The sequence below is a fragment of the Hydra viridissima genome, unplaced genomic scaffold, assembly GCF_058129835.1.
Source record: "Hydra viridissima isolate aposymbiotic clone 2 unplaced genomic scaffold, HvirCarnegie_v1 scaffold_2, whole genome shotgun sequence".
NCBI lineage: Eukaryota > Metazoa > Cnidaria > Hydrozoa > Anthoathecata > Hydridae > Hydra > Hydra viridissima.
The window spans coordinates 15,794,070-15,932,133 of NW_028324301.1; the positions used below are offsets into that span (position 1 = coordinate 15,794,070).

At 32.8% G+C, this 138,064-nt stretch overlaps 9 protein-coding genes, 1 long non-coding RNA gene and 5 pseudogenes across 13 annotated transcripts in view; 11 read left to right on the plus strand and 4 right to left on the minus strand.

The window, feature by feature from the left end:
• Nucleotides 1-4,818, plus strand: part of LOC149892204 (uncharacterized) — a 6,744-nt gene extending 1,926 nt beyond the window's left edge. The window contains exons 1-2 of one of the 3 annotated variants that reach the window (XR_016450268.1): nt 1,159-1,358; nt 1,469-3,550. Coding sequence is in view for 2 of the 3 variants with exons in the window: in XM_090080424.1 (XP_089936550.1) it covers nt 4,608-4,678 (71 nt within the window). In the remaining variant the exon portion in view is untranslated. Of the gene's footprint in view, nt 1-1,158; nt 1,359-1,468; nt 3,551-4,607 lie in introns of those variants that run through there. The other 2 variants (XM_090080424.1, XM_090080425.1) reach the window with 2 other exon arrangements.
• Nucleotides 4,819-18,990: 14,172 nt separating this feature from the next.
• LOC149892205 (uncharacterized) lies at nt 18,991-19,620 on the minus strand (annotated as a pseudogene).
• Nucleotides 19,621-29,492: 9,872 nt separating this feature from the next.
• LOC149892206 (uncharacterized) lies at nt 29,493-31,400 on the plus strand (annotated as a pseudogene).
• A 307-nt stretch (nt 31,401-31,707) lies between these two features.
• LOC149892207 (uncharacterized) lies at nt 31,708-32,516 on the minus strand (annotated as a pseudogene).
• A 2,721-nt stretch (nt 32,517-35,237) lies between these two features.
• LOC149892208 (uncharacterized) lies at nt 35,238-39,644 on the plus strand. Its single transcript, XM_090078089.1, has 4 exons — nt 35,238-35,250; nt 35,553-35,618; nt 38,491-38,571; nt 38,659-39,644. Exons 1-4 carry the CDS (start codon nt 35,238-35,240, stop codon nt 39,642-39,644), a joined length of 1,146 nt encoding a protein of 381 aa, XP_089934215.1.
• A 30,266-nt stretch (nt 39,645-69,910) lies between these two features.
• Nucleotides 69,911-81,238, minus strand: LOC149892209 (torsin-1A-like). 2 transcript variants are annotated; one of them, XM_090080387.1, is made up of 3 exons: nt 81,124-81,238; nt 80,527-80,675; nt 69,911-70,854 (listed from the first exon to the last, which is right to left on the minus strand). In XM_090080387.1, the coding sequence occupies exons 2-3, from the start codon at nt 80,639-80,641 to the stop codon at nt 69,980-69,982; spliced, it is 990 nt and encodes a 329-aa protein (XP_089936513.1). In that variant the 5' UTR covers nt 80,642-80,675; nt 81,124-81,238; the 3' UTR covers nt 69,911-69,979. The 2 variants fall into 2 exon arrangements, with proteins under 2 accessions (XP_089936513.1, XP_089936514.1); XM_090080388.1 differs by lacking the exon at nt 81,124-81,238 and having other exon boundaries at nt 69,911-70,302; nt 70,387-70,854; nt 80,527-80,759.
• Nucleotides 75,870-77,429, minus strand: LOC149892210 (uncharacterized). Its single transcript, XM_090080564.1, has 2 exons — nt 77,000-77,429; nt 75,870-76,364 (listed from the first exon to the last, which is right to left on the minus strand). The coding sequence occupies exons 1-2, from the start codon at nt 77,027-77,029 to the stop codon at nt 75,870-75,872; spliced, it is 525 nt and encodes a 174-aa protein (XP_089936690.1). The 5' UTR covers nt 77,030-77,429.
• A 1,626-nt stretch (nt 81,239-82,864) lies between the features above and the next one.
• LOC149892211 (uncharacterized) lies at nt 82,865-83,946 on the plus strand (annotated as a pseudogene).
• A 2,561-nt stretch (nt 83,947-86,507) lies between these two features.
• On the plus strand, nt 86,508-87,926 carry LOC149892212 (uncharacterized). The gene is made up of 2 exons (XM_090078090.1): nt 86,508-87,835; nt 87,891-87,926. Exons 1-2 carry the CDS (start codon nt 86,555-86,557, stop codon nt 87,924-87,926), a joined length of 1,317 nt encoding a protein of 438 aa, XP_089934216.1. The 5' UTR covers nt 86,508-86,554.
• A 1,787-nt stretch (nt 87,927-89,713) lies between these two features.
• LOC149892213 (uncharacterized) lies at nt 89,714-90,882 on the plus strand (annotated as a pseudogene).
• A 12,525-nt stretch (nt 90,883-103,407) lies between these two features.
• LOC145183145 (interleukin-1 receptor-associated kinase 4-like) lies at nt 103,408-105,478 on the plus strand. Its single transcript, XM_090078091.1, has 4 exons — nt 103,408-104,493; nt 104,589-104,627; nt 105,172-105,239; nt 105,385-105,478. The coding sequence occupies exons 1-4, from the start codon at nt 103,639-103,641 to the stop codon at nt 105,476-105,478; spliced, it is 1,056 nt and encodes a 351-aa protein (XP_089934217.1). The 5' UTR covers nt 103,408-103,638.
• Nucleotides 105,074-106,398, plus strand: LOC149892214 (uncharacterized). Its single transcript, XR_016449954.1, has 5 exons — nt 105,074-105,239; nt 105,385-105,469; nt 105,567-105,605; nt 105,978-106,091; nt 106,201-106,398. It is a non-coding gene; the product is annotated as an uncharacterized LOC149892214 (long non-coding RNA).
• On the plus strand, nt 106,288-113,110 carry LOC149892215 (uncharacterized; the record flags this gene model as incomplete). Its single annotated transcript, XM_090078092.1, has 4 exons — nt 106,288-107,287; nt 107,423-107,793; nt 109,386-109,557; nt 112,998-113,110. Coding segments are annotated over 4 exons (1,656 nt in total), but the record flags the coding sequence as incomplete, so codon positions are not given.
• LOC149892216 (uncharacterized) lies at nt 109,584-110,678 on the plus strand. The gene is made up of 5 exons (XM_090080568.1): nt 109,584-109,599; nt 109,703-109,786; nt 110,015-110,179; nt 110,281-110,370; nt 110,480-110,678. Exons 1-5 carry the CDS (start codon nt 109,584-109,586, stop codon nt 110,620-110,622), a joined length of 498 nt encoding a protein of 165 aa, XP_089936694.1. The 3' UTR covers nt 110,623-110,678.
• A 19,027-nt stretch (nt 113,111-132,137) lies between the features above and the next one.
• Nucleotides 132,138-133,226, plus strand: LOC149892217 (ATP-dependent DNA helicase PIF1-like). Its single transcript, XM_090078093.1, has one exon. The coding sequence runs from the start codon at nt 132,138-132,140 to the stop codon at nt 133,224-133,226; it is 1,089 nt and encodes a 362-aa protein (XP_089934219.1).
• Nucleotides 133,227-138,064: the final 4,838 nt, after the last annotated feature.

Below are 138,064 nucleotides of genomic sequence, written 5' to 3' on the forward strand. Positions count from 1 at the left end.
GTTAAAGGCAGTTCTTGTAATTTATTAATCAACAATCAGATGTCTTACTCTGGCTTTCTCATTTTGAGTTTTTTTTGGGAATTACTTCTTCGGCTTTACATACATCATTAAGTATAGGTTTTGATATTCTTCACAAATCAGCTTCTGGTGTTAGTGAGGCGGTACAAAAGTTATGGATTTTTTTTATGTTTGAGAGAACAGTATAAATTGGAGCGTTTTGTTGTAACTGATTCAATCTTTGTGCAGATATCGGAAAAGTATTGACGAAAGCATTGACCATAATGATGCAGAAGTTCAAATTAAAAGCACCAATTGGTAAATAGTTATCCTAATATTCTAAAAAAATCATACTGAGCAATTCTATAAGCTACAACATCAAAATATTTTGATCAACATTTTTAGCACAATATTTTCTTAAACAGCAAAAGTATTCAGAAAACACCTCATCAATTTAGTTGTTTAAAACAAAATTGCTTTTTGTTTATTATTATCACCAGATATGATTGAATTAAATGGAGAAAAGGCATTAAAGTTAGAATTGTCTTTAAAAAGACAGTAAAGGAACAATTGTTTTGCAGGATTAAGGAGATAAAAACATTAAAGAAAATGGTGCATGGCAAACCAAATTTTAAAGATGAATGTTTACACGAGGAAATTAATGTCCAGTCACTAATGATAAGAAAAATTTCAATTGGAATAGTCTTAAAGTAGTTGATCAGAGAGTGCCACCTATAAACAATAATAATAGACATGTCCCCATATTAAGGGCGCTCGAAAAAAGCGAACTTTTTATAATGCTTTTTGAATAGAGCGGAAAAGTCTCTATAAATAAGTAACTTCTGTTCAAAATTTCAACACCATATAATATCTTCTGTTCTGGCAAGGGACTTGAAATTTCAAAAATTTTACTAAAATTGCCACATTTTTGTATTGTTTTTGAAATATTTTTTAAGCGTCACAGTATTTTTCGATAGTGTGCTAAAGTTGCACTTATGTACGGTTAATTTCTGTGCAAAATTTGACGCCGCACGGACAATATGTTCTGCTCTGGCAAAGAGCGTAAAATTACCACAAAATCGTCAAATACCCTGTTTTTTTATAATACTATTAACTTTTTTATAGCTAACTTTTTTAACGTGATTTTAAAACCAGAAACAATTTGAACAAGAGCAGCTGTTTCAACTCTTTTTGAGAATTCTTTTGTTCTAATATTGTTTATCTCTTGAGACTTTTTGACTTATAAGCAAGTATATGCTGTACGTTAACATTATAAAACTAAAGTTTAAAAATTAATTTGTACCTTTTATTATCCTTACACGAGAAAATAAAATATCTCGACTTATACGCAAGCATACACGGTATTAACTTTTATTTTAGCATATTATTTTCCAGAGTATCATTATTAATTAATTAATTAATTGAGAATAATTATTTACAACTAATAAATTATTATAAGCTTTTGTTTCAGATCGTGAGTAAGAAGGAAAAGAGCTGTAAGAAACAAAACATGGCAAAATTTTGAAAATTTTCAAAGCGAAGAGCATATAAGACTGTCCTATTTTGGATACCCGACAGATTTTGCTTCAATGCCTCCAACAAAAGAGGATGTTATTAAATGTTTAATTTATGAAAGGTGGCGTCTTGGATCTGAAAAAACTGGTGATAAGGAACCCACATTTTCTTCCATATCACATTTTGTTTATGAAAAGCTGCAAATGCTGTATTCTGATGCTTCCATCTTGACAGATTTAAAGAATCGTGTTATTAATATGATTTATGCATATCACAAAAGTTATATCAATATCTACTCTGTTTATAAAAGAATAGAGAAAGCATGGTATTAAAAGCGCGAGCAGAGAAGTTTAAAGAGGAATCACGCTTTCATTTTGATATAGCAGCTTGTAAGTGCTCTACATTTACAGACAGCAATTGCTCAAAGAAATCCAAGTTCGCCATTAAGGAACAGGCAATCCCAGACCGTCAGCTTCATCCTCTTCGCAAATGCGTATGAAACTTACTAATACCGCCTTAATAAGTCAAAGACTTGGGGCAAAACTTAAAACAACGGCTACCATAGCTTCTAGCGTTTTACACGACGCAAGTCTGGTAACTAAATTAGATACAACTTTAGTGATTAATAAAAACAAAATTGCTAGAGAGAGGTATTGAAACACGCAAGAGCGTAAAAGTGAAAGTTCGAACATTAATAATGATAATTTAGTAGGTCTTTACTTTGAGGGCCGACGTGACAAAACATTGTCAATAGAAAAAGAGGAGGATAAATACTACCAAAGAGAAATTGTGAAAGAACCAGAATCTAGCTACGTTGGCCATGTTACACTGCTTCAGAAACAAATCAAGCCATTGCTTAACGGATTTACAACTATATAACTGGAGAAATTCTCGAAGGTTTAAACCATGTTCTAAGGTGTGATGAAACGGTTGTAAATATTTGAGTTAACTATGGGTACTGCTTTATCTTGAACTGAAGATCGGGAGATGGGTGCAACGGGCTATTGGTCAACTGCATTTCAACGAATTGCCTCTTTGCCACTTATTTGAGTTCCTTGAGGGTTCTTCCTCGGACCTACTTCCAACATTGTTTGCATTGGATAATCTTTGAAGACCTGTGAGATGCATCCAGTGGTAATATCTGACCCTGTTAAAAACACCTTGACATCAGTTGATATATCAAACTTGAGTAAGGACCAGAGGTATTTGAAGGATATTGCTCTCGCTGTTAGCTTAGGAATATGTTCCCCAGGTCTTGCCAACCGAGATTCAGGCCCCCTAAACATGTCCCGCTGGTTGACAACAACCAACAAGATACTAAGTATGTATATTTCCGCCACAGAACCATCAGATAACTTATGTACCATAGCAGAGTCCGTTCCCAGGGTGTATGTACCATTTTGATTCCACATCAAAATCCATCATTCAATTAAGGATGGAGTGTGGCATCCTTACCTTTCATTCAATCATCCAGATACTTGGATCAAGTTAACCGCTACGTCATTGACTTAGTAATTTCTCGAAATGCTTACATTGCATCTCCAGGAAACATTCGGCTGGCAATGCTAACTGATAAGAAAATACATATCCGAGCCCTCGGCATTCGAAGAGTCATAAAAGCACGAGAATTAAATGATAAGGTTGGAAACGATGGGATTAGAAAAATCTTTATTCCGAAAATAATTTTTAAAGCGAATAAATACATTGATTTAATCGACTGGTCGTCCAGCAAAATTACTCCACCATCAATACTAAATAGTAAGACTACAGAAGATTTGAAAAAAAAATGCTGGTAGAACCAATTCAAATGAATGCACTTTTACAAAGGTCCCATAACAAACAGAAGCTGCGGAAAAAACAGTAAAATTGGTTACGGAGACCTCATAGAAAGTGTGCAATCATAACAAAGGTTGTAAAACGGTTGCAAATAAAGCAAAGATATTTGCATAATATTTTTTAAAGTAGCACGATTTTTTAACAGGTTTTTACCTGATAGTTTTTAAAATGGTGATATTAGTAATAGTTTGAAATTAGGAAATCAGTATGTTTTATATTAATTGTTTATTCCAATTAACTTAGTGAACTTTTCTAGAAGATTTTATTAAATTTTCATTACCTGCCATTTAAATTATAATGCCATTTCTTTTTACAAACTTGCTCTTTAAACATGCTACATCGCAGCAATATAACTGCAACGTAAAATGTTTAAATCGCGGTATAATCGCGCTGCGTTGCTGCTTCCTTAGAGCGATATTTACTAAGCATTTATTATGATATACTTTTTTACTACTTTGCAAAGAGCTCATATTACAAAGGACTCTTCGGGATGCATTTTTCAGCCAATTTCCAAACTTGGCTCAATATTTCATTGTCCGTTTCTTGTTTTTCAAAAAGCTATTCGAATGATCAGATTGACTTCAGTCAACCCATTTTTATCTTGAGGCTAAGAAATCTGTGGCTGTGTAGTCAAGCAATTACTACTAGTTAGGCTAAGTGTACCAAACCTAAAGGTTTTTCCTTTTTAAAAAGTTCAAACATAAATATTATAATTAAATTTTTTTAAATAATAACTTTCTATGAAAAAGTACATCAAGAAAAACCAAGAAACAAAGGAAAACAAAAAAATAAAAAAAAGGCTGAACAATTTATATCTGTGTTTTTAAGCTAGTATCCATTTCTGATTCAGAAATTCAACTTTTTTCCAACTTAAAAGAGATGCGATGTTTAAGTTTATTGCAACTTACAAAAAGCAATTAATAATTTAAGAATTAATTCTTTGAACATATCCAACCTATTAAGAAAATTATTATTTTTCAATTACTGGAAAACTGCTTTTATAGTAGATAATTGTTTAAAATCTGTCTTGAAAACTGATTCATATCTTGATGCCATTAAAAGAAAGATTTTCTGAAGGATGATAATTATAATGAAAAATCTTGTATTTTCAATGAACTTTAGTAAAGTTTCAAAAAAGATTAAAAATTTTTTCAAAATTATTTCATTGATTTTTAGTTGTCTTTAACCATTCATACATGGTGAAAATTTAAAAATATGTACATGTTTCAACCCATTTTGATTATCTTTTTATCATTCAGCTACGTTTATAAACAACCTGGAAAATTCCCTAAATGCATCAACCATTTTCAACCATACACTGAACTGTTAACACAAGGTCAAATTTCAACGATTGTGGAATTATAAAAAATCATTTAAAAATATTTTCTGCTCTATATAAAGCGGAAAGAAAATTTTGTGCAAGATGTAAAGAAGAATTAAAAAATAGAGCAATTTATGAAACCTGTATAGTAGAAAACTTGTAATTGAAAATATGGAAAAATATAAAATCTAAGTGGTGGATAAATAATTAAGAAAATTTGTATAAATAGTGATATATTTTCTTTACCTAATAACATATCACTAATTACAATCGCAGAATTTCAAACTAATCTATGTTTTCAATCAATGAGTTTAATATGAATTTGGATAGCCAGCCCATGTTACTAAAAAATTCGATTTGGTTTTTTTCAAGGCTTTTTCAATCATAAAATAAATCTTGTTCAACCTTTTGCATTACTTCCTCGTAAAATGTTTCAGCTATTTGTTCTACCATCATGAACAATCTTTAATTTTATCTGTAATTAGAGTTGTATTTTGTACAGCATATACTGTAAAAATTTCTTCCATCTAGTTGTGTGACTTTTTAAAAAAATATAGTTTTTCTTGTTTATCCTTACTTATTCCCCAAATGAAAACTTTACTTTTAGCTTTTATTCTGGTATATCTAATTTTTCCGGATGAAGATTATCCCACATAATACTTTCATTTTATTCAAGCTAGCTTCAACAGGTGTCATCTTTATGGTAAAATAAATAGCATTACTCTATTCTGTAACTAGATTATCCAAATCGTTAACATCTACATAAATGCAATTGGAAATACAGAGTTTCATTTTTTATTTTTACTTTAAATCTACAATTCCACTTTTCTATTAAACAACTTTTCTTCATTTTCTGTTGTTTATAGTTCTACCAGATCATCCCCATTATAAAATTCTTTACCTTTATCAACCCAAATTTTAGCTGGGATCCATTAATTGATTAAAGCTTTAAACACTTTTGCTGCTGTCTTACCATTATTATTATATGGAAAAGTTATCAATGACTTCTTTTCGTCTTTAATACATTTTGCAAGGTAAGAGTTATTTTGTTCCATCTCCCATTTTAAACGATGGGAGAAAACGAGTTATTAATTTTAGTAAGCAGTGATAACTTTTAAAAAATGTTTTATTTTTTCATTTTTTTTCTAAATAATTTGTTTAAATATATATTATTTAAAGCAAAAGTTGTTATTTCTTTAAAAGGTAATGCCGAAATTTTGCGAAATGATTACTTTTTACCATTTACAGCTAAAAGTTTACTTTTTGCTATTTACTGTAAAAAAATCAACTACTTTTCACTAATTACTACGAAAAAAATCAAAAACTTACACCCAACGTTCAAAATGGGAGATAGAAGATAATAGCCTCGCGATTTATCAAATTTGGAAAATCTTTGCATAACATTAAGATCAGCAGTCCATATTTCATTTACATTGTTAACACCGAATTTTCTTTTGACATACATTCTTCTCCCTTGTAAATTTAGTTCATCTACTAATTGTGGAAGTTAAAGTTATTTCGAAGAGTCAAATACATTCAATCCCATTCCGAAAGTCGTCATTGTTCCAATAATCTTTACAACAATAGATTAATCCAAAGTTTCTCTAAGGGTAGAATTTTCACTACAACTCTATTCTCCCAACATTTTTTTATTATATACGTTATTACGAGTTAATGTATTCAATAGCCAGCATACATCAAAATGATAAGTAGCGTTAGGGGTGTCCACTATGCAAAAAATTTTCAAAATCACCAAAATTGGATTATTTCCCATTCTAGTGTTTGTGTACAGTGTAAAAAAAAAGTTTTACTAAATTTTAATGGCTATTCTAGAGCCCCCTCAAAGCCCCTAAAGATAAGCCCTAATTTCCTGTTTAACCCATTAGTGCCTGAGTTTTTTGTTACATTTTACGATTTGTAGAGATGACACAAATGGGTTAAAACAGTAGCACATTTTTGCATTTATTAAAAATTTCATAAACAAGCAAATTAATATTTTGATATTGACACAATTTAATATGTAATATTGACTGTTATAATTACTTTGGTGTTTCCTGTTTTAGTTAAATAAATTAAAACTGAAATGTTGATAAGAAAAGGTTAAGTTGTAAAAACTGAACTCAAGTCTTTGCCAACCAGTTCCAGTTGTTTGTCAGACACAACCGACCAGCCTTCACCGTCGTCATCATCAACAACAACAAGGCTTGTTACTCGTGCCTCTACTAAGTTTTGGTTAATTGGACACCCATCACCATCAATAACTGGTTCCAAACTACCCGATTGCAGACAGGTTTTGAAATTTTTTCTTTTTTTACGACGCGATGAAGAAAATGTCCGAAATCATGTAACAAATCAAGAAATTGGCTATGTAGTAATCGACGCTGTTTTAACTTTCTGGAACATGGCACGCATCAAGATAAAGACAAGACAAAATTCGATGTGAGATCTTATGTTTTTCTGGAATGAGTGGAACCGCTTGTTGAAGAACAAGAATCGCGAAAGTGATGCTGGCGGAAAACGTGTTAACTTCTTGGCCAAGTTCGATAGTCTTTTTGATATTGGATCACCTGATGCCATACAGGAAATCATGAAATCCAGGCTACTGACTGCCCAAAAGAAAGATGATGATGTTGCATTCTATTTAGATAAAAAAAAAAGACAGAAAGGCGACCTTGGACGGGCATGACAAAATCTTCGAGATTGAAGCAAAAATGAAAGAAGTTAGATATAATCGGAAAATCATACTTAGAGATGAAGAAAAAGAAAGAGTAGAAAAAGAAGGTAGACAGGATGATCAGGATGATGAGGACATGGAAGTTAATGACGAAGAACAGAATATTAATGAAAATACTGCTGTTGCTGAAGTAGATATCGGTTTAAGGTGGGACTTGAATTATAAACCTCCAATGAAAAGACGATCAGAATTTTTTACTCTTCACCTCCCCAAAAGAATTTTGCAATGCAAGGAAATCACTTCTGCAGCAGACAGGCTGAAGTTGTCTGATATTTAAAAAACTATGATTGTGTCTGCTGTAAATAAAGCTGCTGGTGGAAACTTGGACGATTTTGATATCTCCAGATCGACATCTCGTCGAAGTAGAATGTTAAATCGACAGAGGATTGCTGAGAGTGTTATAGATAATGTGAGGCTCAACCCACCCCAGTTTGGTGCCCTTCACTGGGACGGAAAATTGATAAAAGACATACTAGTCGTGCAACATGAACAGTTAGCTGTGCTTGTGTCGGGTGCTCCAGAATACAGTGAGGGATAATTGCTTGGTGTTCCCGTTCTCTTTGATTCGAAAGGAGAGTCTCAAGCAAATGCAACATTGGATCTTCTAGAAGCTTGGGATCTAAGCGACAATGTTGTGGCATTGATATTTTATACCACTGCCAGTAATAATGGCATCCACAATGGTGCTTGTAAATTCATTGAAAAAAACTTAGGTCAAAAACTTCTCTATCTTGCCTGTCGACATCATATTTTTGGAATCTTTGTCGGAGCAGTTTGGAAGAAATTATTTGGAAATATTTTTGGTCCAGAGAATAAATTTTTTGCTGAATTTAAAACTGCTTGGCCAGCATTGGATAAACAGTTGCCAATCGAAACTTTAGCTGTTGAAGGCACCTGGTTGCAAAGCCTCAAAGAACAGACCATACAGCATTTGACACATCTACTTGCTAAGGAAGATGCTAAAAATTTCCAATAGATGACTATCGTGAATGTGCTGAGAACACACTGATCATCTTTGGGCAGACTTCACCGCGGGGTGTACACTTTCTTAAACCAGGAGCTATCCACCAAGCTCGGTGGATGGCACGTAACATTTATGCGAACCAAATGTTCATGTTTTCTAAACAATTGCCTTATGATCAGAGGATGACGACCAAACTTTTTAGAATGAACAAATATCTTTCTCTTTTCCACACGCCAGCTTGGACAAAAGCTAGCATTGGTGCTGATGCACCTATGAATGACCTGCAGTTCATCCACAACATAATGGACTACAAAGAAATAGACAAGGAGGTTGCTGTCATTCTTTCTAAAATAACCAATCACCGATGGTATTTGATAGAAGAGGTAGTTCCATTTGCTTTCTTCAGCAAACATGTTAGTTCCACTGTGAAAAAAGATATGGCAGCCAAACTCTTGGAAATTCCAGTACCCGAAAAAATTTCGTCTTGGTAAGCCAGTTTTTCGTCAAATCACTCGTCAAACAGGTTTGTCAAATCTTCTGAGACCTTAATTTCACTCATTGTTCAGCATTCTCGGCATCAATACAGAAAGGCTTGCAAAACCAATTGAACAGTGGTACATGATACCGCAGAAAAGAGGAGTTAAACTGATTTCAGAATTTGCCACCATCATAACCAGTGATCCAGAACAAAGAGAATGGTTGCTGCAAGGCGTTGAAAATCACAGGCAGCAATATCCTGATTTTGGCAAAAAACTCTTGGACAATGAAACAACATTAATAACATTCAGAAAGACAGTCTTAGTTTTTGTTTTGGGGTTCCCGTCTGATACTTTGACTATAACTGTTAACCAAATATGCAGAACTAGCTTGGTTAAACTGGATAATTTAACATATATTATGCAAGCTGCTTTTGTTTGGCTTGATTTCTGTGATTTAATTTCTAAATACTTGAAAAATGAGATTCACAATAATTCTTCGCTGTGTTTTAACTAAATAAAATACTGTTTTAAACAGGAAATTGGGGCTTGTCTTTAGGGGCTAAGAGGAGGCTTTAGAATAGATATTAATATTTGATAAAAATTTTTTTTACATTATACACAAACACTAGAATGGGAAAAAATTCAATTTGGGTGGTTTTGAAAATTTTTTGCATAGTGGACACCCCTAATGTAGCGTAGTCAACTCTATAGCTTTATTTCATTATTTGGTATAAAGTTCATTCAGTCTTGTATTTGCTTTTATATCAGGAGCAGTTAAGCGTTGACCTCGTAAATGCATCTCAAACGGTAACTTGTTAATAATAGAGTTTTATATTGATTCACCTTCAGCCTTTCGATTTTACTCTTTAAGCAAATCAGTGTTTGTAGTACAGCATACCTTACATTTTCCTCGTTTCATGTTATGACCAAATTTGTAAAGGGTGAATTTTTCAACATCTGACTCAATAACATTTTTGTAAATCATACTCTAGGTTTTATATAAAATACCTTTCTAATTTTTATAATATCCATAAACAAACCTATTTATACAATCATCCAAAACTACACATTTATCATCATTGAAACTCAAAGCCAATTTATTTACTTCGGTATACAGTTAATGTTTGTGTTTCAAAATTGCATTGATAAATCTCATTATATGTCGCTCATTTAACTAGCAATTTTTATAGTCTTCAAATATAATACTACTTTTAACAACTGTTTTTTTTTTAGAGATTAACATTTCTTGTCTACTCTTTAATCAACATTTGAATTGAATACACTTTAAGTTTGAAACAAACAACTTTTTTACTAATCTTATCTTTTCCTTCAGATTTGAACTTATCAGTAACCTTTTTATTACATCCAGTTTTTGACACCGCCTTTGTGATTTGGTTCAAACTCACTGGAATCAAATATTTTTTCAACATCTGGAACAATACCTCTATAAAAATAATCGCTCTATTTCCTTAGTACACTGTTTGTTTCTTTATACATTAGTTCTACTTTTTCTTTATATTTATTCTTCATGATGTAATCATATATAAATTTTGTTGTCTTACTCCAATAAAGAATTAATTCACCCAAGAATAGTGCTCTATGAAATAATATTTGTTTTCATATATATACTTTCTAGACTCTTATCAATGATACTGCAGTGTTATGGTTAGGTCTACTGCTCGTTTCCATTCATTAACTTAATTGTTTCCATTCATTAACTTAATTGTTACTGTTCATTAGCTTGAAGAAGTCCTTTTCAATATCGATTTTAGCCATAACTCTAAATCAGAATTTAGATCAATATACTTCTCTCAAAAATGGGCTTTCCTTCAATTTTGTTCCTTTATGTATGTGTACAATTTTCAGACCCAATCTTAATATACTTTAAGAATTTCATGATGAACAACATATTTACTATTATCATTTAAATTAGGTATTAGCTTATCAACATTACCAAGTGTAATTACACTAAGCGGGAGAAATTACGGAAAGTGGAAGTTGAGATTTACTTAAATTTTTTAAAATATATTTTTAGCGATTTTTTATGAACATAATTGGAGCCACTGATTCCTTTAATTGCATTTAACCTTTACCTCAAAACCCCAGAAAATAATTGGTTTGTTCAAAGAGTACAACTTGTAGTTTGAGAAAATTTAAACCTTGAAATCAGGCATTAAAGTATGCTAGAGAAAATTGCATTTAAAATTTCACAATTTTTATAAACTTTTTGACAAAGGTAGTTTAACTTTTTATATGACAGGTACTTGATAAACATCAATTTAAAATAAAAATTCTTTTTAGTTTTAAAGGATTAAAAATATCACATTTTTAGAAACTAGCAGCAAAAGTTTTTGTTGAAGTTCTCTATACCATAACAAAAGTCCTCGTAAATAATTGGCATAGTCATTGCCAGCTCTTTTGATTGATCCAATTGTTCTTGGGGATACTGTTTCATGCAGAACTCTGGAAGTGATGTAGCACCAGCAGCACGGATGCATGTTTGAGCGAGCTCGAAAGCCACAGATAATTATTGCAAGTTTCATGTCGCATGATAAAAGAAATTGTTTCCCACCTGCATGCACAAAATCCATCAAAATTTTTACATAATTTTTAGGTTGATCCTTGCTAATTGCAACCAGCAACTGTTGATTGACACCTTAAGCTTTGGAACAGTTTTGGTAAAGAAGATTTTCTAAAGATATTGATGTTTCTAATACAAAAGTGTTTGAGCTTATGATTCAAAGTAACTTCTCTTTTGCTCACAATTTTCTCATAGACCTCTTTGATAAATTTGCAGTGAACAAAGACTTAGATACCAGCTTAAACATTTTGCAATGAACAAAGACTTGGATTTTAGCTTAAACATTTTTTTGTTAGACAAATCAGTATTGACCTGAACTTACACCATATTTTCAGCTGTAATGCTTGAACTTGCACTGCTACTTTCAGCTGTTTGTGACAATCCTAAAAGTTAAAAAAAATTAAAGAAGCAAAAATTTAAAGCAGTTTAAGGTGATATAGATAATTTTTATAAGATGTTTTAAATATCATTTGTGCCTGATTTCGACTGGAAAACAGTTTCCACCAGAATCTTGACGGAGAAATATTGTTCCCTTTGGAGAAGCTAGACCAGTAAAAATAAGATGTTCGGGAATATTTTTATTAGCCACCTGGTTTTTTGATGCTATTTTAACTAGATTTTGCTGAAGTGTTGATTTTTTTCAAGAATGAGGTTTACCCTTGCTGAAGTGTTAATTTTTTTTCAGGAATGAAGTTTACCCAGTTAGACAGCTTGAACAACTTTTTATTACCTTTGACAGTTTTCTTTTTATCTGAATTGCTTGTTGAAATGATTAGATGAACAGTTTTTCCTTTGATTTTTGCTAAGTAACAAATTAAACACTCATCAATGGTAGTTGCTCGCGTTTCTTTAGTTTCATAGACTCAAAATCAAAAAGCTATGGTAGTGGAGCAGAATGCCCCTCACTTAGGCTTCTGGTGAGTGATCTGCAACTTTCACAAACACCATTTTGAACACTGGCATCTTCAAAACCAATATTCTTTTTCAAAACTTAAAATGCTATTTGCTAAACAAATTCAGTAAACAATCGTTAAGCCTTTTTAAAACAAATAATACAGACAACATTTCGGATTCTGTCATGGTTTCTTGCTAGAGTCATTTTGATCAATTATGAATTTTTGTTCATAACTCATAATTAAACATAATAAAATGCAAAATGCTCTTATCAACTAGTTAATCCTCCAAAATTACTACCAAATTGGTTAGATATTTTCCCTAATTCTTAAATTTAAATTATAACAAAATGAGATGAAATCTACAGCACAATAAATTTCTAAAAATTGAATGATTTAAACATTACAAAAATCCAAATCAAGTCATAATTTTTGTTTTTTAAATTATTTTGGATTAATGTATCAAATTTAAACATAGTTGTTTGCAGACAGCCAATATTAAAAATAGCACAGCAGTTTTGAGTCACTTGTAAAAATTAAGCAAAACTTTTTTTAGTTAAAAACATTTAAAATTAAACACTTTAAAACGTTTAAATTGTAAATGATAATTAAAAAAGCATTGATTTTTTCCAAATATTTTTTACGTTTCTTAGTGTTATATGAAATGAAAAGAAAAAATTTATTTTAGCTAAAAACTTCTCTAACTTTATACTTTTGATAAATATTATAGGTAGTTTTACCTAGGTAAGTTTTTTAGGTAGTTTTAATTAACAAACTAAAAAGAAAAAATTGCCCAATGAAGAAATTCCTAAAAATATTCACCATCTTTTAAAAAAATATTTTTACACACTTTATAAGTTAACATGAGTTGTAATAATAAGATTAAGTATGGAGAAAAAGAAGAACTGCTGTACACAAACACTTTAGTCCTAAATTTGGCAGAAAGTCACTTATTTAGAAAGTGAGAAAAAAGATGAAATCGCATCAATTGTACATTTTTTTTTAAAAGTGAACTCCTTATATAGGAGTTCACTTTTAAAAAAAAGGGCAAAAAATTACAACTTTTTGTAATTTTTTGCCCTCGCATGGTTTTAAAATGATTTATGAAGATAATAATTTATGGAAAGAATATGCCGGAACTTAAGTTGTTATACTTAGATGTTCAAAAGAGTTGCTGAATTTACACAACGGTTATCCTTTAGTGCCTGAAAGAATTAAAATAGGTGATGCTGATATACTAGTATCAAATTTTAAAGATAGTGATAAATATACTACTAATTATGAGAAGTAAGTACAATTTGTAAGATTGGGAGAAAGTTTGAGGAAAGTCCATGGGTATAGAAAATATAGATTTGAATGCTAGTGTAAAGGCCAAGGCTAAAAACAATTTTGATTAGGGTTTCTTCAATCTCATAAATAATCATTTTTTCGGAAAAACTATGAAGGATACACGAAGTAGGGTAGACTTCCTATTAGCAAATAATAAATGTAAAGTGAAGTAGCTATCTATTAAACAAAACTATAAGGGTGAAGATCTAATAGGTATACATCTGAAAAAGACAAAATTAATATTTAATAAACCAGTTCCCCTAGGTTCTTGCAATCTTGATTTGAACAAGACGATAATGTTTGATTTCCTTTATAATTATAAGAAGATTAAATATGGAGAAAACGAAAAACTATTGTACACTAACACTAACAGTTTAATTTTTGAAATAAAGAATTCTTGATAAGACAGTTCCACAGATGTTGAAGCAAGATTTGGCACTAGTAAGATTTAACCAAATCATCTAAGTGATATTAGCACTAAGTGTAATAGAAAGGTAAATGGAATGTTTGAACCTGAAGAAAGCGGTGAGATTATTGAAGACATTGTTTGCATAAAATTTAAAGTGCATTCATTCAAAATTTTTGATAAAAAAGTAGACCGGAAATGTAAAGTTTTAAAAACCCAATTGTGAAACACTGAATTACACTTGAGGATAATAAAAATTGTTTGATAACGTTTTACCCATAAATGCTATTCGTAGTAATATGCATAAAGTATATAAAGAAGAAGCAAATAAGTGGGCTTTGAATATAGATAATAATAAACGTGTAGTTTTGGAGAGTTGCAAACATGCACTTGCTATGGATATCAAAATTAAAAAAAAAATTCTGTTTATAAAAACTTTTTTATCAAATGCAAAAACGTTACAGAATTGGATGGCGATTGAGTAGTTTTTATGCGTTTAAATTCTCTTTGTTCTAACAAACATTGAAACACAATTGATAATAAGATTAGGATAAAAACCCAAAGTATCTATTGTCTTCTTTCATAATGCCTTTAAGTGCCATACCCCATATTTTAGGTTTCTTCACACAAACCACAAGTGTTTAAGACCTGATTTTTTTGCCAAGTTTTACCAGACATATATAAGTAAAGAGTTTTTGATTTTTTGTAAAACTCTGTGAACCAAAAGTGAAAAAAATTTACTGGGGGCTCCAAGAGCCATTTCTAACGGTTCCTAGTAATCGACTTAAAGTGGATTTAGTCGGGTAATTATTTTTATTTTTCCACTGGATTTAGTTTTATTAATCTTTAATATTGTTATGATGCTGACTAATTAGTAAAGAGATATATTTATAAGTAGTTAAATGGTAAATAAAAATTTTTTATAAGGATTGAGCCATGCGAAAGAAAATTATTCATAGCGGCTTTTTTAACTCAACCAAAATATCTGAACATTTAACCTAATTTGCTATATCACACAAACTTAGCTCTTAGTTTACTGTATGTAACATTATTTCATTAATATGTTTTCTTTTTCCAGTAACCATTTATGCTTTTTAAAAGAAAATATTAATTAATGTGTTATGGTACTCAGTTAAGGATACGAAAATGTTTTATAAATTTGCCACTCCAAAAAAAGCTTAGCTGCCCCATCTGCCCCTATCTATCTACGCCACTGTTTCCTATTTATTAAATTTTTTGTTAATTTTTTGCTTTAATTGTTGTGAAGAATGATATATAATGCCCATTTGTTTTTTTTTCTTTACTTTGTGATTGTAATTTTCGTTTTATTTTGTTTATTTGATTTTAATTCATCTAATAGATGAATTAAAATCGAATAACGAATCATGACTCAGAAGTCAAAACAAAAGCAGTAATAGGGAATCTTGTCGGGTCCCGTTCCGCCGCCGAACGGGTAATTTCAAAAAATTTTTCGGACCCCAAACCCGTTTGGGTATAATCCAGTTTAAAAAACGATATCCCGATAACCCGAAACAATGATCGAATGGGTTATCTAGCACCGACAGCTAAGGAACTGAAACCGATGAATTATCGGGTACCTGTTATTGAAATTTATTTTTTAACTTAAATTCAGAACCCGTACGGTTTTTTGGTTTTATCACCCTTCGGGTCCCGAAACTTAGTAAAAGAATTTTAAAAGTTGCGAAAATCGCTTAAACTCAATAAATTTTTACTAGGAGTTATCGCTTACGATAATTATAGCATACTTGGAAGATTCTTTGAGATGAATAATGTAAAACTTTAAAAATGCACTAAATTAAACTTAACACCTCATAAACAAAATTTTAGAAAAAATTTAAAAAATAATATTTTAAGAACTAATAAGTTCTATTATTCAATATTTCAACCGTTAATATATTAGTATACATGGTTTATAAATATATTAAAATAATTATTTCAAATACCATATTTAGCAATACTATAAAGCTTTTTTGAAAGATGTTTTATTTGAGTATGGAAAATTTCTTTATTCATCTTTGAATAACAATATCTAATTCTTGCTTCAAGCTCTTCCAAATTCTCAGGTCTCTAATTATTCTCGTTTACTTGCCGTTTTAAATCACCCCAAAAGTTTTTAATAGGTCTTGCTTCTGGAACGTTAGCTGGGTTTATATCTTTGGGTACAACTTTGATCTTTTTCAGTTTTAAAAAGTCGATGACCGACTTTGCGTAATGTGATCGAGCTAGGTCAGGCCAGAAGATAAACTTATTGTCTTTTTTATATTATTGTGATACTAGAGGAAATAAAGTTTTTTATAAGTGTGCTGGTTGATTTCCTGCTTACTGTGATGAATGTAAAGAGGGCTGATGCAATAAGATACTAAGAGCTTGTCCTCGTACTTTTTACGCAAATTGTATCTTACTTGGTCAGAACATTGATAAGGATCAGCAGCATAAAACCTATCATTACCAGCTAATATGCTATTGTTTAAGGTAAAATAGCTTTCATCATCCGAGTTTTTATAATTTTCGTACAATTAACGACATTTAAGACGCATAGCTTTCTTCTGCTGATGGCAACGATCTGGTCAATTTGTTTTTTTGAACGTTCGAATGTTAGTCTTTTTTTTTTAATACTTGGAAAATTCGAGTTTGACTACAGTTAAAAACTTGAGCTACTTTCTTTTGGGAGCACCCTGACTTATTTTCAAATAATACAGCAACCTTTGTAATAATTTCTTTAATAGCTACCTCAGCGATTCGACCACTTCCAACTTTTCTTTTAAGAGATCCATTCTCCAGTTTTACAATTTTATCGTAAGCAGCTGATCTGGGTAAACCCCATTTCATAAACTGTTTAGCAACAAATGCTTTACCTTTTTCTCAACTTTTTTGGAAAAAAATTAACTTTCTTAACACAGAAGAGGTACTGATTCGGAGACTGTTTTTCTTAGCAAGCAAAAAAATTGGAAGAATTCTGAACCATGTTAATTCTGTCTTCTGCAATGTTATACATGTCCATAATGTTAATTGTGTCAACAGGGGCTTCCTCGATGCTATCATTCGGGTCCTCATTAGGAATTGATGAAGAGCTTTTGGTTTCTGAGCAGAATTTGAGCAACATTTTTCTCTCAAACTGAGAGTTGTTGTTCTTGATGAAGAGCAGTTTTTTAGGCTTTCAGAGGATCTTTTCTTCGTGACTGTCAGGCTGGCAGCTCTGAACAAATGCTCTGAGGATGCTAAACATGCAGGAATGCTCAGGAAAGCAAAGGCAGCCTTGGAAAGAATTGCATAGGTGTTCCGTTTTGTCACCTAGAACTGCATTGGCTTTCCCGTAAAATCAGAGACCACCTCAACATCATTTTAATAGGAAAAAAGTTCTTGTTTCAATCCAGTCACGCTTTTCTTCTGCTTCTTCGGCAGGATAAAGCTCAAATAGAAGCTTCCAAATTGTGAGTGCCGAAGGCTGTGGTCGACAAGGAATGATTCAATCTCGGAGCCTTCTTCCTCACTTTTGCCGAACAATCTTGAGAAGAACTGGAATCTGTGGTTTTTAAGTCTGTAAAAGTAAAAAACTCCTTCAGTTGTTAACAAGACTTTTGAAAGTTGGTATAAAAGTTGGGCTCAATCATCTTCTTGTCTGATGACTGATGAAAATATTTCACTAACTTTTTGATCCCATTGTTGGAGAGGCACCGAATTCTTAGGAACAAAAAGGTAGAACAGAAGGTCACAGTGTTGCTGCTTGGAGTGTATGGCAGCATAGTGACCAGCGCTCTCTCGTTTTTTGCTTGATTGGACAACTTTACGATCCATTGGATTAGCGAGCGGAGCGAAGTATAAAATTAGATTGAATTATGATAAATTATAAATAAAAATTTAACACTGAAAAAAGCCTCTCACTAGAAAATTATCTGTGTGGCAAACTATTACAGAGTTATAGAATGCTATGCATGAAGATTTTTGGCAGCACTAGGGATTTACAGCATATTATAGATTGCAGCGATTTTAAGTAACAATAAGCAATTTACAGCGAGGTTTTAAGTAACTACTTACGATTTACAAAAAATTTAAGTAATAATCAGCAATTTTTAGCAAACATCATTTATCAAAACTATTTGCAGCAATTGTTATAGGCGAATATCAATGAGTATCAGCAATTATCGGCAGTTGTCTATTTTTGACAATACAAATTAATAATACCTAATTTAGTTTTTTTAAAATATGGCCCTACCTTTCCTTTAATTGATTCCTTAGTTTTCAACAAACCAAGCGTTTCTTCGGATGATGAGACTAAAGGTAGTGCCGACAAGTCGATGTTAATGATTTGTTTGCCGTCAAGAAATTCAAACGACTTCATGGATAAAGTTTGCAGCAAATGATTTTCCCCAACAATTGATGAGTTCCTTTTTCAGAATCAGTTGGTTCCCGGAATTACTTAGGAGGCGGGTCTGTTGGGCCCCTCCTCTTTTCCTTGGGAACGCTTCAGTTTTGGGCGGATATCTAAGATGACAAATTTATTAGAAATTAGACAAATAATTAACCATATAATTAAAATTAATTTTAAACAAAACCTTGAATGCTTCCCACCGTCTTTTGATTCTTTGCAAATTTAAGTAAAGTTTGAAGGTAATTAGCACCCTGTGAGAAAATTTACAAGCACTAAGTAAAGAAATTAAACTTAAAATGTTAAACAATGTATTCCCTGTTTTCAGCTTCGCTTTCATAGGAAAGCAGGTCATCTGGATCTGAAGATACAGTAGAATCTCTCTAATTCAAAAATTACGTGCAAAAAAAAAGTTTGAATTGGAGAGATTTTTGAATTACAGAAAATTGATTTTTTTTCAAATATTCTAGTCAAAGTAACGAATAAAAATGAAACAAAAAACAAATAGTGATTGTTTGGCCTATATACAATATATGTGATTTCAACTTTTACATTTTCAAAAAAAAGTCAATAGTTGTAGATTGTCTTTTTGAGGCTTTTAAATCCATTTCAGTGACACGATTTATGTCTTTAAGAGCCTTCGTCAAATCATCTCCAAAGTTGGAATAAAGACTGTAGTTCTCAAGTACAGTGATACCATGCATCGCTTCGTTCAGACTTGTTTTTGTTTGGTTGCCAGAAACACCAACGCACTCATAATTGAATTCCTCTTCAGTTTCAATAGCATCATGCTCAGAAACTTCTGCAATGATGTCCTCATATGATGATCTGATGATTTGTTGGCAATGCATACATCGACCGTGAGGTTAAAATCTGCTTCGAATTTTGTTTTTAACATTTCGAGATCATTTTTTAAGTTTTCCATTACAGTTTCGTCTACATCTAAGCCACAGAAAGGGTCGTTATCATCATTTGAATGCTTTTCGACTGCTTCTAATGATATTACTGATTTTTTGAAGTAATTTATGAAGATTTGATCTGGAATGGAATTCCATGTTTTTCTTAGCATAAACATTGCAGTTAAGATAGAAAACTTAAGCATCTTGTTCAGCAATTTTCTTTTTCACTGCAAGTTAGCAATACTTGGCTTTAAGAGATCAGATAACTCCTTGATCCATAGGTTGAGTGATCGAAGTATTCGGTGGAAGAAAGATAAACTCCATCCAATCAAGGTTCTGCAAGTTAGGCAGAACAATTATCTATAATTAAAACAATCTTCCTTTTCTGAAAACTAAACTTTAGGTCAATTTCTTTTACCCACTCCTCAAATAATTCTGCCGACATCCAACTATTTGGTTGGGCCCGATAGCAAAAAGGAATATTTTTCACACCTTTAAAACATCTAGGAAACTTCGATATTCCAAGTTTCCTAGATGTTTTACGTTTTTCCTAGTTGCTTTGACGTAACTTATACGTGCGATACGTAACGTTTGAATTTTACTTCGAGGTCTTTGCAAGTTTCCAGAATATCAAGTTCTGGAAAATAGTTACTTTATTTTTTTAAAGCAGTTAAAGAAAAATCTGTAGAACAATCATGTATTGTTAAGTCATTAATCATAAATGTTAGAGAGAATAAAATAAGAAATCCATCCGAAGTTTGAAAATTTTCGAAGCTGAACTCTTTCGCAAAATATAAAGCTTTTTCTTTTAACTACAAACCACTGACTGGGACATTATCAGCTCTTATTCAGTTGAACCATTTAAGTACAGCTTTGTTGACTTTATAATGCAAAGCAACTTTCACCCGTTTAGCCAAGTTTCCTTGACAAAAAACGTCAAAGATTTTATCTTTATTCTTTTTCCAGGTTGAAAGAGTGTTTGGTGGAGTATCAAAGATTTTCGAAACCTCTTTATTTGTTTTTTCTTTTTACGATTCCAGTAGAGTTTCGTATTTCAGCTTTAAATTGTTTTCTTTATGCAGTCTCTTTGATGCCATGATTTATTTTAAACAGAAGAAAATTCACTTACTTCTTCGTTTTCAGTATCAACATCGACTATACTTTATGATGACAGAGCACTTGACTAACTAGCAAACATTTTTCAAATGTTTTTCTCTCTTACATAAGTCCAATTTTAAACCTAAAATTTTAAAATCACAACCTTTTAACATCATTTCAAGGAACGGAAAAGGTAACAATTCTGGCACACAATGATGCTTTACGATCGCTTTTGCTATTTTTGGCTTACCTTGGGTCTTTTGTAACAAGCAATCAGAGTCAAGCATTTCAATTAAAAGGAGGAGATAAATTAATTTTGCCAAACGGATGGCGTGAAAAGCATAAGGAAATATATTGAACTTTGTTTAACTGCCAAAGGGCCAAGTGAAAATGTAATTATTGCGATTAATACGGTTATATTCCACTTTGGTAACTTTTTTAGACATATCAACTATTTTTGAACAAAATGGACCTTTTTCACAGAATACCCGACAGAACCATTCGGGTAATCGGGTTCGTTTCTGGTAATCGGGTTCGGGAACCGATAAGATCATTTACTTTTGAGAACCGATTTCTTGATAACCCGAAAGATTGAGTCGGGTCAGGTATGGAAAATTTCGATTACCCGATTTTATCGGTTAATTGGAGTCCGATAAAACCATTATTTGTTTTTATCGGTGTCCGATACCGGTTCCTTTCGGGACTCGTTCAGTTACTATTGGGACCCAGACTTTCCCTAAGCAGTAAACGAACTTTGAAGTAAAATGTATTGTGCTACAACACCTGATTTAATGATATCTGTGACCACCGAAAAATTACGTTTTATTAAATCTAGCAGATATTTTTTGGGGGATATTGGGAAAATTTTTGCGAGAGATTGAAGGAGTAGAACTTAATTATAATTTTGAGAGAACTGTTGAGAAGATTTTATGAGGAAATAAATGAGGATGTTTTAGAGAATATTTTATGGAAAAACTGATCGGAGAATTTTTGGAAATTTTGAAAAATTGATTAATGGGAGATAGAGAAAAGAGATTTTCATAGAAGAGGTAAAGAAGTATAGGGATATTTTTCAAAGAGAAACAGAAGAATTCAAACCGCGAATAGTTATAATTTGAGTTTCACCACGAGGGTGATATTCTTTCCCCACACTATTTTTAGCTTACGTCCAATGGTTTGCACTTAAGTGCCAAGGCAAGAATCGTTAGCTCTTCAAGATTTTCTTCCTTTATTTTTCATGAGACGGTACCTTCAGTTCTTATTTTTTGATCATGTTTGTTTGCGTGCGTGTCTGCGCAAACTTCAATTTGCACACGGGCAAATTATGTACAAATGGCTGGTTAGATGGTTAAAAAATTCGCTTTGTCACTCATTTTGAATGATATAATGTAACCTAACACTTCCAACTTGCAACAAACAGTTTTATGGAAACATTTTTCCCGTGGTAACTTCGAAACTAATTACGCGATGTTACGTTTTTAATTTTTTTTTTTTATTTTACTTGTCTTAAAATAAAAATTTCAGATTCCTCCACCCTTTATTTAACATCTGAGCTAATTTACCTTCATCCTAAAGCAGAGATAATTTACCGTATAACCCCTTATTGTTTGAGATGAAAGTAAAGAGAAAAGGTAAGAGCTGAAAATTTTGCTATACACTCTAATAAACTTAGAGGGTTCTTGAGGTTGAAGCTGAGTTTGAGCTGAGAAGCTGAAGGTTCTTCAAAGAACTTTTTGTACGAGTTGTTTGGAAGAACCTTACGATAAGGTTCCTTAAAGAACCCTTAACCGTTTTTTGAAGAACCAAAGAGTTCTTGATAGTTCCGATAAATCATCCGGATAGGTTGTTCAAAGAACCCTAAAGAGAACCTTTTTTTTAAAAGAAAAACTATTTGTAAAGATTTTCAAAGAACTTTTTTTAGATTCAAGACATCTGACTGAAAAAATGTTCACTAGACAAAAAATAAAATATTTTTTGAAAAAAAAAAAAACCATAATAATTATAATTGAATTTTCGGATAATTTTTTAGCGTAACAATTTTATTAAAACTTGTTATTTTTTTAAACGAAAAAAGTTTACATTACATGATAATAATGATTTCACGTTTTACCATTTACTTGTTATGCGAAATGATGAATTAAACAACGACTAGATTAACAAAAAGCATATGTTATAAGCAATAAAAAATTACAAAACTATTGGATGAAATAAATTTAAAAGTTGCTTTATTTTAAACGTTTTTGTTAACTTTTTTCGTTGAATTAGCTAAACCTAAATAAACAATTGAAGATATATAAAAGGTGAAATTTAACTCATCATCTAGTAAATCTCTCTCTCTCTGGTTTTGTAAACTTTACAATTTATAAAATTATGTTAGGCAGTTTAAGATTTAGATATAAAATAAGTTTAAAATAAATCAATAACCTTGCACAAAGTATTCACCATTTTGTGAATTATTACAGGGATTTCTTTATTTGATACACTTAATATGATGTGTTCAAAAAATATTAATATGTTTTTCAACTGAACAGGGTACTGTATATCGTAAATAAAACAAGAGGCAAATATAAAACCATCGCTTATGAGATATCAACATCGTTATGATGTTCATCTATTTTTCTTGGCCATCTAATGTAATTCTAAAAAATTTTGATGTCAACCATTGGGCTCGAGAGATTGCTATAGTTGGTGTATTCTGTTTTGGAGTGTCAAATGTAACCAAGGTTTCAACAGATTCTTTGAATAGCCGTGGAAATAAAAGAATTGCAACATTGAATTTAGTACCTGAAATAGTAAAAAAAAATTACAATAGAAGCATAAAACTGAACTAAATTATAAAACAATTTTCAATAGAAAAAAGCATTAAAAACTTTTAGCAATAGTTTATTGAAAAACAGAAATCTCTTGTATTACACAAAATTTATTACCTCTCTTAATGCTTTCATAAATTTCACACTCAGTTTCAGCAAAAACTTCAGAAATGAAATCGTCTTTTCACTTTAATTTAACCAACTTAATATTTTATCTTCCATGCCCTTCCACGGTCGTTCAGAAGCGATAAGTTATTATATGCAATCGTAGTAAGCGTAGTAACTTAAAAGAATTCAAATTTTAATTTTTTTAGTTTGTTGCATGACATTTTTTATATGCTTCCATATAAATAAACATTTTAAACTCTTTCTAAAACTGAAACCATAATAAGCATATTTTAGTTGCAAAAGAAAATGATTCAAATAAGATTGAGATTATATGAAAAAGTTTAAAGTTGCTCTTTTCTTAGTAAATTAACATTCTTGAATATGTTGATTTGTTTACACTTTTTAAAACACGGAACTTTATTATCTGAGTGTGGAAATTGAATGATTTTTTTTTTTTTTAATTTAGATGAGTTTTTGCAGTATTTAACACTTTTATCAGATCTTAGCCCTCAATTCTTTTTATCTCCAATTTTAAAAGTTGGGAGAAAATGAGTTATTAATTTTAGTGAGTAATAACAACTTTTAAAATACGCATTATTTTATAAGTTTTTTTCTAAATTTGTTTAAACATAAATTATTTAAAGCATAAGTTATTTCTTTAAAAAAAAACTCGTTTGTGGTGTTATCACCAACACTGTCTGCTAAAATTTTGTTTTCCATTGTTTCACTCCTAAAATTATCAGACTTATTTGTTAATACTTGAGGTGTGCTAATAATGAAACAATACTTTTTGCACATATGGTGACGTAAACATTTTACGGATTTATATTTGGCAGGACAACCATCAATATTACACACAGGGAAAAAACCAGGGGTATGTTCATGCATGATATACAAATGTTTTAAATATTTTTGCACTGAATACTTCTGCATACGACATACACAACAAGTAAAACACAAGTTATTATTACATGCAGCCATATCCAAAAAAATTAATTTGCTAAATACAAAAATAAATTTAAATTTAACATCAGTAATATTATAACAAAACATTTAAAAACTCAAAATGCTCATTTAACCGACAATTTGTTGTCGTAAATCACCATGACCTTTCTGCTCTAAATGCAAACAAACTTCTTCAGTTGACCAATTTAAGTTCTCTCCTATTCCAAACTTTAACTGAAAATTCAATAATAGTTTTAGTTTTAAATTTGATCTAACTTATAAGATAATATGATGCAAATGATTACTATCATTCTAAATTAAGTTTTGAAATATAATATTGGAATCATTGGGTAGAATCCAAAAATCAATTTGTATCCTAAATTAATTTTACTAACTGATAAAATAAAATTGTATGGTAGCTCATAACCATTGGCAGTATATCACATTTTTTCAGAATTCATGTTAAGTCAAATTAATAAGATTTTACGTTATGATTAAATAACACTCTGAGTAAAAAAAAATATGTAGAAAAACAAAATGGCGTCTTAAAAAAGATGAAAAAGGTTTCTGAAGAAACTTTAGAAGAAACTTAAGATATTTACTCTAACAATTAATGCGAAGAACCTTAAAGGTTCTTCAAACTTCCGTTAAAAAAGTAGTCGGTTCTACAAAGAATCATTTAGGTACGTCAAGAACCCGCGGGTTCTTTTAGTCGGCTCTAAAAACCTTAAGGTTCTTTGAAGAACAGCCGCGGAACCTTTAAGAACTCTTTAGATTTGCAGTGTAGTAAGAATTCTATTAGTTAAATATCTCCAACATTGCAATTACTTTTTTTTTTTCTTGAAATATTTTTTGGGACAAGCTGTTGCGAAAAAGAAAACTGAGTCTTAACTAGTAAAAAAAAAGATCTCATTTTATATAATAAACAGTAATTTCTATAATTTGCAGGGTAATTTCGATAATTTGCACGGTAATTTCGATAATTTTCTCGGTTATTTCGATAGTTTGCAGGGTAATTTTGATAGTTTCGATAATTGTTACCCATTTGTTTTCAGTGCCTCATTTTTTCAGCACCGACTTCCAAATCTCATGTAAATGCCTCAATGAACCTATTGGTTTACCTCCAGTCTAGCACCGGGCGAACTTTATTTTTATTACGTTGAACCACTGCTATTAGTGCCAGCTGGCCCTTTGGCGGCCTCGTCCTACGTTCATCATATTCCAGAAACTATTTTTACTTTATCCACTCCAGTAACTTGCTCACATACTCTTGCTTAACTTCTTCCGGAACCGCGTAATGAGCTACTGTATTCACAGATAACTTCGGATCGTTTCTTTTTTTCCATATTCATTTAACTGTCCTGTCCACTCCATCGAACACTGCTTCGTGGTCCCACTTCTTGATTTCAATCTGTTTTTTTCTTCTTTTTCGCTATTGCACAAACATTTCCACCAAACCTTGCTTTACCTGACGGAAGAATGGTAAGCACTCATAGCAATCGTATTGAACTCCTTCCAAGAATTACGTCTGTCCCAAACGGTCGGAAACTTGTCACTAGAACCCGATCCCGCGCGAAAATATTGCGAACCTCAAGCGAAACCATTGCCGTACCAACACAGCTTTGAACACCGTCTCTGAATATTGTAACCTTTACATCACTCGATCGCTTCAGTTGGTTGTTCAAAACCAATTTTAAAAAGATAATCATCGTCGTTAAACATCCAGTATCGACAATAGCTCTTGCGTTTCAACAATCCACCTTGATTTGGATGACCACAAGTGCGCTTAATCCACAGATATTCGAGAGGAGCTAGCACACACCGATCGCTTTCCTGCTCGTTTTCGTACTGCTTTGTAGATTATGTTGCCACGTGTCCCATCTCTTCGCGTTTGAAACACCGAACATTCCTCTTGGGGGCTTTGTTAGGGCTGTCCAGAAATTATTACACAACCCAGAACATAGCCTAGTGAAGTTTTTCCCATTATACTATCAATGCTTTATTGAAAAACATTTTTTACAGATTTATTTAAAGTCTTCTAGGAGTTGCTCAAAGCTCTTGAACATTTTAAGTAAATTTTAGCAGAAAATGTACAAAAACGCTATGTTATTTTTAGTATAACTGTCAAAAATGTTGAAATTGATCAATTTAAGTTATTGATTAATTAAGTTATGGATGCCAATTGATAAGTTGATGATTATTTAAGTTATTGTGAGTAATTTTTTTTAAATTTTACACAATTTTGACCCAATTTCGACCCAAATTTGACCCAAATCAAACAAATTGTATGTCATTTTCTAAAACACATAGGAAATAATGTTTTTGTTATAATAGTTATTTATTTTACCTGCATGCTACGATTGGGTACATACAATTTTGCATTTTTGTTTAGAAAAAATAGAAAATGTTGACTAGGAGTGGAAAAGAATTAAAAGTGACAAACCCAATTATACCGTCTTCGCCATTACCTTCGAGTGTTCCCGCAACTCCGTCATCTTCAAAACCTACCACTAGAACTAGTACAATTTTTTGGTTGATTGGTCAGCCATGTTCATCAATTACAGGAGCAAAGTTACCTACACACAGACAGGTGATGAAGTATGTTTTATATCTGAGACATGATCCTGATAGCATTGGTAACAGTGTTAAGAATGAAGAAATTTCTTACATCGTTGCAGACAGTGTTGCAGATTTTTGGCACATGGCTCGCATCAAAACCAAAGTAAGACAAAACTGTATGTTTGATGTTCTTGGATTATGGAATGAATGGACCAGTTTAAAAAAAAATAGAAGTAGTGCCACCGACCCTGGTAACAAACGAGAAAACTTCATCTCAGAGCTTGATATGCTTTTCGACATTGGTGCTCCAGATGCAATTGATGACATAAGAAAATCTAGACTTCTATCTCAGAAACACAAAGATGATGACATTGCGTTTTTTCTTGATCAGAAACATGAAAGAAATTCTAGTATGAATGACCAGGATAAAATTTTTGAAGCAAAGGCTTTACAGTTTCTGACCAGAATTGAACAGCAGCAACAACGACAAGAAAAGGAAACAGAAAGACTAGAGAAAAGAGGAGCTACAGAGCAAGAAGGAAATGAATTTTTTGAAGAGTCCGAGGATGATGCACAAGTTGGTTGTACGGAAATTGATCCGGATTTTGAGCCAGATCACATTATTGAAAAAATAGAGTTTCAAGAATTTGTTACACTTCAAGTTCCCAGAAAAATTATGGAATGTGACGAGTTAACGACAGCAGCCGATCGGTTAAAGTTGTCCGACAATCAAACTACAATGATAGTTTCAGCTATAATAAAAGCAGCGGGTGGCAATCTAGACGACTTCGATGTATCCCGTTCAACTACGCGTCGAAAGCGAATGTCAAACAGACAGCACATTGCAGAAAACATAATGGAGAAAATAAAGGAAAAACCACCTCAATTTGGTGCCATGCACTGGGATGGAAAGTTACTGCAGGACTCTCTTGGTGATAAGTTTGAACGTCTAGCAATTCTTCTGTCAGGTTCACCAGAATTTTCATCGGGAAAATTGCTGGGTGTGCCACAACTAGGAGATTCTAAAGGACAAACTAAACCAAAACTAAACAACCATCGATGGTACCTCACTGAAGAAGTTGTTCCTTTTGCTTTATTTAGTCATGATCCTAAAATGAGTGACCATGTTAAGCAAGAAATAGCAAACAAATTGTGGACAATAGCAGTGCCTGAAAACTTCCGAATGGGTAAACCAATCTTCAGACAAATCAAACGCAACACAACATTGAAGAGTCTGTTAGGACCGGAGTCACATCTTGTTCCAGAATCTCAACATCAGAAGAGATTGGCTTGCTAAACCAGTGAATCAATGGGCAGCAGATGAAGACTTCCAAGTTGCTGAAAAGTTTGTTCGAACAGTAAAAGTTGTCAACTATGCTGCCGAACGAGGCGTTAAACTAATCTCAGAGTTTGCAACAATAATAACAACAGATGAACAACAGAGAGCATGGCATTTGCAAGGTGTGGAACAACATCGGAAGCTGTGTCCAAGTTTTGACAAAAAATACTAAACATTTGAAACTAATAACTTGAACTTACTAACTTGAAGTGACAATTTCGACATTTTTCCTCATTTTGGACCTTAAAAACTATGAAAATATTGAATTATTTTCCAGAAATATATGTAGAACGTAAACAAACATGCACAAGTTGTGCATCATATTACTACTATATAAAAAATAACAATTTCCATAATTACTTTAATAAATTTAATTGAGTAAGACCAAGTAAGAACAAAAGTAAGATAGCGTTTTAATACATTTTCTGTTATATTTTAGTTAAAATCTTCAAGAGCTTTGAGCAACCCCTAAAAGACTTAAGATAAATCTGTAAAAAATGTTTTTCAATAAAGAATTGATAGTATAATGGGAAAAACTTCACTAGGCTATATTCTGGGTTGTGTAATAATTTCTGGACAGCCCTAGGGCTTTGTAGCTCTTCGCAAAATGATTTAATCCTCAAGAATTAAAGCATATCATAGACTCAGGTGACTTCGTTCTCATAACGCCAAAGCAAATCTTGCTATTTGTTTATCCATTCCAATATGGAATGTATCTAACTGGGCAGACGGATCTAAAAGAGTAAGATATTTTTATGTTGCAAAATTTATCTATTTTATTTATATATTTTATCATATGAATTCTATTCATAGTACTTTTACTTTGCAATTTAGAAACAATTAGTGCCAGGTCAAAAAATATACATTGATGGTGTAAAATTTCGCAAATGTAACAAATCGCACGGTACAAATAGATTTATAAATGATCTTTTGGGGCTCATTGTTGGGAAACACATAATATCTAAAGGCGGATTTTCACGGAGTAAATTATTTCGTTCAACACAATATTTTTTCGCGGCTCGTTTTTCGCCGAATCAGAATTTTTATTTCCACCATCAAGTTGGGACGCATTTTTTGCTAAAAAATATGAATTTTCATTAATAAGAAAAAGGTTGTCATTAATTAGTAGAAAAATAATTATTTTAAAGATACTGCAAATGAAACAAGATAAATTAAAGAAACAATTTTGGGTAAGGAAAATTTATGCCGAACGCCTACAGAAATGAGAGTTTCATTTATTAGTTCAAGATTTACGTTTGCACGATCAGGAATACTTTTTTAAGTATTTTGGTATGTCTCCAACAACTTACGAAGAGTTGCTTGCGTTTGTAGCGCCTATCATTGTGAAAAAAAGAACTATAATGAGAGATCCTGTCACTCCAAGTGAGAGGTTGGCCGTAACACTTAGATTCATTGTAACAGGAGATGCTCAGTGTACTATTGGTGCAAGTTATAGAATCAGTGCTTCCACTATCAGTAAAATTATTAGTGAAACGTGTGCAGATATTTGGAATTCATTGAAAGAGAGAAATTTTTTACACGTCCAATCAGAAAAACATGAATGGAAGTCAGTTGCAAAAGAATTTGATAGTATTTGGGATTTTCCGCATGCTATTGTTGATATAGATGGCAAGCACAATATTATGCGAGCTCCCCATAATGGAGAGTCAGAATATTTTAACTATTTGGTCTAGGAATTAATTCGTGCGGTTTTTAATTGAAAATTGAAGGTTTATTTCAAAAACTAAATGGATGAATACATTAATGAAAATAGTGTCCATAGCTAGTCACTACTTTTGACCATCTTTCCGGCAATTTACGAATTCCGTGTCGAAAAAATGCTTCATCCTTAGAAGAGATTCAATCAGAGACCCATTTTTCGAAATTTTCTTAACAAGTGAAGCGCTGTCCAATCAAATCGTTATTCATGCAATAGAACAAGTTGTAGTCAGAAGGAGCGATGTCCGGAGAATACGGCGGGTGGGGTAACACTTCCCATCCGACATTTTCCTATTAGCTTTTGACAGGTTTTGCGACATGTGGTCGAGCGTTATCATGCTGAAAAATGAGTTTATCATGTCTGTTACCCCAATCTGGTCGTTTTATGACCAGAGCTTGCTTCAAATGCATTAATTGTCGTCGATAACGTTCTCCATTAATAGTTTCACCAGGTGTCAGAAGCTCATGGTACACCACACCTTTCATATCCCACCATATACACAGCATAACCTTTGCACAGTGAATATTCCGTTTGGGTTTTGATGGACCTGGTTCACCTGGCTTTACCCAGGCCTTTTTTCGTTTAGGATTCTTGTAATAAATCCATTTCTCATCACCAGTAACGATTCGATGCAAAAATCCCTTTCTTTTCTGTCTTTCAAGCAGCAATTCACAAATGGTCTTTCTTCTTTCCACGTCTCTGTCTTTCAATTCATGTGGAACCCAATGAGACAATTTTTGAATCATACCCATGGCTTTGAGGCGTCTGGAAACTGTTGATTGTTCAACTCCTAACAATTTTTCAAGGTCCTCTTGCGTTTGACAAGAATCCTGATCGAGCAATGCTGCCAATTCTGCATCGTCAAATTTTTTCGGCTGTCCTGGTCGCTCTTGGTATTCCAAACAAAAATCACGACTTTTAAACCGTGCAAACCACTTCTGACACGTTCGCTCAGCTAGAGCAGTCACTATAAACTTCAACCAAAATACGATGACTTTCGGTAGCTCTTTTCTTCATGTTAAAGTAATGAAGAAGAATCCCCCGCAAAAACACTTTATCAGGAACAAAAATCGACATTATCAGTTAAATTAAAAATAGTGTTGTTTACGCTTAAATCAAATGATTTATAATGAAAATAATGCGCAATAACAGTGATCTTTGCACGCATGCGTGACTAAACGAAACGCTGAGACAATAGGCTAGTTTCGTAATCCCTTGTCAAACCGCACGAATTAATTCCTAGACCAAATATAAAAAAACGCATAGCATTGTCCTTCTAGGGGTTCGTAATGCTAAATACAAATTCACTATGGTAGACATTTGTGACTCGAAATGACAGAGTGATGGTGGTGTTTTTAGCAACTGTAGTCTTGGTTATGCAATTGAAAATAATAAATTTAATTTTTCTTATCCTAAAAATATTGGTAATTCTGAAAAAATATTACCATATGGTTTAATTACTGATGATGCTTTTGTTTGAAAAAAAATATCTAAAAACTTTAAAGCAAAATATTATGACACTTTTAAAGCTAATATTATTTAAAGACAAAAGTTGATTAATAAGTAACAATTGATTTGCAAAGGTGTTTTTTAACTGTTGGGACGTATGCTTTTAATCATATATTAACGACTTTATCACAATTTAACAATAGCTTTAAACTTTGAATTTAAAAACAATGATTTTCATGTAAATCTAAAAAGATCAGTTCATATAAAGAAGTATTTCATGGAGCATATAAATATAAAAGTTTTAATATTTATTCATATATATATTTGAATTTATTAACCTAAATTTCTTCTAGTTCACCGTATTTTATATTGAAAAGAAGAGTTTTTATCTTTATCATAGCTCGTCTGTTTTCTTTCAATGGGAGTTCTTTTATAATCGGATTTTAAGGCTTTGACAAAATAGAGTACTTTCATATTTCATCATCTTCCATCGTCTTTTTTAAGATCTTGTCATACTCTACTAATGATTGACAGAATTGTGAGAATGACTCCTCGTTCTGATTTGTGACCCGTGCTTTCTTTTTTATGCTTTGTTTGGAATGGTTTAATCTTTTATGAGTTTCAGTTAGATTTAAATCACTGCTACAAAAACTTGTACTTTGAATTAATGATGAAAAACTGCACTGTGAGTGAAACGATGATGGGGAAGTAAAATCTGGAACAATATCTACATTATATTCAGTTGGTTTGTTTGCGCTTTTTTCATGCAAAAATGTCGATCAAAAAATTTACATTTTGGTTAATTCGAGCCTGCTGCTCCTGATCTTTTCATACGATTACGTTTGTCAAAATATTTTTTTAATGTATTTTTCAAAATTTTTTTTATTGTTTTTGAAGAAAGTTCTCTTCTTTATTGAATAAAAACGCAAGTTTTTCCAAGCATTTGTTTCACCGTCCTGTCTTTGTATGAAACATGACATACTCGTCAATCAGCTGAATTATCGTTATCGAATGTCTCTTCACTTTCAACTACAGGGTGTATACTTAGTTTCTGACCGCCCACATGTTACAAACACAAGATTTTAAAAAAATATTACCGTGATATTACTCTACCTGTGTACAAACGTGCAGCTGATGATAAGACCATCTTTCCTGTGAGAAATAAAGTTATTCTGATGCAAGATGGAGCAACTTGCCACACGGCAAGAGCAACAATGAATTTGATCTACAGAGACATTCCAGCAGTGTGGACCGACTGGCCTGGCAACTCGCCCGACTTATATGTCATCGAACATATTTGGTCAAGACTCCAGGACAGTGTTTTACACAATCCTCGACCTCGTAATCGTGAACATCTGATCAGACGTGTTGAACAGGAGTGGGCTGCCATTACGCAAGAAGAGTGTTTTCGCCTAGTAGAAAGCCTGCCAAGGAGAATTACCCAATGCATAGAAAGAAATGGACAAAATACTGATTACTGACTATTAACATATATTCTTTGTCTAATTAAATTGATATGACAGTAATAAAATGGTATGTGTTGAAATACCGTATTCTTAAACCGAGATATAGGGGGTCAGAAATTAAGTATACACCCTGTACTTCGTTAACAACTTCATCTGTGATTTCAACATGATTCTGAGTATATTGAAAAGCATTTAATAAAAGCATTAAATAATGTAGATTTAATGGTTTTATTAAATGCTTTTAAAACATTTGCGGCGAAAAAAATCAAATGATTCAAAACATTAGCGGCGAAAAAAATCGCGTCGTGCGAACTTATTCGCTCCGTGGAAATCCGCCTTAAGAAGTGTCAGTTTTCTGAAAAGCAAAGTGAGGCTCACTCTGACAAAGTAGCAAAACCAAAAATTTAAGATCTTTTTAATGGTGTTGTTAATAAATAGTTTTAGCATTTCAATTTCTTTATAAACTAAAGCAATCAATATTTATTTAAACTCTTTTGTATTTTTAGCTTGTCAGATACTGGAAGTGTCGTCAAAGATGTGTGAACAGCAATCAAAATAGTGAAATATTGCGTCGAGTTAAAATGTAAAAGATCTTCTAAGAATGTACATATCAACTGAAAGAGATGCTTTCATAATTGCAACATAACTCTAGCTTATCAAAAGTATAACACCATTTGTGATTTTTTTCATATATGCAAAGGCATCTGTTGCGGCCTACTGCATAATCATTTATGCCTCTTACTCTGCTTTTTTGTTAGGTGAAACAATAGGGAGCGAAATCCCGACCCAAATACCCGCGGGTACCCGTATACGGGTAATTTTAAAAACTTTAGTGAACCGATATCCAGGTTCTCGGGTCGGGAATTACTCGATTTAAGCTACCCGAATATTATCCGTAGAAGTACACGATTATTTCTACCCAAAACTTTCTTTACTCGAAAATCGGGTAATAAAATTACCGGATAATCCGGTATATCGGGTAATTCAACCTACTTAAAGAAAAAAATAAATTTTAACTAGTTAAATATTGATACTTATATGGAATAGGTGTAATTTATACTCAATTCTTAACAGTTTTTTTTAAACATTGTGCACACCTTTTAAATATAAAAAAAAGAAAAAATTTCTCTTTCTAATCTTCTTTACTTTTTTATTTAATACGCTACACGCTTTTGTTGCGTGGTCATCGGAACTACCCGTAATCCGGAACTATGCACTTGTTTGTATGTATGTATGTATGTATGTAAGTATGTATGTATGTAAGTATGTATGTATGTATGTATGTATGTATGTATGTATGTATGTATGTATGTATGTATGTATGTATGTATGTATGTATGTATGTATGTATGTATGTATGTATGTATGTATGTATGTATGTATGTATGTATGTATGTATGTATGTATGTATGTATGTATGTATGTATGTATGTATGTATGTATGTATGTATGTATGTATGTATGTATGTATGTATGTATGTATGTATGTATGTATGTATGTATGTATGTATGTATGTATGTATGTATGTATGTATGTATGTATGTATGTATGTATGTATGTATGTATGTATGTATGTATGTATGTATGTATGTATGTAAGTATGTATGTATGTAAGTATGTATGTATGTATGTATGTATGTATGTATGTATGTATGTATGTATGTATGTATGTATGTATGTATGTATGTATGTATGTATGTATGTATGTATGTATGTATGTATGTATGTATGTATGTATGTATGTATGTATGTATGTATGTATGTAAGTATGTATGTATGTAAGTATGTATGTATGTATGTATGTATGTATGTATGTGTGTATGTATGTATGTATGTATGTATGTATGTATGTATGTATGTATGTATGTATGTATGTATGTATGTATGTATGTATGTATGTATGTATGTATGTATGTATGTATGTATGTATGTATGTATGTATGTATGTATGTATGTATGTATGTATGTATGTATGTATGTATGTATGTATGTATGTATGTATGTACGTAATTGTATGTATGTAGATATATGTATGTATGTACGTAATTGTATGTATGTAGGTATGTATGTAGACATGAATGTATGCATATGTGCATGTATGCATGTATGTAAGGCCCTTAAAATGACAACAACTAAGTTGGTACAGAACTGTCCGACGCTTAATGGAGTATTTGTATGATAAAAATCTTATTAACTTTATTATTTTCAAGCTATATAAATGATTCATTAGATTATGTAATAGAAAATTATTCTCGATTTTTTCTTTTGTTTTATTTTTTTTCAGAAAGCGGCGTTGTTAATTTGAATTTTCGTGGGAAATAAAATTTCAAGAGTTTTTGACATTTGCTATTGCAGCTATTATTATAACTATGTTCAGTTTTGAAAAAATAAACGGCTAATTATGGCAGAGGAAGGTATGATCCATATTTTGAAATAAAATTACATTAAGTTTCTTCGTGTTTGTGCATAATATAAAGCGTTTTTATGATTGACTATTTGAGTTGTAAATTTAATAGCTATAAAATAAATTCTTGTTGTTTAATCTTTAAACATTTTTGTACAAATTTAACCAAACTACGAAAATCTTAAGTTGTTTCTAATATATTAATACCTAAACTGTTAAACTATAAAATCTCAAACAAAAAAGAATTATTTTATTTGTCGTTAATTGAGGACGCCCCACTATGTATTACTTATTTCATTATTTATCATGTAGATTCAACAGAAGTCAAAAAGTTGTTCACTAGAAGAGAGTTATATGAAATAATGAAAGATGGTAAAGGTAAAAAGTTTGATGAAAAGTTTTCGTTGTTGGAAAAACACCTTAAAAAGTTATGAAATATCCAATAAATCAAATAAGTACCATAGCAAGAACTTTAAAATTCTTTAAGAGCGATGTTAAGAAAAGATGGATATCTGCAAGTTATAAACAAGAAAGTTTTATAATAAACAATTAACAATGGCTCAAATCAAACATCGAGCTACCTTATTGGTCAATAAACATTCGACCGAAACCTGGACGACCATCAAAATCATTTATAAAACTATGTGATTGCAGCAAGCGTCGAAAAACTATTGATTTGCGCATACAGGTATCTGTTGATGAGTTGACGTATGTAGCCAGAATGAGCCAGCACACTTTAGGAAAAACTTATGTTTCAAAATTTATTAAAAAAATGACTCCGACTTCCACCAGAGCAAAGAAATACCGAAAAGCATTTAACTCTGCTTTTAAAAAAGTAACTGTCAATAAATTAACACCTCAAGAGGCAGTGGCATTGTTTGTAAAAGACGATTTTACCAGAAAATAGTGGGAACTTATTCAAAGTAGAAACAAAGTTGTCTAGCCCTGCTACTCAACAATAGAACAAGCCAAAAATGAATGTTTTCCTAATAAGGAATCAATAAAAGTAACCGAAACAACAGCTGAAATTCAATTATAAGCATTACTTGACCACACCACATTACGCTTAAATAAATGTCTCAGAGGTTTTAGAAAACTATGGTTTTAATATCAAAATGGGGCTGTGATGAAATGCAACAAGCAAAATTTTAACAAAAATTTCAAAACAACAACGACATTAATGCAAACATTTTTCAAAGTGCTTTAGTACCTCTAAGAATGATTGTTAAAATTCATGGCCAACAGGAAAAAATTATATGGCCAAACCCAGTCACCTCATCTCTAAGGTTCTGCAGGCCCATCGAATACGTTTCATTAGTGAATCTAAAGACATAACAATTGATGAGATGGAGCACGTAAAAAACCAAATAAGGAATCTCAGGGAAACAAGGTTTCCCAATGAAATAGGAAAAATAAAGTATACCTTGCTTTTAACAATGGTAGATGGTTTAGCGTGCAACTCTACAAATGATATTACATCAACTATGAGGTGCTACATTTGTGGACAAACATTGAAATATTTTAACAAATTGATTAAAAAAGAGTCAACCGATACGGAAACCATCTCATTTGGACTCTAGATTATTTATGCAAGGATCCACTTTTTTGAATCGCTTCTTCATTTAGCTTATAAAATATTTTAACAAAAGTGGCAAGCTCGATCAGACGAGGAAAAAAATTGTCAAAGAAGCAAAGAAGAAAATACAAACATCTTTTATAGAAGAATTAGGGCTTCAAGTAGATATACCTAAAGCAGGGTTTGGAAATGAGAATGACGGCAATACGTCCAGAAGATTTTTTTCAAACCCGGAATTATCTTAACAAATAACTGGTGTTAACTTGGATTAGATAAATGTTTACATGTTATTCTTAAAGTCATTTCAAGTGGATATAAAATTGATGCTGTTAAGTTCGACGCTTTTGCTCATGAAACTGCTAAACTGTATATCAAACTGTAAGTTTGTTATTCCATTTCTCCAACCATACATAAAGTTTTGATGTATGGTGCCGAAGTAGTAACTCAAGCAATCCTCCCTATCGGCCAGTTATCCGAGGAGGCAGCTGGAGCCCGAAACAAACACTTTCGGCAGTACAGACAAAATTTTAATCGAAAGTTTTCTCTTATCGACAGCAATACAGATGAATTAACTTTACTAAGCCGTCGCTGATTGACTTGCACTTTGTTTTAGTTGGGGTACATAGGGACCCCAACTAAATAATTATGTTTTTGATGAAATAATTCTTTGTTTAAAAAGATTAAAAAAGATAATTTTATTCTATTTTACCAAAATTAAAACATAACTTTATTATTAACCGAAAAAAGTTTAAATATAAATTATATATATATATATATATATATATGTATGGTTTACTTTGCACAGTGTTTACAAAGAATTTTGCTGTGTGTACAGCATACAAAATTGTTACATTTATTAAAAGTAGGGATCGCCGGTTACAGAATACGGTATACTAATTTTACGGTATACTCTACCGTATACTTGGTATACTAAAAGTTTGTATACACATTAGTATACCTGTTTAATTTTATTTGTGAAATATTTTTGGACTGACTTGATAATCTGATAATTATATTATCTTAATTGATTAAAATACTGGGCCATGTCTAGTATTTAACTTACATAATTATTTTAATTCAATTTTTGTTTCTTAGGTTTACTTAAGAAAAACTTTAATTTGTTAAGTTGTTATATTTTTATACCATGGTGTTTGTGCTGCTCTTCACCGTTTTAAGATAGTATTTTGGTTGTCTTTTTTACTGGTTTTTTGTTTATTTAATGGATTTCTCTGATCTGAAATAAGTTAATGATAATAGTAATACATATGTTTGTATCATACTCTTGTATTTAAGTAAACTATTTAATGTCTGATCAAATTTACAAGCATGTCTCTTTTTTTGGAAAAGGTTCAACAAGAAAATATTATTAAAAATATTGTGATAAACAAATAACAGCACGCTAAAAATTGAGATGGGTACAGCATTTAAGGGGATGTGAAAGAGTGTCTGAAGAGGTTAAGTTGTGCTTCAAAAATAAAAAAAGAGAATTTCAGAGTGTTTTAGTTGAAACAAAAGGAAATGATAATATGACCTCACAAACCTCTGAACATTCAGTTTTTTAAGAATCTGGGCAGCCTGCTAAAAGAACTATGCTAAATTCATACTTTGACACTATAAACAAAGATGACATCAAAAAGATAGATAAATCATATGCAAGGATATTTTTACATACAGGAGTACCTTTTGCATTAGCTGATTCTTCTGCTTGGAAGCAACATCATGCTAATCTTAGACCTGCATATAAACCTCCTTCTAGTAAATGCATTAGTGGGCGCCTTTTTAAAGATGCATTAAATGATGAAAAATATAGAATAAAAGAATATGTTGATAGTTCTGAATAAGTAAGTATAGTGACTGATGGATTTTCAAACATTAATGCAAAACATCTCATTAATTATTCAATTCATGTTGGAAATAGGACCATAAAACCAATTGCTTACAAAATTGAGCCTGCTGGTCAAGAGCAACAAACTGGTATTAATATTGCAAAACGGATAGAAAATGTAATTCTTGAGGTTGGTGTTGATAAAGTTACAAGCATTGTTACTGATAATGCATCAAATATGAGAGCTGCATGGGATATTATTGAAAGAAAATATCCAAAAATATTTTATAATGGTTGTGCTGCCCATACGATTAATCTTTTAGTGAAAGATATTTGCCTTCTTCCTGAATTTGTGGATATTTTAGAAAAGTCTGAAAAACTGACAGCATTTGTTAAACAAAGAACATCTCTTGTTGATCAATTTCGTATAATTCAAAATCGTGTTAAACAAGAAAATAATTTGAAGGAAATGCGAACATTATCACATGCAGTTTTAACACGGTGGTATAGCCATCATACATCAGTTGCCCGTAATCTTGAAAACAAATTAGTTTATTTGAATTTAGTCAACTCAGGTGCATTCTCACGTATATCTCCATCCACAAAAAAATCAGAATACATTAACATTGTACAAGATGAATTTTTTTGGGAAGACTGTCAATGTTTTATTAATGTTATGAAACCATTATCAAAACTAGTAGGTAAACTGGAATCAGATAGTTGTGTACTTTCTGAAGTTTATATAGGTTTTATTAACTTAATGCAAATATGGTGTGAGGACTCAATATTGAAAAGTCTTGTTTTACGTCGATGGGAATTTGTTCACACACCATCTATGGGATTTGCATATTTTCTTGATCCACGAAATCATGGTGGTAGAAATATGTATAATGAGCCTCCTCCATCGAGTAAAAGTGATCTTGTTATGGTCCTTGAATTACTTCCAAAGTACATAGTTGAAACAAGAGGATTTTGCAATATCAAACTTCAAAAAAAGAAATAAAATCTTTTCAGAGACTATGTGCAAATCCAACATCAGATTTTTTAGCTCAAATTGAATTAATGGATCCTGATATCTGGTGGGGAGTTGAGGGTGCAAGTAAATTTCCAAATTTAGCAAAGGTTGCACGAATAGTCTTTACTATTCCAACTTCTCAAGCTGCAAGTGAACAAATACGGAGTTTGTATGATTTTATACATTCAAAGCGTAGAAACCGACTTGCAAAAGAAAAAGTAATTGGCTTAGTGCTCATGTATGCAAATGCCACACTTAATGAAAAAGAAGCAAATATTGCTGATATAATTCTTGGTAATACTAGTGATCATAATAATGATGAAGATAATGTTTCTATTGATTTTACTCTAGAGACTTCAGTTGATTCAAGTGATTTGTCATCTCAAATGATTAAATAAAAACTTTAAATATTATCGTAGAGAAATTTTAGAATTTTGTGCAAAAGATTAATATAAATGTTTCTGTTTACTTTTGTATTTTTTTATTTCTGTTTATATTTGAATATGAAATATTATATTTTACTATTTTTATTCAAAATTATTTGAAAACACAAGAATTTTTTTTAAAAAGGCTATGTTCAAAAAAAAAAAAACATGTTTGCTTTAAAAATGAAGCAGTAAGATAACAATCCAATAATATGTGATTGCTGATTTTGATCAAAACCTTCATCTTTTTTCTTTATCTAGTGAGGATGTAGTGCAAATTTAATAATTTCTATTTTCAAGGGTTTATCTGGCCCATCAAAAATTAAAAACAAATTTTTGGGGTGGTATGACAGTCTGGACCGACAGTATTGATATTATATATTAAATTTTAGTAGTGCTTATTCCTTATATTAGTAAACATAAAAAGTTATTCAAAATTTTTCTCAATTTTTTTTTTGTTTTCTCTTTTAAAGTAGTTAAACGTGAAATGCAACAACAAAAAAAAGCATTTTAACCCTGTGCTAATTTGACTATTTTAGCTGAGGGCTGGGTTCGGAAATATAGCAAATTTGTCTGGTTCCATCGTCGGCTTCTATAATCCAAAGATAAAAGTAATATTGTCCGTTTGTGCCAGTTCTCCCTGCCAAAAAATTATTTTAATTTTATGTTAAAAGTAAAAAAAAACAAAACAAAAGCAACTGGAAGGAATGAACCAGGGTCACCGGCCAATAAATGCTTATGCTTTCCCGATCAACATAACTGCACCAATTGCTCATAAAAAACATTACTTATATAATATAACTCATATTAAGTATCACAATAAAACGTAAAAACAAAAACATTGAACAATAAAACGTAAAATATCACAATAAAAAACGTAAAATATCACAATAAAACGTAAAAACAAATACATTGTTTTAAACGTAGTAAAAATTCAATTCCTTAACACCTATTTAAAAATTTGTATTACGGTTTCGCCGAAAAATCAAAAAGTTAAAAGTTTATTTTACGTCATACTTTACAGTATACTTTACAGTATACTTTACAGTATACTTTACAGTATACTTTACAGTATACTTTACAGTATACTTTACAGTATACTTTACAGTATACTTTACAGTATACTTTACAGTATACTTTACAGTATACTTTACAGTATACTTTACAGTATACTTTACAGTATACTTTACAGTATACTTTACAGTATACTTTACAGTATACTTTACAGTATACTTTACAGTATACTTTACAGTATACTTTACAGTATACTTTACAGTATACTTTACAGTATACTTTACAGTATACTTTACAGTATACTTTACAGTATACTTTACAGTATACTTTACAGTATACTTTACAGTATACTTTACAGTATACTTTACAGTATACTTTACAGTATACTTTACAGTATACTTTACAGTATACTTTACAGTATACTTTACAGTATACTTTACAGTATACTTTACAGTATACTTTACAGTATACTTTACAGTATACTTTACAGTATACTTTACAGTATACTTTACAGTATACTTTACAGTATACTTTACAGTATACTTTACAGTATACTTTACAGTATACTTTACAGTATACTTTACAGTATACTTTACAGTATACTTTACAGTATACTTTACAGTATACTTTACAGTATACTTTACAGTATACTTTACAGTATACTTTACAGTATACTTTACAGTATACTTTACAGTATACTTTACAGTATACTTTACAGTATACTTTACAGTATACTTTACAGTATACTTTACAGTATACTTTACAGTATACTTTACAGTATACTTTACAGTATGCATTACAGTATACTTTACAGTATACTTTACAGTATACTTTACAGTATACTTTACAGTATACTTTACAGTATACTTTACAGTATACTTTACAGTATACTTTACAGTATACTTTACAGTATACTTTACAGTATACTTTACAGTATACTTTACAGTATACTTTACAGTATACTTTACAGTATACTTTACAGTATACTTTACAGTATGCATTACAGTATACTTTACACTATACTTTACAGTATACTTTACAGTATACTTTACAGTATACTTTACAGTATACTTTACAGCATACTTTACAGCATACTTTACAGTATACTTTACACTATACTTTACACTATACTTTACACTATACTTTACACTATACTTTACACTATACTTTACACTATACTTTACACTATACTTTACACTATACTTTACACTATACTTTACACTATACTTTACACTATACTTTACACTATACTTTACACTATACTTTACACTATACTTTACACTATACTTTACACTATACTTTACACTATACTTTACACTATACTTTACACTATACTTTACACTATACTTTACACTATACTTTACACTATACTTTACACTATACTTTACACTATACTTTACACTATACTATACGGTAAACTGCACACTAAATTTTTAGTTTACCGTATACTAGCGATCTCTAATTACAAGTACTTCGAACTTTTTCATCAAGTGATCTAATACAGAGCTTGCATCTACCTCGTTTTCTTTCCACACCAAAATTACCATTATCTTTTGCTTTATTTTCATCATTGCTTCTTTTTGTTTTATTTTGTGGATCGTTGAACGACATTCAAGAACTTCATTCAAAATTTCGTGATGAAATGTTTGCAACTAATTTGCAAATACAATCGTGTAAGTTTAATGACAAATTTGGAAGTAACAGTCTTGATTGGAGTTGGTTTGCTACCAGAGATTTTCCGAGTTCTTTTAAAAACAATCTTCTGCGATGCGTCTTCTGTTTATTCCATGTAGGATTTAAATGCATCCAAATTACAAAAGCATTAACAGCAGATATGTCTAGGATGTTGTAAAAGATTACCATAAGCCACCTGAATTATAAAAAATAGACAAATAAATAATAGATTTCATAAACTTATACAGTGTTACAATTGCTATATTTATAATTACCTGCGGGTCATTCTCTGTATAAAAAGCAGAGACCATTTCGTCAAGAGTATCTACTCCCCCCTTCGTTGAATTATAGTCCAGAATTATAGTCCAGAATTATATTATATATCTGGTTTTTTATCAGGGTGGTTTGATAACTCTGCATCACGATGATTGCTACTCAGCAAAATGACTGACTTTCCTTTCTTTGGGACATATGAGACTAAAGTTAATTGTTCTTGGTGACCAAACAATGAAGAGTAGACTTCTCGTGTTCGAGCAGGTAAAAATTCTGTGGAAGTTTCTTTTTTATTTTTACGCATCGTTCCAGCTAGACTTAATTTTTTCTCTAAAAGTTCTTGTGCAAGTGTTACTAATGTGAAAAAGTTGTCCATTGTAACATTTCTTCCAGATCCTTTTATGACTTCAACTAAATCATGTACTACTCGTTGCCCTTGATTCCTTTCTGGGCCATCTCCATGAACACGACCAGCATAAATTTGTGAATTCAAGACATAGCTGGTACTGGAATCACACAATAACCATAGCTTTAACCCATATTTAGCTGGTTTGGATTTTATATATTATCTAAATGAACAATGTCCACGAAATGGAACCAGCTGTTCATCAACAGTAACATTTTCATATGGTCTAAAACTATTTGAAAGTGCTTGTACCCAAATGTAAAAAAACCTCACGAATAGGTCCAGGTTAGTCATTGCTGCGTCTTAATAATCGAGCTGCTCTGTTCTCAAATCTCAAAACTCTTGAAATGGTATGAAAACGCTCACAACTCATTACATAACGAAAAATCTGCCGGCCTTCACTAATGTTCCATAGCTCCTCTGCAGCTTCACCTGCTGATCGGTAAACATCTGCTAAAAATAAAAGTCCAAGAAACCCATTTTTAGAGCCCACTTTTCTTTAAAAACAACTTCACTTTCTTTGTTTGATTTAGTTAGAACTATCTTGAAGAGTTTTGGGGTAAAACAAAAGTTGAAAAGCAGCATATATGGAATCTGTCATACGTATTGCATATGGTGTTAATCCTGGTTTTAAATTCATGACTTTAGTGTGCTGCAAATTTTTTAGTATTGTTTAGTCTTTGTTTTTGCCATATTTCATTACTTTTTGGGCACTTATAAACATTTGTTGTATTGCTAAATTCCACTTCAGTTTCAACTATTTCATTAGCTTTACCTGGACTTATTTCCTCAACCCTATCGTTATGTATATTTCCACTTTCTAATACCTGATTTGCATATCTTATTCTCCCTTGACTATTTGTACCATAAATACTGCTAGTGCCTCTAAATCCACCACGAGTTCTACATCTTCTAGCTCCTAATTCTGGTGTTGACTTATTCTTTACTTTTAAAGTTGCAGGAGTATCTGCTTAAAAATCAGCATCATCTGATGACTCAGTATATTCTGAGCTGTCTGTTGTTACTTCAACAACTTCTTCTTCCTCTTCATCATCATCAGATGTTAACTCTTCTTCACTTGATGAATCTTTATCAAGCGATGCAAACAATAGTTCCTGAGCCTGTTAAGCACTGTATCTAATGAAACTCTTTTTTTAGTTTCAGCCATAAGTTCTAATATTTGTTATGAAATTTAAATTTAACTAATATATCTAAAAATATCCAAAAAAAAAGATTGAGTTACAAATAAAAAAAATAAAAACAGTTTTTAAAGGCATAAGTTATGAAATACAATTAAGTTTATAAGAAAAACTATGTTGGTGTCCATATCGACCCCAACATAGTCAAGTCAAGGGAGAGTAAACATAAACAAGTAAAGGGAGAATAAACATAAACAAGTCAAGGGAGAATAAACATAAACAAGTCAAGGGTGATATATAAGGAAATGCCGGTTCTGGCTCATGAACACTTTTCCATAGTTAAGGATGCTAACGTTGATGCGATGAGTTAACTTTTCTTCAAAAAAAAAAATGTTATCTTGAGGGATGAGGTACCCCTAAAGATCTAATTCTTATCATTCAAAAAATTTCTTGCCTTTTTCAAACCTCAGCGATAGGTCGTGTTTTGTAGTGACCGATGGCAAGTGTGTGAATTCCGTCATCTAAGATAATTCTTTTGTCATCGTTAGCGCTGAGTGCGACCTTGTTGATTTCTTCGGTGTAGATATCGTGAAGATGGGATCTGAAAACGTTCATGGTTGCAAGTTGTTCATTTCCGTTCATTAAGCAGTCACCACAAGGTGTTAATAATGCTTTGAAAGTCAAGACCTTCATTCAAATTTTTCAAGACGTAAAGACACAAGTGACCACAGTAAGACGTGTTTCCAAACTGAACTTGCTCGCTGTTGTAATAAACAGGACTTTTTAAATAGTCAACCAGTTCAACAAGAGGAGGTTGTGCGTATGAATCAAAACTGTATTTTTTATCACCGTCTTTATACCAGCACACCCAATGAAACCCACCAGTGCTTGAATCACCAGTGTTTGCAATACCGCATTCTTTTCTTCTCGGTTTTTTCGGTAACTCGTCTCTTACAAGAACTCCACGAAAGTTTTTTAATTCTAACTGTTTGGCAGCCTTTATCAGTTGAAAGTTGGTTAAAGCCTCGTTGGGTAAAACAATTCCTTCTACGTCAGTCCATTGAAAGTCAATCATTTTTTTTAAAATTTGTTAAAAAGTTTAAATTAAATCATTTTATGATTCATGGTGACAATGTCGCTTAGAGAATGGATCCTAAAATGGGTATGCTATTGAAGGGTGAATTAGGACCGAGAAGTAAACCAGAACCAGAAATAAGAGTGGTTGCAAGCGTACCGAGCAAGGGGAGTAGAGCACCGATGAATCCTCCTGTTATTTCATGTCCTTTTCCAGTTTTAACAAAGAGTCCATCGCCTTGAGTATTTCCAATCCAAGGTTTTAAGAATAAGCCAGAGCCAAATTTGGTTATTTTTATACCTTTTCCATCTTTGCTCAAGTAAAATGTTTTGGGCTTTTTATGATTAACACCTCGTCCAGCGATAGAATCAACCATAGCTGAGCTGGCAGATGAAGCAAGTCCGCCTAATAAACCTTTTGCAAGTACTGGAGCTGCACGAGAGGCAAGAGTTCCTAGTAAAGGTAAAAGGGCACCGATGAATCCACCTTCTACTTTTGCGTTGTGCATGAGTTGAGTTTTGCTGAGTTTAAGCGTGACACCTTTTCAGCTTCGTAGGCTTTTCTAATTTGGTTGAGTTGCGCGTTAGTGACAGCAAGAACATGTTCGCCGTTCAAGTCTTGATGAGTGAGTTTTATGCTGGTTGCAGTTTTATCATGCATCGCTTTTTTAATTTTGTCGGCTTGACCTTGCGAGATGTTGAGTTTGATGTATTGATACATTTTATAGAGTTAAGAAATTTATTTATTTCACTTCTCGAATGTGATAACGGATTGTAACATCCTCTCCACGAAAATCAACCAAATCTCCATTGTTATCAATGATGCGAGTAACCATTGTTGAAATTTCAGGAACTTGAACAGGAAGATAAATCAAATGCATAGGTCTTTCGATGATTTTGTAACCAGGGTCAACTTGCGGATAAAAGGAGTAGATGCAGTTTAATTGCTTACCATTAACGTAGGATGATCCGATGACGTTATTAACAATTCTAATGGTATTGATGCTTAAAATTTTAGCGATATGATCTGACTCGTGTTCTGAATTGGAGTTTAATTTTCTTTTAGTAAACCCTAAAACTGAGGCAATGCTGTTATCCACGTTAAAGTCGATTATATAATTCGCTCCAAGTTTAATGGTTGATTTTAAGGTGTTGACATTCACTGCAATTTGAAGGTTGCTTGATGAGTAGCTAATTTTATTCGCAATAATATAACTTCCACGTTGAGCCTTTTGTATGGTGGATGAAATTGACCTTTGCATAAACTCATTGATGTCTTTAATTTCGTAGCTTCCGTCAGGGATGATAACGGTTTCCCAATGAGCACCATTGTTCATGCTGTATTTGATTGAATTATTTTTGCTGTTTATGTTTGGAATACTGTTATAGGTCTCAAGTCCGAGAAAAGCCATTTCGTAGCTTTTTCCTTTTTCAAAGACGATTTTGTCTAAAAAATTAGTCGTGATAACACTTGATTTATCATCTACATCGATTATAGTACCTGACATTTTTTAAAAATGGACAAAATTTTTTTAGATCCTTTTGGATCACTGGAAATTCTTCGAATTTTTAGATCCTTTTGGATCCGTGGAAATCACAAGTGATTTTTAAGTTAGAAAAAGGCAAATTCATCCAGACCTCTTCTGTATTTTCCATTATCTTTTTCAGAGGATAGATCAATGACGACAAATCCACGAGGTTTAGACCAGCAATCTCTACAAAACTTTCTAAATTCTTTTATATCCATATCACATGAGGCGTGTATTTTATAAATTTCACCAAAAGTTCTATCGTCCTGAGGGAATAGACAAATAAAGTTGGCATTGGTTCTAATAGCATGCCCGTCAAGATCGAAAAAATTTTGAGCGAGATAAAAGCAGTCTGCGTTAGAGTGTCTTCCATGCGTGTAGTATTTTTCACACATGCTTTGTTTTTCTCCTCTTAAATCGTCAAAGATCATCAGATTGTTTTTTGTTCGATCAAGTTCGGAAGGGTTAGGAACGTCTTCTTCATTTTCGAAAAAATGACACTCTATACACTCGTTTTCAGAATAATTTTTTGATCCTCCAGATCCGTGGAAATTCTTCGAATTTTTTGAAAGTTCATCAATCACATCTTTAGGGTTTAAATTCAATTTTTTCATTTTGTTTTTATTAAGCAATTGGAGAATTTTTTACGATTTCTTTTGGAAGGGTATTTTCAAAGGCTTTTTTGAGTATTTGATATTCGGGTTGGAAAAGGGATTTGCCAAAGACTTGCAAGTGGTTATAATCGAGCCATCCTGGTCTAAGCAGTAAATTGAGAAGCAAGGTTGTTTTTCCGCAACCGGATTTCCCGACGATGATTCCACGAATGCTTCTTGGTAAAAAGTTGTTATGATTTCTTGTGCTTTCTTTATCATATGACAAATCAACAATGTCCATTTTTATGTTAAAAAAACTTATTTATATATGTTAAAATGTATTGCGTTAAATGCAAAAGAGAAAACGAAACCATTCACTTGAAAAAGGAGATGACAAAAAACAATAGACCTATGTTGAAAGGGACTTGCGACTCTTGCGGAACGACCAAATGCCAATTTATTTCTTCGCATGCGCTCGATGGATCATCTTCTTCGAGATCATCTGCTACAAAAGGAGGTGATTTGGTCGAATCGATAAATAAGCTGTCGAGCAAAGTGAAGCTTCCATGGGCGAAATTTCCAGGAGAAATGCACATTCCTGGGATGAACTTTGCAGGGCCTGGAACCAATTTGGACAAAAGGCTCACATCCACCGACATGTATCAAGATTGGAGCAAGCCGGTAGACAGAGTAGACAATGCAGCGTATCACCATGATTTGGCTTATAAATATTTAAACGACGTTCAAAGCAGGAATTTGGCAGATCAGATGATGCTTGAAGAAATGAACTCCATTCCAAATCCTACTAAAAGAGAGATTAACGAAAGAAAGCTTATTGCTCCCATCATCAAAGCCAAAGCTAAATTTGGATTGGGTGTAAGTGATTTGAAATGGACAGACCAGCTTGCAGAGGAGCTTCATAAACCGGTGATTCATCATTTTAAAAGAAGAAGGGTGATTGTGAACGACATTGATGAGATATGGGCTGCAGATTTGGTTGATATGCAGTCTTTTTCAAAATTCAATAACGGCGTGAAATATTTGCTCATGGTGATCGACGTGTTTTCAAAGTATGGATGGATCGTTCCGTTAAAAAGTAAAACAGGTCTTGAAGTGGCTGAAGCGTTGAAAAAGATTTTCGGTGAAAGAAAATGCATCAAATTGTGGGTGGATAAAGGAAAAGAATTTTACAACAAGCATGTGAGTGCGTTAGGTGTTCAATTGTATTCCACTGAAAACGAGGAAAAAAGCTGTGTCGTTGAGCGATGGAACAGGACGATGAAAGAGAGGATGTTTAAATATTTTTCAGCCAACAATACCAATAAATACGTTGACGTTTTGGATGAGATGGTAAAAAATTACAACAACACAAAGCACTCTTCCATCAAGATGACACCAGTGGAAGCCAGCGATGAAAAGAAAAAAGGTAGGGTATGGTGGAATCTGTATGGTAAGGATCAAACATTACCAGCAAAACCGAAATTTTCTATGGGTGATCAAGTGAGGATTGTAAAAAAGAAGTTTCATTTTGAAAAAGGGTATACACCGAGATGGACTGAGGAGGTTTTTACCGTATCAAATGTTCAGCATACGAATCCACCCACATATAAAATCGCTGATGCAAACGGTGAAGAAATTCAAGGCACTTTCTACGAGCAGGAGATGCAAAAGACGCATCAGAGCATATTCAGAATAGAAAAAATCGTTCGCAAAACCAAGACCAGATCATTGGTGAAATGGTTGGGTTATCCTGACTCGTTTAATTCGTGGGTGAACAATAAAGAATTGGTTAGTCTACAAGATCCGAAAAGGATCTAAAATTATTTTCTTCATCTTGAAAATGAATGCTCCTCATAAGTTATTTAGAAATGTTGCCTCAGCAGAAGTTCACAGTTTGGAATTGCAATTAAGGTTTTTAGAAGAGAGGATTAGAGAGTTGGAAGAGAGAAGACCGAGTAACATTATTATGTATGCGAAAACGTTGGATCATCCACCCTATTATAACGACAAAGGACAGTATGAGATTTTTGCTCAGAAAGATATTAAATTTGCTGCTCTCTCACATACAACGATAGCTTTATCCATTGGGTTGAAGTTTGAGAAAGGTATTGCAGTGGTGACATTAATGAACAAAATCACTGAGCAGTTGAATTATAGAAAGAACGAAGTCATGATTTCAGAGTCTGTAGAGAACGTTATTATGGACGTGAACAGCAACAGCAAAGAGGACGTCATTGTTAAAAAGGGTGAAAAGCTCTGCACGATTACGCACATTGATTTAAAATAATCTTTCTTAATGAAAAAAATGGAGATATTGAATGAAAAAATTTATCCAGTTCTTCCATCAGCTCCTGTAGATGAAGGGCATCGTCTTCAGAAGATCGGCGAGATTCAGAAAGAAATAGAAACTGAAAAAGTGAAAAGAATGGCTTTGAGCAAAAAGTATCATCGCGTTTTCAGGATCATTTCGAATGTGGACAATACGATGCAAGGATTATGCATAGCATTGGGTGTGACTGGAATAGATCTTTTGTCAACGATTATTGCTAGTCCAGCAGCGATTGCGTGTGAAGGTGTAGCTATTGGAATGGGTTTTTTATCGATTGTTGGCAGTCAAGTGAACAAAAGAATGGCTTTAAAAGCGGAAAAGCATGAAAAGATAAAAGTGTTGGCTGAGTCTAAATTGAACACGATCAGCGAGCACATTTACAAAGCGTTGGTGGATGGAAGAATAAGCGATTCAGAGTTTCAGTTGATTCTTGATGAGCTTCAAAAGTTTAAGACCTTGATGGAGGAAATACGAACCAAAACCAAAAAGGGTATTGATGAAGTGATGAAAGAAAACTTAATCCAAAAAGGCCGAGAAGACGCCATTCAAACGTTCAACAATATGTTTAAAAAAAATTAAGGATTCTATGAATCTAAAAAGGGATAACATTAATGAAGAAACCAACTTATGATTTTTTTCTCACGTATTTTAAAAAGATGTTTTTCTTTAAAATACAAGACCCGAACAAGAGAGATGAGATTGTGAAGGAAGTGAATGACAGAAGAAAGGGGATTTATCAGAAAAGCATCAACGACAACATTTTAGATGCTGATTTTCAAGCTAATGCGAGCAAGCTGTTTAGACCTCTCATTGAAAGCAACGAGAAGATTTTCCATAAATCTAAAAAATTTGTGTCAAAAATGCCTTTTGAAGTGAATAAGGTTGGAGATAAAATGTTTATGGTTGAAATGGATGGAGATGACATTATTGTTGGTGATGAAAGGTATGAAAGGACAAAAGGTCTTTGGGAGCTGATGACTAAATTTGAAATACCAAGCGAGTATACGGATGAAGATTTGGAGAATTATGAAAAAATTTTAATGGACAGCGATGCTATAAGATCTGATACGCAACCTCACAAACCGAAAGCTTCAAGAAGATCAAAGTATCAGAAACTTATTGCTCCTATTTGGGAAAAAATGATGCGCATTGAAAAAGGGAAAAAAGGTCGTGGAGTGATCGTTCTTCCGAGCGATCCGAATGCGTTAGTTGAAAAGCTTGAATTGAGTATTGCTTCCTGGCATGCTGGGAATACAGCATCGAGAAATGAGGTTGTTGCTATTTGTGATGAGCTGTTGAGACAAAAGGAGATTAATAAAGGGGAATACAAGTCGTTAATGAAGACGATTGATAAAATGGCTTGATTTCATGCAAAGGATCTAAAAAGAATTTGCTAAAAAGAAAATGCTCATTGTAAACAAAAGAAGATATGTCAAAAAGAACGTTGTTGGAGGAGGCGGTATTCTAGACTTGATTAAAAATTTCATCAAAAGAGCAGCTGCTTCAAGTATGTCAAAGACAGCAGTGAATTTGCTTAAAAATGCTGCAAAGAGCGAGTTGGGAAGAGAAGCGATTACAGCTGCAAAATCTGCTGGAACAGAGTTAGCCCTTTCTGCCATTTCTGCTGCTAAAGATGCGGCTGTTGATAAAGGTAAAAAGACCATTGAGAAATTAAAGACTGGTTCATCCATTAGTAAAATGTCGAAACAGAATGCGATTCGAATCCAAGACTTAGTGAATATGGGAAGAGGTATGAAGATCGCTTGAAGGATGAGTGTGAAATAATCTAAAAAAAATTTTTCTTTCTATAAAATGATAACTACTGATCGATTAAGAGTGAGTGATAAACCAGAGTATGACAGTGGCATTGAAAAAGTGGATTTTTTTGAGTACCTTCCAACCAATCTTGATTTAAATTCTTCAGGCACGATCACTTTTGAGATTGACTGTCAATCTATTAAAACATTACCATCAGAGGGTTACATTCTTATTGAAGGAGTGTTGAAAAAGAGTGATGGAACCTTTTATGAAGCCACAGACAAGATCGCCTTGGTGAATAATGCTTTGATGTATTTGTTCAACGACGTGACTTATGACTTGTCTGGAGAGCAAGTGGAAAGAGTTATTTATCCAGGTCATGCTACCACCATTCTTGGATTTTTGAAATATCCTTTCGGTTTTCAGATGACAGATGGTATGAAGCAAATGTGGTTTATGGACACATCAAATCTTGTTTAAAATGAAGGATTTAAAGTTAGACGAGACCATTTGTTTGCAGACACTACATCCGTTGGCGCTTTTTCGTTTAGAATACCTTTAAAACACATTTTTGGTTTTTGTGAAACCTATGATAAAGTTGTTTATGGGTTTAGACACACCATCACCTTTACAAAGAAAGAATGTGATGATGCGATTTACAGAGCGGAAAGCGCTAGTATAGGAATGATCGATCTTAAAAAATTCAGGCTTTATATGCCACGCGTTGAATTGAGTGTTTCTAAAAATGCTGAATTCATGAGTTTAATAGCTCAAAAGATACCTATCGAGGTAGCTTATAAATCAAACAAATGTGAAAGACAGCTTATTCCTGCTGGTCAAACGGAATTTACCTGGTCGCTTGGAAGAATCACCGACAAAAGCGTTCCGATGTTTGTTTTGTTTGGACTTCAGACGAACAGACCATCCAGTCAAACTGTTAATCCGTCACTATTTGACCATTGCGATATTAGCAATTTTTACGTGACCGTCAATGGAATAAAGTATCCAAATTTTAATTACGACTTGAATTTTGGAGAAAAGAAAGTGACCATGGCTTATGCAGATACGTTTTCTTTTGATGAAAAATATTACGGCACAAACGAACTTGTTTGCCAATCTGGGTTAACCTTGTTTCATTATTTAAAATTGTATCCCTTGTTCTTTGTTGATATCAGCAAGCAAAAAGAAAGAGTGGCTTCAGAAACAGCTGAATTGGTGATCAACCTTAAATTTCGAACTTCAACTGTTGCAAATACCGTTATCTTTGCTGTGGTGATCTCTGATAAAATGCTTAATTTTGTTTCAAATGGAACTCACATGACTGCTGTTTATTGAGCAAGATCCATGGAAATGATCGTGTTAAAAATTCGAAGAATTTCCAGTGATCCAAAGGATCTAAAAAATTGAATTGACTTAAAAAAATCACGGCGTAAATAAAATGTATTACACAAAAAAGTTTTTGAAAAATTTACTGAATGAAAACGGTGTTACTAAAACAGCTAAAAATATGCCAACGTTGTTGATGCTTGCGATTGAAAATAACTTGATTAGTAAAGATGATCTTTTGGAGAGAGCCACAGAAAAGAGAACACGTCGACCAAGAATACATGAACCTAAAGAAAAGAAGATTGCTGATCCTGTTAAGAAAATCACTGTGAGATTGACCAACGTTGAAACAGGTGAGGTGACTGAGTACAAGTCTATGTACAAAGCGGAAAAAGAAACTGGTCATGGATGGAGATATTTTAAGCTTCGAGATGGAAAGGTTGAAAATGGAATCAAGTTTGAATATTTACACCCTTCAGAAATGATCTAAAAAAATTTTTTTTCTTCCGTAAATAAAATGAGATATACAACGTCGTATTTGAAAAATTTGCTTAGGGAAAACGGAGTCACCAAAACCTCAAACAAATTATTTGGTCTGATGATGCTTGCAGTTGAAAATAACTTGATTAGTAAAGATGATCTTTTGGAAAGTGTGAAAGAGTGCAGACCAGTTGGTAGTCAAAAATGGGAATGGCTTCGTTCAGCAAGAAAAAATCCAATCACTGTGAGATTGACCAACGTCGAAACAGGTGAGGTGACTGAATACAAGTCTATTTACAAGGCAGTGAAAGGAACTGGACATAAATGTGAATATTTTGCTAATCGAAATGGAAAGGTTGAAAATGGAATCAAGTTTGAAATTCTTTACCCTCGTTGATTTTTTCAATTCTTCAAAAAGAGTTGAAAATTGATCTCGAGATTTGCGGCGATTAAAAAAGATGTTTGAAGATGATTTTTCGTCAGAAGATGTTTGAAGAAAATTTGCTGAAAAAAAAATTGAATTCGAGTGAAATCATTGACAGGGATTAAAAAAGATGGATAAAATGCAAAGCACAAATGTTATTGATGAATTAATGGAGGAAATAACAGATGTTAAATATGGCGGCAGGTATGACAAGTTTGTTGAGGAATTGAAAAAGATGAAAGTGGATCAGCTCATTGACAAGCTCAGACAGTCTGGAAAAATGCTTGAAAAAATTAACAAGCTTGAACTTAAAGTTTTTAAAAAACTGAAAAGACCGTTGATGAAAGATGCGTTTGAAAAGAACTACATACCAATTCACGAAATGATTCAAGACCTCATCCCTCTCCGAAATCAGCTGCTTATGGAAATCGGGAAAAGTCATTTGAGTAAAAAAGAGATATACAGAATAAAAAGGCTTTTTGCACGCGATATTGATGAACTAAAATATATCTTAGGTAGACAAAGTGAGGCTTATGAAGGAGATATAGTCCATGTCTTTGATGGAGAACATTACCGAATGGTCCAACTCTTTGGTGAAGAGGAATTGCTAATGGAAGACTTTGAGCATCTAAAACTGATGAAAAATCAAATCGACTTCACCATTTTATTATTCGAAATGGATGAAATAAGACCTTAAAATCACCCTTTTTGAGATCCTTTTTTGATTCTTTTTAAAGAATTGAAAAAAAATTGAGCTCGAGATTTGCAGCGATTAAAAAAAGATGTTTGAAGAAGATGATGATGAGGCTGAAGAAATGGGAAGAATGTTGGTAAGAGAGTTGACTGCAGAAGAGTGGGAAAAATGCTTGAAAAAGTTTGCCGAGATTAAAAAATTGAATTCGAGCTAAAGAAATTTCTTGGTATTTAAAAATATGCTTAGTATTGATGAATCAGGTTATCTCATTGATGTTCTTGGAAATCGATATGTGTTTGTTGACCATTATGATGTGATTGATGAATATGGCGCTTCTTACACACTCGGCTTTGATAAAGATGGAAATATTCTTTTGGTTGATTTTGATTCTGGTTTTGAAGAATGGGAATATGATCAACAGAATTTGAGGGACTAATAGTTGTCATCATAAGATTTTTGATTTTTCACGCGAGAATTAAAATATGCCGACAGTTTGCCGAGATTTTTTAAAAAAAATTGAATTGACTTAAGGAAAGTAACGGCGGAAATAAAATGAGTCGCCAATCTTCAGAAAATTTTATCGCGAAAGATAAAAACACCGAAAAATTTTTTCTTCCGTTAATAAAAATGGAAAATAAATCAAAAGTCTCAATGGCATCATTGCGAAGAGATGCTAAAGAAAGATACATCAAAGACTATACCAAAATGACAAGGGAACAGCTTGTTGAAGCTATAAGAACAACGAAACCTGTCATTGGTCAAAAGTCTGTTAATGATCGAAAAGATCGAAACTATTCCAAAATGACTGTAAAAGAATTAAGAGAGATGGCTAAAGGTCGTGATGATATCAAAGGTGTCTCAAGAATGAGAAAGGCTGATCTCATTGAAGCTATAGGACCCATCATTGGGTATGGAGCTGCTCCTCAACATGTAGCTCGTAGACGAACGACTGAGGCGAGACCTTTGCCTGTTAATGATAGTCCTACAGTGGTTAGGTTTGTTCAACCACCTGTAAAAGTTTCTGTAAAGCCGACAAAAGTTTCAATAAAGCCGGCAAAAGTGCAGTTTGTTGTCAAACCTTCCGCAGTGATAAAACCGCCCATCGCTCCGAAACCAATTCATTTGCAAAGACACATCCTTGATGAGCCGGTTTTAGATTCATCGCCTGTCATCCTACCAAAACCAGTCATTCCACCGAGACCTGGACTGTTTTCAAGGATTGCAACGGCTGTCTCCAACGGTTTTAACCAAGTGCTTACCGTCATTGATCCGTATGTTCCAGCGCCCTTGAAGAATACAGTGAACAGCGTGAAAAGTGGAGTGGAAAAAACAATCAAGTCTCTCAAAGGACTTGTATTTGATGCTCCTGTTCCAAGGCCATTTACAGTAAAATTTAATATGACTAAGCATTCAGCAGAGCGCTCCACCAGACTGTTTTCATACGAGCCGTCTTCTCGTTATCAAGACATTGCAGCCTTTTTTAATTTGGTAAGGGAGTCTGCTATTCAAACCATGGAAGGAGAAAGAAACACAAGGGTAAGAATTTCTTTAGTCTGTGAAATGACTCGCGTAAGCATCTTGACTGGTGAGGAAACTACTCAGACAGCTAACTTTTCATCCAACACGAAAAGATTATTGGAGGGTGATGATGTGAGAGCGCTCATGACTGAAATGGAAGAAAAAATCTTGGAAAGTAGTGCTAATTACAACAAGATGGGATCCAATTGCGTCCTGTCAAAGATTTTAAGAATGGATATTAACTTTGCTGATTATGAACCTTTCAGAGGCTCTTCCTACATGAAGCTGTCTCCCGAGTTGGAAAGTAAAAAAGCCATCATCAACATGGTAAACAACGACAATGAATGCTTCAAGTAGTGCGTCACCAGAGCTCTTAACATGAAAAATAAAAACAACGAAAGAATTGATAATGAGTTGATTGAAAAATCTAAAGAGCTTCATTGGAATGGAATTGAATTTCCTGTAAAGACAACTCAAATCGAAAAGTTTGAAGTGAATAATCCTGACATCAGCGTGAACGTCTTTCACTATGAAATGAATAAGCCTCAACCTATGCAAATATCCAAATTTCATGATCGAAAACACTGTGTTGATTTGCTGCTCATTTCAAACAAAGACAACAGCCATTATTGTCTTATTAAAAATTTCAGTCGGTTTGCCGGCTCCTCAACAACAAAACATCAACATAAACAATACTTTTGCAGAAATTGTATGCAAGGTTTCAACCAAGAAGAAAAGCTTCAAATCCATCAAGAATACTGCTATGAGAACGCTCCAATGAGAATCGATCTTCCTGAAAAAGGAACAACTGTTCAGTTTAAAAACTATAACAAGACCATGAGAGTTCCGTTTGTGGTAACTGCCGACTTTGAAAGTTTCATCAAACCTATAGATGACAACACTGAATATGATAGTAAAGAGTCATACACCAAACAATATCAAAAGCATGTTCCATGCTCGTTCAGCTACCATATCAAATGCTTCGACGAAACCATTTATAAAGAAAAACCAGTCAAGTACACAGCAGAAAGCGAAGAGGATGATGTGGCACAAAAGTTTATCACCAGGCTTGAAGCAGACCTTAAAAAGATTTTCGATAAGATTGATTCACTGCAAAAAGAATGGAAGAATAAGCCAATAAAGACTGATGTGGATAAAAAGAAGTTTGAAGCTGCAACTGAATGCCAAAAATGATCTTAATGGTGACAAAGTGTGGGATCACTGTCATTTAACTGGAAATTACCGTGGTGCTGCTCATGATGCTTGCAATAAAAAATATCGAATTCCAAAATTTATTCCCGTATTTATACACAACTTGTCTGGATATGACAGTCATTTGTTCATCAAGAAATTAGGTGGGAAACTCAATTGCATACCCAACAATGATGAGAAATATATCAGCTTCTCTAAAAAAATCAAACTGAGAGATACTATCGATAAGAAAAGTGAACCAAAGGAAGTATTGAGAGAAATGAGGTTTCTTGACAGCTACAAGTTCATGTCTGACCCTTTAGACAAACTCTCTAAAAATCTAACAGATGAACAATGCATAAACGCTAGGGAATATTATCCTGAAAAGGAAAAGTTCGACTTGATAAGAAAAAAAGGTATTTTCCCTTACGAATGGATGGACTCCATTGAATAATTATCTGAAACGCAATTGCCACCCAAAGAAGACTTTTATTCTAGACTAGATGACAAACACATCAGCGATGAAGAATACGCGCATGCGCAAAACGTTTGGAAAGTATTTGGATGCAAAACATTTAGAGATTACCTAGAAATTTATAACGTGTCTGATGTCTTAATTCTAGAAGACGCTATTGAAAATTTTAGAGACGCCTGCATGAAAAATTATGATCTTGATCCTGCTCAGTTTTACACCTGCCCTGGACTCGGTATGGATGCCTGTTATAAAAGTACAAAAGCTGAAATTGAACTTTTAAGCGATCCTGATATGCTCAACATGGTTAAAAAAGGAATACGCGGCGGAATCAGCATGATCTTTAACCGACTTGGAACTGCCAATAACAAATACATGCAAGACTACGACCCTTCAAAACCCTCAAAATTCCTCATGTATTTAGACGCTAACAATCTTTACGGATGGGCTATGAGTCAACCTCTTCCCGTTGGAGGATTCAAATGGATGACTGAAGATGAACTTTTAAATTGGAAATCCTTGCCATGCATTCTTGAAGTTGACTTGAGCTATCCTAAAGAGCTTCACGATTTACACAACGACTACCCTTTGGCTCCTGAAAGGTTAAAAATTGGAAAAGTAGCCAAGCTCGTTCCAAATTTAAACAATAAAGAAAAATACGTTGTTCATCACACAAATCTTAAACTCTATGAACGAATGGGATTAGTCATCACCAAAATTCATCGAGGCTTCACCTTTAGAGAAGAACCTTGGATGAAATCGTACATCGATGGCAACACCAAAAAGAGAGCAGAACCAGGTCGAAACGAATCTGAAAAGGAATTTTTCAAACTCATGAACAACGCTGTCTTTGGTAAAACCATGGAAAACATTGAAAAACACGTTGACATTAAACTGGTTACCACAAGAAAAGAAGTCTTGAAATTAACTAAACAAACTCGATATGAACGACACGTCATTTTTGATGAAAACCTAGCTGCGATTCACATGAAGAAAACACAAGTCACTTACGATAAACCTGTTTACTTAGGAATGAGCATCCTCGACCTGAGCAAGACTCTCATGTATGAATTCTATTACGACTACATAAAGCCTAAATACGGTGATCGTGCAAAATTACTCATGACCGACACTGACTCACTCTTTTTTGAAATCGAAACGGATGATTTTTACAAAGACATTGCTGATGACGTTGAAGCTAAATTTGACACGAGCGAATTTCCAAAAGACCATCCTGCCATTGAAAACGTTGGCTTCAAAGTAGGCGAAAATAAAAAGGTTATTGGCATGTTCAAAGATGAGGCTGCTGGTAAACAAATTAAAGAGTTTGTTGGACTTCGACCCAAGCTCTACTCTTACAAGATCACTAAAGATGAACACAAAAAATGCAAAGGGATGAAAAAGAACGTGGTCAAAAATAAGCTTACTCACCAACATTTTAAAGACTGCTTAATGAACGGAAATGAACAACTTGCAACCATGAACGTTTTCAGATCCCATCTTCACGATATCTACACCGAAGAAATCAACAAGGTCGCACTCAGCGCTAACGATGACAAAAGAATTATCTTAGATGACGGAATTCACACACTTGCCATCGGTCACTACAAAACACGACCTATCGCTGAGGTTTGAAAAAGGCAAGAAATTTTTTGAATGATAAGAATTAGATCTTTAGGGGTACCTTATCCCTCAAGATAACATTTTTTTTTTTGAAGAAAAGTTAACTCATCGCATCAACGTTAGCATCCTTAACTATGGAAAAGTGTTCATGAGCCAGAACCGGCATTTCCTTATATATAAATGTGAATAAACATAAACAATTTAAGGAAGAATAAATATAAACAAGTCAAGGTGAATAAGTTATGCAAATCAGGTATTAGTAAGTGAAAATATACATACATAGAGTTATCAAAACTAATGAAATAGTTAAAACTGAAAATCAGCATCAGGACTACCTTTTTTTAGTTAATTTTGAAAATAAATTAAAAAAGGAAGCAATGTTCAAAATATATTTTTTTGGTCTTTGTTCATCTCTGATATTTAACAGATATATAAAATTTTGAAAAAAAATGCTAACTACATAAATATATAATGCAAAAACAAACTACTCGTGGGGTCCGTTTGGACCCCAACATAATAGTAGGGTAAAATAGGCTGCTGTTAAGTTCAGACCCATACATAAATAGTTCTAGATCAAAATGGCACAAAAAAAAGTTGCCTTTTTCCAAAGAAGCGGTCAATATGATGATCTCAGCATAAAGCTTTGATAAGCGAATATGTCTTTTTATTGTTAATAAATTACTCTTTAAAAAATTTTATTTTTTTAATTAAACATTTAACTTTAATAAAGTTCTTTGTTTTAAACTAATAAAATGAAAAAAAATCCATAAAATATTTTTGAGAGGTTTTGTCATACAAATACTCCACTGTGCAACGCGCTGGAATTCAGGCTTAACCCAGCTCGAATCAATAATTGCGCTTCTTCCAGCCCTGGAGCAAATAGTTGGACCTGATGGTGACTCATCTGGCTCAGAAATGAAGTAATTGATGCCAGACGAATCTGAGATAAGCAAAGTCCATCATTAGAATTTTGAATTTATTTGGCACATTTTCAAGCTCTGTTTCTGCCGATAAGACAGTCACCATTCACAAGGTTGTACCCATGCTTGTTACAATAAAGTTAGGATTTGAGACAACTCAAAAATTGATGAAGGATCCCTTATTCCAAGAAGTTACAAACTACTTTTTGCCGGATATCGATAGAGGATTTTCACATCGTAGAAGCGTACAGATGGAGTACACTGTGGTACTTTTCTTGGATCCCCAAGCAAAAGGAGCAATGACAGAAGCGTCAGACCGTTTCGAACTTGCGAAGAACACCCTTGTGAACACACTGAATGAGCTTGTTGACAGAGACCCCACACTGCAACCCACACTACCTAAAATCTCAACCCAAAACATAGAGGCCGCAGATATTTAGGATGCCAACAGTTTGATGGCTAGTTTGACGATCACCACACACGAAGGTATGGAGTAACTAACGCACAAAGGAGGGAAATCAACTGCAAAACGTAATAAAGGAGGTACACATAAACTTTGGTGATGCAACAGCTATGAAAACAGTGGACGTTTTGGACTTTGGGAGGGTCAATGCAGGCAAATACCCTATGCTTGCAAGGCTTGCTAGGCAAATGCAAAATGGAGCAGCTAGTGTTCATGAAAGAGAATAGTATATTACTGTATGAAATTTCAGATTTAATATGGCCAGGCTACTTTTCATTATTTGCTATTCCCGAAACTTGATCTCTTTCATCACAAATATTTTTGTTATTTGTAATTTAATGTGGTAAGTGAATTGAGTTGAATTGTTTTGTGTATTTTTACTTCTTCGGATAATAAAAAACTAAAGACTGTCTTTATTTTTGTAAAAAAAAAAAGATAGAAACAAAATGCTAGTTTCAAATGCTCGACCCGAGATCCAAACTCGGATCCGGGTAGTTGTTTCGGGAATTACTCAAATTTAAATATTCGGGTAAATACCTAAAAGTTCTAAAATACCCGTTTCTTTTTAAATAGGGTAATACCCGATAAATTTTAATACCCGATACTTGATATCCGTAGAATACCCGTAGAAAATACCCGAAGAATAGCCGACACTTGATACCCGTAGAATACCCTTAAAAATACCATGCATACATGCAAATAGGCTTACATTCATACCTACATACATAACTACATACATACAAACATACATACATACATACATACATACATACATACATACATACATACATACATACATACATACATACATACATACATACATACATACATACATACATACATACATACATACATACATACATACATACATACATACATACATACATACATACATACATACATACATACATACATACATACATACATACATACATACATACATACATACATACATACATACATACATACATACATACATACATACATACATACATACATACATACATACATACATACATACATACATACATACATACATACATACATACATACATACATACATACATACATACATACATACATACATACATACATACATACATACATACATACATACATACATACATACTTATATACATACATACATACATACAAAGAGCTTATTTAGTTAGTTAATAGCTTTAGTTACTACCCCATCACAATTTCCAGTATTGCCCAAAAGGAAGACGCACTTTGTACAATATTTAACAAAAGTTTATTAAAGCTCAAAAGTCAATTTTAATTTAAATTTAATAAGCGTTTAATCATTATTATGATAACTAAGACAAATGAAATACTCCAAATAAATACAAAAGTCAATTGATTTAATGAGTATAAACGACGCATAATTTCCAATTATCTAATTCTGAAATTAGAAATCCGTAGAAAACCGTAGAAACTTAGTTTAAGACAAACAATAAACTATGGAAGATAGTCTAAAGGAATATTCGATTGGATTTAAGTCTTCAATTTGCGACACCAATTCAGGAACGGGTTATGCAACTTTTACTGATCATGCTGCTTGTTTAGAATCATTGTCTTCCTAGAAGTTTTATGTTGAAGCTTCCTTATATAAAGGTAAAAATTAGTGGCTTTCTAAGAGGTATCAGAAGATGCAAAGGACTTCAATTCCTTAGTTTTTAGCAGTTTTGAGAAAGTGATGTAAAAAGAAGTTGATGAGTTTAACGAAAATGAACCTTTTATTTAAGCTGAACTTTTTAAAGTTAAACATAAAGTAAAATTTTAATCCTAAGTTTCACATGCTTTATAATAGGATTTTCTTACATAATACTTATTTATGGGATTTTTAATAAAATAAGAAAGAAAATAAATCTAAATAAAAATAGGTTTACAGCGGAGGTAAATGGCATCTTTAACACCGCTCTTTATTTTTCCTTCCATCTTCAATTCTTGAAACTGTTCGTTTTTTTTAGGTCACCGTAATCTCCCTTTTCACCATTTTACCAATATGGTCTAAGCATGGCATGTTTTATTAATTCTTTTATAAGCACAAAGACTAAAACATTTAATGGTAGTAATACACAATTACATTAATATATGAAGACTCCACCGGAAGAAACGGCAGTGTCACATTTTTTCATTTTGAGATAATTCAATATTAAACTTTTAAACCTATGTAAGCTTAAATATATAGGAAAAATTTGTGCATTTTTAAAGTATAATACAAAAATAACCATTTTTATATGCAATTGCAAAGTTATATTTTTAATTTAAGTGCAATAATCCACAAATCACAATGAAATATAATGCCAGTTGATTCTCTTCGAAGACAAATTTCATGAAAGGGACGTGTTGGAATCGGACATTTGTTCTTATAAAATGTTGTTAAAAAATCAGTTGTTTTTTTTTATATATCTTGCATCAATACTAAAATTTGAAATGGAGTGGGTCTTTTATGAGTCATTGCTGAATGTTTTAATCCAATCTGATGGAATACACGCAGGTGTTACGCATTTAAGTAACCCCATATCTTTATCACATTCCATATAAGAATGTCCGCGTTCTGGTTACATATCTTTAACGAAGTGAAATCTTTTTTTTTTCATAAATAAGGAAATCTCTAAAACAAATTAATGTATAGTTTTTGTTTTGGCCGACACATGAATTATAAAATAGCTCTACAGATTGAATTTCTTTGTCTAAATATCTCAATAAAAAATCACATAACATTGAAGTTACTTCATCAGTCACTTTTCTAGCAATAGTTTTATCATAACAATACAAAAAAACATCATTACTTTTTATCACGTGAATATTAAATGATTAAAATGCCAATTTTCTTCTGTAGTAAAAGTCATTGGTTGATAGGTTTGGTAAACTGAGATTTTTTTGGAAGTCAAAAGCAATTAACTCGAATCTTTTTCCCGTTTGTGCTTCAAACCTTTGTTCCCTTTGTGCATTTCGTTTTCTAGCATAAAATGATTCTGCATCTATATGGTTTTGTTCTTTCTGTAATTCTATCTCATCTAATAGTTGTTTAAGACTTTTGCATACTGAATTAAAAGATAGTTCAATTTTTATTGCTTTGATTTTATTTTAAACTCATCACATTTGGATCAGTTACCAGTCCTTATCTTATTTTCAAGTTGAGGAGAAAATCTTTTACAATTATTTATGTGTTTTCCTCTTTGATAGTGAGGTGAGTGACCTATATAATAAAAAAATGTAAGTTTTATATATGATTAACGTTGTTGAAAACTTGAATTGTAAAAAAAATTTTTTTAACTTTTACTGTATTTAATTAAAAATTAAAATTTTCCTGTGGTCAAAAGACATATTTTATTGTCTCCAATCTTCCCTTCTTTATCCGAAAGATTTAAGTAAATTTAGAAAGGTAAACATGAACAAACGAACTCTTACTCGTGATTACCACTTGATTGGTTATAAAAAGTTTATATTTGTAACTGCTATTATAACCTTCTGAATCGATATTTCGTGGTCTTCTTCTTGAAATATTATTTAAAGTTATTAATCTAGCAAAATACAAATCTTAAGCATCCTTGCTGGCTAGAGGATTAAAATAACTTAATAAAAAAATATCTATGTTTGTAATATTCCAGCTCTCAATGGTTGAGTTAATTGTTTTTGACTTGTTATTCAAAACAACTTATTAAGGGAATTTTTTAATAACATTGTTTGTATATTATCAAACATTATCAACATAATGTCTTACCAAATAATGAATGATACATATATTTACAATAAACCATATGCATTAGGCCGGATCATAAAAATTAACTTTTTTAAGATTTTGTGAAAAGTGGCGTGATATATTGTTGTTTAATATTTACAAAAAAAATATTTCTAAAGAATTGATTATACTTTGCATTTTTAAGTTTTAAGGTTTTATATGCTAAGTATATTTACTTTAGTACATGCATTAACTGAAACATGCATTTAACCCTAATACTAGATATAATCCCAAGGTTATGAAATTGAACCAAACCTATACCTACCTAACTAAATTAACCCTAATGATATGATTAACTCCAACGCTATTATAACTTTATATTATTATATTATTATTATTATATTATTCTATTTTTATATGATTGTTTATTAATTTCTGCTTTTATCAACTGATTGCAGAATTTATCCGTCTCATCTTGTATTTTTAGAAATTAACTAATATTCTGATATGTTATAAAATTGTAAAACAATAATGATTTCAAGATCTAAAGCTTCAAAGAATCGTCATATACTTTTTGGAGAAGGTCGTCAATTACCCAATTTTTGCTTGCCAACCCACAAGCAAGTAGGCAAAGCATACTTGTCTGAGAAGAATTATGAAACTGAACCACTACGGTCTGTTTGTAAGAGACTAGCAGAGAAACTTTCTCAGATATGGATTAAAGCATCAGTTCCTACTATAAGTCTTCGAGGCATAGAATTACAGCTGGAGAAGTACATAGGCAATGTTCAGAAAGTGATTCGATCAAAGTCTGCAACAGTCAAACAAGATGAAATAGAAAAAGATCTTCACACATTGTTTGACATTTGTTCGTGTAAATGCAAAGAACTTTCGTCTTGTTGCTGTCCAATGGTTCTGAAGGTGCCAGCAATTGAGCATGACTTCCTAACTGATCAACGCACTATACGTGTTGGCAGAATAGCTGGAATCGACAAGAAGGAATCCGCACGTGCTGAGAGGCGTTTAAAACGAAAATCTGTTTCATTATCAAAGGAAGAGACTCCAGTTAAGTGTGCCAGAGTCGTTGAAGCATCTGATAATGAATCAGATAATGAAACAAACAACAATTCTGACACCGAAACTTATTCCCCTTCCGTATCAGATGTCGATACCGAAGTCACATCTACTCGTCTGAAAAACCGTTGTTTAAAAAATATTGCTCTACAAGCAGATGGTTTTGGCATACCAGATAGAGCAGTTGCCGCGATTGTATCAGCAACTCTGGTTGATTTTGGTATAGAACATATGGGGCCAGTGGATCGGAATAAAATTCGCAGAGAACGAAAACTACTGAGAACATCCTGTAAAAATGCTGATTGTAGAATTACTGGATTGTATTTTGATGGAAGGAAAGATCAGACTTTAAAACTTGAGGGGGATAGGCAGACTGTGATTTCTGAGGAACATATTTCCATTTTATCAGAGCCAAATTCAAAGTATGTTGATCATTGTACGCCAACAAGTGGATCAGCCAAATCCATTGCAGATTCAATAATTGATACTGTTGACTGCACGAACCTTGTTTGTATTGGTTCTGATTCAACTAACGTTAATACTGGTTTAAACACTGGAGTTATACGCAGAATGGAAATTGAACTTGGTCGACCACTGCACTGGTCCATTTGTCTTTTACATCTGAACGAGCTTCCTTTGCGACATCTTTTTCACTCCTTAGATGGTGCAACAACTGGACCCCATTCATTTAATGGACCAATTGGCAAGTTTATTTCAATGTCTGTTAAGAAACCCATAGTCAGCTTTGCCATACTTGTTGGTGAACCTATTATATGCAATAAGCAGTTGTTAAGCAGTGATCAACTGTACTTTTTCGAAATTGTTAATGCGGTGAAGACAGGTGTTGTACCAGATAGATTTAATTCTAGAACACCTGGGCGGCTAAACCATGCAAGGTGGTTGACACTAGCAAACCGTGTTCTACGCCTCTATATATCTACTGAAGATCCATCAAATGAACTAATACTTTTGGCTAAATTTATTGTGAATTCATATGCGGTTGTTTGGTTTGACATTAAGAAACATTCAAACTGCTGGAATGCTGCTCCACACTATTATAAAATGATAGAAACATCACGATTTCTTCCTGTGCGTTATCGAATAGTTGTTCAGCAAGTTTTGAAGCGCAATAGCTACCCGGCTCATATCGAGAGCATTATTCTGGCTATGCTCAAAGACAACCGTCAAGTGAACCGTAAGCTTGCATTGAAGAGAATTCTTCGTGCTCGTGAAGATGACATACCAAATCGAAAATTTCAACTCCCTGAGATACGATTTCAAGCGACTAGTTATGAAGAACTGATTGACTGGCAAACACAGCCCCGCTTGGAACCTGTTCTGACAAAACATATTCCAACTGTACAAATATTGGCATGGCTTTCGTCAGTTGAAGACATAGTTATTGACATTGAGCCATTTCCATGTCACAATCAAAGTGTTGAACGTGTGATTAAAATTGTGACTGAATCCGCATCTAAAGTTTATGGTCATGAAAATCGTGATGGCTATATTCGCGTTCAACTGGAGCGCCGCAAGTTGATGCCTCACTTTGACACAAAATCTGAATTTAAGAACATTTAAGTATAGTTTCTAATCAACGTTTGCTAATGATATATTGTTTTGACTGTTCAAATAATTTGAATTTTATTATAAATTCAATCAATAAATTATGTAACAAATGAGCGTTTTTAAGTTAATTTATTTGAAAACTTCAAAGGTAAAAATACAAAGTATAGCAAAGTAGTAGCGAAAAACGGTTTGCAGCATTGCATTCAGCGTATTTGAGAGCCAAATACTGAAAATTCCCGAAGAAATTTTCCAAATTTTTTTTAAGTTATGAACCGGCCTAATATGCATTAAATTTCTTATCATTTAGAACTCTAGAAGGAACCTCTGAGTTGTGTACAATCACAGCGCTCAGCTAATAGTTCATGCAGCATTTATATCTTCGTAGTGCCTATCTTATAAACTAATGCCTAAAAAATATTTTATCTTAAAAATGAAATCAGCTACCTACCTTACTATTGTGTTATTAATCTTCTAGCACACAGCATTGGGTAGTTAGGAGCTATAAGGTACATAAATTATATAACAAATGCTAAATATTTGAAATTTAAGATTTCTTAATAAGAAAACAAATACTTCTTCTTTACTTTTATTAAACAAACCAAATTTAAGCAAATTAAAATTAAAATTTGCACTTAGTTTTACTGAGAATTTATATTTTATTATATCTATTCTAAAAAACGAAAAAACAGAAAGTTAACATAGAACAAATTATTGTAAGAACATGTTTTGTTAAATAAAAAAATATTTATATTTAGAATTTATGTAAATATGAAATATTCCGTTATTTCTATGAAAAAAATCTTAGTAAACCAAAAAAACTAGAATTTTATTAGAATCTTATATATTTATCTATATTTGAATTTCAGATATAAAACTAGATTATCATCAATTTCTGAATTGATGATAATCTAGCTTCAGAATTGGAATACAGGGTTGAAGCACTGTAAACTCAAATCGACTCGGGTGAACCTCGTCAAATTTGGAATCTTTTTCTCCAATAATATTCAATGCAGGTCAAAAATAAAATAATGACTTTATAGAATAGAATTCGATTTCTATCTGGTTTTAAACGGCAAAACAATTTTCTGTATTTTAAAAAATCGTATGTTTCATAGTTTAGCTTTTGCTGCGAGTGCTTTTGTGAGCTTAAGAAGCCAATAAAGAGCACTTTGCAAAATATCTTTTTAACTTTTTCTTTAATAGAACCTTTTGTAACAGTTAAGTGAAAAGTATGATCAGCACAAAGCATATCAGTTAAAATCTCATTGCTTATTTCCACGCCAGCTTCACATTTGATTTACCATATTCATGAGCATTTGAAAACTTCTGCCATCAGCTGTATTAAGAGGAAGATCTACCTCAGAGATGAAACTTGTCATTCTAAAATCAAAACATATTTGCTTTGAATCACTGAGTTTCTTAAGAGTCGACTTTTGGAATGATGCCTTGATTGTTGGTTGATTCGGCTTAGCTTTTCCCAATTTTACTACTTTTCTAAAAGTTCAGCTGGCTTATTACTGAATATAGTTTGTAATGACTCTTAGGATAGAACTTTAATGCATGTCATATCATCTTCTTTAGCCCTCTTTCTGCTTGTCTCTTCACTTATTTGTTGAACTTCCATGAAATATTTTAGGTAACAACTTTCCAGAAGATTGAATAAAGATGTTTTGGATGAATGTGTGAGAAAAAGTATAGTTTTACAGGTTTGACGTTCGCTTTTTTATACACCTTGTTCACCATCTTTTTGAAATGTTTCCATGCTGGACTCCTGTTTGCCATTGTAAAAAATGTCCAGAATCGCTTCGAAGTCTTGAAAAAATATAAAATTATATTTAATTGACATTATCCGATAATTAAAAAGAAAGACAACAGTATGTGACAGGGTTTTAATTTTGCTTTTTAGATTTTCGTCACAATGAGTCATTTTATTATTGGCTTCTAGTTTGCTATTGTGACGAGGGAAAAAGAGAAATCATCGACAAAAAATAAGCACAGATTTAAAACTGTTCAAGTTCAAATAAAATAATTGTTAAACTTGACGATAAATTTTTGAGTTTTGTCAAATTTATCCAATATTTTTAGAAATTAACTAACTTAAAAAAGGGATAGAAACAAAAAGAAAAAGGAAAACTTAATTAATTCAAAAACTTACTTGGTGTTGGATGTTGAATTGGCAAAGAAACATATGTTAGCAAATACACTAAAAACGTTTTATTGGAGCTGTTCTTTAACTTAAAGCTCAGCTCCAGTGATATATGACAATCACTATTGGATTGATTGATATTCTCATATAATAATACATGACGATTCAGTATTCGATTTATTAATATTCTCAAAAAATTATTGTATTTGTTAGATAACTTTGTTAAAATTTATAAACTTGGTAAATTTGTGAAACTCGATAAATTTGTGTAATTCGATTAAATTATTTGAGTCAAAATGAAACTTGACAATTTGAGCTGAAATTATTTTTAAAAACTTTTGTTAATTAAAAACTTTATTAAAAAAGTTGAACAAGAATTTTAAACTCGAACTCGCCGAACTTGAAGAACTCGCATCTACTTTTTATTTAAAAACTCCATAAAAGTATTGAACAAAAGAATAAAAGATCTTTTTAAAACTAAAGCCGGTCATACAATATATTAATGTGATGTCTTTCTTTTATGTAAACAAATCCACATTCTTTGAAACATGTTTGCAGCCTGTTGCAGAAAAGAGTTTTTCTTCTCCTGGAAAATAATGCATTTCAGAAGCAATAGCCTCTAAGATACTGTCATCATATGAAATATTACGTCTTTTAAGATCTGCTACTGCACATTGTTTTATATGTTTACGTTCGAGTGGTAAAAATGGCACATAAAAGTCTATCAAGGCTGATAAAACAATATCAGAATTTTTCAAACCACCTGGCGTGTTAAATGCAACAACGGATGAGAGTAGTCCCATCTCAGCACTGGTAATATCTTCTCTAAGTTTTCGATTTGCTAAATGATTTAAAGTGAAATTATTTATTTTGTCACCAGCAGTGTTACTCAGAAAAATGAATATATTCTTGCGATAATCTGTACCTTCGATTGAAGGATGGTAATCTAGGTAGGGCTTTAAAACATCTGCAAGGCCCTCTGGCATTTTATCTACTTCATCAAATACGAATAATGAGCGTTCACAACTTTTTGTAGATGATTCAATTAATGCTTTTAAGTCTGCTTGGTATGCTCTCAAATTTTCTTTATGTCGATAATCTAATGTTGCAATTTTTTTATGAAAAAATGCACTTTTAACCCCTTTCTTGAACAAATGTTTTGCAATAATATTAGATACAAGAGTTTTACCGGTACCCGTCCATCCATGAAATGACATAACTAATGGCTTTTGTGGGTTTTTATCTTTACTGTGGGATTCTACAGCTTTAGCAACAATTTTACTAACTAAATGCTGCCCAAATAGTTCTTCATTTAAACTAGTTTGAATGCCATTTATACTTTGCATTAACCAAATTCCATTGCAAAGTTCTTCATCTGGAGAGGGAGGATTGGCTAAACGAAAAAGTGCACAAATTTTATTCAAGAAAACATTTTCAAGGTTTGCAAGGTTAATAGGTTCTGTTACAAGAGACTTTCAGTCACTTTTAAAATGAAAATTTAATTTATTGGTAGTGCTTTTCCCCGCTAGAATTATTTGAATGTTTTTTAGTATATTTAATGCAATCCTTTTGTTAAACAAAACTGAACAATGATAGTTGACAATAATTGCAATGAAAGCAGTATTTAAGAAAGCCACTTAAGAAAGAATTGATAGACCACGATCTCTAAAATAAATTTCACATTTTTGCAAAAACAGTAACTTTCAGAGTGTCGGAAGTCTCTTATATGCGATACTACCACCAACAATACATCAGTGTTGTTTATCGAAACAATCTGTCCTACCAAGATCGATGCCATTTTGTTACCGGTATTTAGTACGGATATTGCAAAAAATGACCGATTCAGTGACTACACGATACTTACCGTACCAAGACACTGATGCTTATATATCAGAGTCTCGAAAGTCTTGTATGAACAATAACATCATCAATGATACTTCAAAATTGGTATCGAAAAAATCAGCCCATCAGAGACTGACGGCGATTCGGTTTCGGTATCGTTACAGGTATCAATAGACGGGTATCGTAAAAAATGACCAACTACACGATACTTTTCGTACCGAGATTTTGATGCTTATAATATTGAACAATTTGAACAAAGAAAGCCCCGTTAAATGCAACAAGTAGAAATATAGTTTTTTAAAAGTTAATTCTGACCAAATTCATTCATTTTTCTATCTATACAAGGCTTATCTTTGATTTAAATAGCTGTTTTGATTTTAAAAAATAATTGTATTTAAGTTCTGAAGAGTATTGACTTACTAAGTGCAGTACTTTCGAAGTACCAAAAACTGTAACTGATTATCGAAGATTTCCAGTGATTTAGTTGTTTAGGTTTAGTGATTTAACTGTTCATTAACTCTTTGCACTGTCCAATAAAATTGCCAAGAGAAATGTGTTACTTATGGTATAGATGCAACAATCGCGCAAGAAAAATGGTGCCACTAACTTGTGTCGCCCTCCTACATCAACCACGGACAGTGCGTATAAAAACGAAAGTTCGCAAAGGCAAAACTGGGTTAAGTTGGAAGAAAGTGATGTATCTCAGACCTTTAGCCGGAGTGATTTCAACTTCAACGAATTTGATTTACTAAAAACGTATCGTTATCCTACACTTTTGGTCATACAAGAAAAGGACAGAACCACTACTTACCGAAATACTTAAGGCATGGCCGTCTGTGCTATGAGGCCTCGCAAAATTGTACGTTGCGGCCAGGAGCTTAGGGTCGTTGAAAAACAACAACTAAAGAAAAATTATGGGTAGCATGAATTTTTGAATTAGTTATTACTAAATAAATAAAACTTGTTATTGCATAGAAAGCTTGTAACAATTATAAAAAAAATATTCCTCGGCTATTAAGCTTTGTTTATAAAAGCAAAACCTAGAAAAAGCAGCGCCTCACCATTTTAAGTGCAACAAGTGCAATTGCACAAGATCCTTTACTATCGCAAATTGAATGAAAAACCAAGGCTTAAAAATTAAAAATTTCTTATTAATTTCTTTGTAACATTATTTTGGTTAAAATCAACTAAAATAAATGCGATAAGTTTTTAAAAAAACTATTTAGTGTTTGTACATGGTCCCCAAAAAATACTGTATAATGCTATGAAAAACATTCCCGAGCCAGAAGGAGGTAAAACTTTTACAAAATCACACACTAACAGATTCAACATATGCAGAGAAATTATAAGAAACATAACAAGTTAGCCAAGAAAAAAAAGCTTTTCATAAACATATTTTAAAATATATCTGTTTTTACAAAACCATTGTTTGAACTTATTCTGTTTAAGTATATGTAACAACAGTTTTGTAAGATTTTCAAAGCTTTTATTTTTCTCGTATTTTCAAACAACTTATTACTGTAGTATAATCGCCGAGTTTTTCACAATAAATATTTGCTTTTTATTCCTCTTCATTTTTATTTCCAGTTAAATATACTACATCTGCTTTTGTATCTATTTGTGCACTTTTCTAGCTTAGGCATTATCAAGCTTAGGTATAGTGTTAATGCTAAGTATGTATATATATTTTCAGCCGTTATATGAGTTTATGGTCCTAATGCATTTGCAATTCTTCTGAACTTCAAAAACATTTTAATAATGTAATGCTATAGTTAAGTTCTTTTATTTTACTGCTGGATTTGAGAGCAGTTGCAGTTGCAATATAAGTAAAACAGTCTAAACTTGCTAGTTTAGACTGTTTTACTTATATTGCAAGCTTGATATATATATTAGACTAATATGCATATGCAGTTAGTCACTTTTTTCTGTAATCATATTATTAGAAACAGATTTAAATAGATGTAAAAAGTCATGTTACTTTATTATGTTGTGTTTGGTCAAATATGCATCAATGTTATTAAACTTTTCAATAAGTGCTTGATCTTTGTTGTCCATTAAAGCAACAAGCTTCCTCCAGAAATGTTTAGTCAAAACCAAATTTAGTTTGCTTAAACTAAAGTTTAGAATCAATCTCACAAACTGGTAAAATACTGTATTGCGGTCCTTCACAAAGTGAAATTTGCAATTACAAAGTAATTGTAAGAACCCTGTTTTCAGCGTGTTTATAACTTTTTCTTGTTTTTTATTATTTCTTGTTTTTATATTTGTTTCTTAGCTCTTTATTTTTTAACTTTTGATGTAATAACCTGAAGCATGAAATCCTATCGGATATTAAGAAATATATCAAGTGCATTTCGCATAATGCTCTAGAACGTTGATAATGCTTTAAAGGTTGTTTTAATGTTGCTCAAAGGATAGGTATTAAACTGGATTGGTCTAAATGAAAACTTTTTACATTAATCTAAGTGAAGCTTTTCGTAGATAAAGAGGTGACAAATCTATATAAAAAACTGACCAATATCACAAAAGTCAAATATGATGCAAAAAAAATACAAATGCAACATTCTTTATGACACCTATAACACTGCTCATTAGAGAGATAGGACATAATTGGTAGTGATGTTGTCTCAATTTGTATTTTTTGTTCTTTCAACTTTAGATTATTCTATTTATTGATTTTGAGACCTGCTTTTATACGATTTTTAATCAGTATAAAGTTCTCCATCATAATTAATCATTATAGTAGGAAAGGAGAAGAGTGTGTGTGTGTGTGGTGGGGGGGGAGGGGAGCTGAAGAGACCATACCCAGCACGCATATCTCTTTTCGGTTAAATATAGATGCATTTAAAATGTCTTTTATAGATCAGTTAAACAGAAAGAAGACATTTTAACTAAAGACAATCGATTTTACAGAACAATTATTTGAAATGAGCGCCATTAAAAAAACGTGCATGGCAGAAACTTGTTTCTAGAGATGAAAAAAAATTTATACGCAGCTAAGTTTATACTAACCTTTGAACGCACAGTGGGCCATGGTGTGCCAAAAGTCAAAATTGTTTTTTTTCAATTTTTGTATAAAAAACTACTATTCAAAGAACGCAACATATTCATTAAACATATTATTGAAACATAAAAGCATTGGGATTGTTAATCAAAAAATGTGTCTTAACTAAAATTTTTTAATTTTTTTTAAAATTAAAAAATTTTTTCACTTTTCAAAATTTTTCAAAATCACTTTTCAAAATCGCTTTTCTTAAAATGTTTAGAAAAATATTTTTTTATGTTTTGCCATTTAATGTTAGGTAATTTATATTACTACAAATATGAATTGCAGTTTTAATACAAAAATTGGCTATCGATTGGCATTTTTGTTTATCTTCATGAACGTATTTGACTCATTTAATTATTAATCGAAGATTGTGCTTTTAATTGGTTGAAATAATTACGTTTTTTTTTGCTTATATTATGCTTATATTTTTTCGGCCATGTTTGGTGACAGTTTTTATGGCTTATTCACTGAAAAAAATATATTTCATGATTTAAAAACAGTTTTGGTTGCCGATACTTTCATATGTAAACTATGTAACTGAAACATTAAGCATGATTTTATACCGTGACAACTGTCAATTAAACATTTTTTTTTTATTACTATATGTTATTGATTATACAAAAACCCTACATAAAAACGTTGCTTAGATATTGTTAGTAAAATAATCGACAACTATATTTAACTTAAAGGGCATTCCACATCAATGGGGAACCACCTATTCGACATCACCGACTCAGATTTTGATGAAAATTGGAACACATGTTGGGCATATGGACAGAAGAAAAACAGAAAATTTTTTTTGACTTAGGTCAATTATTTCCTGAGATATGATCTATCAAAGTTTTGACCTTTTCACTTGACCTTGGTTATTTAAAACTTCATAACTTTTTTTCTATTGTACTTAGGAAGTTGATTTTGGTGGCAAACAGAAGCTCTTGCATAGACAAATAGCTTTGTGTCTATACAAAAAGTGATAAGTTCAATAAAACAAAAGTTATTGGTCATTTGGTCATTTGACCTTGACCCTGGTCGATGGCAAAGTTCTAAGGTCATAATTTTTTTTTCCACATTGCTTTTTCTATTGTGAATGTCCCATGAAAAAATCTTTTTGGGATTCCCATAAACAGATTTGAGATTAACGTTAAACTAAATGTAGATTCTAAAAGTTTATTATTTAAATACCTTTTTTTTTACAAACTTATAATTATACAGTATTTCAAGGTAGTTTATTGAACGTAGGCCCTAAGTTAAGTAATAGCTACCATTAACCAAATATTCTATAATTTGGTGATATACTACAATTTGGTATATATATATATATATATATATATATATATATATATATATATATATATATATATATATATATATATATATATACTGTTGGAAAAATACAAAAATGAATTATTTAGCTGTTTTAACTACATGGAAGCACAGTTCTGAATTCAGTACGATATTTACACTATAACCATTGCAATACATATTTGCTAATAATAAGTTGAAAAAAGCTATAATAGTTAACGATGATGCAAGTTAAGTGCTTTGGTTGCTCTTTCAGACTCTTTAGAAGTAATGAAGTATGACCGACCAGTTGTAGTTTTAGGTTCGACAGCTAGCAAAAGATTATTCAAATCAACAATAAAAATATCTGGAAGATCTTTGAAGGAGAAAAGTTGACTTGGACCATAAGGGTGAAGAAAGTTCATGGTTAATTCTCTTTTTTCTGGATTGCTCTCCAACACACAACCTATCCACCAATGTTCATCATACTCTACAACCATGTAACCGATAATTGATCTGAAGATTAGCTGGCTAACTTTCTGTGACGTAATTTTTTTAATTCTAGACACAGAACTGGAACTATAATCTTGTACTTGAAGTTCAATCGTGGATAATGGTTCAAAGCAATGAAGTTTTTGGGTACCAGGTATCGTTTTAGTACTCGAAAATCTTTCCTTCAATATTGTGGATTCGATTTGCCAATCATTTGCGTTTGAAATGCCATTTTTAATCTAAATTTAATTTGAAAGTTGCTAAAAACTGCTTCCTAATTTGTCTTTTGATGACTAGTTCAATGGAAATGAATTGTTTTTTTTAATATGAATATATATAGCCTCAAGCCTCATATCATTTAATATTGACTAAGTATGTATATATAGCACTACTAATTAAATTACAACCTAGAAAATAATAGGAAAAAAGGAAATAAATAATAATATATATCTACAATAGGCATTTTACAGAAAATGATCTCTAAGTATTGCATTTGTAAGACCGATAAATATTAAACTTTTAGAATTTTCTAAAGCTGTTTATGAGAGTCCCAAAAAGATTTTTTCATGGGACATCCACAATAGAAAAAGCAATGTGGAAAAAAAAAATTATGACCTTTGACCTTTGCCATCGACCAGGGTCAAGGTCAAATGACCAAATGACCAATAACCTTTTTTTTTTTGAACTTATCACTTTCTTGTATAGACACAAAGCTATTTGTCTATGCAAGAGCTTCTGTTTGCCACCAAAATCAACTTCCTAAGTATAATAGAAAAAAGTTATGAAGTTTTAAATAACCAAGGTCAAGTGAAAAGGTCAAAACTTTGATAGGTCATATCTCAGGAAAAAATTGAGCTAAGTCAAAAAAATTTACATGTTTTTCTTCTGCCCTTATGCCCAACATTTGAGCCAATTTTCATCAAAATCCGAGTCGGTGATATTGTCAGTATTCTATAATTAAGATAAATTAAAAAGTTCTCATATACATATATTTGGAACACCAGAGAGTTAAAAATCCTATTTTTTAAAATAATTTGCGGTATATAAGTCAAGAATTTGTATAAATTTTGCTGTCACTATGAAAAGCTTGTTACTATGCGTAATAAGGTTTTTATAGCAACAAACTTAATATCATAATATAAAATGCATACCTCGTATTAGTACTGTTACCAAATTTAGTGCATATGACACAAAAGATTATTGCTACGCCAAAATAGGTAGCCATAGCAACCAAATAAAAAATTACACCTTCATAAAAAGCGCAGACCTTGCACAGGTGCTCGTTGCAAACTTGATATGTATAGCACACATAACAAATCTGCAACTACAAAATGTAGGTTGTTGCAATGCAAAAAAATAGGTATCCATTGCAACTAAATAAAATATAACACCTTCATAAGAAGCTCAAACCTTATATTGGTACTCATACCAAAAATAGTGAATGTAGCACTAATATTAAATTAGTTATTAATTTTGTCTTAAAATTGGCCGTTATGGCCCACTGTGGAACGGCATAAATCATAATAATAAAAATTTTTAAAAAGTTTTAAATTATAAAGTTACATGCTATTATAAATTACCTACTAATATAACGACGAAATATTTTAATGGTTTCAGTGCATAACATTTTACTAAAATCGCTTCATGATCTGAAAGATAAGAACGTTATTCTTAGTTTAAACATAAATATGTATTTTTTTAGTAACGGGTGATTACTAAAAATCTGGACAAAATTGCTTACATCATATTTCTATATGCAACTAATACTTATTTTTTCAAACAATTTTTAAAATGTTGCAAATTTATTCTTCTTTTGAAATATATACTAACTTTTATATAAGTATTTTAAATTTAGTAATAAAAATGACGTCAAACGAAGAGCTCCAGAGAAAACGTGTGTACCAGTTTTATCAAGAAAATTCAGATAAACCTAAATCATTCACTGTTTCTCATTTTGAAGCAGAAAACTTATCAAGATCGATTATATATGGAATTATTAAACGTGTAGAAGAAGATAAACCATTTGAAAGGCAAACTGGAAGTGGTAGAAAGCCGAAAATAATGACTAAGCGCGCCATCAGTCAACTTACCAAGCTTTTTGACCATAAATGTGGCGTTTCTCAGCGTATAGCTTCAAAAAAGTTCAAATGTTCTCAGTCACTTATTTCTAAGACAATGAAAACCAAAACATCAATAAAAAAAAGAAAACAAATGAAGATTCCAAGTCGAACTGAGAGCCAGAGAGCAAAAAACCGGCGTTTGTGTGGTCAACTTTATAAAAATTATAAAGATTTTATTTGGGTTCTTGATGACGAGTCTTACTTTACTCTCTCGAACAGCCAAATTAATAGTAATAATAATTTCTATTCAAGTAACATCAAATTAACACCAAACAATGTTAAATTCAAAGAAAAAAAGAAATTTGAAGAAAAATTATTGGTTTACGTGGTCATTTCGCTATTTATTGTACAGTCTGGAACAGCTATTAACCAGCATATTTATGTTGATGAATGTTTGACTAAAAAACTATTACCACACATCAAACAGCTTCCAAAAAATACCAAATACATGTTCTAGCCTGATCTAGGAAGTGCCCATTACTCAAACAAAGCTGTTAAGTTTTTGAATGAAAATGGTATAAAGTTTGTAACAAAAAGTGAAAACCCTCCAAATATGCCTGAATGTCGTTGTATTGAGCATATTTGGTCTTTTATCAAAGGAGATGTTTACAAAAATGGTTGGCAGGCAGAGAATTTGGATCAATTACGCTCTAGAATAATTTACTGTTTTAAGAAATTCGACAAAGAGCTGGTACAACGCTTGGCAGAGTCTACTAGCAAAAGACTCGACGCAATATGAAGACAAGGTCTTGTTGAATTGAGATAAACGTTTTTATTAAAATAGAATAAGTTTGCTATTTTATTCTTTTTAAAACAATAAAATAGGTCTTCTAGATTAAAAATTACTTCATTTTTAGTTTTGTCCAGATTTTTAGTAATCACCCGTTAATAAATGGTGTTTTTAATAACGCCAAAAACTGCTTTAGTGGTTGGTTGAGCACAACATTTCCATTGAGAATAATATTTAAAAACAACAGTGAGAGGAAGGAGTTTTCAGAAGTTTGCTTGGTGTAAGTTTGCCATTTTTTTGTCTTGAAATAAGAAAATTTTTATCTAGATACAATTATGCCCTTAACAAAAAGTTCATAACAACAACGACGTCGTAGAGACATTCAAAACGAATACAACAAAATACTGGATTCTATATCTTTAGACAGTATACTTTATGTTGGAGTATTAGGAGGAGATGGTAGTTCATCTTATGAGAATGAAAGCACATTTTAGGAATATTCTGACCATTAGAATATTTGTTTTCTGACAATGAATACTCTGATAACCTCGAGTTTAATAAGTACAAACAAAACTCAACTTTGAAGAAAAGTTTGTCCGTATGTCTCACAGCTGTAAAAAACTCTTCTGATATATATCAAAAGAGTTTTTTAAACTTATGAAAAGTAAAAAAACTTTTAAGAAAATATAAAGGACTGGTTCTCGATACCCCAATATTAATTCAATTAGGATAGTAAATACTATATAAAAAGCATTAAATTAAATGATTTTTAAATTTATTAAGGGTGTTGAGAAATTCTTTTTAAGAAAATAATAACTTTAATTATGTTCTCTTTAAAATTAGAGCGCGGATGGGATGAAATTAATTGCAGATCTGAATAAAAAATTCGTTCTGCAATCATTAAATTTGGTGGCAAATTAGTAACTGCCTTTCTACATCTTGAACTTTTTCTTGATAATTCTGAATAGGATCCTTCACTTCAGGCTTTGATACCCTGTCATAAATCTCTACTCAAATAAAGCCTGTGCAAACCTTTTCTAAGTTTTGTCACAGAGGATTTTATAAGAGACATTACCTTATTTTTGACACGTTAAGATTATTTTGATTTTTATTTATTCTTAGCTTAACGTTTTATACTTATTACAAAACTTAAACAGAATAAACATGGTGTATGTTAAGCCAGGTTTTGGTAGCCTGTATAAACATGGGCGCCAGAATAAACATGGTGCATATTAAGCCAGGTTTTGGTAGCCTGTAATATTATTTTACGTTTTAAAATAATTCCTTTTTTTTTTAACATTTTTTTTTGCTGATGTCCTTTAGTAGTCTCAGTAATTTTAAGGAAACGAGATAATTGCACTACCATTATAGTTTTGCGCTAGACAAAGAAAAAGGTGATATTGCAATCCAACTACCTAATCAATGGGTAGGTTTTGTTCCCAAGCTTTATATAAAAAACATCAAAATTTATTAATAAATTTATAGCTACACAACTATTTCACTATTGCAATTGACAACTAAATGAACAATTTAAAACACGTTACATACTACCTGCATAAGCAGTACCAGTAGCATATAAACCAACTGCTAATATTGTAACTGGCTCAAAAGAATACACGAACTTTAAAGAAATCAATATGATTATCGATTTCAATTTTCCGATCATCTGGAATTGAGTTTCTTACAAGTAAAATTTGTTGCTAAAAGCAGAAGTCAATGAGATTATTTTCAAATATAATCTTAAAACTAAAACTTTACAAACACTGTCATTCGTAAAAAATTAGAAAAGTAAGGTTATAGTTGTCGAAGGTTTTTGCAAAACAAATATTGTATCAACTTCTTATTCAACGTGTTTTTTTGGAAATCAAACCGGAAACTCGTAACATTCGATCGTAACCATTTTCTTAGTAAAATGAAAAAAATTCTAAGAAAAATCAATAAACTTTATATTTTAGTTCTTTTAGCGAAATTTTTTTAATATTCAACTCATGCGTCTAGGTCTTTTTAGAGTAGTGTTGTTTTAGAGCGCCTTTTCCAAATACAATTGATTACTGAGGCCAATAAAAAATTTATTGTTAAAACTATTTAAAAACAAAAACAGCTTAATATTTATTCCGGTAAAAGTATATCTTTTTATCACTAACTCACCACATATTGAATTCAAAAAAAGAAAGCGGCACTCATTGTAACTTTCACCAAAATTATATTTTCAGGTCTTATAGAATCTTTTACGCTCAATATTTCAAGTTATGATAAAAATATCAAATATACTAATTGTAAACAATTCAATTTTAGTTTTGATTTGGTAAGGATTTTAGTGCTATATTTGTGTTATGAAAAGGTATCGAATTACAAACAGAAAGTTAAAGAATTATTTTATTTAATCAATAAAGAGGATGAATATTATTCTATTGTGTAATTTCTGAAATTAACAGACATTCGTGTAATATCATATAGCCTTAATCGAAACTTAAGAATAGTTTATAGAGAGTATTTCTTTTAGCTTATTTGTTTAATATTTTAAACTTAGTTCTCAACTTTTTTAAAAAAGTAATAATAATCTAAATGAAATGCTGAGAATTAGAAATAACAGTCATTATTTTACAACAACAACTACAATATCACCAAATTCTGATAAAAAGATGTCATCTCTGATAATAGAAAGTTTTTATATTCAGCTACTCAAAAACTTTTAACTTAATGAATATAATAAATCTAGCTTAAAAAGTAACCTCAGAAATACTTAGAAACATCAAGTTGTAATATTTTTTTTTAAATAATATTTTTTAATGTTTTGGGCTTTTTTATGCAGCAAGAAACCAGCGAAGTGGTGAATAAAAAAAGTCTGGTTGAACAAGAAAGCTAATAAGATGTGATAAAGAATTTTTAAAAGTCGCTTCTTTGCCCCACCGTTAAATAGTTAGTGCAGAATTAGTCAAAGACCTAGAGAGGGCAGTAGGTTCTGTAGTAAATCCTTAAACAGTCAGAAGATATTTAATAAAACCTAGACTCGGATGTTATATGCATAAATAAAAAAGTATGTTTTCATATAGCATATAGCATATATGTGGACTTATTTTAAGTTTCATTTTGTAGACACTTTGAAGGTATCTCTTTCTTATGCGCAGCACTGAATAACAAACACAGTTAGGAAAGTTTTTACTAGTACGGTTCGCCATTCCTACAACAAATCGGAAAAAGCTGAAAAGTGAGGCTATGTTGACCTAAAGGAAACAAACAGCTTCAAGCAAAAGAACAAGGTGCAACTGCCACCCCTGCCAACCTATTTTCATTTAGGTTTACTGGTAGACGGGCCCCAAACACCACACGATTTTTTCTTTTGTCGTATCTTTTGTACAAAACAAATAGTTTAACCTTATTTTGCTTTCTTATATGCCTTTATATGGTAAAAGTTCTTCCCAGGGGTTTAGAAGTACTTTGGTATTTTTATTTAACGTTATTTTTTTTTCAGTAAAGTTTCACCATATTTTAGTAGAGGACCTCAAAAACCGCGTGGTTTAAATTGTTTATAACTTTTTTGAAATTAGTTGCAACTTTCCCATTTTTTGGAATAGCTTGTTATATTAAAATCACCTTTATATAGTACTTTGTTTGCAAACTTATATTTTAGGAAAGTACATAAGTCGCTACAAAAACCACATGCTTGGGACCCCAAAAACCACATTAAGAATTTGTTTGTAACAAAAATATAAGTGATATAACAAAAGTTCATGGTTTAAACTAGATTTGTAGCACTTATAAATATCTTTTTGATGATAATGAATTTAAATACAGATTTTATTTTACGCTCCTGCTTAGAGGATAGTTTTAGTTCAGTTTACAGTATGTGAATTTGCGATATTATTTTTTTGTAAGCAAACAAATAAACATGAGTAACAAGAACAAAAAAAATCAAAGCTCTTGCATTCAAAACTTGCAAATGAATTCACGAAATCAAAGTTCTAATGCTGAAGCACTTGTTAAAAGAAAAGCTATGTTAGAAAGAAACAAACAACTTGAAGCTGCTGTTTAATGGTGTAAAGAAAATAATATAAGAAGACATGCTGCAATTAAACCAAGATAATTTCCACTTATCAAAGATCGTAAAACAATAAACCGTAGACTTGATTGGAAAACAGTCAATGATCTTGAAAGGCAGTACTGTGCAATTCTCTTGGAGGAAGAGGAGACGTCAATTGTTTCATACATTAAGAATAAAAATCAGGCAATGCAAGGCATAAACAAAACAGAACTAATAAAACTTGTCCTTGATGTTCTCAAGGTCAGACAATACACAAATAAAAGATTGAAAGGTGGCAGAAAGTTCATACCATTATCAGAAAATGCAAAAAATGCTTTGACAAAAAACAAGTGTTTATGTTTCTTATACATATTTTTAAAAGCTAGTAATAGTCAACATGCTAAGATATGAAGAGATTGCTTGTAGTTCGAGGATTTGAAGATTTTAAGGAGAAGTTTTCTAAGTTGTTTTTTTTTTGTTTCAAACACAGTTAGGTAAATCGTTTTGGATGCGCTTTAAAGTTAAGAATCCTAGTTTAACACTCAAGCGACAAGAAAATATGTCAAGAAATTGTGCTCTCAATTGCACATGGGAAATGGCACGTTCCCACGTTGGTATGAGGAAATATTGGGTTTTTTGTTTTATAGTTCTATCAAAACTGAGTTACTAGTTGATTTTCATGGTTGCCTTTAAACTCTCTTGCAGAAGATTTGGTTGAGGCTGGCATTATGACTGAAGCAGCACAAAAGGGAACAGGAGTTTGGTCTGGAAATTTTGATACATGCAGAATATTTAATCACGACGAAATACCACAGTTCATCAACTTTGGTGTTGATGCTACTCCTGCTAGTCTTGTTTTTGCTGCAAAAGGGGAAACATGTTGTAAAATGATCAGAGAGAACCGTGAATGCGTCACCATACATCCTCTAGTGTCATTTTCACGTAGATAAAACCTTATCATTTTTATGAAAAATATTTATAATATGAAGGGCTCAGTGGAAAAAGTACTTAAGTTACATTTTTTCAAAGATGAGTTAAGACCGGTATATTATTTGATTACCTCCCCTAAACCATCCTTGTAAATTTATGCCATGGAAAAAGTACCGAAGTAGCTTAAATCGAATACTATACATCAGCTGCTTTGGTAAAGTTTTGAAGAAGAAGTTCTTAAGTGCTGATCTTTAGGGAAAAAAGTTCTTAACTGTTACCAACCAATCATAAAATTACTGCCAGCCGATAAGAATGCACCAAAGAGTCACACCCTTCCTGTTACTTTCAACAACAATGGCTGACACCGTAGTTGAGAAAAGTGAAAACAAAACTGGGAAAAAAAGAAAATCTACACCAAATAAATGGTCAAAGACTGCAATAAAGCGTGCCAAAGCTTCAGGTATGTTGTTTATTGAGTAATCAAAATAATGAAATTAAAGATAGCTATGTATACTAACTAATATTAAAAAAAAAAAATCACTTTACTTTAAATCATGCCATGAGGCATGATGCTATAATTTCGGCTTCCATGCTGTACAGACTGTACACAGTACTGTTATCACTGCAGAATTTCGGCGATTTGAGGACTTTATTATTAATATTATGTAAAATCTAGATCTAGTCTGTTTTAAAATATAGGTATATTAGCTTTAGTTATTTATTTCTATTGATTTAAACAGTTCTCAGTTCTATTTTTAAATAGTAGGCCCTATCTTAATTTGATTTTTTTTTAAAATTTATAGTTTATAGATCTAGTTACTAGATTTAATATCAGCCTATCTATACTATTAGTATTACGCCCTCTTCACCTCACTCATTTTATGTTGTAGCCTAATGTAAAATGTCAACTTTATATTTACAGGCGATGCGCATAAAAACCACGTGGGAAAGGATGTTGATGAAAGGAGCCAGCACTATGTGGACTGCAGGTGCAAATGCCTAGAGAAGTTTAACGATGGAGAAAAGAGTAATATTTTAAAAGAATTTAATGAGCTTGCCGAACAAGAGAAACAAAACATTTATTTAAGTGGTTGCATTTCTGTAAAAGAAGAAAACACTATTAGGCGAAAACAGAGTCAGGCAGTCCCCAAAACATTCCGTAGCAGCTACAGCTACACAATAAAAGAAACTGGCTCTCCTATACCTGTGTGCAAAAATGCTTTTTGTGCTCTGCACGGTATTAAGGAATCACGTCTGAAAAAAAAAGTCCTTCACTTTGAAGAACCCCTACAAGACTTAAGAGGAAAGCATGACCATCACAAAAAACTTAATGATGAGATTGGCCAAGCAATCCGTCAACATATTTCTTCATTTCCTGCACGAGAAAGCCACTATTCTTGAGCAGACAATAAAAAAAGTATAATCAATTCTTTAGAAATATTTTTTTTGTAAATGTTAAACAACATTATTGTTTAATATTTACAAAAAAAATATTTCTAAAGAATTGATTATACTTTGCATTTTTAAGTTTTAAGGTTTTATATGCTAAGTATATTTACTTTAGTACATGCATTAACTGAAACATTCATTTAACCCTAATACTAGATATAATCCCAAGGTTATGAAATTGAACCAAACCTATACCTACCTAACTAAATTAACCCTAATGATATGATTAACTCCAACGCTATTATAACTTTATATTATTATATTATTATTATTATATTATTCTATTTTTATATGATTGTTTATTAATTTCTGCTTTTATCAACTGATTGCAGAATTTATCCGTCTCATCTTGTATTTTTAGAAATTAACTAATATTCTGATATGTTATAAAATTGTAAAACAATAATGATTTCAAGATCTAAAGCTTCAAAGAATCGTCATATACTTTTTGGAGAAGGTCGTCAATTACCCAATTTTTGCTTGCCAACCCACAAGCAAGTAGGCAAAGCATACTTGTCTGAGAAGAATTATGAAACTGAACCACTACGGTCTGTTTGTAAGAGACTAGCAGAGAAACTTTCTCAGATATGGATTAAAGCATCAGTTCCTACTATAAGTCTTCGAGGCATAGAATTACAGCTGGAGAAGTACATAGGCAATGTTCAGAAAGTGATTCGATCAAAGTCTGCAACAGTCAAACAAGATGAAATAGAAAAAGATCTTCACACATTGTTTGACATTTGTTCGTGTAAATGCAAAGAACTTTCGTCTTGTTGCTGTCCAATGGTTCTGAAGGTGCCAGCAATTGAGCATGACTTCCTAACTGATCAACGCACTATACGTGTTGGCAGAATAGCTGGAATCGACAAGAAGGAATCCGCACGTGCTGAGAGGCGTTTAAAACGAAAATCTGTTTCATTATCAAAGGAAGAGACTCCAGTTAAGTGTGCCAGAGTCGTTGAAGCATCTGATAATGAATCAGATAATGAAACAAACAACAATTCTGACACCGAAACTTATTCCCCTTCCGTATCAGATGTCGATACCGAAGTCACATCTACTCGTCTGAAAAACCGTTGTTTAAAAAATATTGCTCTACAAGCAGATGGTTTTGGCATACCAGATAGAGCAGTTGCCGCGATTGTATCAGCAACTCTGGTTGATTTTGGTATAGAACATATGGGGCCAGTGGATCGGAATAAAATTCGCAGAGAACGAAAACTACTGAGAACATCCTGTAAAAATGCTGATTGTAGAATTACTGGATTGTATTTTGATGGAAGGAAAGATCAGACTTTAAAACTTGAGGGGGATAGGCAGACTGTGATTTCTGAGGAACATATTTCCATTTTATCAGAGCCAAATTCAAAGTATGTTGATCATTGTACGCCAACAAGTGGATCAGCCAAATCCATTGCAGATTCAATAATTGATACTGTTGACTGCACGAACCTTGTTTGTATTGGTTCTGATTCAACTAACGTTAATACTGGTTTAAACACTGGAGTTATACGCAGAATGGAAATTGAACTTGGTCGACCACTGCACTGGTCCATTTGTCTTTTACATCTGAACGAGCTTCCTTTGCGACATCTTTTTCACTCCTTAGATGGTGCAACAACTGGACCCCATTCATTTAATGGACCAATTGGCAAGTTTATTTCAATGTCTGTTAAGAAACCCATAGTCAGCTTTGCCATACTTGTTGGTGAACCTATTATATGCAATAAGCAGTTGTTAAGCAGTGATCAACTGTACTTTTTCGAAATTGTTAATGCGGTGAAGACAGGTGTTGTACCAGATAGATTTAATTCTAGAACACCTGGGCGGCTAAACCATGCAAGGTGGTTGACACTAGCAAACCGTGTTCTACGCCTCTATATATCTACTGAAGATCCATCAAATGAACTAATACTTTTGGCTAAATTTATTGTGAATTCATATGCGGTTGTTTGGTTTGACATTAAGAAACATTCAAACTGCTGGAATGCTGCTCCACACTATTATAAAATGATAGAAACATCACGATTTCTTCCTGTGCGTTATCGAATAGTTGTTCAGCAAGTTTTGAAGCGCAATAGCTACCCGGCTCATATCGAGAGCATTATTCTGGCTATGCTCAAAGACAACCGTCAAGTGAACCGTAAGCTTGCATTGAAGAGAATTCTTCGTGCTCGTGAAGATGACATACCAAATCGAAAATTTCAACTCCCTGAGATACGATTTCAAGCGACTAGTTATGAAGAACTGATTGACTGGCAAACACAGCCCCGCTTGGAACCTGTTCTGACAAAACATATTCCAACTGTACAAATATTGGCATGGCTTTCGTCAGTTGAAGACATAGTTATTGACATTGAGTCATTTCCATGTCACAATCAAAGTGTTGAACGTGTGATTAAAATTGTGACTGAATCAGCATCTAAAGTTTATGGTCATGAAAACACTACTTTGGTTATGGTTAAATATTTTAGCAACTATCTTTTTCATTTAGTTTCTTTTGATTTTTTTTTAGAAGTATGACTTAAATCTTTATGAAACACTAATTTGAAAACTTAATTTAAAATTTCAATTTTTTATGGACTATAATGTCAAAATGTTATAAAATGGAAAAAAAAAAATATTGGTTTTAGTGTAATTTTCAAAACTTAATGCTAATTTGGGTATTTTTAAGAGTTTCTTTTCAAAAAACTTAGAAAATAAAAGGTTTATTCTGCTGCTTGATAAGGCTTGATCTATGAGTTACAGGTATTAATCTAAGCGTGTGGCTTTTGGGGTCCATTAGTTTTTGGGTCCTGTCTACCCGTTAAATATCCGTACTGTATATTTTAGTATGTTGCAATATTTAAAAACTAGATTAAAAAATAAATTTATTTTACGGGTGAATTTTGGGTGTAAACTTGTCTTTTCATCAAACCTTTACCGGTACTGTTTTAACAACCAGTACTGCACGATTTCAAAGACGTATGTCTTTGAAATACTTTTTAAAAATAAATACTTTTTAAAAATAAATACTTTTTAAAAATAAATACTTTTTAAAAATAAATACTTTTTAAAAATAAATACTTTTTAAAAATAAATACTTTTTAAAAATAAATACTTTTTAAAAATAAATACTTTTTAAAAATAAATACTTTTTAAAAATAAATACTTTTTAAAAATAAATACTTTTTAAAAATAAATACTTTTTAAAAATAAATACTTTTTAAAAATAAATACTTTTTAAAAATAAAAATGTTAACCCATCCAACAACAAGTCGTCTTAAAGACAAATTAAAGATGTCTTGAAATTGGTCTTAAAGATGTCTTAAACTGGTCTCAAATGAAGCACAGTAAGTACTCTTAACTAAAACGTCTAAATGCTGCCTTATTGAACACGTATTAAAGACGGCTTAAACTGGTCTAAAATGAAACACAGTAAGTCGTCTTATTTCAAACGTCTTAAAGTCGCCTAACTTAACACGTAGTTATGACGGTTTAAAAAGACGTGTATTAGGGTGATTCATATTTAACGAGTTTTCGAAAATCAAGTTGTTCCTACCTGGAATAGTTAACCACCAATATAAAAATATTTTTAAGCCAAAAATTTTTAAGTTTACGTAACTTTAGAGGTCAGCGCCAGTCAAATTTGTGTATAAAAACTAGGGTCTATTGAAAAACTACTTTTTTTGAATTTGAAATTGAAATAGAGCGGAAAACGTGCATAATTCTATAAAGTAATTGTGCCAAACTTTTTTTTATATTTATGTCTTCAGTTCGCGTTAGGGTTTTATTTTTCTTACAAAAACACGTTTTCTGACCTTTTTTATAAAATAAAAATAAGTTCTATGCATATACTGGAGCTGTATTAGAGTTTAAATATGACACAATGATTAGGTTAGAAATGGTTACAACTTTTAAGAAAATGTTTTAATGTCTTCAGTTGCCGCTAGAGGGCTGAGTTTTTAAGAAAAAACACTGTTCAATGAGTTTCTGGTGAACAAGCTCTGCAGTCCATAATGTACAATTAAAGTTATGCGGAAAATATTTTTGAAAAATGTTTAAAGTTTAGCTGTAATAAAGTTCAACTATCTGATCCATTTGAATCTGTCTCAAACTGTCTTTTTGTGTTGAATAAAGGCAATATTTTTTGCGATTATTTTTAAGTCTTACTCGAATGAAGCCGTTTCTTTTAGCCAAACTGCAAACTTGATCTGAAGCTTCGGTTACAAGTTTGATGCATCTCTCTACTCGTTGAGTATGGCATGGAAAATGCTCCACATCTGGAAGATAAACATTTGTTAACATTTCAATTAGATTTTCATCTAATTGAAATGTTAACAAATGTTTATCTTCTAGATGTGTATATTATCTATTCGTACGCCAGAAGCTACCAGCCTCAGTCGAACAACTAGTTTCAATCGCACAAATGTAGATACTTTCTTCAAAAACCTTGACAGTGTGCAGAAGCGCTATAACTTTTCTGCTGATTGCATTTACAATATTGATGAAACAGGTCTGACAACTATTCATAAGCCAGTGAAAGTGATTGCTGGTAAAGGAGTAAAGCAAGTGGGACAGGTAACTTCTGCTAAAAGGGGAACCCTAGTTACAATGGTGGGTTGTATTAACGCCCTTGGAAATTTCATTCCACCGTTTTTGATATTTCTTCGTGTCCACTTTCGTAGCCATATGCTTAAAGGTGCACCAACAGGTACAAAAGGTGATGCTAATCCTTGTGGATGGATAAATACAGAATTTTTTTTGAAATGGTTTTATCATTTTGTGGAGTATGGGCATCCTAGCAAGGATCATCCATTACTTTTAATTATGGACAACCACAAGACTCATATATCGATTGAACTGATGGATAAAGCAAAGGAAAGCAATATTGTGCTCCTGAATTTGCCACCCCATTGCAGCCACAAACTCCAACCACTTGACAGATCAGTATTTGGGCCATTAAAGAACTTTTACAATTCAGCATGTGATTCATGGTTAAAGGCACATCCGAATACTCCTATGACGACTCCTATTACGATATATGACATTTCTGAAAATTTGGGAATAGCTTTTATGAGAACCTTTACTTCCCAAAACATTCAAAATGGTTTTAAAGCAGCTGGCATTTTCCCGTACGCTCCATATGTTTTCAGTGATGTCGACTTTTTATGTTCTTATGTATCTGATTGACCAATTCCAGCAAATGACAATTCCGACAAACAAACCATCCCCACATCACTGTGTATTGTATCTGAAGTTATTAATGAAAAGAAACAGCATATCATCACTTCTGCCTACCATTGGATAGCAGAAGATATAAGGCTATTTCCAAAAGCAGGTGAAAGGGTGGCAAAGAGAAAAAGTGAAAAAAGAAAATGTTCTATGCCTCTGGTATTGACAGACACACCAACAAGAAATGAACTAGTTGAAGTTTATCAGAATTTAAAACAAAAAAAGAAGATAAAGATATGAAAAAGAAAAAAAGTTACCCCCTCAGACATCAACGTAATTTTGACTCAATTTAAACACCAAGCAACCTGTTGAACAAAGTTACAAATGCATTTAGAATGGTATTTTATTTTTGTTAAACATAAATAAATTTTGTGTATTGTTATGTTTTATAAGGAGTAGAATAAACAATGAAATAATACTTAAAATTGTCTCTAACTTTGTCCCATTTCACCCCAACCATTGTCCCATTTTACCCCAACATTGGGTAACATGGGACAAACAGTGTCACTTTAAAAAACCAACCTCTTGAATTTAATTTGATGATTAAATAATGGGTTTTGCAATAATTTAACATGACAATTCATTGGACTATAGTTTTAAACCGATATGTATGGTTTTTGTGGAAAGTTTACAGCGCAGCACGCAAGCAAATTTTTTTCTCCAATCTCACCCCGTTCTCCCCTATAACTGGATCGATGATATTTTTTATTTCACTACTGGCATACCTGGATAAATTGATGGTTAGCCATAAATGTCTAGCACCTTCCGTGCTCGAGGGATTACATCTTATATTGAACCACATTTGGCAAACAAACTAAACTATTTCTTTCAGCCTGTGCGACGGTTCGCTACATCCAACATAATAACTCAATATTCTGTTTACAGTGGTCACCCACCTGTCATAATTAAGTTTTCCAGGATTTCGGTTAGCCAAAGCGTTTGCACAATAACCTGTAGATATTGCTTTGCAAATATCAAGTAAGTATTAGGGTGTCCCAAAAAAAAAAAAAATTACCTCTCAAGCTTTTCCCATTCTTTAAGGTCTAAATGGGCTAAAAATACTACAGAAAAAATTTTTGTTCCAGTAAAAGTGATTTCTGTAAAATATTATTTTTCAAAAAAAATGCAATTTTTTTGGAAAAAAAACATCTGTTTTAGAAATTCTCATGAAAATATATATTTCAAGTTTAAAGAATGAAGTATTTTTGAGTTGTTTCTTTGCCAGTTCCTTCTTCAGCTTCTTTCTGCTGTCTTTGGCAACCAGCATGAGGTTCTGTTTGTTGTTGTCCGACCTGTAGCCTCCAACAAAGTCCTGGATTTGTCGGATATTCCTTTCAGCGCAGTCATTGACACATTTAATCGACTTCATAAACCTTTTATGTATATCAAATGTCTTACTGGCATCTCCGCTGATCCACTTCTCCACTTCTTCAACAGGGATCTCACATACCTTGAACAAGATCCAGCTCTGGGAACCTACCAGCTCAGTAAAATCTGTTGATCTGCTAATAACCGGTAGCTTTGGTTTTCCCATATGAAACTTGTCAGGGATATCACACTTGACCATCTTCTTCAACATTTTCTTCTTTTCCTCGTCGTCAATATCAACGTCAGCTAGGGACAGAATAACTAACTGTTCTGTTAAATACCAAGCATACCGCTGCATGCTGGAAAAAAGGGCCTGTCCAAGTTTTGGGTAGTGGTCCCTTATCTCAAACGATATATTAAAGGCAGCCAAGTCGTTTGAAGTCGACTTGTCCACCATGCAGAATTTTAAGAACCAGGGCCAATAACATACGGAAACAAAGAATGCCGCTGTCTTTACCATCTTCTTCTCTTCCTCATTCATCACCTGGGCTACCTTCTCAGTCATCCTCAGGGTCAGCAGGTATAGAGCATCTGCTATGAACATTTAGAATAAATTATTATTATCAAATATGTAAGAAAAACTTGAAAATGTACTTTACCCTAAACACAAAAATTATTGATAATATACTGTAACTTTACCTGGCTTCATGGCAGGCTCCAGGTTGATAAAAATGAAATCCTGGCACAACTAGACCCAAATAGAAACCAAGTAGCTCACAAAGTTTCTTGTAGTCCTCCCTGTTAAATGTCTCTATGGTCAGAACCCTCTTGCCATACTCCAGGGCCTCCCTGGCAATGTTGTACAAGGATGATCCAACCTGTAGCTCATTCCAATCAAACCTAATGATCTCCTCCATCTTGTCTACCTCCTCCTTGATGTGTGGCCAGGTTTTCTGCAGTCTTACATAGAGTGCTCTCCTTGGCCCTCTTTTTTTTCTCACCAGTAAGAGTTCAGGTTCTCCTCCATCTCTTTGATCTGTTTTGTCAAAATGCAGGACAAGCCTGTTTCCCTTTAAAGTTTTCATTATATCTTGTCTTATCTGGTCTCCTAGTAAATAATAAAGAACCAGCATCAGATTTAAAGGAAGCCTAAGAAGAACCAGCATCAGACTCAAAGGAAGCCTCAGAAGAACCAGCATCAGAATCGAAGATAGCCTCAAGTTCTATTTGAACTATCTCCCTTGTCGAGGAGTTTGCTGCTCTCCTCAATGAAATTTTCCTGTATCTTAGTGAATCTACCAATATTCGAACCCCAGTTTAGATCTCTCAGATGGATTAGTTTGTAATACTTAATGTGGAGCTTCAGAATCTTATCCCTGATTATACATAAAAGAAGTTTATTAATTACATATATATTGGTTATTTTTTATTTATTTGTATTGGTATTTAATTATTTATTTGTTTGCTTTTTTGATTTAATTCTTTGTTTATTAACATAATTAAAAGTTAGTGGAGCACCTTAATGAATGGGACGATTATTGAATGGGACAAACTCAAATTCTTATACAAGCATCGATGTAAGGATATTCAAATTCCTGTAACAAAAAGCTATAGAAACAAGAACTCAACTGTCCGACTCATCCATCCTATTCCTCTATGACTGTAATGACAATTGAAGTTATTGTGTTTTCGAATGCAAAAAGTAATATTTAAAAATGTTTTTTTTTTTTCAGATTTTGCAGCAATTTTTGAATTTTTGGAAAATAAAGTTCCATGCTTAAATAGATAGCAGTCTCTAGTACTACAGTGAGTAAAACATTCAAGCTTAATTAATGGTATTATTGGTGTGACTAATCATTTTTGGATAAAGTGATGCGCATATTGAATGGGATGAATTACTAACTATTGAATGAATTTAATAAAGTATAATTTACAGCTCAGCAGAGGGGTGCTGCTGTCCCTTACTTTTATCCCCATGGGTAATGGGTATTATTTACACACTTTTATACTGCAATATTTTACTTAAAAATAACTAAATATAATATTCTAAATTGAGAAAGTTCTACTTCGATTGAGATTTAGAGTTAAAATGTTTCAAGTTAAAAATATTTTTTGTGTGGTCTTTATGTATGTATCTATATATTTAACTACATTTACAATTAATAAACTAATTTGAAAAATGATTGAATTAAATACGTTTATTTTTAATTCTTTTATGTTTGTCCCATTCAATGAGACATACTTAATGAATGGGACAAATGTCATGCTCCAATAAAACTCTCTTTTTACCAATAGCCAAATGCAAATCCAATTTTTTTGTTTTACTATATCATTAAGCAAGAGTCGGTGGTTATCAAAATTATTTAAATATATATATTAAACAATTTTATCTACGTTTAAAAAGCATTTCGCAAAAAACTGTCCCATTCATTGAGGTTTTCCCCTACTTTATTTTTTACCTGACCGCAGCTCCAGAAATGAGGAGTTCTTCAAAACCAGTCTTGTTCCACACATCCATTACAAGTGAAGTAACACATTTATGGTTGGGATCTTTACAGGATCTACCCTTGCAGAGTCTTTACCTGGAAAACTTTGAAGACAAGCTACAACAGGTTTTGTAGATTTAAAGTTTAGAGCCTAGGAAGATATAGTTAAACTGTATACATCTGAGCACATTTCCAATGCTGGGGAGCTGGTTCGTGGGCAGCTGGTTGAAAGGATACTTGAGAAAAAACAGTAACTTTCTGGGATTAGTCTGTATCTTCCTCTTTTTTCCTTTACTTTTGTCTTTCTGAGGATGACGGTCCATTTTAGAAATTACAATTAAATATTAAATTATATAACATACTTTAATTTATCTATAAGGTAGACAAAGATGCATATAAAATCGAAGTATTAAATCCGCTTGCGGATCCATATGAGTTAGGAATTTCAGATCCTAATGATTTAGATGCTTCGCGCCCAGATAAATTAAATTCTGAGAAACTGACTCAAACCAAAATGATTTAAGATTTTTTGCGCATGATTCAACAAGAAAAAAAAAGCGCAACTTTTATCCGTTTTTTCTTGAATGCAGCATGAGAGAAGCCGATATGTTTGGAGAAGGGGGTGTTATTATTCATGATTCTGTTTACGCCACCGAAAACGGAAATTTTAAAATCCCAAGCCTTATCAGCAAGTAGGAGAGAGACAAGCTTTACAAACTCGTGTGGAATGATGAGAATGAAGAAAGAGATTAAAGTGCAAATCAGTGATTGGAACAACTTAAAGAAAAGAGACAAGCTGAGAGCTCATTGAAAATTCGAAAGAATTGAATTAGGAAGGGATAAAACTTCTAGTCTCACTCCATCAAATCGAAAAGTTTGAGAAAAACAATCAGGACATAAACGTAAATGAATTTTAATGCGAAAACTAATCCATTTATCCTTTGAGGAAATCCAAGCATAGTGACAGATTAAACAAAATCGACCTGCTGCTCAATTCAAACGAGGTTACTAACCATTATTGCTTGATCAAAGATTTGAGCCGATTGATATCATCGCAAATATCGGCCCATCAGCAAAAAACACATTATTGCAGAAATTGCTTGCAAGGGATGAGCAGCGAGGAAGCGCTTTCCAAGCTTTGGACTTACTGCAAAGAGAAAAGTTCTGTCAGAATCGAGTTTCTTAAAAGAATTCGTTTATGCTGCTTTGTCACAAAGAAAGATTGATGAGAACTCCGTTTGTGGTTTATGCCGACTTTGAAAGTTTCATCACTCCGATCAACACATGCGATCCTGATAAAAACCAGTCTTTCACCAAGCAGTACCAAATGCACACTCCGAGTTCGTTCTGGTACTTCATCAATTGCTTTGACGAAACCATTTATGAAAGAAAGCCAGTCGCGTTTACGGTATCAAGCGAAATTGACGACGTCGCCAAAATATTTGTGGAGATGCTCGAAAAGACATTACGGAGATTTGCGCAACGATTAAATTTCCAAAAAAAGATGGTTATGACCAATGAGGATAAAAATGATTTCAATTCTAAGACAGTGTGTCACATTTGCGATGAAGATCTCGGAAGTGACAAAGTGCACGACCACAGCCACACGACGGGAAAGTACAGAGGCGCAGCTCACAACACTTGCAATACAAAATATAAAATTCCCAAACTCTTCCCTGTCGTTTTTCACTATTTATCCGGTTACGACAGCCACTTGTTCGTCAAGAAATTGTCAGGAGGAAAGTTAAGCTGAATCCCCAACAACGAGGAAAAGTACATCAGCTTCACCAAAGAGATCAAAGTGCGAGAGTTTAAAAAAGAGGGAAAGGTCATTGAAATAAAGCGAGAGTTGCGATTTATTATATATAGATTCAGATTAATGGCTTCTAGTTTGGACAGCTTGTCCAAAAATCTAACAGAAAACCAATGCAAAAACATTGGCAAATATTATTCCTGAAAGCAGTTTGAACTGTTGCTCAGAAAAGGCGTTTACCCATACGATTGGATGGACTCGATGGATAAACTTTCTAAAACACAATTATTACCCAAAGAGTCGTTCTTCTCCAAACTCAACGACGAGGGGATAAGCGATGAAAATTACTTACACGCCAAAATGGTATGGGACGAGTTTCATTGCATTTTTTCAGGGATTATCACGACTTATACAACGTGTCTGACGTTCTGATGCTTGCAGATATCATTGAAAATTTCAGAGACGTTTGCATGAACAATTACAAGCTCGATCCTGCCTGGTACTTCACGTCTCCAGGATTGACGTGAGACGCTGCTCTCAAAATGACAAAAATAAAATTGAAGTTGCTTAGCTCCAATTTTATATAATAAAACTGGAGCTGCTTAGCTCCAATTTTATATAATAAAACTGGAGCTGCTTAGCTTCAATTTTATTTTTGTCATTTTGACAAAGTAGTTTAATTGGTGGCTATCATTTTAGAAAGGTTGGTCATCACTAATTGGAATGTTAAATCCGGCAGAAGGTCATCTTCTTTGTGTCGGTGCGACGATTATAAGTAAGACAGAGCTCTGGATCCTTCTGCTCGATAACTGGCTGGACGCCATAAAAAGTTTAATATGCCCCACGCTCGAGTGGAACAAGACTTAACTCAACTCCGAGTTGATCCGGGATAAAAATTTCTTTTAATAAAGGCAAAATCATAGAAAATATCGGTGTTCAGTAAACCCTCAAGGTTCTTTCTGAGATAATGGCTGGAGAAGAGTGCATCTTCATAATCGACGACTGCATCACCGAAAAAGAAATAGACTCCTTAAAACTCCCGCTTTGCAAGATTGTCATAAGCGGGCGCCATATCAAGCTCAGCTAATGGATTATCGCAACACATGATTATTAGTGAGCCAGTCTCTTACGAGTAAGCAGTCCCCTGGTCGTAAGAGACTGACTCAATAATAATCATGTGTTGCAGCATGATCTGTGTGTTCTTTCAGGAAAAATATATCACCGTTTTGGTATAGGAATAGTTGATGTTGACCACCGTTTAGCACGTTGATTAAACTTGTCCAGTATGGTCTGTTCAACGCATTCAAAAAATGAACTCAGATGAACCTGATTTGTCTATTGCAGGTATAGATTCGATAAAATATGATGAAGGAACCGACAGTTAACGTAAACAAATAGACGAGAGAGCTCTTAAGGTTGGAAAAGCATCGGTGGCTGAGTGATAAGAAATGCAGCGTCTGCTGCTCGAGACTTTGAAAAAAAAGAAGCTGAAGATTGCCGTAGAAGCTGTTTATCGCAGAACCTGAGTAAAAAGAAGCTGAAGATTGCCTAGAAGGTTTATCGCAGAACCTGAGTATTCAGCGCTCGCAATTGGAGCTTCAGCTCTCATCTTCTTAATCATGGAGACGCGAAATCGTCAGAAAAAAAATAAACATCCTAGCTCCGGAGTTGATTGTGAGACTAGCGCACTCGACCCAGGTGTCAGCCCCAGTCCAGACATGACTACAAACAGTGGAGAAATCTCATTGTGTTTCCGACCAGAGCGTACGGCAACCCAAAAAGGGTGATCTCTTCAGGTCCGTAATAACATCAAGTCCGTAATAACATTGTAGAGATAGGCGCGATATTTTTCTTCGAGAGCCTTAAACTCTTCAACAGTAAATTGTCCATCATTGATAGCGGCGCTTTGAACCGGTAACATTTCGAAGAAGGTTTTTACCGCTTTTTCATGAGTCAGAGCAGGCTTTTTCTCTTTTTCAGCAGTAACCGGTAATCTTCGGCGAACTTCTCTATTATATATTTCCACTGCAGTACCATCTGGAATCTCAGGGCGAACCTATCCGTAGCTGATAGTGTTGTCAGTTCCGTTTCTGAGATCACGGATGGTACGGATGGTGTTATTGAAGATACGCTCATTAGATAGGGCAGCATAGGGTAGAGTTTCTATCCGGACATTGAGTGTTAGTTTTGTATGATCGACGTTATTCTTTTCCTCACCTCACCAAAAATTACCTCGCAGTGCTCAAAGATACGACTATCCAGAACTTTATCTTCACCTTTAGGGACTATCATGAATTTTATCTGATGTGACGCTGCTGATTTGAGTGGTTCGGCTTTCCACGTTAAGTGTAGCATGGTTTTCGATGTTGCTGTTCTCGATGTTGCCGTTCTCGATAACTCATCACCTTTCGTGTCATTGAATTCCAATTGTACGCCGACATAGCGAAAAACGAGGCTTGAGACTTGTGTAGACCAGAAAACTTTTATATTCCATGAGCCTGATAATACTCCTGTAGTCCTAGCGAAAGCTCTACTCGTGTTCGAGACGTGAGCTTTAGGGTTACTCTCGACGTTGGACAAAAAAATTTTTGTTGATTCAGTGCGCGACGTACCAGACAGCTAGAAAGGTAAGGCAGGTACCAAACGCCCATGATTAAAGCATTGAGTTCTGCCTGATGTTCTTCTGAGTACTTGCCTACGGAAAGTACAAGCTCGGGCTTTTTATCCCCAGTATTGGTCTTTTCATCACCAATGTTAGGTTGGGTTGAAATTTTAACCGCTGTGTCATAGGTTACCGGGCCTACAGAATGGTCTATGGACCTTTTTTTCACCCAATTGATGCCTGTTGTAATATAGAAGGTAGACAGTGGCGCTTGCAGTTGCTCATTGTTGTACTCTCGCATCAGGTCGGTCTTTACTCCAAGGTTACTTGGAATCAGATATAGACCCGGGGCGAATGCGAAATTGAGACTACTATTGGCGTTTGATAATATGGTCTGGTATGGTCTGGTCAGTTTGCTGGATTGTCTTTCTTTTGAACAAATGGTATCTTCTGGGTTTTTAACCATTTTGTTACCGAATTAGCATTGTGAGAAGTTGCTAAATCAGGCCAAAACATATACTTGGTGTCTCGATAATATTTGTTAATAAAAGGTTGCAAGCGCTTTTGTAAACACTCTTTTAAATAGGTCTCTTGGTTTACCGCTTGGCCAGAAGGAGCAATGTAAGTAGTGGTGACCCTTCGAGGGGAGATTGCCATCCATACAAGTAATTTTTTTTCAAATTTTGAAACATCATAATACTTAACAATGTCTGGTGTCAACTTTTGATAATTTGAATAGTATGTATTATTACCAGCCAGTGTGCTATTCGACAAAGTAAAGTATGACTCATCATCAATAATAAATTCATGGTTGCGATATTTTGAATAAAGTCGACCACATTTTCGGCGACCCCAAAGCCTCTGTTCAGGAGTTCTGCTTGGTCTTTTTTTTTCTTTTATAACAAGGAATAGGCTTTTTAAAGCATTTTAAGATTCGTCCGATGGTGCTTTTGCTACAACCAAGTCTTCTAAAAGCCTTTGAAAGTGACACACCTCTTCGATTGTTAAACATTTTCCTTAATTTGATGCGGTTGTTTTGTGTATTAAGAGTAGACCTTCTTCCACTTCTAGCTTTGCAACCCAATGGTTTATTTTGATCATAACTGTTCATATATGTATAAGTTGTAGCTTTTGAGTAGCCCTCCATCTTGAAATGGTTCCAAACAACGTGTTTTCAATCTTCATGTTTTTTTTTATAAAAATTATACACAAGACTTTTTAGGGCTTGTTGATTTGGCATTTTAATTTGTTACCTAAACAAAAAATAATCAGAGAATTTATAAGCTAATTGAAAGAGGAAAGATAGAGTTTTCATTTGATACCAAATACTAATTATTTTATCAAGCTTACTAATCAAATATCGCTTATTTAAGCTTGTCTCAAATTTTATGGAACAGGTGTTAGATAAGCCTTCTTAACAGAAGCTTTATGCGGAAAATATTACTAAAATCTACAAAAAATCTGATATAATACAGTATAACAGTATTAATATAGAGGCTAAAAAAATTGCGAAAAATTTGGACATAGACAATAAAATAGAATGTCTAGAAATGAACTCAGTATTTATTTCCCTAAAAGATCACAAGGATAATTTTGCCAACAATCCTCAGTGTCGTTTAATAAACCCCGCTAAACCAAAACTCGGGAGAATTAGTAAAGTTTTATTAGATGATATTAATAGCAGAGTGAGAAAGGCCACCTCGTACACCGATGGCATAATACAAAAGAAGTAATAGAATGGTTCAAGTCTATCTTAGACAAAAAATTATGTACTTTTATTCAATACGAAATTAACGAGTTCTACCATTCTATTTCAAAACGATTGCTTCAAGATTCTTTAATACACGCTAAGAAAATCATCATAATTCCTGATGAATCAATCAACGTCATATACCATACAAGGAAAACCTTACTTTTCGCAGGTAATAATATGTGGAGCAAAAAATCAGGCGATCCTGATTTTGACGTTACTATGGGAAGTTTAGACGGAGCCGAACTGTGCGAATTAGTAGGCCTATACATATTATATACTATTGCCAGTGAATACGGGCTCAACACCACAGGACTATACAGAGATGATGGTCTCTGCTGCTTCTAAAATATCAGCGGCCCTCAGTCAGAAAAAATAAAGAAAAATTTCGTCACTATTTTTAAAGATAAATTCAACCTTACTATTACTATTAAATCTAATTTAAAAATTGTTAACTTCCTCGACACTACACTTAATCTCCTTGACATAACTTTTCAACCTTACAGAAAACAAGGAGATAACCCTATGTATATCAACGTCAACTCCAATCACCCATCTAATATCATTAAATCGATACAGAAAATGATTTCTAGCCGCATCAGTAATATATCTTCAAATAAAGAGGTTTTTGATAGAGCCGCACCGTTTTATAACAACGCTCTCAATTCTTGTGGATTTAAAGAAAAATTTTTTTTCAATCAAAACACGCCAAAACGTGATGCAGGATCTCGAAAACGAAACGTTATTTGGTTTAACCCTCCCTTTTCACTGAACGTTAAACAAACGTAGCAAAGATATTTTTGGATTTAATTGACAAATGCTTTCCTAAAAATCATAAATTTTACAAACTTTTTAACCGGAACAACATAAAAGTTAGTTATAGCTGCCTCCCAAATTTTAAGAAAATTATTACTGCTCATAACAAAAGAATTCTATATAATTCTACTGACAAAAATAGCTAATCATGCAATTGCCGACAAATCGCTGCATGGCCACAAAATGGAAAATGCCTTAATAAAACCTTATTTATATTTGAAATGTAAAAACTCAGCAGCAAGAAAAGGGGCATTATTATATTGGGCTCACTGAAAAAACCTTTAAAGACAGATGGTATAAGCATAGAAATTCTTTTCGTTATGAAAGTAAGGCAAACTCCACTGAACTTTCTTAATTTGTATGGAAGTGCAAAACTAAAGACTTAGAACCCATCCTTACGCGGGACATTCTCGATCAGGCAGAACCATTTAAACCTGCTGGTAATTACTGTAAATTGTGCTTGACCGAAAAGTACCACATTATTACTTCGAGACTAGACTTGCTCAATAAACGAAGCGAACAAACATCAAAGTGCCGCCACAAAAACAAATTTTTAATAAAAAACTTTAATGCCATCATAGCAGACGCTCCATAGCTTTTTTTTTCATATTTTTTGTCGTTACGTTTTTTTACGGTTTAAAACATCTGATGATCGCTATTGCGTGAAACTTTTAGTATTTTAATATAAACCAAGCTAATTATTTAGTTTATATAATAACAATCATCAGCCATCAGATGGCTGATGATTGCCCTTAGGAATCTATCAAAAATATTGAGCACTTTTCAACGAACAAGAGTTTTGTATTATTTTGATAAAACACTACATCAAACGATATATATATATATATATATATATATATATATATATATATCTATATATATATATATATATATATATATATATATATATATATATATCAATTGAACAATAATATATATATATATATATATATATATATATATATATATATATATATATATATATATATATATATATATATATATATATGTCAATTAAACAATAAACATGATACTTATTATTTAATACTAATAAAATATTGAAAAAGAATAATATATATATATATATATATATATATATATATATATATATATATATATATATATATATACACACACATATATATATGTATATATATATATATATATACATATATATATGTGTGTGTGTGTGTGTGTGTATGTGTGTGTGTTTATATATATATATATATATATATATATATATATATATATTTGTGCCGCTTAGGTCGACAGTTGGAACAAAAATATTCGCTATAAGGGCGGCGTTTATTTAAAGGCGACAAAACAGCGTCGCCTTTAATTTTGGAGTTAAATAACTTAACCTTTGCGCGATTTTCATATTTTACAATAAATGTAAATCAGAAACCTAGTCACCATGATCCTATTTTAGTTATGGTGGTCTTTTTTAACAGTTAACTGATGGGGAAACGAAGCACTATGTTTAAAACCCTATATGTTAGAATATGAAAAAATGAGCGATTAAGGCGACGTAATTGTTTATGCTAAAATCAAAACACGGAAGTTGTATATTTAAAATTTTTTTTATAGAAATTAATAATTTCTTCATGGAAAAAAAAATTGTTTAAAATAAAAGTTTACAGATAAGGAATTTATGAAGTATTTTGGATGTATACGATATATACTCGTAATTTTCTCTGCACATATACATCAAAAAAATTCTCTTGAAAAAAATGCCGCGTGAGTTAACTTATGACAGCTAAAGTGTCGCCTTTAAAACACTTCAATGTATATCTGCACTAGCTTCTCTTTTTATTTATAAAACTTAAATAATTATTTCTATCTGGAAAGAAATTAAGTTATGCTTCTAGACATAAGCTATATTAAAGTTGTTTTTAAAAATTTTAAATATAGCTAGTTGGTGATAAATCAAATCTAATGTTAAAAAAAGTATACTAGGTATCTCAAGGTCACAGCTAAAACAGTATCTAGCTGTGACTTAGATATATCTAATATAGTTTTTTTAACATTAGATTTGATTTATTTATCTCTATGTGCTTAGCTATACAGTTACATATCAAATTAAAATATTAAATACATTAAACCTTACAAAGTATATCATTAACGTCTATACTAAAGTTTGTTTGATTTTGAATTAGGTGTACTTAAAGTTTGAAATGAATTGATCTGACTCACAATATGCATGACCTATATATGCATGAGCTTCTTTTAGTATTTAATACCTTTTTATCTGCGGTTTTTTCATAACATAATGTCTTTTTGCAGTTACACTCAACATATGTACCCATTCTATTTATAGTGGAATATATTAAAGGAATGGAGAAAAGTATTGCTCATTATGAAGTTTATGAGTTGCCTTTAAACTTCAGTGATAAAATTGGAGAAGGGTCTTCTGCAAATGTCTTTAAGTTGACTTTAAGAAATAGACAAAGGGCTGTTAAAGTTATCAAGACACAATTTTCGCAACATAAGGTTCATTCAATTGCAACAAAGCTTAGACAGTTAAAACACAAAAATGTTGTAAGGTTTAAGGGATATTCTACAAGACCAACTGCACTTATTTTTGAGTTATGCTCTATAGAAATCTGCAATGTACAGATTTCAAATTTATATCAAATGGTTCAACATTTAAATGAACAAAATGATTTTTCTTTTCTCCAGAGATTGAATTTTATTTATCAGTCATCTAATGGTATCATGTACTTACATGAAAATGGGATTGTTCATAAAGATATCAAACCTTCTAATCTCCTTGTAACTGGCACAACAAAAGATATAACTATCAAAGTTAGCGATTTTGATGATTTTGTAGGTATTAAGGAGACAATTGCCTTGTCAATGACAAAACAAAATATAAATGGTATGACTTTAGCTTATACATCTCCTGAAATTGTTAAATGTGAAGTTGAAGCACCAAACCAAAAATCTGATATCTATGCACTTGCAATCACTGCATTTGAGATAATTTCTGACTTTTCATCAGCCTGGCATGGTATCATACCTGTGCTGAAGGATATACTTTTAATGAATGCCATAGTATCTGGCAAAAGACCAAAAGTGAATCATCTTTTTACTCTTTATGGTGAAGAGAACATAAATCTCCATAAATTTATAAACCTAATTCAACAAGGTTGGCAAGATAATCCTTCTTTACGACCAACTATATCTGTGGTATTTGTTTAGATTTTTTAATAATTATTTGTCTTATTATAAAAGATAAGAAGTTAAAAAAATATTTACTCCAGGCTTAACTTATTGTATTTTAGTGGACAGAAAGTTTAACCCATATTATGGATTTTGTTATGGTAAGACTTCTTGTGACAATTTTAAACATTATTTTATTAGCATTATTGAAACAGATGAAATTAAAATTGTATTAGTTTTCTGGAATTTATCTGGGAAGTTTTTAGGAAATTACTCTGTATGATCTGAGTTTTTTTTAAATTTTACAATCTAGTATTAAATGCCTTATATTTCACAGGATGTTACAAGTGATCACTGTTTTGGAGCTAAAGAAGAAACAGAATTTTTTTTTTTTTTTAATTTATATCATTGCATTTTATCATGTAAGTTTATTTAGAAAACTGCTTCTCTTGAATTCAATACACTGTAAGAATATCATTTAAAAACAATGTGTTTGTGCTCCAAAGGAAAATTCTGCATATGAACTCTAAACAGGAAAGTTGGTTATAGGTTTTTACTGCATGTCCATTACAGCGCAGCAGTAAATTATTTTTTTAATCATCTCAAAACTCCAAAGCTTTTATAAGTTTTTTTAGTTAGTTTGTAAGGAATGCTTTAACTGTTGCTCTCAAAATATTGATTTCAAAAAACATTTTTTTGTAATAGTCAACAGTTTTCAGTTATTGTGGCGATGAAAGTATTGGTCATAGATCAATTTTAGATTTTTCTTTTGAGTAAGTTTTTCTTTGTAGTAAGATTTTGTTATATTTGAACATAAATCCTACTGTTTATATTTACAGCTGGATAACCAAGTTGTTTTCTTTAACCTGGATATTTTTGTATACTATACTCTCTCAACATGTTAAAAAATTTTTTCAGACAATTTTTCTTACATGATCCTTATCCAGCTTTATCTGGTAAAGTAAGTCAAGCATCTAAATCCTCTTCAGCTTGTAGTGAAACTGTAAGTTAATTATCTGTGTGAATTTTATTCAAATTTAGTTTTCATAACAGCTTTCTTTAATCTGATGATATCATCAAATCTAAATCTTTTTTTTAAGAGTGTTGACTTTATGGTGAATGAAGATCTACCAACTCAGGTAAAAAATTTTTTTATTCTGAAATCATGGGTTTGATGCTATTATTTAATTTCAAGTTAAAATTTCAAATTCAAAAGAATTTATTAAATTTATCTCATTATCAAATGAATAATAGAAAAGTATGCTGATGAGTCATTCTAATTTTAATATTAATAGGTAATTAAATTATAATCTTTTAAGTTTATATATTTGACATCAAGTACTTTTTTAAATAAAAGAATTCTGTTAGTCAGTGAGCAATTGTAGATTTTGCATAAAATACATTTTCGTTTTCAAAAAATAATAACTTGTATTGATATTGTTTTTTTATTTTTTAAGATATGAAATAGCAATAAAATTTAGATAATTTTTTAGTAAAGATAATTTTTTCAGATGGATGTTGAAAATGACTCTGCACTTTGTCTTGACTCAGATATTAGTATATCAGAAACAGATGTTAGTTTCAGCAGCCAAATATATGAAGAAGTTTCAACCAATCTTGAAGTTGTAAGTAATACATTTTTATTAATATGCTCAAATAAGAACAAGTTTACCCTTAAGTTTTATTTAAAGTTTGATCCTGATAGTTGCACCAAAATTGTTAATTTGTTTTTAGAATGTGAATCAAAAATTGAAAAAGAAGCCTCACAGGATTTGTATTTTTTGCAAAAAGTACTCGTCTTATTTAAAATGACACATTAAAATAAAGCATAAAAAAGAACCTGAAGTTATTCAAGCATTATCTTTGCCTAAGAAAGAACAACGATATGTTTTTCAAAAACTCAAAAGACAAGGTATATTTGAAGTTAATCAGGCTGAGGCTAAGAAAGTAAACCCACTTTATGAAAGGGAACGCTCAGCTAAAGCTGAAAACGGCATTAGCTATTGCAGCCATTGCTTGATGTTTGCCTCACGAAGATATTGGCACAGCCATGTCAAAAACTGTCAACAAAATTCTTGCCAAACAATTATTCCTGTACCTGTTAGAGTTTTACAGGTACCAGATAATGTAAAAATTAGTGATGCATTTTGCACAAAAATTTTGGCAAAGTTTAAAACTGATAATATTGGACAAATTTGTTGCACCGATCCTATGATATTAAAAATTGGGATTATGTTTTTTAATAAAGAGAAGCGTAAGTTTGGAAAAGCTATTGCTGTAAGAAATTCAGTGCGTACTGATATGAGGCGATTAGCTAACTTATATGTTATATTTCTACAGCAAAAACAAATCACAATAACCTTTAAAAATCTTCATGATATGTTTGCTCGTATCAATTTTGAAGCCTTGAGAGAAGCAATAGAAGTATATACCACTTCTGATATTTCTACTCTGAAAGCAGGATTAAAACAAAATTTGTTTTATTTACTTAAGCGCTCAGCAAAAGTATTAAAAGGATTATTTCTGGCACAAGGTCAAGATAATCTTTCCAGTGAAATTGATAAATTTGTTAGTATTCTTGAGATGTGGGAAGATTATATATTTGGTGATGCAATTTATCAACTTAACAAAAATAAAAATATAAAGTTACGAAAATCATCACAGTTACCTGATGAAGAAGATATATATGTATTTAGACAGCATATTTTAAAAAGAATGAAGGAGCTTATAGATGAGTCTTATGAATTTTTTGATATATCCAGTTTTGTTGAGCTACGGGACTGTGCATGTGCAACGTTGACTTTATTAAGTGCAAGAAGAGGTTTGGTTTTAAACAGTTCTATTAATATTAATAAAACCAGCATACTTTAGATTTGCTCCATTTCTGTGTAACGTTATTAATTGGATAGTTTTAATTTTAACATTTTGTAAAAACTGAACTAATTTACTTCTTTAGGAGGAGAGCCAGCTCGATTGCAAATTGATGAGTATAATGAAGCAGTTAATGACTCATGGATTAATAAACAGAGGCTTTCTGAACTTGATGAGATGGAACAAAGATTAGAAAAACATCTTAAAATAACGTACATGTGTGGAAAAGGCAATAACCATTTGGTCCCAATCCTAAATCCCCCATATACAATGCCATCATTAAGAAAATTAGCTGATCCTAAAGTACGTAATGAAGTTAATGTTTTAAAGAGTAACACATTCTTATTTGCTGGGACAAAACTATCTGAAGAACACACTTCAGGATGGCATGCAGTCCATAACATTATAAATATTCTTACATTAAAAAAGCCAGAAAATATAAAAGCAACTTCAAACCGTCACACAGTGGGCTAATTTTCAAAAAAGCTGGCCAAAAATCAAAAAAAAAAATCACTATTGTGATTTTATTATTTTGAAACTACATAAACAAAGCCCTGTTGCATTTAATTGTATAAGAAAAAATTGTATAAATTTTAAAGTTACCTAAATCTACGCAGTTAAATATCTGTTATTAAAAACACTTAATAGGCATTTTAAAAACAAAACAAAAATGTGGTCAAATAAGTATCGTTTACAAATAAGTTATTTATCGTTACTAAAAAACTAACTACGGACGATACTATTCAAGGTATTTATATAATATTTTAGTAAAATGTTTTATATTATTTCTCTAAATTTTATGCGAAAAGTGCGAACAAAAAAGTACAGAATAAAGTTTATTTATTTTCTTTAACCTATTTTTGAATGTTTTTTGCATCTTGGGTATAAACTTGGAATAAAAAAATGGCAATCACGTTCTGACATTGAAAAAAGTATAATATTACAACAAAAATTGTTAATCCAAAATGCTTTTAAGCTGCAGCTAGGGTTAATAGTTGATCGACCGAAACCAGGATGCGGTAATACAAATGACGGAAATACAGCTCGAAGATTTTTTAAAAACTCACAAGTGTCTGCTGATATTCTAGGAGTGGATTTAGAACTAATAAATTGGTTTCATGTAATTTTACAGGTATTATCTAGTGGCTTTCCAATAGACGCAGACAAACTCGATAACTATTCTACCGAAACTGCACTACTTTTTGTTGAAAAGTATCCTTGGTACAACATGCCTACAACAGTACACAAAGTACTTATTCATGGAGCCTTAATAACAAAAACAGCAATACTACCCATAGGACAACTGTCTGAGGATGCACAGGAATCGAGAAACAAAGACTTAAAAAAATATCGCGAAGATTTCTCCAGGAAAAATTCCAGAAAAAATACAATGCATGACGTTTTTTGCTGACTTCTGGTTTCGTCAGATCCTGCAATATCTTCACTTTTAAAATCTCATTCAAAAGTTAGCAGATCTTTGTCTTCTCAAGCTTTACAAATGTTATTACCTCCGGAGATTAACGAAAACTCTGAAACTCATTCGTCTGTGATTGAGTTTATCAACAATATTTCAACAATAAATGATTCAGATGACAGTGGTGATTTATTTTAAAGTAATATAAATGAAACAATTATGATAAATGATGCAAATAAAAGTTTTCCTTGTTTTCCTTGAACAAATAAATAAGTAGAATAAATAATGAATTTTTCAATTTATTTTTTTTAACATTGCGGCATAATAATACAGTCATAATACATTATATATCGGTATTATATATAATGTTTATATATGTAATGTAAATAATACATTAGTCTATTGAACTTATATGTCGAATTAGAACTAATTGGTTAAATACGAAAGCCCAAAGGCATTTCTAATGACTAATGTTTTTAAAACACCGCCATTTTGGATCTACCATTATTGAATTTTGGTACACTTATGTCAAATTCAAAGTTGGGGATTCAAAAACATGCTTTACAGAAATTTTCCATTAATTATAATCATTTTTTGACTTTTGGCCAGGTTTTTTGAAATTCCGCCCACTGTGCGTCATCGAGTTAGTACTCTTTTCTCAGCCCTAGATTTGCCAAAGAAAGATAGGGTGTTGTTTTATAAACACATGGGTCATTCAGCTGCTGTCAACGAAGGCACTTATCAAGTTCCTCCTGCGTTAATGGAAATTACTAAAGTTGGAAAACATCTTCTAAACTTTGATTTATGTAAGTAAAACTAGTAAAATTTTATTATGGCTTATTGTACATGTTAGTTAGAGTTTCGTTTGGTTTTTGTTGCATTACTTATTGGCATTTGTTGCATTCAAATGGAAATATGAGCTTAAAGCTCATATTTCCATTTGAATTTTAGCCAAAACATTTTTTAAAAACCAAACACAAAAGAAAGAAGAAAAAAATAAGAAAGAAGAAAATAATACGAAAGTGGTCACTGTCAGTAAGTTTACTTAGATTAAAATAATGAGTTGTTTTTTAAAGATAATTTTTACTTACTAACAAAAAAGAAGTTTATTACTAAATCATTCAAAACCTCACCAGTTACTTGATGAGTAAAACCTTATGAGCTATTTAAACATAAGTGTATCTATGTATAAGTAGTTTTCTATCATCACTAATTACTGACTGTTACCTGTTTTTTTTTTACAACATTCACTTTTATGTTCAGCTAAAACCTATCCTTTAAGAAAAAACCTGAAGCGCAAATATGTGTTGGATTCCGATGATAAAGTAGTACTTGAGGATGACAACAAGGAATGTTCATCTAAAGACGAAAATTTTGAGCCTTCTGAAGAAGAAAATTCTGTATCAGATGAGGAAGATACCAAGTCATGTATATTTTAGACATTTATAACATAATGTTAAGATTTTAGGTATATATATTACAGAATAGCAGATATGATAATGACAAAAACGAAATTACGTTTTTTTTAGTGAACAGACCTTATCATTGCTGGAACTCAAGAGCTGAGAAGCTATTACTTGAGAAGTTTTCTAAAGAGATTGAGTGCGATGCAATGCCTGGTGGGTAGACAGGATTCTAAACCTTGATTTTCTTTTTTACGTGTAATTTGTTAACTTTATTTAGCGAACACATGATCAAGCGGATCTAGTTTTAAAAAATATTTTTTAGACCAAAAAACTCTCCGAAAATTTGTTGAAGAAAGCGGGCTCGGATTGTCGTATAAAACAGTTCGGACTAAACTAACAAACGAACGTGTCAAAGCAAGAAGACTCACTAATAAACATCTAAAAGAATTGAATTTGCAAAAATAAAATTGCAACATTACTGTTATTAAAAATGTATTAAACTGAAGAGAATATTTACTTGATCACATTTTATTTTCCTTTATTCAAGGTCCAGTAATGCGAGCCCTTCCACTTTATCAATAAAAAAAAGAAAAGGGACCAAGAGCGAATCAAGTCAAAAACTAGGGGTGAAAAGGGGTAAAAAATAGTAAAAAATCATTAAAAGATATAAATTTTTAAAGAAAATATAAGCCACAGAATGGTTTTTTGCACTCTTTGGGTCAAATTTTTGGCACTTCAGAGGCGCTTAAGCGAGATTTGACCGAATCAAATAGTTTTCCACAACCCCCTCTTCCATAGTTCCGCTAATTGAACGGGCGAACAATTAAATAAAGGCGACAGAAATCTATCGTTTTGCATAAGGTATAACCTTTGAATAACAATAAAATTTTGATTATATCAGTTACTGCGTATCCCAGAAAGATTGATAATTGATTTCAACTAAAATTAAAAACAATCGCCTTTTTATGCATTTTAATGATAAAAAAACTAAAGGCGACAATCCTCTCGCTTCCTAAAAATAAAAGGCGACAGCTGAAAAAAGTTTTGATGTTTTAGTACTCAAACATGCTTGAATTCATGATATAAGTTAATACATATACTGTATAACACATGTTAATGTTAAACATGTGCAACAAAATTAAAATTAAAAAAACTTTTCTGTTGCCATAATTTAGCATTTTAAACCATGTCGACCTTATATTGCATCTAGCGGTATATATATATATATATATATATATATATATATATATATATATATATATATATATATATATATATATATATATATATATATATATATCTGTGTGTGTGTTTGTATGTTTATTTACAAGAAGAAAAAATTGAGTGCTGAGATCTAATAAAAGTGTTAAGTACTATAAAAACTCATCTAAACTTTTAAAAAAAAAAAAAATTTCTACGCTCAAAAATTAGATAATGCGTTTTTAAAAGTATAAACAAATCAGCATAATCAGGAATGTTAATTTACTTAGAAAAGCGCAATTTTAAACTTTTTGATATAATCTTTATCTTATTTGAATCATTTTCTTAAGCAACTGAGATATGCTTATTATGATTTCAGTTTTAGAAAGAGTTTACAATGTTGATTTAAACGGAAACATATATAAATAATCAGTCAACTAAGTAAAAAAATTTATTGCTACGGACCGTAGCCATTATTAAAATTTGAATTTTTTTAAGTTACTACTGCGCTTGCGTATAATAACTTGTCGCATCTGAACGACCGTGTCAAAGAACTGAAAAAAATCGAAAAACGGAATGGTTACAAAAAGGATGTAAAGAACCATTGAAAGACGTTAAAAAGCAGAAAAAAGACGTGTTTAAAAGTGAATCAGAAAGCTATTCTTATTAACGTTTGTTTTTTTGTAAATTATTGTATAATTGAAAGAATAAAAAAAGTTTTCAAAACATGCCTGTTTTTGAAGCAACAGAGAGTTAGTTACGAAAAAAAAAATTCGGAATATCGGTATAGTCCTAACGATAACCGAGCAACTATTGAATAAAGTTTGGTCAATACGAAAGAAGAAGGTGATTTATTGAAACAAGCTCTTTTGCGAAAATTATCTAAAGAATGGTAAGAAAGATTGAGTGAGAAATGGCCAGGGTTTAATACGAGTGGTGTGCAAGAAGAAGTAATCAAAACAACATCGCAAGTGGTGTTTCCTAATAACAACACCACTCGCGATACAAAATTACGTTTTGAATGGGAAGCAGTAGAACATATAAAGTTGAGCGAGTATGACTGCTTGTCATGCTGATGAGACCTTAATGAAAAAGTTTTGCCTTCGTGAAGGTTTTTTATTTTATTTTCAAACTATTTACAAACTCAGCGAAAAATCAAGAGCATTGCAGTAATAATTTTGTTCCTTCAGAATTTTTATCACGCATGAAAGCGTTGACCTTTAAAAAAATTATAAAAAAATGTATCGAGAGAGAAATTTAGATCAGCACTTGGGAAGTCTAAGTTTTAGCAGTATGACTCCGACAGAATTTATGCCAAACATCCTACATTAGAAGAAAATAAAACGGCTGGAGCAAACATACGTGCAATCACTAGCGATCCATCGAAGTATCAAACTATTCTTGTAAACCGATACAATCAAATAGCATGTGGAAATGGTTTGAATTTTCTTTTTCCGTTAAAGATGTTGAATGAAATATTTGAATTAAAAAATCATATTTGAAGGAAAAAATATGCTTTGGAACTCTATTTTGAAAATAAATATAACAAATTGTTAGAGCATATATTTCCCGTTACCGACGCGCAAATTGCAAGTTTATCAAATGTCGGATTAAAAATGTAAGACCCACGTTTGTTAAAGCAAAATCACAAAATCAATCCAACATTGGTTGTAGAGAAGACATTGTTGATAATGGCAAATCCGGACAAGCCTTATACTTTGCTGCGGATGCAACATTTAGAAACTATCGATAACGTTATAAATAACAGAAATGAGTTTACGGTTGAAATGGGAAATAATAAAGTATCCAACTGGTTAGGAAACACTATTATTTCATGCTATCGTAAAGATCAGTTAGAACATCAAAACAAAAATTGCATGACTGTTCGCGATGTATCAACAGCAGTTGTAGGACAAGTGGTTTTTACAAATTGCAGACGAAGTTATGATTGCAATCCGGGTGATACGATTCAGTTTGATATGAGTGATTATTTAACTCCTTGTCAAGTATATCGCATATATGTAAGTTGGCACAATGGTGGTCTTCCTTTAACATCGAACGTGGATAACTTTGTTTTGACATGCGATGTTGAAAATGACACTTTTATATTGAATGTGGGTAATTATTTTGATGCAGCTGTTTATTATGATCAGCCTTCGGTGTATGACATGACGAGTGATTATAATTTTGTTCAAAATGCACCACCACACATCATGACAGGAAGTAGCGCTTTTCAAATCACGTTAAAATTTAAAGAAAATTTTTCAGGACAAGTAACCGCTGGTGTGTATGTTCCAACGGAATATATTCAAAATGGAACGGGGATTCATGAAGAAGTTACATTCTCACCTAACTTGTTAAAAGCCAGTTAAAAAACATCATTAGTTTGTTACATAAAGGAATCGTTTAAACATATATCGTTATTAATTAACAAAAAAATGGTTTATCGACGAAAAAATCAAAAAAGGTATCGCAGAAAAAAAAAAAAAAAACAAATAGGAAGGGGAGAAAAACTTCAAAAATTGATACGTTTGGGAAAAAATGCTGGTGATCAATTCTTATCTTCGACGTACAGAAAAACGGCATTAGATTGGGCAGTAGCGCGAAGAAGTCAACTGTTATAACGCAATGATATGCAACTCACGAAAAAAAACTTTTCGAAAAAAACGTTACGAACGAAGAAACAAAAGACGAAGAGGAAGCAAAAAATAAAGAGGTGGTTTACCTTTTATCATCGCACCAATTATAGCGGCTATTGCAGCTAAGGGGGCTACAGCTAGTAAAGCTGCTGCTGCAGCCGCCATCGCTAAGAAAGCAGCTTTAGCAGCTAAAGCAGGAACGATTGTGATAGCGTCAGCCGAAGCAGCAGCGAAAGGAGCAATAAGTGCTGCTGTGGGTCAAGGAGTTAAAACATTAATCGAAAAAAATAATGAATTATAAAACAATTATATAGCCAAGTAAAATGTAAAAAATCTCGAATAGCAACCTCACTAGTTTTTCCTCAGCCCAAGTCAATATCGTTTTCACTCTCACGGTTAACGAGAACGATTTTTCAATTCTTTCAATCTTCGTTTCAGAATTCAACTTTAGCATTACATTGTTATTTAACAAAGGCATATCACCATTTATTTCATTTATAAACTTTTCGAAGAACGATGTGTAGCAAACAAGAGTCATTTTTTTGCTTTGGAAAAGAAACCTAAAAAACAGGTGAAAAAAAATATTAAAAACATATAAATAAGATGAAAAATATCCAACGAAACTTTGAAAGATGGAAGAACATGAGATCTTTGAAGAAGATGTTAAACGATATGAAGATGTTAAACGCTGAGGTGATAAAGAAATAAAAGAATCGCCTTCTGAAGAATATCTTGAAACTTTGACAGATGAAAAAAATAAAAGTTGTGAGGAAATAAAGACCTTCAATTCGTTGTTAATTGAAGATGTTGAAACTTATAAGGAGAAAATCTGAAAAGAAAAATGAAAGATGTAAAAGGTGAGTTTGAAATATATGTAAATGCGTTAAATGAATGTGTGACAAATTTTGAATCGTGGAAAAAAGATATGAAAGAAATAATCGAACAATCAAATCGTGCGCATAAAAAAGTTAGTAAGTCAGATATAAATGAAGCTTCTCGTAATGATATTTTTCCTTTTAAGTATAAACATTTTTTTTAGTTGATGAAATTGTTTCAAAACGTTCGAAAGAAATATACGAAGTAGAAAGATGTGATTACAGTGTGAAAGATGAAATAAAAACTTTGCAAATGTGTTATCGTGTTTTAATTTTGTGATATTGATTTAATATATAAGAAATAGTGTTTTTTTTAGAATAGGAATAAAAAAAAAAAGCAAAACGTCGAATATATTTTTGTTAACCGTATGCTCAACAAAATAGTAATGCGTAGGTGCGTAAAAGTTGTCAAGTTCACTTTTGGTAGCAATTACTTTGACGATTTTGTAAACACCGTCCCTATTCCAATACGATTCTGTTTTCGTAGAAGGTTTGCTAAACGTGTCTTGACCGAGAATTTTCAATCGTGTGCGATAATACAGTATGCGACAAAAGTGTTTACATGTTTTTGAAAAATATTCTTTTTTAAAATAAATGATTGAAATACATGTTTATATATCAATATATATATACCAAAATAAAGGTAATTCATTGTAGTTTCATGTTTTGAGCCTGAATTTAAATGAATGAGAAGTGTTTATAGCAAATTATTTATTGAAACAAAATGTCAGATGTAAACAGTTTTGTCGCGATTTATGCTATTATCGGGTCTGCGCTTTTTAATAATAAAAGCAGTGTTCCAACGTCAGCATTGAGCTAGCGTGCAAAGAGTAATCCTCTTCGCCTCCTCCTCCTCGTTCTTTCAAAAAGATTTTTAGCGTCTGTCTGTTTGCAAACGAAAGATGACCGCTTCTCGATCCTCTTTCTTCGTAAACTTTTTGTGCTTGTCGAGTTCGTCCGGCAAAGTCACGATCCTTTAATCTCCCATTGACTTTATTTCCGTTTTAACAACGAGGTTACGCTGCTACTTGCGTTTTTTCTTTCTCGCTTTTTCTTCGCTTCGATTCAGCGGGTCTTTTCTTTTTAGCTTCTTTTTCACCCTGTCGTTTTCCATTTAGATTTTGAGCTCTTTTAACGTCATGGGCTCTTTCTTTTTTCGTTTTCTCTTGCTGTCTTTTTCTCTTTTGATTTTCAGCTCTTTTTCGTCCGCCGATTGCCGTCAGCTGCATCAGCATTTGGTCGTTTTGGTATTGGTGAACGTACGACACGGCTTCAAAATGAAGCAAGCACAACACGCTCCGACCGCTTTTTTGCATGCCTCTCGATGCGGTGCTTTTTTCGAGCACTCTTTGTTAATGGTTTTTCAACAAACGTTCGCAACCCTTGCAAACGAAACTTGTAATACTCGTCTTTCACGTCGTATTTCACACCCAAACTATACGCCATTTTTACATTGTACACGACATAATGCGTTTTGTTGAAGCACACCAATCTATTAGATTCGAAAAAATTACTTTTGTAAAACGATTTTACAAACCTTCAAAGTTTTTTCTCAATGTCAGAAAACGTTTCCGACGCTTCGACGACAGCGGCTTTGTTCACGATTTGTCCGTCCGCAAAAAAGCGATCGTTTTTTGATTCCAAATGTCTTTCTTCGCATCTTCTGATCGTCGTCACGTCTTTTTCAATATTCGTCACGGTTCCCAACGAGCCTTTGTACAGACGTTCGTTTATGTTTTTGGTCAACATTACGAAAGCGACAACTTTAACTTCCAATACTTGAGAAACTTGAAAAGAGTACCGTTTGGCGTTGTAATCTTTGCTCGTAAAAACGTGCAACGGTTCGTTTCAAATCTGATTTAGCATGAAACGATTGAATGCGGCGCATTCGGCGTTTTTAAAACAGAGACGAGAAACATCGCACGGCGGATCTTCCACGAACCGCGAATTGAGCCAAATTTGATTTGGGACTCAACGTTCGCACTCGTATTTCGCGAAGTATGCAAACAAACGCTTCGTCTTTTTGTCGCCTTGTCGTTTTCAGTTCCACCTTTACAAAATTCATTTCTTTCCACGTTTCGTATTCGAAACAATACTTTCCGGTCACCGGTGGGATTTGCAAGAAATCGCCAGAAACGATCGTCTGCGCGCCGCCAAGCGGTCATTCATTTTCTCTCGGTGTCTTCACAGCACGATTATGGTTCTCCAAATTGTCCGAATCTAACATGCTGATTTCGTCTACGAACAACACTTCGACGTTTCGCCACTTTTCTGGCGTGTTTTCGCTCATCTTTTTCATTCAACCGCTGCCGTTTCCGATTCTACCCAACTAATGCAAAGTCGTTCCGTCTTCAATCAAGCTGGTCGCAATTTTCGTGATGGCAGTCATACGACACTGTATTCCCGAGGATTTCAAATACCGATTGCATTTTTAAAGCAAATAGCTTTTACCGCATCCGGCGCTTCCTATTAAAAAAAACTTTATTTTTTGCGTCCACGTTTTTCACGTAAAAAGCGTTTCGTTTTCTTCAGCACCACATTTTTCTTCTTCTTCTTCTCTTTCCGTTTTTTTTTTTTTTTTTTTTTTTGAAATTTGTTTTTGTTTCTTGCGTGGTTTTTTTATACATCTTGCTGTTGTTTCAGCAGCACTCATTTTATTTGTTCGCTACACATGTATTGTTTATTCCTTGTCTTGGCAATATATGACGTGTTCGTGTTTAATGACACGTCGGTTTGGAAACACAATAATATTTGTTTGTACTTCGAACTTTTAACCATTTATGGTTTAAAAATACCACCTTTTTTATTGTAAATGCATCCGTTTGTTTAAACAGCTGTTTCAACATTTCGAGTGCATAAAAGCAGCACTTTATCACTCTGAATCATTAAAAAACAAATAGAAAAAAGAAGAAGCATCTTGTCGAAGAAGAAGAAGAAAGAAAAAAAAAAAAGGCTGGTCAAAAGAAACTCAGTTATCCCAATTTATCTGAAGCTACGTGCTACATGATGTCAAACGTGGACAAAGTCGTTAACGACTCTGCAAACGGTGGAGGTTACGTTAAAACTCACGTTATTCCTCTCTTTCAGCTAGACACTCTTTCGTTGAGCAAAGTATACACATCCGTCAATCCTAGTTTTTACAGCAAACCTGTTCAATTGGTTGATTCTCATCACGTGATTTCAATGACGTCATCACCGTAATTGAGAAACTGTGCTTGCACAGCTGAACAAACAAGGTGATGACCTCATTGAAATCACGTGATGAGAATTAATCAATCAAAAAGGTGCGGAAGGACAGAAAATTCAGACTCGGTATACACATCATACCTACTTTATTTGTGTTTCATGTATATTTTATGATATTAAAACGAAAAAATTTAGATTAAAAAAAAGAGTTTGTTTCATAGGTAAATTACAGGTGTGTCTTTTCATCTTTCGTTTTATGTTTAACTTTATTAAAAACCCGCAGTTCAAATATGTACTTGCTAGAAATAGAATCACAAACTTTGAAAATGGCATCAATTTTTCTTTTAATAGAAATGCAGAATTATGAAAATGAGAATCTTTATCATAGATCAAATAAAATGTTCATTCGAGTATTGGTCTGCTTCGGGTTTTGATCATAATATGATTGTGACCGTCAACAGTGCTGCAGATGGTTTAGCCTTGACATAATCTAAGATTAGTAGAACCAAAGCTAAAAGTAAAAAGAAAAAACAATAACCAATCAGCAAATGAACTGGTGTAAATTAAGAACAAAACAAGATTTTTCAGATTCAACAGGAAGAAAATACATAGGAGGGTAAAATTATTGGGAAATTAAATAATGCATTTGCGTTTGAGTATGATCCTGAGCAGGATGATGAATTAGCACTGAAAGTTGGAGTAATTGTAAAATTTTTGAGATAGTGATGAAGGATCGTGGAAAGGTTTTATTGTTGATGGCGAACAATAAAAAATTTCCCCTATACACAATCCAGTTATATTTTGAGATCAGTGCACAGCTTCTCAAAAACGGAAATTTCAGACTCGGTATACGAAGTGGTTTTGAATAATAGAAATAATACTCACCCGTTAACAAAACTGAAGTAAAAATAAAAAAAAATTATCATAAAAAACATTGTCATGTTAATGAAAAAAAATAAAGAAAAAACCCGTTCATAAACGACTAAATTATTGTGTAAAAAATGAAAAAAACACCGTATAAAAATAACAAAAACTAACCGTGTAAAAATAAAAAAAACTAGTTCCCAGTCCTAAAATGAGCAAAACCGTGCATTTTAGAAAAGGAACAAAAATAAAACAAACAAATGAATTGCAAATGCATTTTTTAAATATTTTATTTTAATTTGTTTAACAGCATACTCCTGAATCAAGATAATTGTCTAAAATATCAACATAATGCTGCTCTTTCTAAGTTTGTCTGCTGTAATTTACGGATTGTCTAAAATCTCTACTTAATGCTGCTCTTTTTTAATCAATTCACATTTATCATTTTTTTCATGAAACTGTAGGAATACTAAAAAGTTATCCTAAAATGTAAAGAACTTAATTTTCTTTAAACTCTGAAATTATATCAATCTCTTCTTTTTTCTATTTGAACATATATAGCTTTCTAGTTTTGAACAATCTGGTCATTTTTTGTTGGAAAACATCTCGCTTTTGCTTTTACCAGCATTTAAACCACAACATTTGAGGAGAAAAAATTATCAGAGCATGGAACTTTTTAATAAGACGATCATACAAGCAGCTATGTATGCAGGAAACTTATAATTTAGCAGATCTATTTTCTCTAAAATCTTGATGGTTAATTTTCCCCTAATACGGTGTGGGTTTATCTTTAATAGGTAAAAAAAGTAATGAAAAACACCAAAGAATGTTAAAAAGATTAAATAACAAGCTGTAAATTACTGCAGAGGTGAAAATAATCAAACTGACAATAATGCATGACCCCAGTTTCAAATCATAGTGAAGAAGGGGAGGAATCCCATTCGGAGGGGTATAACTGAGTCTCTTGAGCAAGTATAATTTTACCAGAAGATAATGTAGAAGTTAAGTTTATTTCATGCAGTCACTTGCTAAAAATAATCAATAAATATATTCCTCATTCTATTAGTTTAACTTTATCTAAAATTAGGCTTTTACTTTGGTTAATGACTACGCTTCAATGGAAGCTAAAAATGCACTCCCTACTTTAGGAAGGCTTTTAACTTCAATTTTGTAAAAACAAATAAAAACATTGTTTAAACTTGGAGCTAAGACATGTACCAGAAAAAATCTGCGCGGACATTATAAAGGATATTTATTTAACTATTGTATTTCGATATTGAATGTTATATATATTTAGAAAGTACCTATATTAATATTATTAAATTTCACTTAAGAAAGTTTGTGAAGTGTTGTACGTGAGAACGCACGCACTTTACGTTTTACACTCGGCATCAGCTTTTGCAGTCTTCAGCTGGACTTTCTTGGTAGCTCTAATCCATTTATTTTTGAAGTCTTTAATATTTTTGGCGTCTTTTATATTGAACCTTAGTTTTCTTTTGACATGAGCCCAATATCTTCGATAGGACGTAGTTCGGAACAATTTAGTTGGTTGCAGTGTTTTTAAACAAAATCTACTTTATGTTCTCTAACCCAGTTTCAAATTGTCCCTGAGTAGTGACATGATACTAAATCGGGCCAATATAACGGGTTATCCGTGTGTGTTCTTAAAAACGGGACAAGAAATTTCTTGAGGCATTCTTTGATGTTTATTTTGGTGCTAATTGTTCCCGTAGTTACAAAACAAGAGCTTTTTTCACCACATTTACAAATTGCTTGACAAACTAGGAATTTTTAAGGAATTTTTGCATTTCAATGCATTTTTAATTGGAATTCAGTTTTTTGCAATTAATTGCTGAATAATATTGGTGTCCTGGAAGAGATTAAAAATATGCAGCCTAATAACTTTCACCGTCAATAATCAAACAAGATTTTTTTTATTTATTTAACACATAATTTTTTATAGAGCAGCTTTGAACATAGAATCGCAACATATTATTGCTTTTCTTCACGACGAGGAACTTTTTTTCTTTTTATAAGATTTATAGCCACAATATCTCTCTATTCTTTGTGTAGTGGAAGCATTTATCCTAAATTTATTCACAAAAGTTCGAACAGAAATCTACGGTTTTCTGTTTAAGGCATCATTCACTTTTTCACCAAGATCTCGTTTAACAAAATATTTTTTTCTTCCACTTCCTGATTTTCTTCGATTGAACTATTGTCCCTAAATCGTTTCACAACGCTCTGCGCTATTCTCAAAGCAAACTGTAGCTCCTTAGAAAATGTTTTGTTTGATACACCAGGATTTTCAACGAGAAAATGCAAAAGTTTTTCTCGCTTCTTATCTTGATTTGATGACGTTTCAATTAAAACTAATTGTTTTAAGAACCGAGTTGTTTAAATTTTGAATAACATTAATATAATTACATTTTAAAACAATTAGCTATTTTAAATGATGTACGGTTTCCGTAAACACCAGATCAGAACACGCGCAGATTTTTTCTGGTATAAGTAGTGATCGACCGAAAATGAAATTTGAGCCTAAACCGAAAGTACCGAAATTTCGGTTCAGTAAAGCCGTAGCCGAAACCGAAAAAGCCGAAATTTGAAAGGAAATGTTAAAAATCCCTGAATCTTTTATGATCACCAAATTAAAGTAAAAAAAACTATTTTACATAACGTGTGTGTAATTGTTTCGTAGAATTTTTTTAAAATCTTCTTATTCATTAAAATTTTTGAAAAACTCGTAAAAGAAAGACAAAGTATCAATTCCAATAAAAGATTTATATTCATTATACAAGTTTACAAGTTACTTTTGAACAGATAATAATCCAAAGCGATAAGCTTTTTCAACAAGAGCACGGACCCAAGATGAAAAGTTAGTACACATTTACAAGTTCATTCATGATTTGACATACTCTTGATTTTAATTGATCAACATTCTCTTGTTGAAAGGAATCAGTAAACACTTGTCTTTTGATTTCAGCTTGAAGGAGCTCTATAGGCCGATATTGAGGGACATAGGTGGGGTTAATATATTTCAAAACAAATGGAGTTTGTTGTTTAAATACTTAACTTCTTTTGAAGAATAATGTGATGAAGCTAAGTCGGGCCAAAAGATGCAAGCTTTATCAGGGCAGAGCTTCTCAAGGTAGGGGATTAGTGTTTGTTGAAGGCATTCAAATTGTACATCTGGGCATCAATGGCCACTCCCTGATTTCAGATAAAGTAATCAGAAAAACCATAATCCTACAATGCATACCAAACATTTAATTTAAAGGGACACTTGGTGCGACCAGGGAATTGAATTTCTTCTGAAGTTGTTGAGGCATTTTTGGAATAAAATGTTTTACTTGAAAACTTGGCCCCATCATTCTGTGTTAGATATGTTTCATCATCCGTTATGATGATTGGAAGTCCACCTGCTCTTTTCGTTAATTGCTATCGATAAAGTCGTCCAAGGGCTTTTCCTATTTCATCTTTCTAAGCTGGATGGTAAAATGGTGCACTAGTAATCTTTCTAACAGCTCCATTATTTCTACGACCATCAGTAACACCCACCATCTTCTCTGCTTGTCCGAGAACCTTGTATGCCCCATATTTGCTATAACCTGCATTTTGCAAAGCCTGTAAGAGATCTTTCTTACTCAAGTGCTTAGTACATTTCAAGATATTGATTGTGATTTCACGAGATGTCATATCAAAACTGTGTTATAAAACAATGTACCCAAATGATACTAAAACAGAAAAACGACAATTACAAGCATGAGTCATCTGTATATCATATAATACAGTTTCTTTTTTTAGATAAGATTTATTCCAAATATATTTGCATGTTAACATTATTCTACAAATTAATTACACGCACGTTATAACTAAGCAATCACCATGTAACATAATTTGATAAAAACTATAACATGTCAAGACATTTCAATAATTAATGTTAACAATTGAAGTATTCTCTGCAGAGCAAATTTTTTTTCATGTTTTCTGGCGAAAGTCTGTTTCTTTCATTAGAAAGAATGTCTCCAGCAGTTGAAAACTATCTTTCAACTTTGATAGGTGTTGGTGGAGGTGTAAGAAGTGTCTTTGCTTCTTTTGCCATACCAAACTTTGCTTTTAATGTTGTTTTCTCTTCATACTCTTTCCAAAACTCTAAAAAGCATGAAGATGTTGGGGTTTCTAAGTATTCGTTTAAAACTTCCTTTGGCAATTTGGAAGATGGATTTTTGGACCTTGTACTCTGCGACTGTGCTGTGATATTTTGCATCATTGAAGAAAACCCAGTGTTTTCAATAGACGTATTTTTAATCACAGGAATAGTTTCATTTTGGCTGAAAATAGAACTGTCTAATTCCAAAAAATTTTCTTGGGATCTTAAGAAAAGGTACTTGAATCTGGGATCAAGAAGTGCTGCTATTGCAAAATGATCAACGGTTTCTAAGTCAAAAAAACGTGCCTCCATTGCATTCTTAAAAGCATTTTTCATGCCCATCACTTCTTCGTCATCAGAGGGAACTTCAAATGACTGCATGATAGTTATCACAAGAGGAATACATGCACTGATGCAAGCATCCTCTCCAAAGAGCAATTTGGCAGCTTCTTCGAAAATCGCTAAGATTTTTACCAGCTTTTCACACAGGTTCCAATCGTGTACAGTGAACTCAATGCATGTAATAAGTTGAATTCCAGCATGTTGCGAAATCATTTTTAAGACCGAGCCTGTCAAAACTGTTCACTTGAACCTCTTGTTGTTTGTAAAGCTCAGCAAATAAGAAGTTTGAAAAAGAAGCATCAGTGCAATGCTTTCTACGTTTTTCTATCAAGTTTACAGCACTCTGGAGTGAAAAAAGTTCTTTTTTAAGCTCTAGTTGAAGTGAACGATTTAGACACAAAGCAGACTTGTAAAAACACCGTGGTTCTTTGAAAGCTGCTTTTACATTTGCAGCATTGTCTTTTAAACAGGCTGTGATTTTATCCTTTAGCTCCCATTCTTTTACAACATTCTGATGTCTTTGAAAAATGTTTGAGGCAGTATGTTTTTCATCAAACTTGGAACATGAAAGGCAGATTTTGATCCGCTTCCACTTTCCTGTAATGAAGTATGCCATCTTGCCCAAGTATTCATGACAAAAACGATGACCAAGCGTCCAGAGAGATGAAAATAGTTTCAACATTTTTTCATTAAACATAACTTTCGTTGCAAGCTTTATGTTTTTAAAGGCTAGTTTAAGCATGCTTCGTTAGTATTTCTCACTTCAAATGTTAAAGTATGGTGTAAAAACTGAATGATGGCGTAAAAATCCCGGATTATTCACAATTCACCAAGGCTGTAAGTCTAGGATAATCATTTGAAATAGAGATCTATAAAACCTCTGACCTTCTTCGAAGTTTGAATCAATTTTTAAGATATTCTCAACACAACCAGGCATTGTAAATTGCAACATTTCAGTCCTCTTCCCTTTTGATATAATGTCAAATAAGGGTATAGTTCTTTTTTTAGTTGCAAGAGGGCTCACGTTAATCTGATATTGGTTTAGTTTCAGGATTGTCGCAAGTAGTGAGAATTACTTTTTCAGTAAGGAGATTTTTTTGATTAAGCTGTGGGTGCCGACTTCTTAAATGTGATGAAAGTCCGCTAAGTGATTGAAGTTTTGGGCTGTGCGATCCACGAGATATTTTTAAATTGCAGATATTGCAAAATGCGTATTTGGAATCACTAGCTAATACGGTAAAATAATTCCACAAATAGCTTTTCTTTCGATTATTTTCCATTGAAAAATTTAGTACTGAGAAACTTTTGATGAGATTATTGATTTTGGTTACTTAAATAAATATTAACTCATTTTAAGAAAAACTTGAGAATAGTAATTTGAATCTATTACGTAACGTGATTTGAATTAAAATTTCTACAATTGCTGTAATTAAAAATTGATTTACTAACAAACAATTAAATTTAGGAAATCGTCATGATCCCGCTCCAATTTAAAAAAAAAATTATGCAGACTTCAAAAAAATTGTAAAAGTTTCGGTTCCTTTCGCCAGTTGTTTGAACCGAAATTTCGGCCAAAACAGGAAAAGGAAAAAATTATTGAAGCAGAAATTTCGGTTTCGGTTTTAGCCGAAGCCGAAAGTTTCCGTTCACTAGGTACATGTCCTAATATTTATTTACAAAAAGGATTAGTTCCGTATTTTTAATTTGTTTCTTATTTATCTTTTTTATGTATACACGTAGCTTTTACGTTCCTGGAAATTATAGAAATAAATGTTGCTAAATCATCAGAAAACTAGCTGTTTTTCATTATAAGTACGAATGACAAATTTATTTAGCGAGCCGCGTCATACACCTTTTATAATCGTTAAAAAGCCGATTAAAATAGGTTTCTTTGAGACGTGTAAAACAAGTCCTAAAAATACGAGAATAAGTTATTTTATATGGACTTGTTTTCCACCCTCAAATCACGTGTCGTAAAAACGTGAGTAATACGTTTATTATACGTATCCGTGCTTACTGCCTATTGGGCAAAACGACGTCGTAACAACATCAAATCGATGTCGGAGCTGACGTCGGATCGATGTTGGGGCTGCCGTCGGATTGATGTCGGAGTTGACGTCGGATCGATGTAGGAGCTGACGTCGGATCGATGTCGGATTTACGTTGGAAAAGAAAAGGTTGGGCGACGTCGAAAAATAGACATCGGGCCCCGTCAGCATTCCGATCTAATACAACGTTGAATGATCTTAAACCCAGTGAGCACGCCACAAAATATAAACGTTTTACTCACGTACTTCATATGTGTTTCCGTAAAAAGTTTTTTTGAACGTTTTTTGAACGTCTTAAAACACGTTGCAAATATCACGTAGCATTTGACACGATTTTTAAACGTATATAAAACGTAATATAATAAGGAATCGGCGATTCGTTTTGTAAAAACTGCAAAAAGTCAATCCGATTTATTTTGCGGATTAAAACAGTCAGATCGTTAAATATTTTTCCCATCAAAACAGTTTTAGGAAAAGTTACATCTGTAAATTTTATTTATATGTTTCCACTTGACTACATGCATGATGATGTGTATACAGAGTATGAAAACGTGCAGTTGAGGCGGTCCCTGCATTCTGATTGGTTCAAATTCATCACGTGATCATGACGTTCCAATCACAGCATCGATGACGTCATCATGTCGTCACGTTCATGAATTTCACCAATCACGTTGTGTCGTCGTGCAAGCACGACTTCTCAACGTGATTGGTGAAATTCATGAACGTGACGACATGATGACGTCATCGATGCTGTGATTGGAACGTCATGATCACGTGATGAATTTGAACCAATCAGAATGCAGGGACCGCCTCAACTGCACATTTTCATCCTCTGTATACAAATGTATGAATAGAGAATAGCTGAAAAATAAAAATACATCAGAAACAGCTTCCATTATAGAAAAACGAAAAAAAATGAATAAAATATGCATTTAACAAATATATGTATAAAATATATAATAAAAAAACACCGTTTAAAAACGTAATAAATACCGTGTAAAATAATGCAAAAAACACCGTGTAAAATAATGAAAAAAACACCGTGTAAAATAATGAAAAAAACACCGTTAAAATATACTAAAAAATGCACACTTTTACTAGGGAAATTCCCTGAGAAATTACTAGTTTCCAGTCCCCAAAGACACTAAACCGCGCATTTTTACAAATAAAGAAAAAATAAAATGAACAACAAAGTTACCTTCCTTCGACGCCATTTTGGAAAAAATTTGAGTAGAGCTTCGCCGTCCGATCTCCTTTGGGGCTTTCGCCCAAATGACAGATTAACGTTCGCACCGGTATATATAGAGAAAACGGCCCTTAAGTAAACAAACGACTGCCCTTAAGTAAACAAAACGTTGCGGGGGGTCCCAAATCGACCAATCAGATTGCAGAGAAAAGTAAAAAAAAAAATCAATCGACCAATCAGATTGCAGAGAAAAGTAAACAAAAGAAAAATCGACCAATCAGATTGCAGAGAAAAGTAAACAAAAGAAAAATCGACCAATCAGATTGCAGAGAAAAGTAAACAAAAGAAAAATCGACCAATCAGATTGCAGAGAAAAGTAAACAAAAGAAAAACCGGGGGTAAAATAGAAAAGAAGACGGGTGTAATGAATAAATTATTATTCAATTGTTACACATATGTCCATAGAGATAAATACATATTCTTCCGCTCCGTATTCGTTGAATTCAAAACTTTTATCTAAATATTTTTCATCAACAGGGATAAGGTGATGAAGATTGTTATGTTTTGTAACATAAACGTGTTCGTTTCTTGAACAAATGATAAACAAGGTTCGTTTGCCATCGGCTCTGTAATAGTTTTCAACTAAAGCGGTGGGTGAAAACGAAATAGCGTAATTATCTGTTAACCAATGCCGATCTAATTCATATTCATTTGGAATTCGAGTAATATCGAGAATCGTCGGTTTGCAGTTTGTTCGATCTTTTGAGAAATAGAGAACAAGAACCATATTTTTATTTTTTTTTAAAAAAAGTCTATATATAAAAAGAAGGTATTAAATAAATTAATTTGAGCGCTCTAATTGAACAAAAAAAACACCGTTTAAAATAGATAAAATAATGATGCTAAATAATAAATAAAGTTATAATATATATTAGTTAATAGAATAAATTTTGAAAAAAAAATGAGCGGAAGAAGATACATGCCTCCTTATCCTTATCGTGGAAACGGATTAAAAAAAAAAGCGACAAAAAGAAAAAGACAGAGAGGAGGAGGTGAATTAACCGACAAAGCTGTTGAAATATTATCTCCTCTTCCATTGGCGTTTACCGAAAGTGCTAGTAGATATTTGGTGAAGAAAGCTTTAGACAAATTATCACCTAGTAAAAAAAAGTTTGTAGTGATACCAAGTTCTACAACATCAACAAACGTTTCATCGATCAATACATCGAGATATGACGATTAAAAATCCATTTAAAAGATTAAGAAGATGGTGGAAAAAGATGAAAGAGAAAAAACGAATAAATAGAATAAAACCTGTTCATTACGAATATTGGTTTATAAAAGAATAAATATTTACAATGTATATTAAAATCGTATTTTTTGTAATCGTTTAAATGCTGTCGAATTTGTGATAGAATTAAATTTATTTTCAATTTGTTCTGATACACCCCATAGATATGCGCAACATCTCAATCGATCGACAAAACAACATAACTTTTTCAAAGGCGTCGTTTATTTCCTTGCTCAATGTTTTTTGTTCCATTGTAATTATATTTTAATCTAAAAAAAATTACAGATTACAAAAATGACAGATAAATTAAATAAACATTAAATCTTTTCGATCTATTGTGGTAAATATGTGATTCCAATAAAGGCGTTCATGTTTTGATATTTCATCTTCCATGGAATACCCTTTCATTCGCATCCACCTTCGTACAGTTTCGTGCGATTTTTCGTATGACTTTTCTCGATCGTAATCGTAATCGATCGTGTCCAAATTGTAGTGACTAATGTTCAATTCTCTTCCCATTTTTTTCCAATCAATTCCAATGCGTAACGATACAAAATTAACAAATTCTCGATATTTCATTTTTTTTAATAACTAAAAATTAAAAACAAAAAAAAACAATATATATTTTTATATAATTAATTTTACACCCTCTTTCAACAAAGAGTCGCACATTTCTTTTCGTTTCTTTTCATCGCTCTTCATTATTTCGGGCAAACGTTTTATAATATCGTTATCGATATCGACAGTGTTTCCTTCATCGTCATTTTGAATAATGTAAATATCTCCTCTGATCGATCTAAGGAGCGGATATTCTTTCACGTGAGCATTTCTCGGATAAGGAAAAGGTTTGATTGCGTATAAAGCGGTATGATGAGGAGATAAAACGAGATATTCTTCCATCTTTGGTATTTTTCTCACGTTGGTTAACCTCGGTTTTCGCAACTCACTTTTTGATAAATGAAGAATGCGTACCATTATTATTATGATGCTAAAAAAACAAACAAACAAAACAATATAAAATCAAGATAAAAATTTACACAAACAAGGATTGTCGTCAATAATCATCGATTTTCCTTCTTCGTTTTGAATTATTGTACGAGCGTGATTTTTACAATAAGATAAAGACGTTTTATCTACAACATAAACGTCGTATTTAGCAAACAATTCGTCGAGGAACGTTTTCTTTTTAATGTAAAAATCTGCAAAACATTCGTGATTTTCTAACCAATCGTTTAATTTATCGTTTGCGAGTTGTAAAAGCGTTTCTTTTTTTTCTTTTTTCCATTGTTTTTCGACTTGACAACACGCGCAATTGCAACAAATCGAGTCGATCTTTCTGAGTAGACGAATATCTTCTTTTTTTTTTCGAATATAACTCATGAAACGAGACGTTTTCCATTCTAGCGCTTTTTTTTCAAATTGTTTTTTTTCACATCGTTTACACAAACAGTCAAACATCTGGAAAAAAAGGAGTGATTTTTTATTAGAATTTTTTTATTTGGTTGTTATAAAAAGACAATCTTTGGTTAGAGTTTAAACCCTTTTCTTTCAAACCGTAAGGATCTACAGCGACTTGTTGTTGTTGTTGTTGTTGTTGTTGTTGTTGTTGTTGTTGTTGTATAACCAAAGGAGGTGGTAATTTCTTTACCTGTCTTTTTTCTTCGTTATCCGTTTCTGCATTTGTTATTTTTCTTTTATTATTATTATTCATCTAAAATAAAACAAATAACAATTATATATTATATTTTTTACACAAGTTATGCAAGTTAGATATTTTACACAAGTTGCAAATAAAAACGTCCAATATTTCGTCCCAATCTCCGTATTCTTCTGTATTGCATTGAGAACACGTGTCGTATTCAAATTCGTGCGACTGTATTGTTTCGCTTTCGTAAAACATATCTTCGTACATTTCTTGAATTTGGTCTTCGATTAGCTTCATTTGCGAGGTGAGCTTTTCTCGCGCCTTTTCGTATATTTCACCGTGCAATTCGATTTGTCGGTTAAACGAGCTTACCACCGCTTTAACAAACATCTTTTTAGGATTTTCATAATCAGATTCTTCCACTACACGATCTAGCGTAAAGTGTAGATTAAGTGGTTCGCTATCGTTAAAATAGCAAACTTTTATTTTGCGAACAAAAGAGACCGCGTTCAAAGACTCTAAAGACGGTGTTGTCGATTTCAAGGTCAAAAAATCATCGACGCGATTGAACAATTTCGTTTTCCAAATCATTTCGTTATCGTTCAATCCGATATCGATCCAAAAATACGATACTGTAGAAGATACGTTTCCATCTTTGTTTATGCATTCGTCTTCAAAAGCGATACGAGTTACAGTGTGAGGATCGTTTTTATAATCAAAATCTCGAAAAGGTGGATTTTTCAATGTCGTAGCTGCACTCGGTATCATTCTGCTACCAAAGTAAAACATGTCAAACATTTCATCGCGCATGCTCTTTAGTCTCGTTTCGATTCTTTCATAATCGTTTTTGAGTTTTTCGATTTCTTCTACAAACGTTTGTTCTTTCAAGTCTATTTGTTTGCTAAAAGACGTCATCAAAGCGTTAACCAAAGTAAGACCTTGATACTTGTAATCAAATTTGTTAAGTTCTCGATCTAAAATAACGAGTTCTTTAGAATTGTGAAGATAACAAACTTTAATTTTGCGAATAATCGAAGGATCATCCTGTGGTGGTGGAGACAAGTCGTACCGATACAACTCTTCTCTCCATTCTTCATCATTCCACTCAATGTCAATCCAAAACACCTTTTGGTTACATCTTTGATCGTTGTTTTGTTCATCGTCGGGCGAATGAAAAACACATTCGTCGTATACTTCCAAACGAGTAGAAAATGTCATTTTTTTTTTTTTTTTTTTTTATTATTAATTTTTTTTTTTTACAATCTGAAAAAAAACACATTTCATATATATTTCATGTATATTAAAAACAAACAACAAAAAAATTACAATGTGATATCGACAGCGTTAATTTGTTCCGGCTCGGGATAAAAAGGAGTGAAAAATTTTCTCAATCTTTCGTTGTTATCAATGCAAAATTCGATAGCTTGAATTTCTTGAACGTTAAAGTCGTCCTTCATTACTTTCTTAGCCTTCCAAGGATTTTCGTTATGTTCGCGATTCCAAACAGTGTTTTGATAATTGATACATTCTTTGATGATTTTCATCATGATTTCGGGATTGGAAGGATCAACGAGTTGAACGAAAAAGATATCCATTTCATCGCGAATTTCGTAGGTGCGTTCTTTGGCGTTGTTCAAAATCATGGTTCGTTTGACAGAAGGATTGTCACTACAAAACTTTTTTTCAGCTCTGTAAAAAAGCAAGTGTTGTTCGACGCATTTTTTATATTCGAACAAAGAATACGAAGGCATACCGTTTTTGATGGTTGTCCAACGACGATCCGCTTTCAAAGGTAAATTTACTTTGATGGGTTTTTGGTAAAAAGCCGGATCGAGAGACGTATACACTTTGTTCAAAGTGAGAGTGTCCAGTTGAAAAAGAGGAACAACGTGTGCTTGAACATAACCTCCTCCGTTGTTAGATTCGTTGACTACCTTTTCTACGTTTGAAATCATGTAGCAAGTAGCTTCGGATAAGTTTGGATAACCGAATTTCATTTTTTTTGTTTTCTTCTTTTTTTTTTTCTTCTTGATGAGAGTTGCTGCTTCTTGTTCGCTTTGGTTTCGAATGATTTATATCTAAAAAAACGTCGTATTTATACGGTAAATCGGTTTAAACAGGTGATTAAATAAACGGTTGCATTTACAATAAAAACAATGTTTATAGGTCAAAGTTTAAACCAATATTAGCGTAACGTCATGACAACTGCGCACTTTAATAGTTACGTCAGAGATACGTCACGTATTGACAAAGGAACGATATAAACGTTTATAATAAAAACATTGTTTAAAGTTTAAAGTGTAAATCAACATCGATATGACATCATGGAACAGCTGAACCAACAATGAAAAAACATATAAAAAAAAGCTATCGATTTTTTTTTAAAAAAAGCAATCGATTTTTTTTTAAAAAAATAAAGAAAAAAAAAAAAAAAATGCAAAAACAGCATCGAGAAGAAGAAGAAAAAGAAGAAGAAATTTTATTTATGAAAAACGTAGATGCTAAAAAAAACGTTTTTTTAACAGGAAGCGGCGGTTGCGGTAAAAGTTACATGATTCGAAAATGCTATCGTTATTTAAAATCGATCGGAACGGAATGTCGTATGACGGCGAGCACTGGAATAGCCGCTAGCTTGTTTGAAGACGGAAGTACGTTGCATTCGTTAGGCGGGATAGGAATCGGTTACGGAAACGGAGGGTTTAAAAAACAAATGAACGAAATCACAAAAGAAACGTGGAAAAAATTGGAAGTGTTGTTCATCGACGAAATAAGCATGCTAGACGGAAGTTATTTCGATCGTTTAAACGGTTCGGTGAAAGCGGCGAGAGGAAACGATAAACCGTTTGGAGGAGTGCAATTGATCGTGAGCGGAGATTTTGTTCAAATATCGCCGGTAAGCGGAAACTATTGTTTTGAAAGCGAAACTTGGAAAGAAGCGAATTTTGTAAAAGTGGAATTGAAAACGTCGAGACGACAAAAAGACGAAACGTTTGCAAAAGCGCTTAGCGAAATTCGCGTTGGAACAGTGTCGAGTAAAACCCTGTGGTTTTTCAATTCGCGTTACGAAGAGGAATTGCCTTTGAACGTACCTCGACTCTATTTTAAAAACGCCGAATGCAACGTTCACAATCGATACATGTTGAGTTTGATCAAAAACGAAAAAACTCACGTGTTTACGAGCATCGATTACAACGCTCGAGGTTATTCTTTTCAGTTGCCTCAAAAATTGGAAGTAAAAGTAGGAGCGATGGTGATGTTGGTTAAAAATTTGAACGAACGGTTGCACAACGGTTCGTTGGGAACGATAACTAAAATAGACGAACGTTGCGTGTACGTTAGATTCAACAACGAAAATCAAACGAGTGCAATCGAAAAAATCGAAGAAAGACATTACGAAGGTGAAACGGTGGTTTCTAGTCGAACAAACTATCCGCTTATTTTAGCTTATGCGATGACCGTTCACAAAGCTCAAGGTTGTACGTTTGACAAATTGGTGGTGTTTTCCTCGTTTCAATTTGCACCGGGACAATTGTATACAGCTTTGTCGCGCGTTAGAGATATAAAAGGATTGTATTTAGGAAACGTGATCGGTTATCCGCAACAAAATCGTAAAGTGATGGATTTTTATAAAAACTGTTGATTTTTTTTTTAAAAAAAAATATTGTAAAAAAATTTTTTCTTTTTTTTTTTAAGAGAAAATAAAACAATAATGAAATTCAAAAGAAAAGAGTTTAAAAACGAGGACGTGTTAAACAGATTGGTGTACGAATCGAAACGCGTTTTTGTAGACGATGAAATAGTCAACGAAGCTGTTATCAACGAAGCCTCTGAAACGATCGATTCGATCGAAAAAAAATATAAACGACATGATTAAAAGACTTTACGAAAAGACTTTTTTGGAACCAAATCGTTTGTCGTGTTTTAACAAAACGTATTACGTCGAATACAACCTTACGATGGCTTATTGTTTGGGTGTGGAATACGACGTGGACGACGAATATTATCGAATTCGTTTGCAAGAATATCAAAGTCCCGTGTATTCTGTAAACGCGTTATCGTACGCCATTTCGATGAAAAATCATCAAAAAAAAAGTTGAAAAAAAGCGCCGTATCGATGGGAATGAAAAAGAGCGGTTGGAGCGTGTTGTGCTTGCTTCGTTTTGAAGCGGTGTCTTATGTTCGACAACAACAACAAGAAAAACAAATGAAAGTGATGAAAGAACTGACGACGATCGGCGGTTTAAAAAGAATACATCCGATGAGCGAAGAAGAACTGAAAATCAAAAGGGAAAAAAAGAACGAAACACGACGAAACAAAAGACGAAAAGACAAAGAAACGATGACCGAAGAAGAACTGAAAATCCGAAGGGAAAAAAAGAACGAAAGACAGCGAAACAAAAGACGAAAAGACAAAGAAACGTCGACCGAAGAAGAGCTGAAAACGAAAAAAGAAAAAGTCAACGAAAGTCAACGAAACAAAAGACGAAAAGACAAAGAAACCTCAACCGAAGAAGAGCTGAAAATCAAAAGGGAAAAACGAAACGAAAAAATACGACAAAAGAGATTCGAAAAAAACCTCGTTCTCGAAGCGGAACAAAATCGATGGGAAATTGCCGGACCGTGGCAACGCGGTGATGTCAATTCCAACGGCGCTACTTCTTCTTCTTCTGCTGCTGCTGATGGTGCTGCTGTAAAGTCTAGTCGATTTTACAACAAGAACAACAACAACAACAACAAAAACGGCGAATTTGACGCGTGGAAAAAAGAACAAACTTTTTTGGATTATTCGCCGTTGTTCGGAGAAGGATTGTGTTTTTACGCCGCGATAGTCGTTTCGTTAACGTTGAGCAAGCTGAACGTGGATTCGTTAGAAAAGTGGAAAGAGTTTTTAAAATCGCGTTACGAGGACGATATCGACGAAGACGGTAACATCGCGATCGGAGGCGGCGCTGACATTGAAGAAGAAAGCGAGTTTTACGAACTGTTGGAAGAAGGACTGAGCGAAAAAGAAATCGAAATTCAAAGAGCGGCGTTGGCAAAGCTCAAAAAACCGTTCGTGACTTTGGAAACGTTACGCGAAACGTGTCAGGATTTTGCGTACGACGACTATTTCCTCGATCGCAACGTGCAAGTGTGGACGTATCGCGAAAAAAACAACAACGCGATTTATTACATGAAAAGTTTCAAGAGGAAAGCCGTCAGAAAAACGAAAGCGTTTATCAAGTGCTTGTTCGAAAGTCGAAAGTGTCTTTCCGAAGAACGAGACAAACACAAAAAGTTTTCGACGCGAGAAGAACGAGAGGCGGCTAACGTTCGTTTGCAAAACAGAAACACGTTGAAGATATTTTTGAGAGAAGAAGAAGGAGGAGAAGAAGGAGGAGAAGGAGAAAACGGTTTGCAAACGCAAAGATTGCACGCTTGTTCCATGTTGACGCTGCGACACTGTTTTTATTACGAAATGTCGACCGCTCGTTTGCAAAAAATGCAGCAGTGCGAAAAGTGTTCGTTGTTTTTCACTCATTTGAACAACCATTCGCCTTTGTGCGAAGGATTTTACAGCAAGACTCAGTTTGCTTTTTCCAAACACGGCTATTACGGAGAAAACGAATCTTTTCTGGGCAGCTCGAGAGTGACTCCTCCGTTTTTCATGACGTTCGACACGGAAACGGAACTGGTGAAGAGCTCGCGCGAAAAAACGACTCCTACCACGAGAGAGTTGGGTTCTCAAAAGTATTTTTGTCACACGTTTTCGCTGTTTTGCACCCATCCTCCTTTGGCTCGATCGTTGTTTGGCGAACGTCGCACGGCGGTAACTTGGTATTACGAAAACACCGAAGAGAGCATGTCTCGTTGCCCGTTGAACAAACTGCCTGCGGAGATGAACCATCCTTGGTTGAGACTCGAACGACGAGCCGCGTTCGAAGAGTGTCTTTACGAAAAAGGAGGCGACTTTTCCGATTTGAGATGTTTCGACATGGTGACGATCGCCAAGAGCGTGCAACGATACATGATCGAGGTGTTGAAACCGCTTCACACCGAGCTGAGATTGAGCGCCGAAGAACGACGATCGCTGTGGAACGACGAAAAGCTAAACAAAAGTTGCACCGTGTGCAGACAAGAACTGGATTTAAACGTTCGTCGAAAGAAATCGCCTCTGTTTCCCGCTCCCGTTCCCGCTGCTGATGAAGGTGCTGCTGCCTTGGGATCGGAGGCGGCGGCGGGGGCGGGGGGCGGCGGCGGCATGGGGCAGGCAGGCCCCACCTCCGGGTCGCTTCGCGACCCGGAGGCGGATTCGTCGATCGATATTTTTAACAGCGCTGTTACCAACATTATCAAAAGAGAAAACGTCAAACGATGGTTGTTTAAAGGCGTGACTCGCATGGACATGACAAACGATCTGCTGATAAACACTCAAAAATGGTTGGTGGGCAAAGATTACAAATCGACGAAAGAGTTTTTGTTCGAACCGGCACGATTGTATCGTTGTTTGTGCGTGTTGGAAGAGTGTTTCGAAGAAAAAGCCGACGCTACGGACAGAGAGGTGTTTGATCTCGAACTGTTCAGCGAGCCCGAACCCGAAAAAACGTGGAACCTTTTGATACCGTTTTACGAACGGATGACCAACGAACGTTTGATGTCAGATGGTAGCGAACTTGAAGGTGAGCGAGGCGAAGACTTTCAAAATTTGAAGACGATTTACGAAAGCTTGAAAAAAAGAAGACATCCTTGGATCGAAATGGTAAAAGCGTACGGTGACTCGCGACCCGAATACGACGTTTTTTTCAACGTGATGCTGAGCAAAGCATATCAACTGTGCGGCAACGGTAGAAAACCGGGAACGAGAGAAATATTGTACGGCGGTAACGAAGCGTTGAGCAAAGCGTACGCCGCACAACACGACAAGCTGATGAGATTGTTCGAAGATCACGTCGTGGTGAATCACTGTCATTGGACGGGGAAAACGATCGGTTTGGCTCACAACAGCTGCAACATGAGTTACGGCGCTCGAATTGAACTGGATCCCGTTATAAACGTGTACGCTCACAATTCGTGGTTTGACAATCAAGTGTTGAACTTGAACTGTTCGTTTGGCAATTGTTTTAGCTTTTTTAAAATGCCTCGCGGTGACGAAGAAGACGATGAAACAAACGAGAACGACGACAGCAAAAAAGAAGAAGAAAAAGAAGAAGAAAAATACAAAGAGACGTGTCGACACGTTTCGTTGGAAGACAAACTGTTTGCGATCGCCAAGAGCTCTTCGAAAATCGCGCTTTATTCGTTTGACAACACGGTGCGAGTGTTGGACAGTTTGAAAATATTGAGTCAATCTTTGGATTCTGCCACTTCCATGCTCGGAGAAACGTTGCAAGCCGAAGTGCGAGAAAACATGATGGCGTTTTTGAAAGAAGAAAACCTTCTTCCGACAACGACGCAGCTGGATTTGAACGAAAACGAAACGAAAGAACTGCGCTCGCTGTTGAACAAAAAAACGGTGTTTCCCTATCAACACATTAACGACGAACGTTTGGATTTCGAATACGAACGCTGTCCGTCGTTAGAAACGTTTGCAGAAAACTATTTGAGCAAAAGCAAAAAGAAAGAAGACGAAATGAAAAGAATAGAACCCGCTTACCTCAACGCGAAACGAATGTGGGAACTTTTAAAGTTGAAAACGTTGAGACCTCTGTTGAAATTGTACGCCGCGATGGACACTACGAGTTTGGGAGCCGTGTTGATCGATTTTGACAACAAGATGTTTGAAAACACGGGTTATCACATGATGAAGGTGGTTTCCGTTTTTAAATTTGCCAGCCTGTTCAATTCTGTCAACAGCGGAATATCCATTCGTTTTCCTCAATCGCTCGAACATCACGAAACGATCGAAAAAATGCTCAAAGGCGGAATGGCGACCAACGGAATATGCAAATACGCAGCCGACACGGACGATTATCCGATCGCCAAACTGCCTTCGTATCGACAATTCATAAAAATGTACGACGAAAACGGACAATACGCTCGAGCGCAGTTGCAACCTTTGATATTTCAAGCGGGCGAAATGGATTATTCGTGCACGACGTTGGAACAAATAAAAGCAAAATACGGCGATTTTTCTCAAAACGGATTCGGCAAAACGTGTTTGGTGTACGCCAACGTGGAGATGAAAGAAGAATACCAAGACGCGATGGGAGGTTATTCGCCCATGATCGAAAAACGCGAAACCGTTCCCGAAGAATTGAGTCCTTACGAAATCGAAAGAACGAGAAAAAAGTTAAGAAACGGAACGTACACGCTGCCTTTGAACAAGACGCCCAAGTTGGTTTTTCGTTTGTCGGCGCACGACACGGTGGAATATTTTCCGTGCTTGTTGGACTTGATAGAACGTTGGGGTTGCCGATTGAACAAAATTTATTACGTGGTGCCGTGTTGGACTTTTCCGTTGGCGAGAGACATGGTGAAAAACAACATTGCTCGCAGACA

What these genes read in the sequence shown, in the direction of transcription:
- LOC145183145 (XM_090078091.1), top strand. Translation starts at nt 103,639, where the DNA reads ATGGAGAAAAGTATTGCTCATTATGAAGTTTATGAGTTGCCTTTAAAC. An exon ending in TACGACCAACTATATCTGTG is followed by an intron (nt 104,494 to 104,588) that starts GTATTTGTTTAG and finishes ATTGTATTTTAG; the next exon opens with TGGACAGAAAGTTTAACCCA. An exon ending in ATTTTAGATTTTTCTTTTGA is followed by an intron (nt 105,240 to 105,384) that starts GTAAGTTTTTCT and finishes AAATTTTTTCAG; the next exon opens with ACAATTTTTCTTACATGATC.
- LOC149892212 (XM_090078090.1), top strand. Translation starts at nt 86,555, where the DNA reads ATGGGGCCAGTGGATCGGAATAAAATTCGCAGAGAACGAAAACTACTG. An exon ending in AAAACACTACTTTGGTTATG is followed by an intron (nt 87,836 to 87,890) that starts GTTAAATATTTT and finishes ATTTTTTTTTAG; the next exon opens with AAGTATGACTTAAATCTTTA.
- LOC149892217 (XM_090078093.1), top strand. Translation starts at nt 132,138, where the DNA reads ATGATTCGAAAATGCTATCGTTATTTAAAATCGATCGGAACGGAATGT.
- LOC149892209 (XM_090080387.1), bottom strand. Translation starts at nt 80,641, where the DNA reads ATGATCGGAAAATTGAAATCGATAATCATATTGATTTCTTTAAAGTTC. An exon ending in TACTGGTACTGCTTATGCAG is followed by an intron (nt 70,855 to 80,526) that starts GTAGTATGTAAC and finishes TTTTTCGTTTAG; the next exon opens with CCAATCCTCCCTCTCCAGAT.
- LOC149892208 (XM_090078089.1), top strand. An exon ending in AATAATGAAAGATGGTAAAG is followed by an intron (nt 35,619 to 38,490) that starts GTAAAAAGTTTG and finishes TTTTACATACAG; the next exon opens with GAGTACCTTTTGCATTAGCT. An exon ending in TGCATATAAACCTCCTTCTA is followed by an intron (nt 38,572 to 38,658) that starts GTAAATGCATTA and finishes GTTCTGAATAAG; the next exon opens with TAAGTATAGTGACTGATGGA.
- LOC149892210 (XM_090080564.1), bottom strand. Translation starts at nt 77,029, where the DNA reads ATGTTGGGCATAAGGGCAGAAGAAAAACAT. An exon ending in TAAGGGCAGAAGAAAAACAT is followed by an intron (nt 76,365 to 76,999) that starts GTAAATTTTTTT and finishes AATTAAATTTAG; the next exon opens with ATTAAAAATGGCATTTCAAA.
- LOC149892216 (XM_090080568.1), top strand. An exon ending in TGAGGAAGATACCAAGTCAT is followed by an intron (nt 110,180 to 110,280) that starts GTATATTTTAGA and finishes CGTTTTTTTTAG; the next exon opens with TGAACAGACCTTATCATTGC. An exon ending in TGAGTGCGATGCAATGCCTG is followed by an intron (nt 110,371 to 110,479) that starts GTGGGTAGACAG and finishes AATATTTTTTAG; the next exon opens with ACCAAAAAACTCTCCGAAAA.